The sequence below is a fragment of the Anticarsia gemmatalis genome, chromosome 5 (genome assembly GCF_050436995.1).
Source record: "Anticarsia gemmatalis isolate Benzon Research Colony breed Stoneville strain chromosome 5, ilAntGemm2 primary, whole genome shotgun sequence".
NCBI classification, from domain to species: domain Eukaryota; kingdom Metazoa; phylum Arthropoda; class Insecta; order Lepidoptera; family Erebidae; genus Anticarsia; species Anticarsia gemmatalis.
Window position 1 is genome coordinate 9,484,192 of NC_134749.1, and position 144,179 is coordinate 9,628,370.

At 35.4% G+C, this 144,179-nt stretch overlaps 1 protein-coding gene across 4 annotated transcripts; it reads left to right on the top strand.

The window, feature by feature from the left end:
* Positions 1-4,920: 4,920 nt before the first annotated feature.
* Positions 4,921-102,449, top strand: grn (GATA binding protein grain). 4 transcript variants are annotated; one of them, XM_076114702.1, is made up of 8 exons: positions 4,921-5,253; positions 15,290-15,732; positions 36,735-37,277; positions 50,798-50,949; positions 76,320-76,454; positions 97,538-97,751; positions 99,133-99,272; positions 100,668-102,449. In XM_076114702.1, the coding sequence occupies exons 2-8, from the start codon at positions 15,480-15,482 to the stop codon at positions 100,692-100,694; spliced, it is 1,464 nt and encodes a 487-aa protein (XP_075970817.1). In that variant the 5' UTR covers positions 4,921-5,253; positions 15,290-15,479; the 3' UTR covers positions 100,695-102,449. The 4 variants fall into 4 exon arrangements, with proteins under 4 accessions (XP_075970817.1, XP_075970820.1, XP_075970821.1 ...); XM_076114705.1 differs by having other exon boundaries at positions 50,798-50,943; XM_076114706.1 differs by having other exon boundaries at positions 36,735-37,112.
* Positions 102,450-144,179: the final 41,730 nt, after the last annotated feature.

Here is a 144,179-nt window from a genome sequence, read left to right on the forward strand (position 1 = left end):
GACAGCTATTGTGAGGTTATGATGTGTAATTTAGTAGCCGTGCTTATGATATTAGCTAAGTTATGTAATATATGATGTTATGTGTCTATTGGAATGTTAGTTGTTATGTTATACCTAGTTATATGGTGATGTGTGTGTGTGTATTGTAAATGAATGTATGTATGTACTTGTTATAGAGGCGAAGGAAAGTATCGTAAGAAGGCCTGCATTCTTTTTAACGGTTCTTGAAAGAATGCTTAGACGAAATCTTGGAAAGTTTGTTGTACGTTCTCTTCTACTGAAAGAAGTACAGTGTAAGAAAGTATTTTTAAAACTGGGGCTGTCCCAGTGCTGGGCAAAGGTCTTCTGCCGAAAGAGGATATAAAGTAATGCCTAACTTAGTTTAAACGAAATGTTTGTACTTGAGGATAGAATTTTATCACAAGATTGTGTTGTTGATATTCGATAAAAATATGACGACATTACACCGATTTCGAAATTAACAGCAAAGCTACAAATATAGGTGAAGTTTTTAATAAGACAAATCCGTATTACGTCGCGATACCGGCGGCTCACCGCATCCTAAAGCTATAGTTGTCATGAAAAACGAAGTGTGATAATCTAATTCAGTAGTTAACCACCTCAATGATAAAAGCAGTGACGGACCTCAGTCGCTATCGCTTAGTTACCTATTTTTTATATCTAAATCGAACTGATCAGTATCTTTTATTTTGTCTTCTTTCCCATAATAAAAAAATAGTAATACCTCTTTCCATTTCGTGGGGTGATTTGTGATTTTTTTCAAGTGGTGTAGTCTATAAACTCAATACCTCAGCTTTGACGGCGTCTGTGGCGCAGTGGTTAAGGTGGTCGCTACGCTACTATACGTTGAGAGCTCGTGAGTTCGATTCCCAATCGGATCAAATAACTGTTTTGAGTCTGGTTGTACTACGTGTCTGTTATTTGTATGTTTGATAATGTCCCTGAGACACAAGAGCGGAGTAACAGTCGTAAAGCCACGTCAAAGGCCTTCTGGGCTTGAACAACTTAGACACTAGGTTCACCACTAACCATCCATATAATAATAATAATAAGAACGAGAGTTTTTCATATTGCTTAGATTGTACTGCTGGTTTAGATTGTATTAAATGTTTAATACATGACATTACTTGTAACAAGAAGTAGTAGGTAATCCAACAAATCAGCCGTGACATGAAAATATGTACAATGACTATCTAATGCCATTGTATTGTTTAGAACGAACCAATCGCAAATCAAATCACACGGGACAATGCTGTACTTAGGTGTGGTAGTGTTATGTATGTACAATGTACGTATTATGTACCTATTTAGTATTTAGATGGTTTTGGAAAAATAGTGATGTAAATGATAGTAGTGATGATGTATTTGAGCAAAGATTTTTTGATAACAGTGATGGCGTATTTGCGAAAAGATTTTTTGAAGTATGAAGTATTAAATACATTTTTTAATGGACTGGCGTTTAAGGATGACGTAGTTGCTATATCGTTTTTGTTATAAGGTAATAATTACAAATATAATTCACAAAGATATTTTGAAGGAAAACCTCAGTGTTTTTAAAGTGTCTTTCTAGGGCAATTTTCCAAAGATAGCTATAGAATGAAACACGTTTCAGTAAAGTGTATGTTGGTCTAAGGACACATCTATTTTTAAATACATACATATATATAAATTCACATACTTTTCCCATAAGGATAGACAGAGAAAATATGCTTGTTACATTTTAGGAGAAATTACCCACGACGATAAGTACAACAACTAGACTGTATATACGAAGGTATGTATATTGTTAAGTATATACTCTATAAAAGAAAACTCTTAACCAAATTTCACACAAAGATGAACGTTTATCGAGCACATATTGCCAGCATAAGTCGATTAAGAAGACATTTTTAACGTGAACCCTGGCAGCTTGCAGCGGGTGTTATGTCATTAGCCATTAACGCGCAACACTAGTATAGCGAGATAGTGTTGTGCCCGACAGATTTATAGCGCGCGGGTATATAGAATAAATCACCCGCGGGAGTGTGCGGGGTGGTGTGGGAGGAGGGGAGGGGGGGCAGTCTTAGACACTCGAGTTTGGTATCTATTGTTTTTTCTTTTTTTTTCTAGGTGATATACTTGTTAGTGATTTGGTTCGCAATTTGAAAGTTTGTAGAATGAAGTTGTTTTTGGTGGTGTTCCTGAAACTCACTTTTAAGGTTTGTTTTGTAACCTTTACAGTTTTAGTTTGGAAATATCGGTTAACTTAAGAAGTGGAATATAGATGAATATATATTCAAACTGCATGTTTGGTGCAGTGATCAACGTGGTCGCCTCGCCACAATGACCGTAGCGCCGCTTGTGGCGGGTTTGAATCCCACCTGATCCTGGTTATAAATTTATCTATATATAAGATATTTATATGTCGTGTGTGTATTTAGAAGTATATAAGTATGTTTATCGGTTATTTGGTCATCATAGTTCAGGCTCTTCTTAGTTTGGAATCGGATGACCGTGTGTGAGAGTATTATTAATTAGTTAATTGTGTAAACTGAAATAATACCTATTATTATAATCAGCTAATAAATAATCTGTAATGAAAGTCTCTTACGTTTTGTGTGAACTTAAATAAAATAATATGCATTTTATCTTATTTTCGATTCTATCATCAGGAAAAATAGCATTAAATAAGTAAAGCAGTATTTGGTATAAGTTATTATTATAAGTGTTAAAACTAGAATAATTTCTGAGATTCTAGAATATTTTTAAGTTAAAAGCATAAATTATTTAACAATGAAATCCGGATGTAAAGCAATTAAAATTGATTTTCCTTAAAAGATCAACGGAAGAATAAATTTAGAACGTTTTGTAACTTAAATAAATGTTTCAAGATATTCTAAAACAAAAATGATAAAAATTATTCCTTTTTCAGCACTTAAGCTGCATGATATTAGGAATAGTTTAGTTGCTGAAATGACAGGTGCTGAAAGTGGAATTCATGTTCCACAAATATTTGTTTCGGGTCTGGTTGTACTTTGTGTCCGTTGTTTGTATGGTTGTAAAAATCCCCGCGACACAAGAGCAACGCTTAGTGCGTAAGTTATCTTAAGAAAAAAAAAACATTTATAAATTCATAATAAAACGTTTCAACATATTAATTTAAAAAAAATATTTAGTATCCTGTCATCATAAACTAGTACTAACATAATGATTTAGATTACAACAAAATACTTAAAGTTATTTACTAATTTAGAGTCACTTATTAACAAACAACAGTACAATTAACTTATATATGAGTATCTTTAATTGCAGTGTTTTAGTAGACAGTTAGACATTTTATCTCTTCATACTATTATAACATGACTGCTTATCCATTTATAATTACTTCGGATAAAACATAACAAAGACTTTTGTTTTACATATATTTATTGCATCATAAATGTGCAAAGTGAAATATAGAAACCTACTCATTTTTAATAATTTTCTTTGCTTTTAACACTAACTGCTTGTTGAGGAATAAAAAACATTTTATTTCAGTAACCTTTATTTTTTGGTTCAGTAAAATAAAAGGAAAACTTAAAATTTTAAGATTTTATTATTTCAATTCCCGGTTTAAGTAAGTTGTTTTCAAAATTCTTTTAATGCATTTTTTTCTAATCAATATTTTTTATTGAAAATTTTACATTTTGCAACTACATAATGTATTACTGTTCTAGGTCCTCTCCGTGATCCAAATTTAACTTGACCCTTCATCTATGTAGATTATATTGTGGACATATACCTCTTTGAAATAATGTATCAAAAAAATTACATTTCAATATCTCTTTACGAGATTTTGAAGCCGAATGACATGATAGACGCAAGAATTAATAAAATAAAAGAATTTATCTACTTTTATTCAAACTTCTATTTAGAATATACACAAGAAGAGGTATAATGACAAAAACGTTTTTAGCGCTATTACTATTTATTTTATCAATATATAAAAGTATGTCTTCTCATTCCAAAGTGTCTGGTGAAATAAGTGTGACTAACAGTGTAACATGTTATAAAAAGAATGTCAAATACTGGTAGAATCATTTCTAAGAAAGCTCTATATACGATTAAATTACATATTTAAGTATTATTGCACAATGTTGAAATTCATTCATAAATATATACGTATCTAAGTACGTGTATCAGTGGGTATGTATTAATCAAAGTTTGTATCAAACTAATTAAATAATTACTGAGATTTATTTATCAGATTGGTTGATACCTATAGATTATGAAATATCATAACATGTATTTTGTTATCACGGGAAATTTACTCCTATCAAGTAGTTAAGGAAAATTGTAGTTAAAATATGTTTAGAAAAATATATTATAAATATAGGTGTGTATGAAGTACTCTATCACTAGATTCCTGAACAAATATTTGAATAGTTTCCTACTGTTTGTTTTATTGCCTAGTAAGTATATAAACTCGGTACAATGTTTGTCATTATCAAACTAAGCATAGCCATAGGTTGTCAGTATCAACAATGCTAAATAACTCTCAGTACATCAGCCAATAAGAATAGACGATGGCAATATAAAGTGTTACTGTTGTTTAATGGTGAAAGTACCACTAATTTCGGACAATTAATGTTATTAGGCGGCCATCATCCGGCACAAGCGAGCGTCGAGCGTCGCACATCCATCACGGACGAGGCGCGCGCCTCGACTGACGCACACCACCGCACTGCCCGCCCAAAAAGAGAAAAAGAAAATTTGAAAAGGGAACACACCCATCGGGTACAGCGACTCTACGACTCCGCCTTCGCCAACCGCCCGAACGAACCGTCCACCAATCAGAGGCGAGAGTGTGTCGGCCGCCGCCGAGTGCAGCCGAGGGCGGCCGATTGCGCGCGATCACAACAAAAAGTCACACGACTGGTTTAGTGTCGGGTTGCGTCCCATCGACGCCGCATCACGTGCCGCGCGACTCGACGCACCACTTGCGCTTGCGCTCAACACATACACTGTTTTTGTAATTCTAATAATACAAACGCGGTTTAATACTATACTGTACATTTATATCACCATATTCGTATATATTAGGACCTGTGACCTGTGATATTGTAAAGAATTTTCCCAATTTTCATTGAAAATGAACACGAAAACGGAATGGAGCTCATGATTTCAGTGTGTTTTTGCATCTGCACAGTATTTACAGTGATACATAGTGATAGTGAACTACATTGTGATAAGCATCAGATAAGGACAATCGAGGTATTTGATTATTTTCATTATATTTTTTATGTTGCAAGATGTGGCGGTCATTTTTATCAGAATGATAATAAGAATTTATATAAATCAAGGATTAATTTATTTTCTAAATTTGTACTATCAATTAATGGACGCACTGTTACTGCATTGAATGTGTTATAGAGTCATATTTTTATTTTAATGATTGGACTGACTCTATATTTTTCTGCAGCAAAATAAATACAATTGCATTCAAAAACATGGTTCTTAAACTTCATACATTTATTGCACTTATTTAAATTTACAATAAAATACAACTAATATAATAATAAACAGACATCATAATCAAAATAGAACAATATCTCTACATTGATGTTATTATGTTTTGCATTACAAATGTAGAGTCGACTCTACTCCCGTCGGGCACGAGCCGCGACCATAATAATTTATTACTTGTATACAAACACTCACATAAAAAATATTTATGCAAAACTTTATACAAATAACATAAATTTGGTAACGATGAAAGCCTTCGTCCAATTATAAAATAAAATTTTAAATCTATTAGTTTTATTTCATATGTAAATTGGAGGCTTTATCAATCAACAGACGATTATAGATTAAGAAACTAATAAAATTATTTTTATATCGACTCTACATGTATGAATGGATTTTCGTAGAGTTAAATATACAGGGACCATAATGTGTTGTATAAAATATGTGTTACTGTATAAAAGACATAAACGAGTTCGGCGATTAAAATTAATTGAATTATGTCATTATAATAAAACAAGGGAAATTGTATTTGCATATGTATAAAATGAATATGTATGTTTGTTTACTTTGTATTACTACTAGTTTTAATCGGATGTTAGTTATTGTTGCTATATATATTTTATTAGATACAAATGCATAATTATTTGCACCGGCCATCCTTCTTTTACAAAATGATTCACTAATTGAATTTAAAATTAAATGATAAGATCTACTAATGAAAAAGGTTGTATGAACCGAATTAGAATTTTAGATGTTAAGCTTTTTTGGTACTGAACATAATGCACTCGGTTTAATCTAGATACAGATTTATAAATAATCTGTACTGACTGACTACAGAGGTAAAATAATTCTTATTTAAAGTGACTTGTGCGTCAGTCGTTCATGTATTATTAATGTCTGTTAGTAGGTACATGCGTTTTCTATTATTAGTCAAAATATCTCATTTGCGTACCTATATTGTTATACAACACGCACACAGACAGTACACGTACAGAACACACATACGTTTTATTTAAATGTGTATATAGTTATGTGAAGTTTTACATGTGTGTACCCGGATAGAGGTAACGTTACCCTTTGTTCCAAGTTTCTCAACGACCAATCAATGTCAATGCCACTTCGTTTTCATATCAAACGTTCGGCTGTTTTCGGCCAATGCCGACCGCCATGACAGTTCGCGATCGAAATTTGAATGCGCCCCGAGATGCGCAAACGCAAATCGATTAGCCGCCGATAAGCCTTCGCTTTACTTGTGTGTGTACGAGTTTCCGTCGGACGCCTGTGTGTGTCATATCCTGTCTTACACACATAATTTATAAAATAATTATAATCAAATAAAATATTAGCATAATGTTATCATAACTCTTAATTTTCTCACAGTATGTATTTGACATTTTGTAACTACCTAATGAGATAATGTGTGGAGTGATCGGATGGCACCTTGCGCCGAGCACATCAATAATGTGTATTATTAAACAAAACGACTAATAAATAAAATTTTAGATTAACAAATTTGATAGAATTTCATGTCATTGTGAGATAAGGATCTTGTATAAAAGTGTGCAATGGTGCATCTTTATTTGACGCTCACTGATTATATTACATGTATAACAAGGTTTTTTGCCTTCGTTACAAATGATTCGACAATAAATTAGCGAATTTAAATAATCAGCCAAACGTATACATAATATACTAATGTATTAAGCAATCAATTTGCATGTTAATATGTCTGTACCTACTTGTTTATAGTCATTTTATAGTGTGTTTTAAGATAACCCCGCGTTTAAGATAATCCACGTTGTAACATGAACAGGCATAAAACTCTAATAAAATTTTAATCTACTTATTTCAGAGATTTTAAGTTTAAAAAATCCTCGTATGAAATACAAGAAAATATAAATAGGAAATAAATATATTAAAACTGTTACTAAAGCAGGTAATAAAATTCTGAAAATATCGGGAACGACGCTTCTATTATTGGGTTAATTTTATTTGAAATAATTATTATCTTTCCTATCGTTTGTCTTTTTACAAGCTTACTCTGTTAAGACTAAATTATTAATAATTTTGTTTGTGATTTCATGTTTTTATCATAATTATTCTCTTTTCTAAGACGCTTACAGGTAAATGCATATTTTCTCTTAGGACTTGGCATAGCTCTGTTTAAAGTGAATTAACACATTTTAACAATTCTAGATAGTTTATATAATCTACTAATAAAATCTGTTTTTTCCACATTAATGTTTGTAACTATTACTTAAAATATTTTGATGAAATTTGGTACAACGATAGCTAAAAAAAGTAAAATATATTTTTTTAATGTTTACTCCGACAAATCTATGCGGGCAAAGCCGCAGGCTTCAACTAGTACCTAATATATCTTATACCTTGCTGAAACGTCAATAAAATAATAAAAACATATGTTGTAACATTTTTTACAATGTATTACTTAAAGTTCACAGTATTACATTAAAGCTTGATTTAATGATGTTATTCGATAAGTTTGAGATCCTTCAAGATCAGATGTGTTTCGATAAGAAAGTTGTTTATTGGTCTTCCAAAATTATTTTGCATATGTGCATAGATACATCCTAGATAAAATTTGATACCTATTTTTGTTTACCCGCGGGCCAAAATCATGTATAATTATGTACCAGCTAAAAATATATTGATTCTATTTCCTCTTGGTATTGAAGTTATAAATATTGAACAAGGCAAATCCAAAAATACACCTTGTAGTGGGAGAAAACGTAGTTGGAGTAAAGACTACTCTTCTAATAGTGCATGACGATGGAGACTACAGGTAGGGGTAGCTTTGAGCAGTTGTAGTAACTTACTACTAGATAAAATGTTTGAGATGCGCTGAATGTTCTCAGTATTTGGCAGAAACGCGTCGGGAATAGTATAGCTCCCTTTAGTTCTCTTGAAATAAGAAATAAAAATCTCAATTTCTATAGTCGGCTAAATTATTTTTATTGACAACATAAATTGAATTGAAAGTTGAATACGGATTAACAATAAATATTTACACAATTGGATGCTTATATTTAAAAAAGTGTGAAAATAAATCAGTAATAAATCTTTTAATAGTTCAATCATATATCAAATTGCGTAATTATAAATTCAAACGGTCAGATTATCACCAATCAACAGGATTTAAAAGGGTTTCAATAAACCAAAACGGTCAGAATCGATAAATTATTCGATACTCTTTAAAAGGCATCGATCACTCTGATCGATATTAGACCGGTGCACGAGACTGTACCTGTTGTCTGAGAATATAGAATCATCTTTATAAGGTTAGGGATTTTCACTTTGACTGTACTTTGTTAAGGCATTTGTGGAAATAGAAAATATAGTCTTATGAAAAGGTTTTGTAATATTCAAATAAAAAAATACAGTCGATCGAACATTCTCCTTTTTTGAAGTCGGTTAAAATTTTAAAAAGTGTATGTAGATATCTAATTGAAGACGGTGAATGACAAAGTACCAAAAATTACGATGATTTTGAAAATATCCGAAGATATAATCTTAACTATACATTTAACAAATTGTTCAGAAATATTTTTTGCTTCTACCAAATTAGAATCTAGTTTTAACTAAATATTTAACTAAAATCTTACATTATCCGTGGTCTGGTTTAAGAATTTTTAATAGTTAGCTTATCAGGCATAATTTTGATGGGGATTCATGCATTTGCTATCACCTTTTCCTCCGGTTAGGTTATCTCAAACTTATCCATAAGCCGCCAAACTCACATTCATAGTAAAAGCTTTTATATAAAGCTATTAAGTTGGTAGTACATGACACGGCATCGGGCCGTGTCGTTCCAATACTTTTTCGTGTTGTGGCCATACTGATCCTAATGTTATAGATAGAATAGTGTTACGTTTTTTTTGTTTGTTGAGGCGTCCAATAAAACTATTAATCCGATAGAGAGGACCTTCTTTTATAGAGCACTTGTTAACAAAACGATACTCTTTATAAGTGCTTGAGGTTGATATGTAAATACTTGTAGCGAGAGTTAGTTTGGATCATTTTCTCAGAATTCTTTATATTAACTGTGCATAAAATACTTGTTATTTAAAATATATACTTTTCCGCGTTGCCCTAATAAAAATATTTTCTTATCGCATCTCAATCTCTATGAGAATCTATATTCAAATCTTTTATCAAAACGACAGCCGTACGCAAATTGTCCCTACATAGCAAAGAGCTGCATACATATTGATATTACAGACAAACTACACCCAGTCACGAAACAGGAATTGAAAAAGTACAATATACACCTACTTTCACATTAATAAAATAGCTAAGTATAAATTAATATTAGTTATCTAAAACCTACAACATATTTACCGCGCGTGGGAAGCTTCATCTCCTAATCTTAGATCATAATAACAATAATAAAATATTAATAAAAGGTTAACACCACAAATATTTTCCTAGTAAAATCCCCGTCGATCAATTTTATCGCATCGAATCGATAAAGGTTTAAAATCGAGTTGAGTTTTTTTAAAGATTTAGGCCTCGCACTCGCCGGAGGTCCGGAGAATCAATTATCTTAATTGGGACTTGGCCTAATCTTAATAAGAGAGCAGATAGGTGAGTGTAAGCTCGTGTGTACACGGACTATGATGACTGGTACATTAATTTGTTTATCTTTGAGATTTTGATCTTGTTTTAGTTTGTACGCGATTTTATTTATAGCTTTTTTTGTTTAACGCTTTTTGGCCGCTAGCTTGTTTGGAATCAATAAACATTTGGGAACTAAACAAAGATTTTAAATAAATTATTTAGGTTTTATAAATGTAAAAGTGTATTGTGAAAAGAAAATAAGCTTTCTTTTTTTCTATAAGTAGAATGATTTGGAATTGTTTACGATAGACTAAAAAAATAATTTAAAAAAGAAACTAAGATCATTGATTATACATTCCGTGTATATGTTTTCTTGTTTTATAGTGATTATAAACTTGTATAGTAACACAGCCGTGTTTATAACGAGTCTTAAACAGAAGGTGTCAACGGGATTGTTTGTTAGCAGTCAAAATGTACCGCCGCTAGCTCGCTACACTGTTAGATGCAAATTAGAACTCGCTTCAAGCGGCCAAGCAATAATCATAGCCTTTATCTTTCGGGTTCTTCCTAATATCATTTTTTATGTTTTTATAACAAAAGTAATTTCATTTTGCAATACATTTGAGAATAGTTAATGATGAAAATATGCTATTAACAAACGATTTTCCCAAAAAAAATCTTTGTTTAAAAATATTTAGGGCCTATCACAACAAGCATAACCGTGTTTCACGCAGAATAAAAACATATTAAACAAAACAGCATCACCGTCATTATCATATTAAAATCCCATAAAAACATCCCAATCATTTCCACTAACAAAAATCACAAAGCGGCTACCTTAACATCAGTAATAGCGGATAAATATCCGCGGAGACCCTAATAATATTCATGAAGTTATAATTTAAGTCGCTGGACGGGTGTAAAATCACAATGTTTATCATTGGTACCGAGTTATAGGCAATCAGTGATGATTTATAACTTGAATGTGCTACCGCTCGCGATCGCCTCGATCCCAGGCACGATAGGCCTACGTAGTACCCACTGTATAGATAAGTAACGTGCCCGGGCGCATCGATCACTGGCGTCTGCCAAGGATCAATTGTGGGACCTGTTCTGTGCACCGCATCAACAAATAAAAACAAGTGCGCAACATACCAAGTGTGCTGTTTAATTAATAACAACAATTATTATTTTACTTCGAGTTTGTTTAAAAATAAAATGGTTTTTAAACTAACATGAGTCATCTCTAAAATTAAACATACGACATGATACAATGTTATGTCTATACATAAAAGATCACGATATAAATAAAACCAAAATATTATTATTTCAATAATCATAAATAAACATTTTATAAAAAAAGCTACAATTATAGACTCCATATTATTTATTATCAAGATTATTATATAAACGTCATGTTAAATGTTTTAGTGGCAATTGCACAGCTGGGGATCCTAAAACGATATCATCAATGCATAATTCACCTATTAGTTTCAACATAGTAAAAATATGATCTTAGCAAATTATGATAATCGATAAATATGAATAATGATTTATCAATATTAGGTGTGAATTTTACATTTTGATGAAAACTTCCAACTATCGGCCTGTCAATATTTTATTTAGGATTTCATTATATCGATTCATATAATGCGATAAAGGTTTTAAAATCATCGAATTAGTGAAAAACAGTGATTACAAGGCAATGGTGCCGCTCGTTATCATCTGTTATCGTGAGATATTACGAGGAAATCACACAAAATCGACGTAATTTGCGATAAAAACGTGAGATTTCTTTTTTTTATCGGCAAATCCATTTTTCAGTCGATGGTTAGATAGCGGTGTCGTCGGTTGTGATAGATCATAAGCTGTACTATATCTGCTATCCGTATACGAGCTGGGAGTTATCATCCGCGCACAGGATCACATCTTATCAGTGGTGAGAAATTTCACATCTTTTCAAGCTTTGATTTAAATTTTCTAGATTTCCGTGTTAATGTTTGATAATAACGATGTTTTGAGAGAAGTTTTATTGTAAAGAATGGGGTTTATTGCACAATATCAGACATTTTTTAATGATATCATATTTCATTGCAGTCGACGGCTTGGTTTTATGTTCATTCTGCATATAATATGGTCGTTTATAAAATAGACTGATGGCATAGAGTTACCTCATTTAAATATCTGAAATATGAATTAGGCATTAAAAGTGTTCTCGTATACATTTGCCATAATTTGTATCCTTATACACAAATTATGTTAAAAATATAGTATAGTATAATAAATAAGTGTGATAAAGAATCGGCTAAATTTACAAGCTCTGAATACATACATAGTTATGTTTATAAAAATTATCATTTAGATGTAATCTTTTAAAAAATCTTTTAAAATCTCTGATAGGAGAAACTAGAAAGTTCTGTTAGGTATATATTAGAAATACTTGGGAAATATATAAAAGCAGGCAAATCCTTATTATAATTTGATACATGTACTAGAAAATTAACATAGTTAATGTGTGTGGAGGCCGGAGCTATGGTTAATATCTGTCCTGGACTATTCGCAGTAATTAAATGCGGTTCTAGAAAAAAACGCTTTAACTGCATAATGCAAACATGTTCTGAAGTTTTATTGAAGAACGCATAGAATTTCTATTAAAATTATATAGTTTAAAATATTTTGCTAAAGTTTTTACTGGGAGGAGTAACACCTACATACAAGCTACCTAATTTCTTTTTAGAATGTTACTCAATGTGTTTTATTTTTCATTGAAGTCTGTCCAAAATTTGAGTAATTTTCTCATACCTACTTTACAACGGATATACTAACTTAAACTCTATAAAATTATGTTATACCTAACATTCGTTAAATATATACCTGAAATGTGGTAGGTATTTGTTTTATAAGTATATTAATATAATAGTTTAAATGTTAAGTCATTCTTTCAACAACTATATTTTCCTCAATGTTTTTGCTTGTCTGCTTAGATACAGGAAAAAAACATTTTTGTGTGTATCGAGAGTCTGCGATAAGTCTCTGTTATCATTGTCTGGCTAGCACTTGATCGAATTGATGTTTTCTGATATTTGCCTGCATTATCTGTCCAAAATGTTCCAAATAATATTTTTGATAGTATTTTTACGAAAACAGTTGCAAGGTATTGAAAAATGCTGGCTGTATAGTGAGTCTAGAAAAGAAAAAAGTAAAAATATTTAACATTGATAAGAATATATTGATTAGATTTTCTGAAAAGCGTGTCACTTATAAAGATCTCTTCTAATACTAACGATACCTTTTCTAATTGTATTATTGCTAACTGGGTTTTCTTGGATTTAATAAGCTTCAATCTCCAAGGGACAGGAAACGATTATTTTAAAAATACTTTATCTACCTTTATAAGGGTGATAACAAAGCCAAGTGATGGAATTTAATATTAATTGAGCAGTTCAATACTGTCGATAATGTAATTAATCGATATTATCATCATTCGATTATCTGACGTATCTTATCTAAACGATAATTAATTGCCTAAAAGTAAATTTTGTTGTGTGCAATATATTTGAATTCTAAAAACTTTGTAATTAGACGAGGTGTTGATATCATGCTATATATAAATTGTAATCAGATCACTAACATCTTGGATTATTATGTTACAAGAATGAATATTGCATATTTTGTGAACAAAAACGGTCATTTTAAATGTCAAATGAATCGTCCAATCATAGAGCAGCTCACGCCTTTTATTGCACATTAAAGTAATATTTAGCAGCGAATTATTGCATTTACGAGCGGCAATTATAAGATGGTGAGAGCCAGACTTCATGAATACATTCATGTATAGAATTGAGAAACATTCTTATGAAATGTAAGATATTTTTCAACATAATATATTTGTTTTGTTCAAGAAGAGTGTATATAATGTGAAGTATGTCCTTTTATGTCAAATGAGCAATATTTCAAAGTCGCAATTAATTTCAGAACCAAAAACGGATGTTATTCGCAATAACTTTGTGTACGAGACGAATAATTTGATATTTAATGCAATAATACTTCAGAGTACATAATAATGCTATTATTTTGCAATGAGTATGCGTTTATATACTTTTGTAAATGGTCTTTTCTCTCTTTTTGTAATTTAAATCGGATTCTAATTAAAATTGCTGTACATCCGTAGATTTTGATAAAATATCATACGGTTTAAAATATATCATGCATTGTTAAATTGAGCGTAAAAGCCTAATTATGTTTACCTGCATTAGGTTTCAGATATGAAATGGAAACACAATTCATTTCAGAATATAATATATAAATAATTGAAGATAAACTATACGCCAGATACATATTAATCGTTGGCTCTAATAAAATTTTATAGCCCTTTGTTTCCTCTAATTTAGACCACGAGATAGACAAAACTATTTAATTATTCATGGAACAGAATGCACCAAAATTGTATGTAATTTATACAAACTATACTGTGAACACAATGAGATTATAGTGCGTCTATTATGTGATAACACATTTGATATTTTGTCACACTCATATACATAAGTTGATATTGACATTAATATATTTGTAATCATTTTGTTTCATATTCAGATTACTAATACGATACTCTGTGGGTGTGGCAATAGATTTATTAAGTATCAAATGAACCTAGAACACAATGTCATTACGACAATCTATGAGAGCGGGTGAAATGTCATATTCGATTGACAGCTCCGTCCTTAAGATTGTGATGTTATGAAGTAGAGTTTTCAGGAGTGGCGTGCAAATGTGCCTATAGCAAATAGATGTAACGTAAAGATATCTTGCAGGTTTAGTGGTAATAAAAATCACAGCTCGGTTGGCTAACAACGCTTAATGCGTGGTTATCGTTTATCGCGGCGGTATCGAGTGTTGTTCGCACCTTATCAGTTAATCAAATTGGGAGCGTATCGATATCGCGGACGTATACGATAGCGCACCACTATTATCTTAATTGATTGTCTATTTTTTTGACAAAACACCGGCACGGATTTATCGTACGTATTCCTTTGATGTTAGCCAAATCGACCTCCATGATATCTTTGGACATTGACACATTGATATTTTCATTGTTTCGAGCCATGATATTTGTTTTACCTTCAGGGCTTTTGTAATTCTTTTCATGATTTGTCCTTATCATTTGAAAACTATGGACACATAATAAATTGTTTTTTTTCTTTTCCAGATACGTGCAATATGAACTGTTCGTCAAAAGCTAACGCGACGTGTTAAGGCCGCCCTTTAGTTTGTACTAACAATGCTAAGACTGAGTCCGAATACACTCTTCTAGTGTTCGGGCGACTACACAACTGACTGACTCTTGGAAATGCGGATAGGGGAGTGGACTTATTAGTGCGTGTGTATAAAAGCGATGCATGGTGTGTGAGGTCGGTTCGGCGGTCATGGACATGAGCGGAGAGGGTGGCGGCGCGGGCGCGGGGGCCAGCGCGCTGCAGCAGCGGTGGTACGAGGGCCGCGTCAACGGCAGCCCGGCCGCCGGTGACGTCAACACGGAGGCCAATGGCGACGGCTTCTTCCATTCTCCGCTGGAAGGCGGCCACCACAGCCGGGCCCGCTACTACCATCAACAAATGCACGCCCCCTACTCCGCCGCGGTCTCCTCTCACGGTGAGTTTACATCTCTAATTGATAACATCCACCTAATCTCCACATTTGATTTAATTTACGAACTCGAGGTCTCAGAAGCGAACGCCGTAACAATTAAACACGTAAGCGGGTCTCTAATTCCGCGACCGAAACTGTCAGAATTAAGCAAATTGCTCCCACGGACGGTAGGCAGCTCGTCCACCGGACGTTATCGCACATCAGACGATATCTCTCCAAAACTTCACAATTAATTCAACAGACCCGACCAGTCAAAATCGCCATTCTGTAAGGTGACAGCTTAGGTAAACACGATCTAAAATGGGCCTCGCTCGTAAAAGAAAAAAAGTGATTCCCTTACTTTTTGTTTTTTCTTTTGAGGTTTAAATTTTATGGCGGCTATAAAGATTTTCGTGGGGACAGGTGGCTCTTCTTTATATTGTAACGAGTCGTCCTGGCGGGTACAAAAGTTCATCTATATCGAGGCGTTAGGGGCTAGATTGGCATGCGGACGGTATGGGGACGATTAGAATTTATTTAGCGGTCCGTCGGTAGTGATGCGACACTTAAGAAACTGTGTCACTTCTCGGAATCGGAACTGGGAATTGATTTCGTCGCGTTCACAGCAGTTATGTATGTTAGTTTATGTGCGTCCCGAGCGCGGCGGAGCGGCCCGTGACCGGCCGGTGCGCGGGTTCGGTCCTGTTTGTAAACCCACTCTGTTATCGTGTTAGTGTCGAGTACGATGCGGCTTCTTGTCGCTCTGATTATATCTGAATCTGGTAAATTCGTCCGTCGACACACGGCGGCGTTTCGATTAGGTTACTTACATATAAAATTATGTGAAACATTGATTGTCCGGGACAGATAAGTAAATTAAAAAATATTTCCCGAATGTCGCAACTGAGTTTTGTTATCTACAATATTTAAACAATACAGGATACTTGACCGTTTATAATAATTTTGATGCTTTTTGTTATGTTCTTTGTCGAACCTGAGCTTGGCCGGCGTGAATCGTCGAGTGAGATATAAAAAGTGTATTTAACCGCAGTGAGATGCACATAAACTTACTACGATGACAACTTGGATCGTTTTCACTTTGGTCACTAACTTTATTACCGAGTTATGTTGCTTCACTCAATGGTACATCTCGCATTATAATGGCTGTTTTATTTACGAATTAACTCGCAAACGTGTCTCGCATAAAGATGCTTATGATCGTTAAAAATATCTAAGAACAAGAGTTATCTAAGGTAAACGAAAACAATTTATGTTAATTCCAGTGGAATTCGTCGGGTCGTGGTAGTGAGCTAATGAAACGTTTTTTTAATGACAGCTCGGTTGGTATGGTGACGGCTTGTGTCCCTGTAACACGATATGGCCGCGCGCATTTGACGCGCACTCCCAATTTATGGTTTAGTGAAGCGATTGATGACATAGTGGAAATTATTTATTCCATCGGAGAGTTTCACTTTTATTGTTGTTTTTATTCGGTTTAACTTCTGAAATGTTATACGTATCGCAAGATACCTACTTAATGGAGTTAAGGTTCATATTACATTTGATTTGTGGACTAATGATAAAAGGAAATAAAAAATCTCCAGTTCTCAGGGTTTTTACTTTTAATTTGAATGGTACATACGTCAGGGCTTTTGACGCCTTTAAATATACATGTTGTATGCCAGACATATAATAGCAACTAATTGTAGCTCTTAAAATATAGACGTTTGTATACTTCGCGTTGAAAATCATGAAACATGCAACGAAATGGAATCGAAACGAAAATACGCAATATGCATTTCGTAGAACAGTTAATCTGTAACTGTGGTCGGTTATTTTTTATCTCTATTATTAATCGTATGGGCGAGCTTCATGAAAAGCAAGAAAACAAAGCGGCAAGCAAACCGAACGATCGCATAATTCAATCCACCGCCGAGTATCGGGAGCTGATCGCCAATTTCACACCTATTGAGCAATGACAAACATCGGCCACTCGTAATCAATACGCAGATAAATAAAATACAACCTTAACTTCATCATGTAGAGTTCCATTTCCCGTGACATTTGTAACTGCAAAAATAGTAATTGTTATGATACGCAGCTCTTAAAATTATTACCTTCAGTGCTCTTACGCAGTTCCACTGTGGATAAGTGGGTTGAAATTAATACTGAACATACGAGTATAAGTAGCTACAATTATTGATTCTAATGTTGATGATAAAAATACCTAACTAGAATTCATTCCATCTTCAGTTACTTCTGTGATGATTTCTTTTTATTTAAAAATTAAGATTTTATAAATTATGTTTCGTTGATGTTCTCACGCAGTTAATTATAATAGTTGCCTATGTTTAAAAGCATTCGTTTGATCTTTTTTCTTTGAAACAATTTCGCCATTTTCTCTCAACAGTGTATTGTGTTTAAATAAAACTGTAGGTATAGTAAAACATGAGCAAACAAGTAGCTCGGCTCGGCAGGACCGAGAGCCAGACGTTCATTTGTTTTTTATTATTCCTTTAACACAAGTTTACATCACTAGACGGGAGAAAATGAGATTTTTTCAATTACCGCGTTCTGTTGGTAAAATAAATGAATGTTGTAACGACTGTGTCTGGCCCGGCTGGCTGACTGGCTGGCTGTCTGACTGCCTCGACACTACCCACGTCCCATAACTCCAATTGATTAAACATTCTTTTTGCTAATTCAAGTTCTGCATCCTACTCATGTATCATATTTCAGTAAATGTCAAGCGTACCGTTAAGCACTTGCCATTATAAAAGATTGTGCGAAATGGGTATAATTAAAAATAATTGAATGTCTCTGAGGCATAAAAAGAGGAAAATAAAACATGAACAATTCCCACAAAAATGATGGGTTAGTCTGAGTGTAGGCTCGTAGAGCGTTCCCTTATAATGACTACTGTCGTTTCCTCCAGCACCACAGTACATTTTCATTTACATACACTAGTAGTGTACATACATTTGGCGAATGCAGTGTTTGTCACCGCGTCACGCGTGTGTGCGTGCGTGGTGGTGTGTGCGTGTATGCGTGTGTGCGTGCGCCTCGCCCCGCAGATTGGCGCAATTAGCGGAGAGGGGGGCGGGGCCTGCGCCCGCGCAAGCGGCGACATCTCCTCCCAGACGCACACTGATGCGGTGCTCCGTAATCATGCTACGAAATAATGTTGCCATCAACCGTTAATTATTTCCCCCCCGTAGTTTGCAACCATAGCCATGGTCTGGCGACATGCATAGTTAAACTGCATGAATTAAATATTTGCTGGAAAAAACAAAGGCATGAACTTACTAGGCGCAGTGGCGTCTAAATTAACACTTCTTTGAAGTTCTTTGCATTCCGTTTTACCATAAATAGTTAGTAGCTCCGTATTAGGAAAATTCACAGAGCATTTGCGAGTAGTCTGATTTTATTTCTAGATCTAATTAATATTGCTTTTCGAGTAGTAGGCATGTGACAAGAATGGGTGTTTACGCGTTTTTTAGATGTGTACTTGAACTGGATTTGCATTTCATGAATTAATGTATGTATTTTCTGTAGATACAAATATATTTTCAATTCACAAATAAGACGCACGGTTCGGGGCTGTTCTATCAAATAAGTTGCTCATCAATGGCATAAAGTAATTTAATATACCTAGATAATGGTCTTTTTATGTTCTTTTTGTATGTGCTGTACTCGAAATAAGTATTTGTTATAATTACAAGCAAAACTTAGTTAGGGTAATGAAATCATTTTTATATATGCATACTGTTGTATCTAAATAATAATAAAATAACAAACTTACATCAATAACTAACATTCACCTCTACATTTAATATTTTTTCTACTTCAGCCATAAAATTAAATTTATAGTTATTTTTTACACAAAGAGTTAAAACTTTAATACTCTACTTTAAACGGTGGTCATTTTCCCTTGAGTTTTCGTGTCTATAAAGTAGCTGATGACCGCGGTTTCACTCACATTAGAAGGTCCACAAAATGTTGGCTGAGAAAATAGTAAGTTATAGCCTATAAGTATGTTTGATACCTCCCTGGTCTTAAACAATCCTCGTAGTACATTTAATTAAAATTAGTTCAGTAGTTTAGCCGTTAAAGAACATAACAAACAGACAGACTATCGTATTCGTTTGCAATAATAATGTGGAAGCAGGGATAATGAATTATATTTAACCTAACGGATATTATAGGAAAATATAACGTATAGACAATTCTACTGCTGTCGCCAGTATGAGGTTGTAGTTACACATATTGCAAACTGTGATAGATGCATTCAATTCTCCGCGCGATGGATGAACTAGGACAAACACGCATGTAACATAGCTCTATAGCTCTATATGAAGAACATTATAGGGTCTTTATTGGACAGACTACGGTGTAGTTCTTTCTTTGATAATAAGCACCTTTATTCTCATGATAGACTAAGAATTAGCTGAACAATTATCGCGGACTAGTCTTCCTCGGCCATTACCATAGATAAACTTTACTATTATATAGGCAATCACCTTTTTAAGGTAACGAATAATAAAAAATAGCCTACCGAACTGTAATCAAGCCTAGAAATTTTAATCGAATTTATTGCAGATTTAAATATTTAAATTTTATATTTTCGAGTATATATATATTTATAAAAGAACCAAGAGTCCACTAGACTATAATCTGAAATAAATAGATAACATTATGGAATCAACTCCTCTTAGAGCCATATTAATAGTAATACAGTGCAATACATAACTATAAATAATCAAAATAACTTTACACTTAAATAGTATAACGCACTCCTTCAACGGTTGATTGTAGAGTATGCTCAAACAAAACCAACAAACTATTCAAAGAGATAAAATAATTTCATCGAAAATCTAGAAAGTAAACTAAACCGAGAGTAACGTACCAGCATTTCACGATTAATTAAGTCAAAGTCCCCGTTACAGTAGACCACTTATTAGCCGTCACAATACATTTAACAGCGGCCATCTTAAACGCTATATCGGAATGTAAAAACGTGGTGCAATCAGTAATATCCCTTTTTATAAACACGTATATGGAAGAAAGCTATTTGCTTATGTAACGCGACTTTTTGCTATGAGTCTTGTAAGGGTTAAATTCCTTGTTAGTTTGCAAGGAATGCGTTCGCTAATGATTGTAAGATAGATCCTGTATGTCGGACTATCGTATTTTCTAATTTAATATAATGGAAATAGGCTCGCACTACTCCATATATATTATGGGAACATTGTCAATGGAAAATTATTGGTGTATTTTGTACACAAACACTTCTAGACAGCCCCCAACATTACTCTAGTAATATCAAAGCGCAAACCAAGAATAAATGCTTATTGCTTACTTATGCATTTTTCTATGACCGTAAGTATGTTATGTATATACCTTACATACTTACATAATTTTTCACAACGTACACATAACATACACATAGCAATATTTATACACAAAGATCTGTAATCTCTATATAAATTATTTCTCCATTCACATTCATCTTACAATTAAGCCGAGACCACACTGCGTGACATACAAATATTAAACCACCAAACCTGCGAATACAAGTTAACAATTTTAAAAACAAGGGTGCTTACAATATCGATTCGTTGTAACAACTAGAAACAGTGTTTTGTTATATTGACGTTGGTAGTTAAAACTTTGGCGTGCTATCGATCGTGTGTACCGGGGACTAGTTGACCTAATTACATAAGTTTTTCAAGCGCTACAGTTTTGTTCTTTTAGTCCATTGAAATGTTACAATTTGAGGGCCGAATATTGCATTTCTTAGAGGACGCAATTTTATTTTTGGAACATGTAGGGGGGGTCAATAGAAGCTTAACTTGAAGTTTGTGGGGTCGCCACTCTTGTCCCCCGGCCGCCATCTTGGAAAAGGGGGTGGAAACACTTTTTTCGCTATATCTCGGAAACTATGCGTCTTACAATAAAATTGTAAAAGCATAATTTGTAGCATATTATTTTGTCTACAAATAAGTTTTGTAACATTTTGTCCTAAATTAACAATAAAAGAAGTTATAAGCAAAATAGTGAAAAATTTTTTACAAAAATTTTCTCTCCGAATCCGGTCTATGTCGGAGCGCTGTTGCTGAGTTTCTAATTAATGAAATTAAAAAAAATAAAAGGAAAATTTTCCTCGAAAAATACTCTACAAGATTGGTCTGAGTTATTTTTTTTTTATATATTCATATCAGCTTAGCCTTTTTTCCCAACTATGTTGGAGTCACCTTCCAGTCTCACCAGATGCAGCTGAATACCAGTGTTTTACATGGAGCGACTGCCTATCTGACCTCCACAACCCAGTTACCTGGGCTATAACACGATACCCTTCGGTAAGACTGGTTGTCAGACTTTCAAGCTCCTGACTACTGTTAACGACTGTCAAAGATCTTCGAAAATGACAACCGGGCCCCACAATTTAACGTGCCTTCCGAAACAGGGAGGAACTCAATATGTGTAAGATGGTCACCCATCCACCAAACAACCTCGGCAAGCGTGGCTTAACCTCAGAGACCCATCCACGCGGCTGTTGCTAAAAAAAGTTATAGAGCAATAAAGAAAATAATTGTAAAAAAATTGCACTTTTTTCCTTATAACTTGTTTAATTGTTAATTTAGGGCAAAAAGTTATTAAACATATTTGTAGACAAAATAATTTGCTACAAATTATGCTTTTACAATTTTATTGTAAGACGCATAGATTCCGAGATATAGCGAAAAAAGTGTTTCCACCCCTTTTCCAAGATGGCGGCCGGGGGACAAGAGTGGCAACCCCACAAACTTTAAGTTAAGCTTCTATTGACCCCCCTTACATGTTCCAAAAAAAATATTGCGTCCTCTAAGAAATGTAAATCTCATGTAACATTTCAATGGACTATTTGTCTAGATCCTCTTAGATTTGTGGTTTAGAATGTCTTTAAGTTGTGGTTTGAAATTTGATATGTCTGGCTTTGTTTTAGAACCTAGGTCTCTTTGGTTGTTGCTTAATATTTTGATTAACAATTTTAAAACTGCTAAATTAACTGGACATTTGTTTAAAATTATACTCTGAACTTAACTTTAAATCTTATAAAAACTTATATTGAAATGAAAATAACGACACTGCTTATCCGACTTGTAAAATACTCTTAAATAACTCACTAATTAATTAATTAAGATTCTCTTTTCTTACTCCAACTATTTCAACAAACAAGATTTGCTTCTGTCTGTCAATTTGAAAAACTATTCAGCATGCTATTTTATTCACAGTCATAGTAAATTAAATCCGTGACACGACGCGCAAAGCTCTCACAACACACGAAGCGAATTAACCACATTAGACTTTAATTATTCCAATCCATAGTAAGTAAGACAAGACATTTACACCGACAGATGAATGTACTCGATGTACGCTCGAAGAACACCGCATCCGTTTGATTACCTCCAGTTTACCATTCTAATCCAAGCTAATTAATATTTAAATGTGCTTACGTCATGACAATGTATTTAATACAATGGGCACACGAGTTCCCAGAGTATTTTTTTCCTAATCGGTCATTATTAGGCCCCATACAAAAAATAATGCCGGTACAGTCCGCTCCAATGCACCCGACGCCGTCCACCAAAGAACTTAATGTATTCATTTTGCTTTTATATCTTTCGCGTGATTAACTTTGATTGATTGCATCCAAATATTGATATTTGATATTAAATTCTGGCGACCGGCCGCCGACAGAGACGGATAGATACCGTCACACTAGAGGAAAAGGGACAGTCGTAATATTTCCATGTCGTTCGCATGACAATGAATAATAATCGCGTATGGGACATGTTAGGAAGTGTTTTTCTGAAGCGGCAAAAAGTTAGCCAGTGAAAATAATATCCACCGTTTGAAATTAAAAGTAATTACTTTTTTGCTAATTGTATCTTGCTGTGGCACATGGTTGTTGTACGTTTTTATTAGTTTTATTATGGCTGTGAACATTCAGTTATGTTAACACGAACCTAAACGGCATCTTAATGCAGAATCATCAATATCGCTCGAAACCCTGCTTCACTTAAAAAAGAACGAACACGCAAGTTTGTTGTTGAAGTGTGCAGCAAAAGTCAATTCTCGAATTGTTTTTGTGTTGCGATATTTGTTTCGTGAATTGCATTAGTAAGGGACAAAAAGTCGTCTAATTATGTTCTCTGTTCGAGTTAGAGTGTTGCCAGGAGTATGTTTCCGGTCGATTGCCACGTTGAAGGTGATGCGCACCGAGCTTGATGGATGAAGGCAGCGAAGGCGCAGGCATGCGGCTCAGCCACATGAATTCGTGTATACAATCGCCAACTTTATTCTTCTCCCTGCAACAAGTAAATCATACCCTAATGACGTCTTATCACAAAGTAACAAGGTTCAAAATCGTGTGTGCTACATTTTAGAAAACGGTAGAACTTGAACTAGTGTAGATGAGTCGGTGGTTTTGTCACGATTTGTCATACATCGATATGCGGTTACGAACCTCCCTAGGAATGGTTACAGCTTAAAACTTAAGCAGAAGTTATGACAAAAATGTCGTGGGAACGGCCAATGAACTGTGCCTTGTACTCTTTTTAATTGATTGGGCTCGAATGTCGGACTAATGGCGATCGTGCCCCAACAAAATAACTTGTTAACAGAGCGACTACAATAAACTGAGACTTAATTATTAATTCACGATTTATATACATTGTGTTTATAGACACTATCTAACAATGAGAGATAAGAGTATCTCCAGTTAAACTACCAAATAACAAATTGAATGTTTAAAAGAAGCCAACTCTTTGTTTTTCAATCTAAAACTAGCCGCGCACAGTTAGTTGCTGTTTTGCTCAAGTTTTTTCTTTGTAAGCTAAATATAACGAGAACTGGAACAGATTCAAAGATTAATATTTCCATTGCCATCATAATCTCGCTAATAACTTTATTATTTGCAGTTAGTTATTATACCTACCACTAAGTACTGGGAATTGAGCGTTGTTAGCGATCCATCTTAATCGAGATTTCCTGTTTTTAATGGTAACTATACGCAGTTAATAATTGGGGCATTCGTGGCGTGGTGTGTACATGTTAAAAAACCGTTGTTGTGTAAATTGCCAACAATTTTAGATTTATATTTTCATTAACGTGGTACGTTTTTACTTTATAAAACATTTAGGGCGCGGGGCGTTAGCGTCGCGGCGCCGGCCCGAGTGGAAGCCTATTTTCGCAGCACATTACCGAGGATGAATGATTTCCTGGCCCGCCATGATTTATGCCCCACTGTTCTGTAGTGGCTACCACCGACCAGCGACATAGACTCATTACCGCACACGACCTGAAGAATGGACACTCCTTTGTGCGAGGAAACTCTGGCATTTGTCTTTCTTTGTTACTTTTGAATGCAGATAGCGATCGCTTTGGATACACGAGCTTTATTAACTGATTTTTATCTACTACTGAAAGTTTCGGCATTGATTACGAGTACAACAGTGGAACTATCGTCTGCGTGAAGATGGTGTTCGTTGTTTATGATAAAAGAAAATATTTTTTATCAAAAATTTTAATTGCTAGTAAATTAAAACAAACATAGTTTTAATCTTGTAGTTTTATAATAAAGTCATAATGACGAGTCTGAATTACCCGGTCGTTAATCTTTGTCGACGAGGTTCGTTCCATGGTCGCTGCTCTTACCGCACTTGTTTCACAAAGGAGGGTTTTATTCACATGGTATTAAAATATGGCGCAAATGTGTTTCAGCTTCGGAATTAATTAACTTTTTTATTGATAAATAAGAATTCATTTAAGAAACTGACTACCTGATTGCTTGTTCGTTAGTTTTTATTTTAAATAAATAATGTTTTTAACGCGTTTAATTCAAACATTTTTTTCTTTTGTTAAAAGTAACGAATATAAGTTTACGTTAAAATAAATAAAACTAGGGAGGATTTATGGTTTATGAAACCATAGAAAAAATATAAATACAACGTAAATGAAATATCCTAACAATTATTTATTTCGTTATCATCAATCATTTTTTTATTCTACATTAAGTGCAATAAAGACAATATAGTATGCAAAAAAATTTGAAAATATATTATTTTTAAAACAATTTTCTATCTGAATGCGTTCAACCATAGATCTACTTTATTTATGGCAGTCAAAAGAAGGTCTTATAATAAAAAGGTTTTATTCAAGAGTATAATATTATTGCTAACTAGCACTGGTCAATGATCATATATTAGTTAGAAGACATAACAAGTGTATGGTATTTTCCTGATGTAATTAGTGTCAATAACCATTTGACTTTACTTAAGTAACAGAGCTCATTATATATTTTATACTCTGTATGAGTTATGTGCAAGTAATTATCATTTGTATTATATTGTTTAAGGGGTAATTTAAAATATTTTTTAACGCATGAAGTCTTGCTATCCATTGCTTTTTATTTTAACTAGACTAAACAAATATTAATTAATTATCTTGTTAAGTATGGGACAGTTTAATAACTGGTATATCATTTTTAGCCATTGCTCTTCCAATTACTTCTTAAATGCTTTACAAATAACCGTTTTACTAAAACTTTTCGGCTCGGTTTCACCACTTAAGGTTATCTCATAACACAGCCCAATTCAAAATTAGACCGAAAAGTGTAAATTAACTGACACATAAATTTAAAAGAAACTTGTCAGGCACTGTTGAAACATATGAATTTTAAATAGTATCTTTACAAGAGATTTTCAATACCCGTCAAATCTCTACTATCCTTAAAACAGTTAAGCAGGTTGCTAAAACATATGAATTTAAAATAGGACCTGTGCAAGAGATTTTCAATACCCGTCAAATCTCTATCCTAACAGTTAAGGAGGTCGTTGTAAGGAGGTAATACCGCAGCTGCGCCTGCGCATCGTCCGCGCATCGCTCTGATGATGGTTATTGTGCACAAACTGTGCTCTTATTACAAGCACACGGACACAAACTGGACGCATTGTTGCCGGACGTCAGGTGCATTATGAACAGGGGTCAATGGTTTGTCTAGTAGTTCAGGTACACTAGATTACTAGACCTGTAATAATAGTTTGTGTTTAACTAGTCACCCGTTCAAAGGCATTTCCTGCAGCAACAAAAGTTGAGTTGCTATAGACTTTTTTATATGAACATTAAAAAGAGTACAGATAGTGATAGTTGGGTGAAAATTAGGGAAATATTTTTTCATTACATTTTAGTTTAAACGAATTGCAGCACATCTCTTTCTTTGGCTGGTAGATGATATGGTGACAAAAGGAAGGCTTGATTACTTAAAGTTATTCTACCGTTATAGTAAGGTAACTGACAATAGACTTTATGATTTTTATTAACAAACGTAGAGTCACCGTTTCTCTCTCAATTGCACTTTCTCCTTATCAAAGATAGATTGATGTCTTATAGTTCACAAAGTGGCTTACATTACTATATCATTCATAGATACATTAGTTGACACAATTGTCATACGACAGAAGACGAAGTATTAACACGTACATGCATTGTTATATAAAGTAGCACGTCAAATAAAACCTGTAACGTGACGTCATTACACCTATAACGGACTACGAATCATACAACATATTGTTTATGTTACTATGCACTATTCGTGACTCGCCGAGGTTATAGCTATATTGCTATATTGATCACGGGCCGATCGTAGCGATCTGTCATCGCAATAACATTGATTAAAATGTCCACTAAGTAAGTAATAATGTTACCGTTGATTTATTATATTTGATTGCAATGTAACGCCGAACTTGTCTATCCATTTTGATATAATATATTAAATGTATCACTGGATTTAAAGGTAGACATCCTCTTAGGAATAATTTGCTGGTAAATTTGTAGTTTGCTGCAAGGCTTCTTGTGTTTTGAAAGACATTATATTTATTGTAAGTTCGCCAAATGTTTTAAAACTACAACGAAATTAAGCTCCATGTTTTTAACATAGAGTACTAGTAATTTAAATATTATATTGTTCCACTTTAAAATTTAAATGGATGTATACAAATATATAGTTTCGAAGAATTCCATAGTGCCAGTGAATATTATGGAAAAGTTTCATTTCAAATTAGAATTGTTAACATGAAAGGTCAGTATCATCTTCCTAGAACTATTAAAATATTAATAGATTTAATATCTTAATAGATTCGTGCTACGAACAGAAAATAAATAGGTTGGGGGGATTAAAACTTATATAATTATAGGCTTTGATGACATTTAAAATGTTATTGCACAGCGATGTAATGAGTTATTATTTTATTAAATATTAAGTGTAACACCGTTGCGTCGTCATGAATCATTCGAAAGGTCGCTCGAACTTATCTAGTAGGATTAAGTTTAGCTAGTTGACGAGCGAACGAGCTGCGTGGACAGGGACGCATTCCATCACTTATACAATATTAATTTTAAAGATATTAGTCAACTACTGAAAATGTTGCCTTACGATGATCACAGAATTCGTTCTGATTGCGTGTTACGTTAATATTGTTTTGCATACAGCTGCTTCTAATGACAAAATTCTATTGCAATTTATAGAGCTATTTAAATTGATCAGAAACTAATAATGCTGTATAAAGCATTACTAAAATATATGATCATCTTTAAGTAGTTTTATGCTTAATTTCGTTGAAGTTTAGAAAGAATCGAATTAATTTTGAGCTATGAAACACCTAGTTAATCAGCGGTGTTAATATAATGTTTGTTTATTAGATAGTGTGATGATGAGATGCGTGCCTGTGTAGTGTGGACTCGTATTTTTCTCCCGATACCGTAATGCGCAAGTCACGAGCGGTTATGTAAGCATGCTGCCGGCCGGCGCCGTCATTATAGGCATTATTACTGGAACACTCCGGCTTCGCCATTGTCAAGATTGTGGGCCTTGTGGGGTCAGAGAGACCGGGCCCGACGTAAACTTGTAATTTCGCAACAATTCCTATAACCCAATAAATCGCGGCTTGTAAAACAATTTGGTGTTGTTCTGAAGAGTTGTTGCTTCTTAGATCACGCTTGTTGATCGTCGTGACTTGTGCACGGTTATTAATTATGGAAATGATGACGACTCATATTGTGTTCATGTCGTGCCTAACGTGCTTCTATGTAGAACACCATGTTGTCATTATTTTGTTATACCATATTCACCATATAAGGAAAATCTGTTTAGTTGAAATTACTTTGTAAAGTATTCGGGTGCATTTTATTTAGATTATCGCCCTTGAATTCAAGTACACTACAAAATTGATAGAGTACTTGTTTTTTATTGTACTACATCTACTCGAGATTAAAAAATGCAGTTAAAATACATTACTATATATTGTGAAATCACATTTACGCACGAGTTAATCTAATCGTATGTGTTTACGCAGATTTCAAACGGTATCAAGTACATCCCTGACACGTGGAGACAGTATTGTCTTGTGGCGATCGTTATCAATAAATATTATCGCAAATGGCGTCAAAAGGCGAAACGTTATTTGAACTGGACCTGATTTAGTAAGAATCGAACACCGCGATATCAAAAAACGTATATCATTGACGCATTTCACCATTATTGAGATATCTCTCTCTACGATCAATCATTTTCAAGTCATTTCCGAGATTTGGCTTACTGAAGTAGCACTTAGATACGAGTGTCTTCTTGCTGTGTTGTAAACAATGATCTTATTTTTGAAGATAATGTATCGTTTCCTAATGGACATAAGCTTTAAAGGGATATAGATTGATCATTTTGCTCAAGGAAAAATAGAGTACATATTTACAATTTGTTATGCAAAGGAAATTGATGCTAATTAGTATTATTAATGACTGACAAAACGATACTGAAATTCACAATCAGTATGAAAAATAGATATCTAACAACTCCCCTTTTTACACTTTTAACAGCTCTCGTTAGTCGACTCAGATTATTAGTTTAAAATTGCAAATTGAACACACACGGCATTTTAAATTGAGCAATAAATTACGTTAAGCTTACTACACATTCTTTGAAAAAAGAAATCATATATTACTGTGCACTAAACACTGAGCTGTCAAGTCAAATGTAGTGGAAAGTAGTCGGTGGTATTGCGCATACGCACCGGGACGGCGTCTTTGATCCCTCTCAAGTGTACCGTGACATACTACGGTGGCCCTGCGGTCAGTTCACGGAGCTATGAGCTCTTTTAAGTACCGATATCTCACTACTGAGATATCAATGAGTGAAGTATCGGTTTACGACTCAAGTTCCAAGTGATTGTGTTGTTCTGTAATGAATTTGACTGGAATTTCCTGTCCGATGCTGAATTTGAAACAACCGCAGTATTGAATGACTGTCTAGATTCGGCGTCGTTTGATTTTTGTTTAGTCTTAAGTATTTTGAATGTAGGAACTCAGCTCTATTAGATGCCGTATGCCACATCTATATGACAAGTATAAACGAAATTTCCTTTTTACTACTCGCTAAGTGACATGTCTTTCACTCAATTCAATGAGCCGTCAGCTCAGTTTCTCACAATCCGCCCTTAGTTTACCTACAGACATAAGTATCTGCTATAAAAATCTACCAGTACATTGTATTCAAGTAGCAGTCATTTATCTCACCAATAAACAACAACAAAAGGTGAATTTCCTTCCTAAATACTAGGAAATGTATCGAGAGAGCCATTGACAACTCTTGGAACAATGAAATTTATTAAAATGCAATAACAATAAAATTCGTGTCCGGACATTATTGATGTTAAGTTATTCTCCAAACGCCACTTAATGAGAAGTGATGGGTTCTTAAGAAAATAAAATAAAAATACAATGTACCCACCCCGGGTTCCAACGAGGCGGGCGCATTGCGTATGCAGGGCGCATGCGCTTGAAATTACATGTCCTGTATGCAAGAAATTCCTTCCAAACAGTGTCAGTGCGATCGAGACGAAATTGTCCTATTATCTCGTAAACCCACGGTTAGTAGGAAGCATTTATTGCATTACGTTGGCACAGAAACCTTACTGCCAATCATTTCTGCATACTTTACGAACAGACTGGCTTTGCGAACTTCTCAAGGATGAAGGCAAATTACTAAGTCATTGTCTGCGTTTCTGTAAAAATCACAGAAATTGATTGAACTAAAATAGTCAGAAAGTTGGACATCTGTCATGAAGTAGCAGCTATGTTTTATAAGTACTTTAGGCCTAATATCAGTATCATCTTCGTTGCACGTACGATTTGAAATTAAACCTTAAGCTAATGCATTACAGCGTATAATAACTTATATAACTATCACTAAAAACAATCGATAAATAATCGATTGGATCGATACTAAGCGACAGTAAAGTACAAGTAGCATTAACCGATTTATTATTTGTAGAGTTAGATTAAATCTAATAAAGATAACGTCCAAATGTTCAGATAGAATCAGGATTGTATTAGAAATAAAACTTAAGGACATTTGTTCAGTCATTCATAAGATCGATTAAACATCTAGATCACTTCGAACTTACCTTTCATAAATTATATCATTGGCTAAATTTTCTCGAAAGTAATATATCATTTATAGCGTTAAATACAGTACAGTTATTTAAAAAGCAGTTGCTCACAGTTAATTAGTTATGTTAACCATTAGACATGCGTTTACTTGCTTTAAAGAAAGGCCATAATCGTTATGATGTGAGGTTATAAATCAGTGAGACACCCACGACGCGGTGACGACGAATAGTCGAACCTTAATCCAAAGGCTTAGCCGATCGTGTCGCCTCGAATATCAAATTCGACTAGTCGAAAACTGACGTCGAATTTCGACTGTCAATATGAAATTGAAAAGTTGTGTTAGTTTTGGCATTTTAAAATATTAGAATGGAAGCTTTCTTACCAATAGAATAATAAAATAATGGCTCTACATATTTTTATAAATAAGATCTATACCAATACCTATTAATGTTACAAACTAGGTACAATATGGTAACTCAAGTTTCCATAACATACTAATTAGCCGTGAACCTAATTGAAATTTGAACATAGATTTTAATTAGTACACAAATCCGGATATTAAACGCGATCGATTGTGTTTCGAATCAGTCGAAGTTTAGCGTCGCGTTGTCGACTTCGACAAGACAGGCTTTCCGTTTATTCGACACTAGTTGTTATTCCTTACGTCACTTGTCACACGCCACTCGGTAGCACCCATCCGTAATAATAAGAATTGTAATATAAAAGCATTATAATCCAATCAGAAGGTAACGTGAGGTGTGACCGCCCGTGAGCGCGCTTACCATTCTCTACGCGCCTATGTCGATCATAAAAAAAAATTGGACGTTGTACACAGAGGAATTAGAAGTAAATAGTTTGTAGAAGACACACACAACGCTATGGGAGCGTATTTGATCACTTTCGACTTCGCCTTCGGATCGTATTCCCCGAATTCACATAACCAAGTTCATTGACGTTTCGGAACGCAAGTCGATCACTATTGCAAAAGCGCTTCGACATTCATAGTTTGATCGATAAAGTTCTGTTTGGTATGTAAGCTACTTAGTGAACTCATAGTTCGAGTATTGTCGAGAGAGCGGTGACTTCTGTATAAAATGCAGACACAAAAAGCATAAACCAAAACCGCACTTACAGACCAGCTTGGGTTTGATTCGTTGCGGTATTTGGATATAAAGTTTCACAGTGTCGTAAAACATCTACCGAATTTCACAGGTATTTCATTGCTCCAATTTTAATTTACATACTTTCATAATAAGGGAAATCCGGTTAATTAGCGTGCGAATATTCTCCACCCGACCGTCATCTTGCTCGCAAATGTTCCTTACTGACAATTATAAAGTTAACCACCGCTTCGAACTTTGTAACACAGCTCGTAAAAGGCACTCATGAAAATATGTTTTGATAATTCTTTGAAAAACGTACTCATTTAAATAATGATGCATTAATATGTAAATTATATGGTATGCATTATATTTAAATGATAAATGAGTGAAGAGTACGTGAACATCTAACGAGAATCGTCATTTAAATACATATGTTACAATTTGGACGGTAACGAGGTGAGAAAACAACAAAAGAATCATGAGAAGTAGCCCAACTGTCCCTGCAATATATTAACCAGTAAAGCGACAGTGTTGTAAATAAATACTTTAAAAGCAAAGCAGCGTTGCGATGTTAGTAGGCACCTAAAATACTCGTCGTCGATACGACGATCAATAAATTAAAATTAATTCGGCGTGCGAACGGTGAGATCCGATACGCGATACCGACGCCTACATTTATCATTCGCTAACACGTCGGACATTTCACAGGGCGCGTTGCACGAGGGAATATGTCCTTTATGACAAGGTACATAGGGATTATCGATGTAGCGATGATCGGGCACGTAATGATCCGCCGCGGGAACAAAGGATAACACGTCTAAATACAATAAGTGGAAGGGATAAGATGGCGTGTGTATTGGGTGTTGTAAAGGCGTCAACACACACGCGGGCACGCAGCTCGCATGCGGATGCGGCTGATGTCACGGCGTGCAAATAAACCGCGGCAGACTGGACGACGCTGGCCGCTTGACCTTGACGCGGCCCGGGAAAGTTCTCACGATGCCTCATATCACTTCTTGCTTATGAAACAATCCTCAACCGCCTATACTTTTCATTCTGGCAGTCTTTCCGTGGATATTACTAAAACAAACCAACGCCTGCTTGTCATACTTAGTCCTATAGATCTTATCGAAACAGCCACCTTTTTCATCATTAGCTTCCATTCAATCGGCAGAAAGTGAATATCATGCCGGCAATAAAATAACCCAACTCTAGGGCACATAATTATTACAAGTTGTAACTGTCACCGGAAGACGTCACGCTGCTACAACACGTATTATAGTTTATTACGTACATATGCACCAGTTATGAGGCAGTTTAAGCGGTAAGGGGCAATTTTCGCCGCAAGCACAGGCATAAAGGAGGGAGTTCGGTTTCTGTGACCACGCCTTTACGCTCCGTGGATGCAGCACCAAGGGGCGGGCTAATGGAGTCAATGAATTTTTAAGGATTTTCAATATACGCACGCTTGAATCTTGAAAAGATATTGGAAAAATAAAATAAAAATCTGCCTCCAAGTCATACTTAACAATCATAATGAGCTTGCAAGGCAAAACCAAAATCTGAGGTCATTTTTAGTCGACAAGAGAACAGTTAATTACAGTAGAAAGATAGAGATAAGATCATATTCAAACAATATTTGGGCTTGCAGTGGGAACTTGTTAAGTCTGTATACTTACAGTATATTCACCTAGAATATGTCCCCTGCCAAGCACAAAGTAAATTTGCATGAGTGAATGTGAAAATTTGCGCGCTAAAAAATCAGGAGGGTAGAAAACCGTTACAGTAAATGAGCAAGGCGGGTGCAGTGCATCGTCAATTTGAACAACACCAGTGCCCTGTGGCGCGGTGATAAGATCTTATGCTGCATCTGCTGGGGTAGGACACATGGGGGCAAGGGCCGGGGTTCAATTCCGGTGTTTTGTTTCGGCGCCGGCTGTGGGAACTAACGGCTTAGCTATGATTGGTTTATGATTTGATTTCGTATTTACTTGGCTTTAATTACCACTGTGAAACTTAGGGGTGTTTTAGCTAATATTGATTGATCGACCCCTATATTTCTTGCCTACTCATAACGCTGTAGTAATATATTACATTTGACTTATTATTTTCATAGAGTCGTGGCTTCGTCGAAAATATTTAAAGTCGGTCCCATAAAGAACAGAGCCAATGGACAGAATAGATGATTATGTTAAGATAAGATATGGTCACGTATAGTTTAGGAAGTGGTCAGTACTCCGGATGAAACCAATACAAAGAACAGCTCTATGTTTTTAGGTGAGGTACTGTCAACAGGCGAGTGGCGGTTACAACAATTGGTTACTGAACCATATTGGTATAACGTACTCGTATTTACTCGAACAGAGATCTAAAGATAACAAAAAGAGGATCCTAACTCAATTTCCGCCGTACTTACTATTAAATGCATAGTTTTTTGTTTTCTATTAGCCCCGCGTGCTTGTAAAACACGAAATCCCATAACAATCAAGGCTTAGTGGTATACAAACTGCGTATCTAGTACAATGGCCGAAACTTGCAGCCCTCTAATGAATAAAAAGCGCCGGTGGCCGGCCGGTACCACGATATCGCTGGATATGTAACGATGTCGCCTCATTACAGGGGAAAGGATTAAACCGTCGGTTTACAAACGGGTGTTTGGGAGTAGCGTGGTAGCAGGGCAGGTAGGGCATGTGGCGAGATGGTGCGATAACAGGAATTATTCATACGCGCGTTATCGGTCCGCCATCGCAGGGGCTATTGTGAACGCGGCCTAACGCGCGAGGGGTGGCTCCCGGTTGTCGCGGACGCTGTCAAAACGTTGTTGTGTGTATTCCGCCTAATGTGACGCGCGTACGGATTGATTATTGTTTTATTTCGTGTTGTTTGCCGTAATCACTCCGCCACTCGATAGACAATTACATTCGAGTTTCGATGTTATCGACCATTTAACTCATCGGCCGACCACATTTTGTACCACACAAACTGGCCCTCTAAAATAATTACGAGTGCGACTTTGTTACAGTAGTTTCTGATTGAAATCTGTCTGTTACAAAGTCTTATGAATATGTCATGAGTCACTTTGGGAATTCATTTTGTATTATCAGATTTACAGTCATATAATCTGTCATACGAATTCGGGGACACAAATCGAATGGCAGGTTTCAGGTATCTATACATACAAATCAGATTTCACTAATTAAATACTTTCGACGTTCACTGTCTGCGGAGTTCATTCCCCCAGCTGGTCTAGCCGTGACTAGGCCGCAATGTACGGGTGCCCTTGTGATAAGAATCGCTGATAATCTGAAACTGCGATCGACACCTGGATCGACGCGATGCGGGCTCTCGTAGATATATCTACTACATTGTTTGTGACGAATTCATTGACGCAACCATATCATTTATTCGGCTTTGTTTTGGAAGGTCAAGGGTGTATTAATTTGTATTGTTATATCTTAGTTAGTCATCTACATATTGCAAAAGCGACAACGCTCAATCGTATCGCTAAAATCACATAGTATGAAACATATGTTGGCGAGTTAGTTGACTGTAACTAGCAGTTAACTACCCGCAGCGCGCTGCAGGGATGCCTCAAATGTGTGCTCCCTGCCGCATTACCTTAGGGAATAGCGTGAAGGGATGCGCCCCTAACAAAAATCAACCAATCGACGCACAGTTCACCAACACAGATATCATTACGGCGGCCACCCTCCGACAACAAATGCACCCGTACATATGTTTGCTTTCACTTCTATAAATAATAATTGACGAATGCTGCCTCGGAAATTAAAATTGGGGAGCGAATACACGAACAATTTTAATCCCCACATATTTAACAATTTGCCAAACGTTCCATCGCCTCTAAATTTAAATGATGAACTAAATATAATGATCAAAACATTTACGAAGCGAGTATGCAAACTAATCAACATAGTGTATAATCAAAACTAACTCTACTATGTACATAATTAATGAAATTTCCAGTTGGCCTACTATTTTAATTGTTCAGTGTTGTGTACACCGCTTTTGAAACATTTCGGAAAAGTAAGGCCTTTTGTTCACGGACGCAACCATCGAGACCTGCTCTGTAATACCTCCATTATTTGTTTATCAAATAGACATTAGAACCCGGAATATTCACCATTACAATTACAATATTTGGGAATGAAGATGTCGTGTGAAACACCAGTTGTTAGATACAAATGATATTAATTTAGGTGAACGCGTCGGGGTAACAAAACGCCTCCAAATTGTCCGCTCTAATGACAACAAGTTTTGTTGTCTCGTCTTACAATGACTCTCCTATCGTCGGATCTGTCGTCCATGGTAATGGTTACTTAAACGCTCTTAAACACGAGCGGTTTAAGAATCAAATTGCGGAGTCGTCATCACTATTATGGTTGAGTCGTGATAGTTTTAAGGTATCGTTTTTGTGTGCAGGTCGGACGTTAAGCGGCAGTAGTGGGCAGGTGTGTCGGCCGCACTTCCACACGCCGCTGCACCCCTGGCTCGAGTCCAAGGCGCTGAGCGGCGGCGCGTGGGGTAGCGGCTTCCAGCAGGACGGCGCGCCGGCGGACAAGCCGCTTTCGCCCGCGCAGCACCATCATCCCCATCCCCTGTTCTCGTTCCCCCCGACGCCGCCCAAGGACTCGACGCCGGACTCCGTGGCGGCGGCGGCGCTGGGCCAGCAGGACTACCAGGCGGCTGTCGCGCACGCCACCGCCATGAGCGTCGCCTTCATGCAGCAGCAGCAGGAGCTGCCGCTCTGCGGAGACGTCAAGCCCATGATGGGCGCACCGCCGTCGAAGCAGCGCGAAGGTGCGCAGCCGGACTCGTGCCCTCAGGAGTCGAGCCAGCCCTCCGGGGAATACAACGCGCAGTACAATGCCGCCGGCGGCGACTACTACAACTACCAGGGGAAAGGGTATAGTGGGGCGCAGCAGCAGAGCAAGCCGCGACCGAACAAGACGCGAACTAGCGCCGGTGAGTCCGCGGGGACTTCGCACCGCACTGCACCGCTCGCTGCGTACACTTGAGACACACTCACCATCTCCTGCGCTTATCCGATCACAGCCACGACTGTCGCCAGACCGACATTCAAAACGATATTGGAGTAGTCATTTAGATAGCCTAAACCAACGATGACTGCTCACTAGAAAAGCTTTCATTTAAATGTACAATGTCTAATCAGTTGATAAATCAAATACGAGCAGCCGTTCAAGGCTCGCTAATCGAAGTATATACAAAATGGCGTCGGAGATATTCTCGCGTAATTAGAATCTCTGTACAGATTGTCTCATCGACAATCGCGATATATTAATTCGATAAACGTGGTAAGATTTGTATTCCATTTGGTATTTCCAAATGGTATTGTGGAATGATATTGGTATCGCGATGTGTTCGGATAAGCGCGGAGTCTTGCAGTCTTGCACCGGGGGTTGTGGCGCCACACGTTTTCCATTTAACACGGTACCGAGGAAGGCTTGGGTTCATGTCCTTACTAACGCTTCTTTACTAACTGTTTAACGGTGGTGGATGTACTAATGTAATTTATGATATTGGCTTTTTGCAGCTCCGGTAATAAATTCTCTAACGGTGCATTTATCGGAATCCGAAGTCAGGTCTCTATCTATTATGCCAGATGCTGTTGTATTCAACAGAGGAGATACTTAACCCGCAGTCAATTCAAGTTATGAATTGTTTGTAAATTATTCAGCTCGTACATATTATTTATCGTGTTAGAAGCTCGTTGGCGTCGGTCGGCGCAGGCGCACTCATTGTTATTCCAGAACATGTGAACTGACGCGGCCTCGTCTGATGTTGACCAAACAAATTAGACGTTTCTCATTATTTAATTGCGACCTGCCATTGTTTTCGAGTAGACAATTAAATAAATTCACTTAAGTAGATTTCTATTAAGTGTCGTGACAATCGTCTAAATTAGAAGCGAACGGTGACTGCTTTTGTTTACTTACTTTCACACAATTACTAAACTTGAAGGCATTACTTTTAAACTGTTGCTCAAGATTTAAGAAACAATACCAATTACGAAGACTATGCCAAAAACCTACGTTTTTTTGATGGTTCTCAGTTACAATGAAAGATGTTAATTCAAGCAATCCCTAGTGGGCCTAGTGGCAGTATAAACGGCCAATAGATACGCTACAAACATGCACGCGTTGAACAGGTCTGGCAAAAAGTTGGTGTGAAACATTAAAAATGCTTGTGTGAATTAATGTTGAACAAACTAATTTGACATGGGTGTAATATTGTGGCACACGCATGACCTTTAACTACCACAATTGCAAGATGCAATAGTTTTCGCAACGCGAGCACACACTCACACACACACATAGTCACACATCAAATTCATAAATATATAACAAAGAATTACACAATTCTAATTGTATTAACACCGCATAATGCAGCTTTATTTTATATTTGAAAATGTAATTATGTCTTTCGTACTTGTTAAACTTTGACAATGGACGGGAACTGAAATGGCGGCGTATTGTCTCATATTATAATAATGAATGTGCAGAATTATATAGAATGACTGTTGATATAGACATACAATTATATACCTCCCGTTACTATTATGTTTGTTCAATATTTTGTGAAATTTTCAACGAATTAGCATTTTGAAACTCACGGCGTTTCTTAGATTATAATGGATTTCTCATGATATAATTAGATTTGTATTGAAAAAACGTAGGCGCGCAGTTAATTGCGTTGGATAAAGCCATTAATGAATGGCCGTTTACTTTTTCATTTAAACTTCCGTGTATTATGAACGGGAATCCCTCTTTTAAATTTGTTCGCGAATTTTTTAAATGTTATCTAATCTGTTATAGTGCATGTCAGCTGTAGTTTCGTCCATTGTCTAACGAAAGATACAACCTATTTCACTATCATTAATATTCATAAGTACTTCATTAAGTTTTGAATTTATGATGTCTCGGATTATAGAACGCAGACTTTAAGGTAAAGACACATTGTTACTTTATTCATTTTAAAGACTTTATTTTCACTTTTGGATAAAGCAAATCTTGCATACAAAGCACTAAAAATTTAAACGACATGAACATTTTGAACGCAGAGACAAACACTGAAACACAAAAACTCAATTCCACCTACAAAACAATAGCATCTTGTAATGAAGTTATAATCATAGTTCCTTTAAAAATGTGCAGATGTTCAAAAAAGTAAAGATTCCACAGTCACCTATCAGAGTATGAACCAATTTACACAATGTTACGCGTCGTTAAGTTTTTGTTAGTCCCAACGTGTTCTCGATAATTGTCGTAAAAAACTCTATACACGCTCCTACGTAACTTGTAATTGAAAATTGTTTATAAGCTCACTTATTTAATTGATAGTAGTACGATGCAACAGGACTGTTTGTTTTTAATATTTTTTTTTCTACAATTAATCGCCACGAAACAAGTTCAAATTAATACGATAGTAATTGTTTAGTCATTAGAGTCAGTGTTGCTTTACGTAAAGAACAGAAGTGCGATGTGCGCGTTAATAAAATAAATCATAATAACACATGTCTAGTTTTTGCAAGATTATAATAAAATTCACTGTAAGAAATATAAAGGTCTATATTCAGCAGTGGGTAAAATTGCGCTGCGCATGACGTGAAATATAGACTTGGCGTATTTTCAATGATTGTCTGACAATATAATTATATTGTTTCTTAAAACAATCAAAGTAGTTTTTCAAAAATGTATACATAAAAGATAATTTATACTAAACACACCCTTTACATAAAATAGACCAACATCATACCGAAATAGGCACCGAATCAAACAGCCTATTAGATTTACAGGGTGTTGTATAAGTAGTTATGTACAGCATGTTGTTATATCGGCCAGTAGGTGGCAGTTCCTTGGTGGAAGCGGTATTATGATAATGTGGTGCGGCCGGATGTGGACCATTCCATTGTTGCCTGCGATCGCCTGACCTCGGGCCTCCTGTCTATTACAATATACGCGGATTTTAGAACAAATTAATGTACTTGATAGCGATACTTGAGGGGTTACTTGTTTGAAGATGATTGTAGATTGATTAAACTAGGTTTAAATATCGTTTATGTTCTCTGTTGTGTTATAGTTAGCAACCACTTACGAGCTAAAAAACAGGTCTTTAAATCTAATTTACACTTGAGTTATTTTAATAGTTTTCTACAATAATCTTTACATTGCATATTTCAATTCAATTCTGCAGTGTTCTTGTGACACTCGTTATGATCTTGTTTATATTGACAAATGTAAATTAACTTCCAATTCTTAAATCGCGTCAAAACTTCTAGGGTTCACTCGATCTGTAGTTAGTAACACAACAAACTAGAATTACAGAGTTTCGCGTTTTTGGAGATCCGTGGTTAATATTATACTATCAATTCCTTATACAAACCAACTAATGATACAAGATTAAGTACAACGTAGCATTTAGATCGAACAATCGAAAAATCGTGACCAAAAACGCATTCTGTATTAGAAGAATGTCATGGAAAGGGCAATACGAATAATAAACGGTCAGTTCCAATACCAACCTGTTATTATACAGACTATTTCTTAAACACCATTCAACACTTTCTAAAACAATGTTACGTTCACTTACCGTATTCAAATTATCCAATGATTTTATGTACCAATTCCATTGTACCGCTTTGTTCTAATATCAGCGGGTTCTCTTCTTATTTCAACTGCTTAAAGCTTAGAATCGCGTGTAATTAAGTGAGATGATTTATAGACAGTAAGATACAAGGACATACATAGCTGTTGATAACAACAAAGGGAAGCCTTGATGAAATTAAAAAGAAATCAGTTTTGATATTTAATTAAAAATTTTGATAGTCTTGTTTAAAGACGATGAACATAATGTTCTTTAACTGATTTGTATGCAAAACACGCGTCGCGTTGCTGCAACGAGTGCAGTGTGGTTGCGCAACCAATTATATTAGCGACGAGCGGCCGCGCCACGGACCGACGGACAACAGGAATGACGACCGAACCACTCTTAATATGTTATTAGTTTTACAATCTGCGATCACCTCTTTCAGACAAATGTTCTACCAACTCACATATCTAGTAACACAAATTTATTTAATCCGACGTATTTATAAAACCACTAATGAATGCTTTCAAGTTTATTGTACAAAGTTAGTGTCGGTAGGTATAGTAAATTCGTCACGGTCTGCCGACCTGTATTGTTGGCTACAATTGCATCAACCAAATTTGCATTTTACGTTGGACATCCGCGGAGCCGCAGTGATTAATTCAATTATAAAATTAGAGGACGAAGATGTTACGTTATCTAACGAGCTTGTAATACAAGAACGGTTCATGCAAATCGAACAGTAGTAGAATGAAATCTATTTATTGCAAAAAATATCAGCAGGGACCGGTCGTTAGAAGCGTGCTGGCTAGTGGCGGGATCACATGACCGGTATAATAATTACATCGGGCTCAGTGCAAGTCGCTACTGAGCGGCATCGCATCGCTCGTCACACGTAATTATCTCTCAGTATGCTAATAACGAATGCAAATACGAGCGTCCGCCGATCGCTGACCGACGCAGCATTGGTCCGCAGCGGTGCAGCCGCCGTGAAAAATGGCTTCATTCCTGATCATCCACTGTTATATCATCCGCCGGATTATGAACCGCTGCCAAATCACTAAAAGTGAAATAGATTTAACGAGTCGATGACTCGTAACATTTTTGCTTTTAAAATATTTCCTGGCAACACAATGCTCAATAAAAATAAACCTCGAGCGAGACCATCAGCTTCCATTAAATTTTTCTATTTGCATACAGGCATATAATTAAAGCGTAATAACAGCCTCTGTGGCGCAACAAAGAATAAGTTTTGAGCAATAATTTAATGGTTTGTATGCAAAATAGCCTCACCGTTACGTGTTGATGGGCCGATGCGGCGAGAGAGCGCGTCACGGTACACGGGATCGAATTAGTCCTTCATTTAAATTACATTACCCTGATGCACATTAACGTTATACGTGACTATGTTGGCGTTTTTACTTGGCGCTTTGATCGGCCAGTAACGGGCCGGCTTCGTCTGTTAGGGACGCATCGATAGTTCCGAGAGGTCAACAGCGCTCGAGTGAGTTGCAGCCTCAGCGGAATCGTGTGCAGTGTTTTCCGTACGCGCGGGAGCGTGTGAAAACTTTGCGAGTCCTCGACGGCACGGAGTGTGCTCGCCTGGAGACTCTCGAAAAATAAAAACCGCCCACTCGCCTACGTAAATATGGCAGATGAAAATCTTTTATCGCGGTCACGTAGCGCCGCCGCGTCACGACCGCACGTCACTCTGCCCAATAGAGAGCGAGCCGCATTCTAATTTTGAATAAACGCTGGAATTTTTCGCTCAGCCTCGTAGTTCGCGGAGGCTCAGGAGAGCTATTCTCTCTGGACTAGTACCGTTACGAATAACATAAAATGATATCTTTATTTGGCGTCTAAATCACGTGCGGGCGGAGCGGCGGCTAGTTCGTCGCTCCGTCAGGGGAAATTAAGAAATAACTCTTTCGGTGTGAATGTATTAAAACGTTACCGTTGAACCGGATCGAACAATTAAATCGAATAGTAATTAATCAGAGCAGTGTTCTCTTTAATAATACGTGTAATGTCGATGTATGAGGGGCTGGCGGCTGTAAATCTTGTGAAACGTCGCCGCCCGCGGCCCCGCTTGCTTTCACAAACGTTTTTACCAATAGAGACGTTACTAATGAACTAAATCCGTCTCTAGCGAGAGACACTATCATAAAACATTGTGGCTCGTGTAATATCCTGTTATTTTTTCCTAATAATCGTTATTGGTGTTTATTTATTACAAACTTCGATACAAATTACAGGTTTTATCGATGTTACAAAAAATATAAAGGGTTAGTCCAAAAAGTGAGTCGTCGGTTCGATCGCAATAAGTTTTCGATAAGGTCCGGGCGATTTAATTGCCGGGTTTGATCTGGTTTTACATAAAAAAGATGAATGGCTGCACTGCCTAAAGCTCGTAAAACATTTTGGGTTCGTTTGAGGTATTTTTTCTATCGGCCAGCGGAGTACTTTCACCTTCCTCGCGACGTCCCGCCGTATCGTTATTTATTCAGCGCGCCGCCCCAGCGCGTCTGGGGACTTGGATAATCAGATCTAGATACATAATTATTACGATGCCTATTGATACACTTCCGATCGATATGATCTGCGAGTACAAACCAGTTGTATACAAACAAACAGATAGATAAGAGGCACGCACCGAGCGGGTGTTTGTCACGCGCCGCCAGATATTCCCACACTGATTGTAGTTAGCTCTGTTATCGAGCGCCTCGCGAGAGGATGCGAAGGTGTAACGAGCTTTTAAATTCGATCTCGGTAAATCATCGATCGTGTAATCGAGTTTAGAGTAAGATTGTGGGCGGTGCACGCGCATCCCATATGTGAACACATCCTCTCACTAACCATGTAAGCACTTTGTTCAAATTGCTTATTGTGGTATTTATAAAAGCGTATTTACACTTTCCCGGAGGACGGCTCATCCTGGGGCTCGATATTGCATGTTACTTAACGCATGAATTAACTATTAATTCTGCATTTGTTTAATACCTTTTATCGCTTCAATAGTTTTGATGAATTAGGTGTCAAATATTTATAGTGTTGGTTTAAAGTTTTTTCTCATTTTAATTACTTTGAAAAGGTTTGTAATTCAACGGTTCATGGATGAGGTGCGATGGCTTGCGTAGGAAATTGTTTTAGACGTACGTACGTACAATTACATACAACGAAAATTAGCATGTGGGTAATACTTTATAGCTCTGGTTCCGCTCTGTTTGTCGCTAGACGCTCACCAATGTTTTTGCAACAACTATTTATTTTGTAGCAACTCGCTTTTGTTGTTACAGACGAAAATAATAATATGCATTATTGATTTACATGTACGGTAATTGCATTTTTTATTGTTTTGTTTCCTGCCAGCATTTTTAAAATTATTGCAAAGGCATGTTCAAGGTGCAAATATTAAGTAAGAACCATGTATTGTTGGCTGACTGTAACTACATTTTAAGGGCGTTTCGTACATGTCCGTCAAGCGATCAGATGGCAGCGTTACTTTCTCTTAGTTTTCCTTTGCGTGTAAAAAATCTTGATATTTTTTCTTCAAAGTGAAACTCGTCGCGCTTTCCCTAGTTAATTGAATATTTTACAATTTTTTTTCGTAGTAATTGCAATTATGTTGATGTCGAGATAAACAGTGTTGTGAAGGATGACGTAGTTTACGTAAGTGCTTGATGTTAGCATGCTTTGTTAGTGAAATTCTATTTGTAATGTTTCTGAATGTGATTTTCTGTCATCAAAATCAAAATCAAAATCAAATCATTTATTCATTTAGGTCAAATATTGACACTTATGATAGTCGTTACAATTACTGAATCTACCACTAGCTCGGAAAGGGGGTAGAGCCTTATGAGAAGAGCTAGCGAGAAACTCACGGCCACTCTTTTCAATCGCCAAAAGTTTTACAATGTGGTTGATACAATAATTGATCATGCGAGGAGCTGCCAACAATCAGCGATATAGACTAAACGTCAATTAAGTTAAATTAATATAGCTAGGTTATTTATTAGTCTCTGATCATACCGTATGTTGGGAGCACCTACTAGCATGTGATAATAAGAATATGGGCAGCAAGTGAGCACACTGGTTGTGAACATTATAAAAGAAAAAAAAATGACAGTTTTATGAATAACATCAAATTGTACGTAACATCACCTATTTGCATCATTAATTGCCCATATTTTACAATATTAGACCTACTGCTACTGAGTTTATACAATTTATAGCAAAGTTCCCTAATTTCAAAGAATCCTAATCAAGCGAGCGACTAATCCCAAGAGCTATTGTCGTTTAGATACTCATCAATTCTGTAATAAGCTTTCCTAACGAGATGTTCCTTAACAGCAACTTTGAATTTCGGCAGGGGTAAATCCATGATGTGCTTGGGAAGCTTGTTGAAGAAACGAATGCCGAGACCTACAAACGAATTGTGCACCTTGTGTAAACGATGATGGGGACCTACTAATTTGTGTCTGTTTCTAGTGTTATAATTGTGTCTATCGCTATTTGTTGCGAAAGTCCCTAAATTTTGTTTTATATACAACAAGTTTGCAAGCACATACTGTGATGACACCGTCAGTATCCCTATCTGCCCAAAAAGCTCTCTCAAGGAGTCTCGCGCTCCTAAACTATAAATTGCACGGATAGCTCTTTTTTGAAGGACAAAAATAACATCTATATCAGCAGCCTTACCCCACAGTAATATACCGTAAGACATGACGCTGTGAAAATAACTAAAGTAAACCAGTCTTGCCGCATCCACACCAGCAAACTGTCTTACTTTTCTGATTGCGTACGCGGCGGAGCTGAGTCTCCCCGAGAGATGCGCTATCTGAGTGCCCCATTGGAGCTTGCTATCCAGACTGATACCTAAAAAAGTTGCCGAATCTACCAAATCGATAGTTTGCCCATTTACGACTATGTTAGTACCTAAATTCCTCGCGTTGGGCATAGTGAACCTAATGCACTTAGTTTTGTTAGAATTTAATAACAGATTATTACAAGTGAACCAGTTGTGGACCTGTTCAAGAATACTATTGATATCAATAAAACAAGACTTCGAACGATCTACTTTAAAAATGAGTGAAGTGTCATCTGCAAATAATATAATATCACATAAGTCCTGCACCTGAAAGGGGAGATCGTTTATATATACGAGAAAAAGAAACGGACCGAGTATCGAACCCTGAGGCACGCCGAGAGAAACAGCAGAACCTGAAGACCTTACACCATTGATATCTACTCGTTGAATCCTATTACTCAAATATGACGCAAGTAAATCTAGCGCTGTATCCCTAATTCCATAGTGGTTTAGTTTCCTAAGGAGCGTATTATGTTGGACACAGTCAAATGCTTTGGAGAGATCGCAGAACACCCCAATGGCGTCCTGGGATGTCTCCCAAGCATCATAGATATGCTTGACGAGCGAAATACCTGCATCGATTGTTGACCTACCCTTTGTGAAACCATACTGTTTACCATGAAATAGCTGATTCGAGTTAAAGTGACTTTCGAGCTGCTCTAAGATGACCTTTTCGAAGATTTTGCTAACCGCAGGCAAGATGGAAATGGGCCTGAAATTGCTGGGCTCACTCTTAGATCCCTTCTTAAAGAGTGGTACTACTTTACTGTGTTTCATTAAGTCCGGAAACACACCAGTATCTACGCACCTGTTAAATATTAAAGCCAAATGGGGGGCTATTTCCAGGATGATGCTTTCTACTAATTTAACAGAGATACCCCAGAGGTCAGGTGTTTTTTTGGAGTTGAGCGACCTAAAAGCCTTAACTACATCATTAGAGTTGATATGTTTGAAGAAAAAAACACTACCACACTCTTCTACACTATTTCGAAGTAAACATTCTGCCTTGGCAGGACAGGAATTCAAGGAGCTAGTTGTAGCTGTGGGAATATCAGCGAAGAAAGTATTGAACGTCTGAGCAACCTCTAAGTTGTTGGTGATAATCGTGTCATTTACTTTCAGTTCAAAATTATTTTCGCGCTGGATAGCACGACCTGTTTCGTTGTTAATGATATTCCATGTGGTTTTGATCGTATTGTCTGAGCTTTTAATTTTGTTGCTTAAGTGTAAGGATTTGGCAGCAACACAAGTTCTCTTAAAAATTTTTGAATAGTTCCTAACGTATTCAAGAAATTTAGGATTAAAATTGAACTGTTTCATGGAATAAAGCTCATACAACCTAGCTCTACTTTTATAAATACCTGCTGTCGCCCAATCGCAAAATTTGAGTTTCCTATTGTTATCTAGTATGGTTTTCTCTTTGAAGATAGTTTTGAACTTGGATTCAATAATGTTGAATAACGATGTGTAAAGGTTATCCGGGTGTTCTTCGGTGTCGTCTAACTTTGTCATAGCACTAGCCATCTCACTATTAAATAAAACTAAACGATCCCTAGTAATAGGCCTACAAATAATTTTCTTTAACCTATTATCTATCCTAACAGGAAATATAGCCTTCTGTCCACAATGGTCCGATGTTAGTTCACTTAAGATTTCCCTACCTAAGCATTCGCAGTTGCAGAATATATTGTCCAAGCATGTAGCAGAATGTGCAGTGATTCTAGTGGGCTCATTAAATAAAAAAACTAAATTAAAAGATTTAAATAATGACTTAAGTCTCGTACTAGTCGAAGATTGCTCAAGTAAATTTATATTAAAATCACCACACACTACCACATACTTGTTACTTATACTTAAACGTTTTAATATATCCTCCATTATCGACTCAAATAAAGTAAACTCACTATTTGGTGGTCTATATATACAAACTACTATGTGTCGCTCTAGCTCGACACAGGAAACCTCAGCAGTGCGTTCTATTGACAAATTAACTATGTCCCTACGTTCTTTACATTTAATACTGTTGGCTACCATAATCAGTGAACCACCATGTCTAGCTGTGTTCCTAATATACGCACTAATAATTGTATAAAACTCATTGTTTATTGCGATTTGTTCCGTGTGTAGCCAATGCTCAGTCACACAGAAAATACCTACGTTATGTTTTTGTAAGAACAATTCTACTTCTAATTCCTTGCTGGATAAACCTTGTATGTTTTGATGTACTAAATTTAATAAGCCTAGCTGTTTATCCATTGTCCTACCTGTCAGTTTAAAGAATCGGATACATTATTCGTAACCTTGTCGCTAACTACACTACCTATACATTTAATCACAGTATTGTTAGAATAATTACACAATACTGGGTCGTCCCTTAACCTAAACTGCGTTATAGCACCTATAACTGTGTTAATATTATAAGCTAACAATGTAGCAATTTGTCGTTTGTCCGAACTATTAAGAAACATAGTTTCTTGAGTGTAAATAAAACTACTAATAAACTTATTAGTGTCAAAAAACAATAACTTATCACTATGATAAGATGTCATTAAATGTAGTTGATTATTCAACCTATGTATACGCTTATTTTCCCTTTCTGTAAGAGATTGTGAGTATGGGAATGCACAGATAATTAATTTACCTAAATCTAATTGCAATAAACTGCTAATACTATCAATAATATCAGTTTTATCTAAACCTAAACTATCACCTATCAGTAAAACTACTGTTGTATTTATATCTAAGTGAGTGTTCCTAATTCTATCTACTATTTGATTTAATTTGAGGTTAGGGTAACAGTTATTTTTAAAACTACAATGTAAGTTGTTGTTTATTATAGGTCCTAAGTTAATGCCTAACTTATCTGAGAACATAGCTACTCTGTTCTTTGTGTTAAGATCTATGAAGGAAGAGGGAATACTGTCAGATGAGTCGGTCAGTGAAGTCTCAGTACCTAAACTAATTTGAGAGGGTTCTAACCGTTCTAAGTCACAAGGGGGTCCCTGAGACTGAGAACACCTAGTGCATGGAGTGCTATTAGCTAAGGCCCTAACACGCTCTAAATTTTCCCTGCCAACTTTAGCAATCTCATCGTATTTTAGTATGTAATCGTGAGTTTCACGTTCATAATCTAAGGTAATTTTTGTTAATTTAGATTGTAGGTGTGAGATTTGTGACTTAAGGTCAAGAGTATGCCTGTCATACAATAGCCTACTGGAGATGAGTTCTTCACTACAACTATTGACTTCTAAAACTAGTTCCCTACGTTCCTCAATCAAATCTTTATTTGATTTAACTAATAATCTAAGTTTGTTAAATTTCTTGAGTTTTAATTCTAATTTTTTAATTATCTTACTAATTCTAGTGTATTTCCTAAACTTTTTATTGCTTTTAACTCTAGTTAATAAAGATTTACAGCCTATAAGCTCAGAATACAAATGATGAGTTGCACTACTGTCAAATGATTGTATTGACCGTTCCAATGAGATGATCTTAGTGTGGGCTTCATGCAGGCTTGTCTCTAGCTCATTTATGCGGCTCAGAGACCACTCATAGGTCTCATTACAGCTGCCAAATGAGCTAACTTCTTGTTGTAGCCTGTCCCGCTGATCCAGTAAATCCATATTTTCAATATGGAGCTCAGCAAGTTCCCCCTTCAGTGATACAACCTTGTGGTTAACCTCCTTGATCTCTTCTTCACAGTCAACACGCTCCCTCAACAGCAGGCTGTTCTCATCTTTGCACTTCTTGAGCTCGAGCAGAGCAAGTTTAAGCTTGTTCTCAGTATCCTTTGCTGTTGCCTTCCTGGTCATCATGGTTGATATTAACAACAAAGGATCTGAAACGTTATAAAGGAAGTTGAGATATACAGCAGGATATAGAAAGAATTAGTTGGGGAAAGTTAGTATTTATTGAGATGGTCTATGTTAGTATTGTTAATAGTTTTAGAAGAAATATACACAAAGTAACTAACAAAAGAAAGAGGAAAACACAGATAAAGATATAGGGGATAAATAATAAGGGGTTAGTTGGACCTTGCAGTTAAATAATTTATAATTACAATGATGTTACAAGATGTTTTTAAAGTGGGTAGGTTTAGACCAAAAAATTAATAAAATAAAAAAACTAGCATTGCAGTTAATAGGAAACCTAACAATTAGACTCTTACAATACTAATTAAACTGAATGGTATATGGGAATTAAGCTACCTACAATGGAAGACTATAACACTGAATCAGTGCTGCGTTGATTCAATGTTGAAGAGCATGGGGGTAGTGAGCCTGAATATGCTACACTTTATCTAACGGATTTTAGATAAAATCTAATAAGTCTATAATAACAAGCGATACGAAATACTCCCTGTATTTATCAAACACTTATTCCTTGTTTGAATTTGAAATACGTTGACGCCTTGACACTTGGTTGGCGTAATTATATTGTTGTCTTAATCACACTTTTCCATCTTGATTGACTAATAAATTAGTAGAAGACAACCTAATTACACTTATTTACAACTTTTAGACACAATTATTGACAAATACGTAATAAATAAATAAAAATTGAATTTTAAAACTGAGAGCAAAAATTTCAAGTCACTACACCAGTGTTGCCAGCCTAAAAAAAAAAGACATAATCTTCTCCATCTTCCCCAGCCTGCCAGGAAACAGGTAATCCCGCCCCTCCATACGAACATACCGCTACTATCACTATGGTTTTGGTAGAACTGTACTATTATTTGGCAGTTCTTTTTGGTTTTTGTGGTTTTCGCTTAGTACTTAGTTTTGCTCTGGTGTAACTACACTTGTTTTAACTATAATTTAGTTTATTTAACGCTACTTTTATTTGAAAACAATTAAAACTGATTTAAGCTGTTATAATTCCAAGCAACACATTTCAATTATTAGCTAAAGTACTTTAAATTCAGAAGAAAAACTTATGACACTTTGTCTATAGCCCACTAAGTCTATGGTCTCTACTGCTTTATCTAATGAATATTTTTTTTAAATAACAGAGGGTCGGGAGTGCGTGAACTGTGGAGCGACCAGCACTCCTCTGTGGAGACGCGACGGCACCGGCCACTACCTCTGCAACGCTTGCGGACTCTACTATAAGATGAATGGACAAAACAGACCCCTGATCAAGCCCAAGCGAAGATTGGTGAGTGTAAGAATCCGACCAATTTTGTTTTATACTTGTCTGGATAAAACGATTTGAGGATTTTTTTCTATTGGCTACTTTACATTTGGTATTTGGTAGAGTCGACACAATGTTAGTACCTACAATGTTTGAAATTTCAGATTCTCAGAGCATTCGGCAGACAAACATCTCTCTATAGTTGGTAGAGAGTTAGCAACAAAATGTAGAGTCTATGTTGAGTTTACAAATACCAAATGTAAATTGGCTTGTATTGTCTAAGATTTATGTCACAGAAATGATGTTATATGAAACATTCAGCTTAAGAAGACATTATTTTAAACGATAGATAAACGACTGGAAAAGAACGTATCATGTTGAAGAAGTTAGAAATTAAAAGTTAGCATGTTTAATTTGTTTAAATCAATTTATCTAGACAAGTACTTAGCTTCCCTGGATGTAATATTCACAATTTTACGATGTTTTAACTACATAGAAACTTCCGTTAGTTTGGTGTGTACGTATATCACGTGTTAATTAGTTTCCAGACATTTGTTGCGTTGTTCGATTCGATTCGTTAATCTTAATCAATCCCGTTTAACGTTAACGTATGCGCATTCATTATAATCAAACGATTATTATAATTAGATTATCGTGCCAGTATTATGCATTTGCTCATTATATCACTTTTTACTTACGATTCATCCGCCGTTTTCCTACGGAACAATCCTACAGTCTCGTAACGAAAGCGATTCTTATTTATGATGCTAGATCACATCATACTCCCGTTGCTTATTAACATTCGGGCGCATTGTTAAACCTCAGTGCACCTTTTTACAACTCTTATGTTTTCGAGATAAAATTCCTTCATCTACAAATAGCATTCCGAGACAATCTCGGCGAGAATGGGTGTTGTTTACAGTTAAGGGGCAGCAATAAAAAGGCGGGGCATGCACGCCCGACCACGACACCGCATTAAGCGCTCCCACAAATTGGGCTCTTATGAAAGTTGAACGTTTCGACGAAAGACCTCAACGTCCACTAAACTAGCCTCCGCATGACCGCCATAAATCTCGGAGTTAACATTTAATCTAAGGTCGGTACGCATAAAACTGAAACAATGCGACGTGGAGCGCGATGGCGGCGCGGTGTCACGTCAGGCCGGTCCTCTAACGAGTGGCCCGTGCGCGCAATTGTACCTACAATTTACCTTAATACCCGTCTCGCAGACATAAACTAGCGGAATGGCTCGGAATATTTGCCTTTTGTTGGCCAAATTACGTAATACACAGTGTTATGATTTCATTGCAAGCGAGCGTTATGGCCGCGAGCCACATGCGTAATGGCGTTTCTGTTTAACGATTAGTCAAATTGATAAAATGAGTTAGAGTAACGTTTTTTGTTTTCTACTATAACATAATAGGAGCTATTTTGTAAAGTAACGTTTATGTACTCGTGCGAAGTCATGGTTTTTAAGCCCGGATGTCGGTAACGCGGTTTTAATATTTAGATTCACTGTAGTGTAGAGAGATACCGTTAATGCGGTACGGGAAAGATTGAATTCTCACTTTTATTTTCGTTGTGGGAAATGATAGACAATGCTCGCGTCTCGGTGATGTCCGCCTTGTTGGCCAATCTGCAGGAACGTAGCTAACAGTCTAATTGTAGGTGGCACAATGACTCTAACTACGTTATTTACGAGTCAAGATTGTGTCAGTTTTTAACATTGCTATACTGCTAATAACGGCTAAATACAACACTAACTATAATAACAGATAATAAGCGGATGCTACATTAGTTTGGTTGTCTAGAAACCTTTGTTCAATAATCAATCATATTAATTAGCGTAGAGTATACACTTAAATGCCACTACAATGGTGCCTCTATATCAGGTCTAGGTGTTGATTTAAATACTAGGTATTAGGTGTAGGATAATATTATTCAAATATCAATCCGCGAACATGGCTTCATAGAATTAATTAAACAAAATAGTTACACGGCAACTGTCTGCAATTAAGTGCGTTAAGAAACAACGACCTTGTTCTAACTAATTGGACAATACACTGAATGCACAACAATGAATTAAAACAATAATTTCTATTCATAATAATTAGACTAGCCCAATTACGTTTGCACTTGACATAAATTAGAAAATGAAGTGGGAAACATGATACAATAAGCAGTCAAGTGTGGACAAAATACAATTAAAATTATTCTTCTTAGTATAATGTAAGTGACCTTGCAATAAAACAATTGTGTTACACAAATATTAAAGCCTTTGCATAATCTGTGAGGCTATATTTCACAAATTAATTAATGAAATAAGTTGAAACAATAATGGTGGCAACACGCGTGGAATTGTATGGAGCTGTTTGTGCGCATAAATGAATCATTTATTTTTATGGCTTTATTGTAAAATTCTACTGATTCTAGTGTCGGAATATGATAACTACATACCGACAAAGTAATTTCATTTGACTTTATATACTTATAACTAGCGAAATACAGTTTTTTATACTCGTATAAGAAAATGTATTACTTTTTTTCTGTGTATTAAACCTCAGTAAGAGAAGGTTTTCAGTGTTAAGAGATTAATCTTTAAAAAATAAACTTTTGTAACTGAACCGAAATAATTATACGGGTTAATATAATTTATTATTTTCTTAACTAAATCCCGTGCAGTTTATAAGATAAGATTACTTTTATAAACTTTTTCTATGAACAGTTTGCTAATTTTAAAATGTAAATGGAGTAGCTAGTAGGTGTAACTAACGCATTGTTTATCACATTGTTACATATAAAGATCGTCACGCGATTACGATTATGATTATTACTAAATTAATTCCGAATCATATATTATATTACGAAAATTAATTCTTTAGTTGTTTTACCGAGAGATATACATATTACTTAATGGTAAAAGCTACCTATTTAAAGTGAACACATATTCTCTACAATCGGTACTATGAAATGTACTGAAAGAGTTGTTCCTACGGCGCCCACTAGAGGCGCTAGTCAGGTTTTCATACAAAATTTCTCGTAGTTGTAGAGACTCGGGATACAGTAGAGAATCGCGCTATGGTAGGAAGACATTTGAACAGCGCTTCTTAGATCTCCTATTTCAAAATAACCTTCGTTATAATATCATTTACACGCGCATTTGCTATAATATTCTTATTATGAATAATATAAAACAATTAAAATTCATAAGCAATAAAAAATGCAATATAAATTGCAGTTTTAGTGATGCTTCAGTATTAGTCACCTTTTCTAAGTTTGTTCAAATACGAATTTTCTGTCTATTGACGTCAAATATTACTTAAATATAATTATTCTAGAATTTAATCCTTTTGTGCTTCAAAAAGGAATACAAATTTATTAACACATACAGTTCTCTTGCGTTTTATTATTGCTTTGTTCAACAAACGACCGTTACATCTGAATAAAAAAGTAATAATTTAATTTAATTTACGAAGAGAAGTTTAATATAATTTGTTAAATATTCAAAACTGCATACAAGTAGCGTCGGCGTGCTTTGTTTGTCAGTTCAGTGGCAGCGTGAACAATAAATTGCGTAAGAATAAAATAGAATTATGGAAATAAAAGCACACGTACACCTGTATGTCAGACGAACTTAGGGACTGTACACACTTGACAGATACACGTGTACAACCTGACATTTGACTCGTACGCACAACAAATATAATAGGATTAAAAAACAATTATTTACGACATAGCATAGGTAATTAAATTTAACACATAATAAATAATAGCAAAACCATCATATTTGCAATGCCAATTCAAATTATTGTTATTCTATTCCCAATGGGAGCAGACAACAGAAGTACACTATAGAATAAAAAAATTACAAAGTGATATTTTATCGGACAATAGATTAAAGAGCTTTGTAATATAAAATCAAAGCTGAACTTGCCAAAAATAAGTAACAAAGAAAATGGTAATAAAAAGTCATTGCTAGAGTTGCCAAAAATAAATGCCAAAAAGTCACATACAAAAATCTACAAATTTGTCTGTCCTGCGTCTGTTTTCTAAGAGACAGTGTAAGTTAACCTTAAGCTATGCGCAATAAAGCTGCGCAGAAGTAGTATAAAGAGCTTGAAACGTTACGAGCGCAACGTGCCGTACATTTGCGCCGCCGGGAGCTGACAGAAATATAAGTGTACACTACTCTTAATGTTCACTTCATAGGCTTTTATTTTCATTGTGCATTACTGTTTATTGTTTAGTAATAATTTTGTTGATATTTTGAATAATTATATTATTAAACTTTCTTTCTTATATGTGATTGAGATTAGTTAATTGAGTGAATGAGATTGAGTTGTTTGAATAATCGGTCAAATTTATGTGAAAGGAGTCTGAATTTTGTCATTGGAGTGTGGCTTATGGATTGTTCAGATAGTCTCAGTTAGCTGTTAGACAAAGTTTGCCTTTGATTTTTTTTATGTGTGACATTACAATTTGGTAGATATTTCCTTTAAATCTATTATAATACAGAGATAGAAAGATTTACTGTTAGATTCTGTTCGCATATTAGTATGTAATACGCGAAACTCGGCCTAGTACTACAATATTCTAGTTGAAACCTAACGGGCTACAACTTTAATGTTAGCCGCGGCAGTAAAGGCAGCACAATAAAGTGCTACGTGTTGCGCATGGCACGATATATTGCAGGCGAAGCCGGGAGCCGACGTTTGTAAGTGGACACGAGTGTGGACATACCCTTTGTTTTGTTTTGTATTATGTTTCATAGTACTGTTTAGTTTTATTTTGTGAAATTGTATATTCTGCTGCGGTTCACACGTTCTTGAGACTAAATAAGTTATTACGGGTTTAACCTAGGTTTTATTTCCAAACTAAACTATCGTAGTTTAGTAGTCAACTAAGTTAGTAAACTTTTACAAATAAATGCTATAAAATATACACAATAGAATTTTTAAAGCAAATTAACCACCAAAAGATTCTTGTACCTATACATACAATACTAAAGTCAGACTACGTTAGAAAGCGAGAAGTACGGCTAATATTATATCAATGGGTACTTTAAATTCATGCTAAAGAGTAATCTCAGCTAATATCTAAGATTATGTAAATGTATCATTATGAAGTGGCGCGATTTCCGTTCGAGTTGCAGGCTCTATACAGTTTTATAACATAATAATGTTATACCTACTGTCCGTGACGAACACACTTTCTTTTTGATTGTTTCGTGTAGTGTGTACTAGCCACTAGGCATGTACAAGTTTATTATATGCTTTTACCCATTAAACATACTGAGTAATGTGAAAAAAGTTGTTAACTAAGAAATTTGTATTAAATCTGCACATTTCACTTATAAATATACAACAATATAGCAAAAACGACCGTGTAGTACAAGGTTGAATATATATCTTTTCTGTTAAGGTTGAAATTCGCAAATAATTGACAATGAATTAAGCGATCGGAAAACAAAAAGATTTAATTTTAAAATTACAACAAAAACGTACTATCTAGTTTTAATTCATAAACGTTTAAACTAAGCAAAAACGAAGATTACCCAATTACTCCTGTCTGTAGTTAAATAAATGAAACAAAAATTATACACTTCAATTAATTTTTATTGCTCAACATCTGTACCGTGAATACACAATGGGGTGACAATACATGTAGTACATATTTAAACGACGCCGCAGAAGTCATAGAACCTTTCCTATTTGGCATTCACGGGTGGATGTGGTGCCAAATAAACTATTACAATGAGAATTCTGAAGCCTTAAATGTGGAGGCAGGAATTGGTCCCACACTGTCTGTCCTGATCTATTAATCGCAATGATGTCATAAATTACGAATAATTTATTGTCGCGCGACACAGTTTCATTGTTTCCATTATATCGAACGGATATCTTTGAACAATAAGATCAAGAATGTATACTGCAGACAAATTTAGAATTTGTCGTTTCAAAAGCATTCCAAGTTCTGCAATTTGAAATTTGAAAATTGCATCACACCTTCGTACAAGTATCGATTTATTAGCAAGAAAGTGTTATACAACAAATAAATTATAATTATTAACTCCTAGATATATTATTATGATGCACAATTAAAGTCTTGAAGTAAATATAGTAAAAATGGTCGTCCAATTTAGACGGTGGTAGAGTATTTTAGTGTTGGGAACGGTAGTGACCGTTGTAGCGTTGTCTCGGTGGCCGGACAAGTCTCAGCGGTCATCGATCACCGCGACCCGTCGAATAAATCGTGGACGACAGTATGGCCCAAGTATTAAGAAAAACAACGCATTAAAATTGTTATAAAATGTACATTTTTGGAAACATTCTTGAGTAATTAACTCCGAATGTAGTTGAAGGAATCGTTAAACACGGATGTAGCGATAACAAAAACAAAAGTTGAACTCTTATTTATAAGAATAAAAAATGTTTTGAAAAGTAAAATTAAAACCAAAAGTTTAACACGCCAATTTTGGATATCCGTATAGAACTACAATTTGTAAAAGCCATATAAAGTCATATTAAGAAAAAGCTGCACTACCAAGCATTTAAAATAAAATTGGCGAAGGTCCTATGTACAATATGACTATCTAATTAGTGAAGTGACTCACCACGTCACTCAAATCGATTGCATACGGTTTCACGGTGGCACAACACTACGTATTACAGCACTATTTGACATGTTGATTTGTATTATTGTTTACGGTTCAAATTATAACGGGCTGTTGAATTAATATTGCGATTTAGATACATATCGTTGACTACAGATGTAGAATGTATCGTGTGTTCAAAACTTTAATTAAAATGACATAGTGACAGTTTACACGAATTCTAAAAGGTACAGTCACGATTAAAAACATGTACACAATGTCACATTTACAAATGTATTATTAGGAATGAAAACAGCAAGATAATTGTCGCTTTAACTGCGGGTGTTTTAAAATGAAGCAAGGGAAGTTTGTAAGTATCGTACTAACTAGCTTTCTTTGGTCTCTGCCTACCCCTATGAGAACAAGGCGCGAATTAATGTATGTGTTGATAAAAAAATGGAAATAAATTTATGACAATACAAATATTTTTTGCTTATACTGTTTGACAATGTAACAGTGAGTCTATACATATTTTTGTTTACGACTGTACATAATATAAAGCAAGGTATAGATAAGTCATCTTATGTAAGTAGCCTAATTTTGTGTGAGTGTATGAGTTAAATAATTAATATGTATTTCAAAGGAAGCTTATGACGTAACAAGTTAATGGATGGAGCTTCTATGTTACCTTGCGTTTGATATTAGTAGGTATTGCTAGACCATTTATTATGGTACGAGCTATAAACTTAAAGCGAGTTTGATTTTTTAGAATATGGTAGAGTTAAAATTGTACTTTCAGATATTGTGCAAATACTTACTGTATTATTTAGGTTTTTACGCTAAAGCAGAATATTTAGTAATCCATAAAAAAGTTTTTTCGAAGAGCTTTTATTAACGTTATTTTTTCAAACAAATTTATATTATTAGTGCAATATCTCTCAATATAAAACTGCAACTATTTCAAAACGAGTTCTGATTCCCTGCATACTTTGTTGGTTAATAATGACGTGTGGTTGACGCCAAAACATTTAGTAAGGCGATGCAAAAAATGTTGGCCGACGTATCGTGCCGTGAGTGACACACGGACTAGGGCGCAGCGGGGGCCCATCGCACTAACATTCTTACTTCTCGCACTCCAACCTACCTGTCCGTGTGTGTTTGTGGCGCAATTGTTCGATATTTAATGGTGGAGGTTCGATTCTGGTTGTTGTCTTTTTTATTTTTTGGGATAAGGGAATTGTAGAGTATTTGGTTGGTTGGGGGATTGGGATGTGTCACAGATTTTATTATTTCAATCGATTTTAGTAACGTGTGACATATTTTTGCAATAGCGAAAAATATTGATCTGTAAGAACCTTATAAGTACTTTGAAATATATAATTCAAACTAAACACGAATTAATTTACTTTAATAAGTATATAAATAAATGTCGATAATCATCTTCGAGATACAACATTAGTTTCGCGTGTAATTAAAAAATAAGCGTAAACAAATATAAATAAATAACAGTGATATGAAGGCGCGAGTGAAGCTACCCGGGGGTAGAGGAGGTAGAGGTGCGCCCGCGCAACGCTCGCTTCTCTTTTATTGCATTTCCATAAACACGGACCCTTTTTTCATCCCACGGCCCGTGTACGAGGAAAAAAATACACTTTTGTCAACGCCTTGATTGATATGGTAACCTTCCCTTGTTTTAGCAATAACCCAAAGTCTTTAGTTTTGTTTTTTTCTACAAAGCTTCGTACATTTTTATTTGCTACGTCGAACAGGTTTGACATATCACTAAATTTTGTAAGAAAAATTACTATTCTCAGGATTTTTATACCGGTGGCCGGGGTGTTATAAATTTTAGCTCTTTTTTGTTCACCTGACTCAGTTCATTGTGTGGGGATATGACCGTTTTTGTGTAAGTATTTTTATAGTTTTGTACCTGTGCTAGGCGCCAGTGGCTATGACATTTATGGTCAGGATATTGGGACACAATTAATGTTGATATTAATAACGAGGAAACAGACATTGTGGGAGGCCATAAATTACTATGATGGAGTGCAAAGGGAAACATGCCCTTTTCTTGTCAAAATATCCTCTTGCGTTTTTGTCGTTTGACATGTTTCGAAGTAATATTTTATTGAGTTTTATGCTAATTGATATTGTTTGTTCTTCGATCTTTTATGCTGTTGTTTATTCATACTAAAGGCTTTTATAGTACAACTTAAATTGACTCTTAAATCTAAATATCGTATCATAAGAATTCAAGTTGCGTAAAAAACCTGCAGGTGTTTACAGACGACACAAAAAACCAAGTCATTTCATTAGCGTGTCTAACATGATGTTTAGCCGGTATCGATTTATAGAATAAGGGTTTGTGTAATCGAATCAGGCGGTCGGGTAAATGGCGACCGATTGTAAATGAGAGCGCGCGCCCGATTTCACGCGGCGAAGCGGGGAGAATCGATTGCTTGCCTGGTACGTGCCTCCATTCACAGTGTAGGGAGCCACGTAACTAGAACCTCGTACACTCGTCAAATTAATACAACACACATTTATACATATCGCTTTTTAATTGTCGAAGGATTGAATTCCTCCGACCATACGTGTATTAATTACCGATCCATTGAATTCAGACAATCGCGCTCGATTAATGTTTTCATAGGTCAATGAGTCATTCTAATAAGGATATGTAGTCAATGCTATTCAATAAAAAATACAAACATTCAATAATCAATGTTTAAAGTTGAAGCTTGTTGTTTAGACCTTATCTCCCTTTAAGTGTAGTTTCGTTGTTTGCGGTTATTTTATTGGCATCGGCACGGCATAGAGCCGTCTAACCATAACCAATAATCTGAAACAGCCTAACCGAGATATTTAACCGGTATACTTTACGTTTACAGTTTGACATTCGGCATTATTAATGTTCTGTGGCATAATAGCTTAATAAAAGCTGTATTGCAGTTAAAAATGAATGATTCTCTTGTTACACTAATCGTTTCGCGCGGCTCTGCGCTGTTATTTATCGGTAGCTGTTGCGCGCGCAGACGCCAAACGTCCTCAATGATTTAGAGGCTCAAATTGCACGGCGCGGGAAAACCGGAGCAATCATCTCCGCGAACATCAAGTGCAATCAACACTTCTATATCTTATACACGGAACTCAGGCTGATATTACACTTTAATTAAAACCCCAGTAAATTAACTTTTGACTTAGAACACTTCAAACAAATCAACGTTACTACATTAAAATCAAATAATAATCTAGATTTTATCTTCAAAAACATGCCCGTGAACAAGTGCCTTAATCGTAAGCGATTAATCGCAGAAAAAAACTTAATCGTGAGTGTCAAATATTCGTCACTAAGTTTTTGTTGGTAGCACAGCAATTAAATGCATTAAGCAATCGCTTGAATGGCACCACAGACAAGCAAACTACCGTATTACGTTATAATCTGGACTAAGCCTCGGTGAGACTGACAGACGGGTAAAGTGCCTGCTACCGAACGTGAAGCAACAAAACAAAACCAAAAGTCGATCTAATAAATAATGCGATGCGGCCGCGCGCCTATTGACTTCCTCTACACTATTAACATAGCAGGAAGCGTAGGCTGTCATTAACCCGTCAGCGCTCGGTAGCGCCAACTGTTCCAAAAAGCATTACTCGAATCACAGTTTACGCTCACCGCCAATATAATTAGGATCCGAATGCTTTATAAATACAAATAAATAAAAGTAGCGGTGCGAGGTGGCAACCCGCAATTTACCGTGCGTCCAGCGAGTGCGCGGCTTGCTCAAATTGTCGGGTGCGTCCGCGGTGTCTCACTGACTAATGACGCGACTCCCGAACAATGCCAACACCGTGTTATGAGCATATTTAATCAAAATGCTTTTGCATTATTGATATCAGCTGCATATGCCGCGGGTCACGAATCCTAAGATTTGTTTTGCAGCATAATATTGAAACTGAATAAGTCCAAATTTACAGAAGTTCGCTCAAGATGTTAACGTCAGTATCGAGTCGCCTCGACTGTATAATAGCTCGGTAATTAATCGAAGTTCAGGTAATCATTAATAACGATATCGAACAGAATAAGCTTTTGCTTCGGTCTATCTGCAATCGTGTATTCAATTTAACTGTATTCGTGAAACGTTAATACCGGGTAAAGGCGAGTGTTTTGTCAACGTTGTAATGTCGTCCCACGCGGGCCGTGTACAAGCCACTGGGACCTACTTGGGTTCCCCGGTCACTTCCGTGTCTCGCTACTGCTTCGCTAAATGGAACAAACGAGACTCCCGCCGACGGTCAAATTAGAATCTGATAGTTTGCTCTCGCCCTCTTATTGGTGACAGTTATATTTGAATAGATGCAGGATAAAACCGCACTACTCTCAACGTTTATTTAAATACCAAAGATACGTAAGGTCAATGAATATCATCAGTGTAACCGCGAGGCATTGGTGGAGTTCAAATCGACATTTATAAATGCAAAGTACCGATCGCGTAAATGGTTTTATTATGTAAGAATACCTAAAGGATGTACAAGATGACTCATACTATAACTGATCATGCAATAAATCTATTATTTACAATTAAACGTTCGCTTCAAAGCTTTGTTTCTGTAGAGACCACGAAAGGGCAACTATTAGTGCGATTGTGAGCCTTTTATTTTATGATTCGTATTGTAAAGAGGTTGAACATGGGCTTCCACTCGTCTGCTAAATAAAGGTCGTTGCATACAATACATTTGTATGTATCGTGCGATCGCGGTGGATCGCGTAATTGACGCAATCCGATATTATCCGCGATGTAAGATCACGCATCGCGATGCGATAGCCTTATCGACTGTGACAGTATTTACCCACGTGAATTGTTTAATGAGCTTCGGTTTAGCAAAATTGTCTTGTTTTAGCCGTAACTGTTACGTTTTTGGATAACATCTATTCATGTCAATATTTATGTTAATTTTTCACACGTTTTGACGATAAATCCGTTTTAAATAACACTCAAGTTAAATGTAGTCTGATATTGTCAATTAACATGTCACTAATTCGGAGATAGTAAATATTAAGAAGCTGTTTTATTTCTAGCAAATATGGCAAATATCTCATTGGTATTAAAAGCGGCACGCCCCTAACACATTAAAATGAACGTGAAACAACTTGGATACAATTAAAACAGGTCGGGCAGCTAATATCTCTAATATAAGGTATGTTTTATCGAAGAAGACGAACGGCTACTATGTATAGAGTGATCATTGTCCGAGCGTGTTAAAGACCGGTCGGACGGCGTTGTAACGAGCGTTTCGTATACAATAGACCTTTTAGCGTCATGTGGCCGCACGTCAATCGCGCAAGACGCGGCGTGTCGCCTGTGAGCGCTCGCCTTTATTGTCTTAACGTGATACTGTATCTGGGCCAGCTACAGTTACCCTTATAATCAGTCTCATGAAATTGTACTAGCTGTGATCTTATTGCCTCTGAGGAGATCGATGCTGATTGCTTTTGCTCGCTCTTCTTAATGTTAACGTGGGTGAAGAAAGTTTACTTTTGATAATTCTTTACCTGTTTCATTTGCAGATTTAATGACGTTACTTCCTGACGTCTTGCCGAGCTCACCTTTTTCTTAATGAGCAAATAACACAAACTTTATTGATATTATTTTTAGTACTTCAGATGATGCTTTAACTTTAATTGTATTAGTCGTAAACAATTATAAAATATCCGTATTAGGTACGAGACTCAGTTACAATAACTATGATCACAAAAAACAAGCCGAGTCAGTTGGATTCGTATGAAAATAAAACACATCCAGAGGACTGACGTGCGTCCGGCGTCACTTAGCAGCGCTGGAATGATGTGACAGCCCTTGCCGAACCGAATACCTTTTTTATATTTAAAATTAAAAATAAAACAGAAAATAACAAACTTTCTGAATCTGTTCCATTGTGTTCACGTTTTGGAAAAATTTAAATGACCGAACGCTGGCCGCTTTTTTGAGAATCGGAATCTCGAATTCGGCGTTTAAATACATACGGATTCGCGGTTTAGCGCCATGTTTTTTCCATTTTCTGCACATTTTGGCGCGCCGAATGTGAAGCGATGCGGTAGATTTTGCGCGATTAAACGCGGGAGGTCGATAGAATAAGTTGTTAGTGTTAACGATCTAAATCGTTCGTATACACCTTCGAGTGGCGTAATTTTATGCGGATAATTGTGATTATCGGCCGGCATTAGCATTACGGACTTAGGAAATCAATGAGTTTTTTAATGCGATTGTAAGTGATGATGGGAACTAAACGAGTGAACAGGGTGTAATGAATTCAGCAACAAATAAAAGGGTATAATGTGATGTGTTTAATGGATGATCGTTTTTTTGCGTTGAGTCGGCATTTGAGAAGCGTACGGAGCATCGATCGCAGATATTTAGAGTGGCAATATGAATGTATTTATTCAGGGCTGAGGGCGGCCTCCGCCTAACAATGCTACGCTTGTCGCTGCCGCCACGCCGCTCGCTCAGGGCTGACTCTACTACTTTCACTTTAATATATTGCAGGTACAGCAGAAATAATGTTTAAATCGTAACACTAAACTTTCCTATATTAGGAGTATTTATAAAAGGAAAAACTTACTTAAAATGATACATGCAACCCAACTATTTTGTTGCTCTATCGTAGTAAAGCTGCAACAAGATAAATTAGCCCATATCGTTTAGCGTTTGTCGTTATAATGTGTCATTAGCTCGTAATAAGTTTTTATAATCTAGGAAATATTTTTAAAGGTCGAACACAGTGTTTAATATAGAATGCTATGAGTGACAACCCTAGGTTAGACGTCCGTGAATCAAGGGCTGTCGCAGCTTGGTGGTCCGCGCGTCACAGGCCGCGCGTGCGATGCACAGTTCGCATGTATTTCAACCCTGCCCATTTACATACAACTACACATGCACGCCAACAATTGTTTTAATGGCAATATCATTAGCCTTAAGTGTCTATTTTAATGCACTACCACATATTTTCGCTAGGATTCCTTTTGTAAAAAATGTAGAGTCCTTCGTTGACAAGTAAAAGTCGATCAAAGTAATGTATTGTTGGGTACTTAGTGGTAATACAACGGAGTCCACGTGTGTAAGAGCATATCTCCCGCCGCGGGCGCGTTCCACTTTTGCTCATTTTGCACCCGTTTCCCATTGTGTTTACCGCTTTTACCATTGTTCGGGGCCCATATAAATTGGACCGCGACGTTCTACACTCGTGACAGGTATATTTGAGTCGTCGATTTCGGCCGATAATTAATCCGTATTGTTAACTGAAACGGGCCACCCTTGTTTACCAATCGAACATCCCGGCCCTTTGTCCTGTTGCTATACTTTTAATTTGTGCATCCTTTTTATACTGCCTTCTGAATTCATAATACATTCCGACGAATCTAAGGAATTTAATACGCCAATGTACCGCCAATGAGCGCGCGTCAAATAAATAATACAATCGCAATTATAGTTTAATTAAAACTGATATATTCTGCCATTCGCACAACATAAAATTTTATGAATAGAGTTGCGATGCATGCGATAGTTTTAACAACGCCATCGATTGAATAACATTTTATAAAAAAAACATTGAACTTAAAGAATAATGTTGAGTTCATTAATTGGATAGTACTTGAGGAATTTACTCGAGACAGTGTTCACGTGTTGCCAGCAAAAACTGTAATATGCTCATTTTTTTAGAAAAAAGAATTAGCATTATGTTACGTGAATGTCATTTCACGGTCATTTAGGGCACACGGAGGTTGATTTAATTATTTTTTATGTTATGAACCGCTTGAAACATGAGTACCTTTTTTAATTGTTTCATGCAAGTGAATTGGCTAATGAATTTCGTAAGTTAACAATTAACTTCTTGAGTAATTGTTTTGTGAGTAGTTCAATTATTGCTCTATTTGTTTAACATTGTTTTTTTAGTAATTAATCTATAGTTTTTAATTTCACAGACAGTGCACTCTTATTATAAACCTACTTTTATTATTATACAAAAAAAATGTGGTACAAATCGTTCAAAATATTGCATAATTTTGTGTTAGTATTACATAAAAAAATGCAATAACTATCAATAAGATCTTTATTGATAAGTACTAGATAGCCTATCATACAGATTGAGTGATAAAAAAATCTGAAGGATTTTTTGATTACATTTTTATTAGCGGGTGTTAATTTTTCCAAAAGCTTTACTTTCTCTATATTAATAGGTATGCTCTTAATTTTATCCATTTGTTTAGAAAATGTGTTCTTCCATTATTTGCGTCTAAATAAAAAAAAGGCGACAAACATTCACATGCAGTCCAATAAAAAGTGCAAATGTACAATTTCACGGCGTAGATTAAGTGAAAAGCACCTGTTATATTAAACAAATAAGTAAAGTTTCGATCGTCACTGTTATACTAGTTTATAGGCCGCAAGGCGCGCTAAATGGGGGCGATAAACCAAAATGCCATCCACCTTGGACGACCTACAGGGCATCCACCTGCCCTTGTACCTTTCTACAATATACGATAACATAAATCAGCTGTTATGTACTATTGTAAAATTAAAATTAATAGTATCTCTATTTTATTTGCTTTCTGCCCTACTCGAGTGTCAAACGAACATGCATCTGAGTGTACGCCACTACTTTATTGATGCTCTCTTTTATCACGTTAAAACAGGTGGAGGAGATACTCTTAGTGCGATTATACTTAGTTTCATTTAAACTTATAAAATGAAATTATTTTAAGTGTTATAGACTCTTAAGAAGGTAACAATACGTTGGCTGCACTAAGTTGTTAGGCTCTTATTAGTTATAACTTGTTAAAATCATTGTGAACTTGACACACAGTTTGAGCTAGATAACTACAAATAAATAGTACGAAATGCAAAGTATTTTTTTTAGACTTTTGAATGTTACATAGATAACAAATTTATATCTAGAAATAGACCGGTTTATGAACTATGATAATAATCATGGCTAAAGACTCAGATGTTCGCAAATATATTACAAATCCTGTTCATTAATCACATTTATTACACAATGGCCTAGCATAAGCTTTAAAACATTTACATAAACTAAGGTTTAGCGATCAATAAATTCAATATCGATGTGTTTATTAAAGACCATATTTTACATTTATGCGGTTTGCAGATATTAAGTGAAGTCGTATTATTGCATTATTTATATTAAAAACATGACTACGTTTTGCAATTATATGATAGACGTGTGTATGTCATTTTATGAATGTGGACTCAAATATACCAAAAACGATCTATTCAAAGTAGTATATCATTAGTATAGTAGAAGAAAAAAAACAGCGAAATACTTAAATACAGAATAGTAACAACGTGCCAGTAATGTTGTTCTTACATTAAAAAACAAAACCGACGTTCCTTAATTAAACTAAATAAACAACATCCACAGAAAAACAAAATAAGTCTACGTCTATATTCGAAATTCAAACAAGAAAAAAAACTATCGCTGGTCACTCATTACGCAGCGGCTGTACAAGGGAATTATTAAAAAAGTACTCGTCAACATTATGTCAGTATGAGCCGCTGTCAAGAGTGAGTCGGCTGCCAACTACCGACCGACGGCTCAGCTCAAGTGGAAACCCCTGACCCGAAGGTTAACATGCCGAGGAATGATTAGGCTAGGTGCCGAATTATAAGAGCACGAAATTCATTATGTGAGGAAAATTCTTTTAGAAAACCTTTTTAACCAAAATAATTGATTAGTGGGTTAAACAGTTTTTTGTGATGATAAAGGTTTCAGTAAACTGCTATCCAAGTAAATTTATGGTAAAAGAACAAATATCGAATTATAGGATGTATTCAAATTAAACGGCTAAATTTTAACCTGACCGTAACAGTGTGGGACCAAGTTTAATGCTTGTCTACTTTGATCGTCTCACATGTTATACGTGACGGAGTCTAATGTTCACATTCCAACTGTGAGAACCGATTATAAAGAGTCAAAAGGCCTCCCGTACACTGGAAGCCTCACACTGTGAAATGCTGAGAAGTCTTTTGTATCAATCTTATACAGCCTCATATACAATATTGCAACAAAATTGCGGTACGAGCGGCCGACGTAATGATCTCGTCTCATCCGTGATCGAATGTTATCATTTCTCGTTAAAAAATGATCCAATTAAACGGTCCCGCACAGCTTCAATAAGTTACCGAAAGCGAGTTTAAAATCTCTCGCACACCCATTGTAATAACGCATGCGCCCTCAATATTAAATTTTAACAAGGTATTAATTAAAAAAACTAAAGCGAAATATCTTTAAATTTTCTCAGGACGCGCTCGCCCCCTCGCGTTATTTTATTTTTAATTCATTTTATTCGGCGCTGGCCGAGCGGCTCGGTACGCCCACCGGTGATTTAAAATTTTGATTTATCGACGCGAGCGCAGCGCGGGAGAGTGCCTAGCGCGCATGTGCCCGCCTGCCGTAATTATAAATATGACGCGGTGCTAAACTGTGCGAACTGACCCGCCGACCCGACAGACTATCGTTCGCACTCCTGCGCAGTGCGCCCGCCGAGTACGTGCGTCGTGCGTACACTGCCTACGTACACTACGTACATCTAGCGTGTGCTCTATCAGGACGACCCTTAACATAAAGTGTTAAATCAGATAGTCGGTATGATTCAATCCTCGGAACGCCTGGGAATAGCTGCAGATAAAGGTCTCGCCAGTTCGTGCTCACTTTTAAAATTATCCTTGGTCGTTACTTAAGTTAATTTACTTTTACCAATAGGTTGTTAATGTTGCACATTTTCAAATAGTGTGTACAATTTCTATACAAATGTCAAATCATCAAGTGAAGGCAGAACTGTATATTAAGGGGATCGGTAAGAGGCAGCTGCCATCGTATTTACGACTTCCACGGGCGCAGCTTTACAACACAACCCGGGGCACTCGCTCACTTGCACAGTTTTGTGCACCTGTTTTACTTGATTAATTGCTACAAGCAATCGGCCTGTCTTATAATTGTATCATTATCTACACGTTAAGAAAGAAGTACTTTGATGTTGAAAAAGCTTATTTTAAATTCATCGCTAACGTATTCTTTCTAGAGATAGCGGTAAGTGTCAGCCTTTTGATTTAACTCGCGGTAAAAACTATAATTTTGATTCCTAGTTCATTAGTAACCACCCTTGCGTAATTACGGGGAGGTGTACCTTCAATGACGTTTATGACCACTCTGTGTCGTAAATTGTCTAATGACTGCAATATCTACTGCCAGTTTTAACAATAGGCCATTACAGACAAAATGTTTTTCTATTTCAATGCCTCGCTGTAAGCCATAATACTTTGTTAAAATATTCATCTCATTTCGTATTCAACAAATATGAATTACGTCATTTCAAATAAGTGTTTGCGTTAAGCTAAATCAAAGCTCGAAAGTCGTGAAGCTTACATTCGGTTAATAAATTCCGATAAGGTATTTCAACAACAAATATAAGAAGCACGGTGTCCGGAGATGAGGAGTGAGGCGGCTTCGGTAGCAGACACAATATAGCTCCGTGTTCTCTGTGTCTGAGTTTTGAAAACGCCCGCTGTGTCCTTTGCCATTCAATGCAAATTCGTATGTTATAAGAAGCGTTTTCGAGGTAGAATTATCAACGTTTAGTCGCCTCCAGGACATAATTCCCAGCCTACTTTGTAATTTTGCACAACTGACGCCTTGTTGCGAGTAATTTAGAAGTGGTTTGAATTTATTTAGAAGCATTACACCTGTCTTAAGTGTGAGGTAACACCTCAGTACAACTTATGCACTTGGCTATGAATTATTAGATTATGCAAATGTTCGCGTCTACTTCTGTGCTTTAATTAATTTATTATTTATGATTAATGGAGGCTTGATGTGTAAGTTTCGTGTAACATCGTTAGCTACTTGAGAAGGCAGACATTGGACAAACAGCCAATTCTTCAAACTGATAAAGGATATTTTCTTTATTGTTTCATCAAAGAAAAATAAATTAGTATTTCATTACTATATTGGGTATTAAGTAATTGAGCTAAGTATGCCAGGGGTACATCACAATGGTTTGTTGAGAGCGGATGCGAGCTCACGAACCACCGATTAGCAGTTCACAACCTTGCCGCTGGGCTTTCAACATCGAGTTATTACAATACTTAGGCGTTCTACGCTTTTAATATACGTGAATTTATTCGTCATATTTTATAATACAGTCGTGATTTTCGTAAAGGCACATAGGCTTGCGAGAATAAGACGTAATAACCTTAGCGTTAATTTTCTTTCTGAAGAGCGAAACTTAGTGCCCAGCATTGAGTAGTAATTGTTTCTTAATCAATACGCTTAGACGTATTTTGCAAAGTAATTAGGTACTTATAATTAACTACATATAAACGGCTATAATCAGGCTTTATGCAATAAAAATAATCTCCATTCCTGAAGGCTGAAACAGCCATAAATATACATAACAATTTGTACTCAAAATAGATCGTCAAATGACATAATTACTACACAACTTACGTCAGATGTTTATCGACTGTATTGTTTTGTTAGAGCTTGTAATAAATCCTATTTGTCTTATTAATATGTACAGTTGAATTATTGTGTCTATTACGAATAGGCCTTCACATCAATGATGTACGTTGACGCCTCTGAATCGTTTGAACTATAGATCTTTAGAGCGCCTGCGCATGCCGCTCGACGCTTGTTTTATAATTTGCAAAAGAATATCTTGAGAATAATTTAGGATTTGCAAAAGACTATCATGACTTTTCTTCATATTTAGATAGTAGGATGAATTACCAAAATTTTACCATTTTTTATTAATCATTGCCCATGAAGTGAAATGTGAACTGGATTGAACGACAAAATTAAATACTCTTGCATTAACGGCTAGTCGCTATAGTTGGTAAGAGCTTGTTCAATTATACATATAGTGTAATATTAGGGACTATGTGCTTTGAGGAACACTTTAATACTTGGTCCTGAATGTAATCAATAAAGACAGCACTCGTGAGCCAAGTCTAGAAAATTTGACATAAAAGTCTTCATGTCAATTATGTTTCACTTTACACTGAAAATAAGTTTGATTTGTTATAAAATACTTATGGCTTTAAGATCAGAAACAGATAAAAATAATGAGTTTTAATAAATCTTGTCCCTTCTGAAGGTTTCATATCTAGTAGATAAACAGAACTTGCAATTAATTAGAGCGTATCATATATTGTATCCTTTGATAAAGTTGATAGCATACATCGTGGATATTTTTCTTACCGGTTATTGATATAAGTACTTTTAGATATGGTAGAGTCAATTCTTGGATCCGTAGCATTTTTATATTAATCAGTTTAGTCTTAAAAATAGTTATTGTTTTCAAGAAAAGTTTAAACCTTATGTATGGAATATGTTTAGAAAGGGAATGGTATGGAAAAGAGTAAAATTAATTGTACAAATCCCTGAATTTAATCCTGCCATCTTATAACAAGAGCAGCGAGTTAACTGTCTAGTATCTGTATGCAGGCTGCTATCTATCAACGTCTGAACACGCTAATTATTGCATTTTATACTGCCTGTCTAATTCTATACGACATAATACCATTAACGATGCCATGTACCCGTCATCATATTCATGAACCTGTCCGATATGAAGTAATACGATTTATACTAGAATATTTCTCTATCATTGGATTACCAATAAGGAGCCCGGGGTATTTGGCAGCATCAATGAGGCGGTACCGTGACGTTGGCGTGTCGATTACGAGGCGAATGTATTTCGATGGTAATCTCCAACGAACGACTGGAGGTTTGATGTGTCAATCCGAGCGAGCGTCGATCGCTATCGTCCGATAGCTCCTATTGGGCAACCGCCACGCTTTGTTATCCTAACGGACTTATAAAATTCGACGGCCCATGAACAGACCAAACGGACAATACCATCCGCCTTTCCAATAAATATTTCCGTGATGCTTCAATTTACATAGACATCTACCACGACAATTATAGGTCTCAAATGAGTTTCACGCGCGTCCTATTTCTGGCCGTAACACAGCAATCGAGTACGCGGCCGGCCGCCGCTACGATCCGCACACAAATAAATCGTTAAGCGAATTTCCCAACATGGCTTCCGCGGATACGGCCAATGGGAGGCAGGGGCGGCGCGGGGCGGGGGAGGCGCGACGCTGCATCTTCGTGTGAAAATTTAAAAAATTACGAGCATCGCTTTTATTTTTACGATCGCTTCGACGATGCTCGCCAGCACCCGCCACGGACGTGATAAACTTGCGCCGAGACACGATCGACAACCACTAAATAATTGTTCCTACATTCTCCATACTACACTTAACCCCGAACATTTTTGGTGGATTTTTTCGAGCTTATTAATATTTATTTGAATGATACATAAATCACTGAAGTCTATCAGAACGTATGTCTTATGAATAAATAAAGTAGAATACCGCTTTGAAAAGAACCAACACACAACATCAAAGTTTTGTCGACCCCCGCTCTATTCCGAGAGCCCTTCCGTCTATACGTAGCCGTACCTATGTGAACGACACACACAACGAGACCGCTATTACATTTACATTATACTACAGAGCTGAAACTATCGTGGTGTGAGTGAACACGATGAAAATCTTTATTTTCACGCTCTATCTCTCTTTATCTAATCGCCCCGGTCAGATAAGGACGGAGCGCCGGAAAAACTGGCGCGGGGCGAGGGGTAAAGGCTACATCGATTCCGCGCTTTCACTGCTAGGGGCCGTGTAAACCTTTAAAAACATGGCTTTTGCCGCGCGATTGTCATCTCTAACTTTATATGGATAAGAGGAAATTTTCAGTGCTCGGTCGAGCCTGGTAAATGGATTGCCTCCCCCTTGGGGGTTCTCATAGTGGGATCTAGATGGTGTAGATATGCTGATAGGCGGCGGAGTGTGCGTGCCGTGTGACTGCGTCGCGTCTCTGTGTGTATGTGGCGCATAGCTTTGTGTTTTCCGGCTACGAAATCGTGTAGGTATGTATTGTAAGAGGGCTGCTTCCGGACTGGATAAATTTTGCTTGTGTTGGCAAATATATGAGGGGACGTAGGTATCCCTTTTTGTAATATAATTTTACGTTGTAGCATAGATAGGTAGATAGATTAGGTAAGACGGAGGCTGTGATTTGATTTGATTAGGAGGTGTTTGCAGTGGGGACGGGGGAGATAACGCTGATTGGATCGCGCGGGGGGCACGGCTTTATGGAAATATGTTTTTAATGTGGGTGCGTTATTGAATTAGTGAGTTAGTGTGAAGTGACGCGAGATTAATCCGCTTGATGTGTCGTGTTGATAATTAACTCCGTGTTCATTGATTCGGTAACATAATGTTGATATTCAATGTGTTCTAATCACTTTATAATCGCAGGAATTTCGTTGGCTTGTTTCGGAAGCTTTGTTCTTTTTGTATAGCATTCTTGCATATGTCGCATGTCCACTTGATACGGTCAGCGTATTGAGAATGGTATACTTAATTTACTTTGTAAACGTACAAAAGCGTTGTTTTGTTCCCGTCACAGTGACAAAAGGGATTTGCTTTTGTCACAGCGCTGGCTCCTTTTAGTTTACACTACACTGAAAATTAAAGTACCACGACAATATGTAGTGGATTCTGTTTGTGATGTCTTTTTATCTTTGTCGGCGTTTGTTTGGTATTTTTTTGGCGTGTATGTAAGATATCGATCCGAGTGGAATGTCGTTGACAGTGAAATGGGTTTAACAATTAATAAACCTCTCTGAGGATGGAGGACAAGTGTTCGCATGCCTCGGATTCTTCGTGTTTTATTTAGTCGAACAACTTTTTTGTCCACAAAGCTATGTAAACAGACATGATTAATTAAGGCTTCTATGTGAATGTAATTCTTTATCTCGGTTCCATTATAATGTAATGTTTGTCAAACATAATAAACGTTTTATATTGCTGTAGGTCATCCGAATACGGTTCACTGGCAAGGTCCACGCCGCCAATAAAAAATGACCCGAATAAAAAATAATCCGACTCGTAAAATTTACGACTTTTCCAGCCATTTCAGCGTTTGAGGAGAGAAAGTAATTCGTCCATAAAATTACGAGTAAACAGCCGTTTTTCCACGGAAATAAAACCACCCCGGGTCGAAGTGAGGGGGTGAAGTGACTCCTGTAATCGGCTTAGCCAGTCAACCCCTCTGATTTAGTTTAGCCCCTCTCCTGGGACCATGCATGATGCACTAACAGTTATAACTTGATGGGAACTCTTATCTCAACATTATATAATCGGATTCGGGTAATTGAGTTGTAAACTAGTGCAGTTAATTTTGATATTAACCGAATATGCCTGCTGATATTCGCAAATCGGATAACCGTCAAATTATACATTTATATCTAGAATATCGCGCACAGATAATCCTTACAATAGCCGTATATAATAATACATCAATGATTTTGTAAAGCGACACGTTTGGTTTCGAACAGGTGTACACTACATACTGGTAATATACTTATTAAGTTTTAAATTACCTCTGTATAAAGACATACAAACAAAAAGTCAGCACTCGTATGTCACAAATGGAACGTCCATCGAATGATCTTGGTCGGAAGAAGAAAAAGTGTGTGTTATAGGCCCGGCTAATATGGCCAGCTCTAATCTTATTGAGCACAAAGGAGCTGCCATGACGCGGCGAATATTGACGCAAACCATTTAATATTTAGGTATTCCAATATGCTTGAGTACTGGTGAGCACAAACTGGCTTAGGATATAGTTACAATATTTTACAATTACGATTTTATACTCTTTTTATTTTATTAGTAAATTTTCGATGCAGTTCTGCAATTAAATAAGTGTCTAAAGTACTATTTTTATGTAAAGGCAGAAGTTACATTCACATAAATTGGTCAATTTAAACAGTGCGTTTTAGTTAATGGCTGTTATGTCTGATAATAATGTTACTTTTTATCTATTACATGACGTTAACCAAAGGTACACGATTTATAAATCAGTCTGCTACAAGATTAATTTTAAGTTCAGCGAAGGTCGCTCAAGATAATGTTATCATAAAATCAAAACTGTGTTAAGTATTATCAAGGCAATAATTGAATGTCGAATTATCTTAGTTGTAACGCATTACCGATAATGAACGTTACAGATTAATTCATATTGAGAGGTTGCACCATTCGTAATGGATTGTTTACTTTTATAATGCTATTCTATAATGCGTTGTGTGTTCGAGTGTACATACCGTTCCCCGAGACCGACACAGTCACTTACGATATTAAATCGGACAATACGGCGGTGCGGTCACGATAATCTCTGGTAGTATTCGATTCTAGTTACCGAGAATACCGCAGCCGGTGTCCCGAATAGTTCGCCTCTCGTAATGTTTACGACCTCAATACTTTTTATTCGATAAATGACATGACAAATTAATGGATTTATTATGAGTCGGATTGCGCCGGATCTTTTTATTTTGGTGTCGGGTTAGGACGAATGCATTTTTAATTGAGTGAGGCACTTTTGTGGACTGTATAAAACGGCCACCGCATGCCGTGGATATTTTTTGTTTGATTGACGGGTAGTAATGGGCAGGTGCGTAAGAGAGCCCGCCGATAGCTACCTCGCTTTTTCGATTCGATGTTCGAATATTCACTTTTTGTCAGTTGCCCCGTTTTGCGACGCGACTCTTCGTATTTTATGTTCATTGTTTTTAACGTACAGTTCATTTATGGGGTTGTAAATTTGGACTCGACAATATTACAGTAATAATGACAAGAAGGCATTTTTAGTTTAAAATCGAAATTGGCTCGTGGAATAGCGCAATTACGTCGTACTAATGCTAATTGTATAATTTGTATGTAAGACTGATAATAATTGCTAATCGTTATTCAGAGTTCATTCTGTTTTCCCATTCAAACATGTTAATATTATAGTGAATATACATTTGCACCATAGAACTGTAATAATATCTGTCAAGGTATTCCCTTTATTGTTGAGTTGCCCTTTCGTTAAAAGCATGTAAATTTTAAAACGCGTTAACGTCACTGAAATTTATAATAACTTCTTTAAAAATACGATTAATAACATTTTGAAGTTTTTGCAGAAATTATGTTTCTAATATTAAAAAGATTACTGAGTATAGACCGAGTAATTCCTTCTGTATGTTATAAAAACGTCTTTAATAACTTATAAAAAGTGTTTTGTGGTTAACATTTATTTTCCATTACATAAATTACCTATACGTACAATAATTAGTTTGGATAATACACTAGTCTGAGTTGATAGAACACTGTTAATCACACCTCAATTAACGTACTGTTTTTACGCCTTTAAGATAAAAAAGTAATGAAATTCTTTGCTCTTAACTCACTGAAAATTGGTATCACATAGTATAAACTACAATATTTAGAGCCGACTTCACCTCTTAGATAAATTATCCGATAGTGGTCGAACAGCCATTAAGAAAAACTGTGAATATTTCGCTTTTAAGGATGTATAACTTTAGCTTAGTATTGTTCAGAATGTAATTTTTAATCAGTATACATTTTTTCAGTCGATCGCGTCCTAGGTTTAAATTTAAAAAGTTTGGCAATCTGCGTAAACATTTTTCTGATTTTCCCAATATATTTCAAAAGGTATTTCTGTCTTCTCCAATATAAGTATTTCAATAAGAGTTATTTCTTTGTGCATCTCGCTGATCAGTTTTTCATAATACATAATGATAGCTAGTGGTAGGAAATGACTCCTCTGTAGGTATATATAGGTATGTATTATGATTGTTAATGTTTGTACGTGTTGTCAACAGTCTCTACAAAGTGCGGCGAGACGCGCGGGCACGTCGTGTGCCAACTGCAAGACGACGACCACGACGCTCTGGCGACGCAACCAGAACGGAGAGCCGGTGTGCAACGCGTGCGGACTCTACTACAAACTACATAATGTAAGTACATTATTATATTATATTTACTTGTATAATATACCGGATTTTTCGGGAAAAGTGGGATTTTGTTAAAAATCTGGGCATCATAGAAATATTAGCTGTTATTACATACAATTTAAATGAAATAAGGATAAGACTCTTGTTAGCTTGACAGTTCCACAGTACCTATCAAGGTAATTGCATCATTTAAGAAATCAGTTGCCAAAATTAAGCAGTAATACTTAATTAAAGTTTATCTTAGTCCTTCATGCAATAACTACTATTTGCTCTCTATCACACTTCAGGGACCAACATTAAAGTCTACGTGCACTGTAAACAAAACAACCCATCTCAAAATGTAAATTAAAAATCACATTGCCTTTGTAAAATGGTTCTAATAAAGAAGAAATAACCTCGCAGTTAATCCCGGGGTCCCTAGCGATTGGCTCCCTCAGGACGAGTTGACGGTATCTTGGTGACAGATAGCCAGAGGGTCGGGACCCTAATGCGTCATAAAACCCAATACGATTGTCTCAAATGAATTACGATGTCGATACCATCGCTAAACGGTTAAACAACACTACGTTTCATACTGATAACTGTGATTAATTAATGTGTGTGGGGGATGATTTTTTCTAAATCGCTATCTGTGGTAGTAGGCTTATCATAAAGTTGTTAGATTGGTCTGATATTTTTGCTTATCTTTTACCGGGTACTGGCCTGAGCCGAAGCGGTTTAGTTCTAAATATTTTGCCCTTTGGAATTTATATAAAATCTCGTCAACAGCAAATGAGCGTGGAACGTTAGAGGCATTTTTTAAGAAGAACGGTTACATCATCTGTTAGCGTTATTCAATTAACCCTATTATATAAAGCGACGGTAGACAGTGGCAAAATTTAATGAAAAAAACATTGCGTAGAGATAGTCCACAGATAAGGTGTTACCGAACAATTTGAACAATAGTAGCGTTTTCAATATCCGGCTGCGGCATAACGAAAATAGAACCCGTTGTAGATCTAACAAGATGTTAAGATTAAATGTCAAGCAGCACTAAGTAACAGTTCTCACGACTCTCAGGGCCCCGGCGCGAAAACAATAACAACCCTCGCGCGACTCCAGCCGAACGATCCACGAAAAAAGTACAAACGTAACGCCGGAGCCAACAATGACAAAAATTAACTGTCAAAGCGACCCTTCGCCGAGGGCTCTCCACATTTTTTGCATTGAAATGTATACTTTATTGCCGAGTGCGAGTATCAGAGCAACAATGTTGTTTGCTCTAATTATTCGGAAGGAGCGACAAAGGAGCGAATGGGAGTGCCTGCTACTTCAGACGTTGAAGGCATAATGACGGGAGCACAATACGGGAATGCCAGTAGCATTGTCGAGGGCTGTGCCCGCCTCTCCATACATATTTATACCCGGCTCACTTACACATTCGCTACAGATTCCTCGTCCTTAAGACGGCGACAATATCAACGATGCAATAAATAATTTATCTTAATACATTCGCCAAAATCATGTTTAGACCGAATATATGAATAGTGATGAGGTATATTCTAATTTCGACATTAGTTGTTGACACATAAAATTGATACCCGGATAGTAATGTTACACTGCGTCGGTGTGTAGGTATTATATTGTTTATACGGCACACTAGAATAATTTAGCAGTTATTAGAATCTGCATCCATAAACATGTCTCATCAAGTTTAACACAGTTTTATGTCACAATAAATTTGATGTTATGTCGTGAGAATGAGGATTAAAAATGCCTTCGTTTATTTAAGACATCATCTGCATTTTTTATGATATCGTTTCCAAAAATACTTTGCCAAAATGTTGCTCTACTTTTGCTTCTGAGTGATATAAACGTTTAACTTAAACTGCTACCTGTATAAACGCATAATACGTATAAAGTGGTCGGAAGCCGATTGCATATGTATAGAGATTTTAAAAGCAACTTAAAGTAACAATGTGTAAATAAATACAGTATAATATTAGCCGGCCCTCGAGGCGGGCTTCGTGATCGATTTCACTCAAAAAACGCAATTCATATAACAAAGCACGAGCGTATTGTGATTCCGAGCCATCTCGAACTAACGTCACCCTCCCACGTGCAGCTCAACCATCTTGATACTTTATGCTAATATTATAATGTTCCCATCAATCGTTTTAGGATATATGATAGGTGCCATGTTTCTCAGCTTAATAGGCGAAAAAAAATCTTATATTATTATGTTCATTTTAATTTTGCGATAGCAAACTTTTAAGAAGTTGAGTAATAAACTTATAAAACATGTCATTCTCGTAAAACGTTGATGTTTTTAAACTGCACGTTTGGCGCAGTGGTTTAAGCGGTCACCTCGCCGCGACAACCGTAGCGCCGCGTGTGGTGGGTTCGAATCCCACCCGGGACATATCTTTGTGTGATGAGCACGAGTATATGTTCTGAGCCTGGTTGTGAATTTATCTATATAAGTATGTATTTAGAAGTATATAAGTATGTTTATCAGTTATTTGGTTACCATAGTACAAGCTCTGCTTAGTTTGGAATCAAATGACCGTGTGTGAATTGTCCCACTATATTTATTTATATTTATTTATTTATTTATTTATTTTACTGCATTGGTGGTTTTATTAAATAAAGTCACTTTTACTGCGGACTAAAATATCCTGGGGTATAATATCAACATCGTTCGGGCGGCGTATTATCCAAACAATGCTCAAGTGTGTTTACTCAAAATATATCCTTTAAAGGTTCTTATTGTGTGTAACTTAGCTATAAATGCCCATAACAGTTCCAATTGCCCTCATACAGACCGTATTGAAGCCGACAAGGCTCTTGTTATTCTGGTTAAAGGAGCTTTGTTTCATGTTTTTGATAAAAATATATTATTGGACTCTGATACTGTTTTGTTTGATTGATGTGGGAATTAGTTGGAACTTGAAATGTTGTAGAGTTTTGTTTTTTATATCGTGCATATTAAAATAAGTCATTCAAATGTTTATTTTGATAGAGTCTGAGAACAATTTTTATAGTAAACATTTAGAATAAGTAGCTTTAAACATTTTAGTAGTAAGTTACGATATAATAATATGTGTTTTTTGGTAATAAAAGAGCTTATTTGGCAGAGTCACACGTACATTTGGGATGTTTTCCAACACGGATGATTGGGCAGTATTTGTAGTATTAAACGGTCCCACAGGGATACACGAACTTAACTCAGTAGGTACCAATAAGTGATTGAAAATAAATTATTTATTTGGCCATCCACAATGGTCGGTTAATAGGATTACTGTACGGAGCGTGGGTTCGAGTCCCGTACCCTCCCACCGCAATATACCTTAACAAAGCGATCCGTCCGTCTGTCCGTGTAACTTTTTATAAATTTGTTTATTTAATTTATCACGCCCGTTTATACGTTACTTCCTTCGTGTTATAGCCGATTAGCTTTTTGTGGTTTGTATTCAATTTTTTTCGGTCAACCTTTTGCTCCCAATGAATTGGTATTGAGTTTTTGCGCCACTCTTCGATTGTTTTCCATTTCTTGCTCGGTTACCGACGGCATCTAATAGCTTATGTTACCAGCTTTATTTTCATATTTGAATTTGAATGACTTCAAGAGTAAATTATACACTATATTATTATATTCTTTAAATACTAATTAATTGTAATTAAAGTAGTGTTATATTCGTATCGAAACGATACATACCAAGATTTTACATCAATCCGCCTCTTAAGCAGGAGCCAATAAAACACTAAACAAATTAATAGGCTATTACACATGGGACGTTTCGTTACTAGAGCGGCACGATAAGTGCCTGCCATACAAAAGTATTGGATTACCAGTTTGTATGGAGCTAGAGAGAGAGGGCCCATAATAACAGCTCAAATGATACATTTGGAATACAATGGGGCGATCAATTCAATTTTTGAATCGAGAACGCTCTTCTAGTTTTCTTTTTTTATATCGTCTAAAGTGCTGTTTTGTTCAGCCAACATCCGAGGGAATTTGACAGTCACTGTTTTTTCACCCGTTTTTCTCTGATAAGATTTAATGTTAGGCTATGGATACAATGTGTTTTAAAGATAAGGATTAGTTCACGAGTTCGCCTACTACTTTTTTGTTCGCGAGATGTTTATTTGCCGAGTCAAGCATAGTCAAATTAAAAAAACGAAATGATCACGACGAGTCCTCGTGTAGTCGTAGAGAAATCTTAGTAAGCAGTTAATATTCAGACGCGTAATCTATGATTTAGTTCCTTGCGCTACAAGTTGGTTCGCGAAATGAAGTTTGTATTTCTGCAAGCGACTTAAGTTAATCGCAGTAAACATGCGAAAGTTGTGCTTGTTAAAATTCTCTTCGTAACCGCCAAACATCGCGGAACATGGCCACCGGCCGACGAGGCAGGCTTTTACTCGCGTGCGAGATAAAAAAGGAGGTAGGTTTAATTTACTCATTACGTTAACATTACATATTCGTCGGTGCGGCTGGCTAGCGGCCAAACGGCCGACGCGTTTGGCCGAATGTTATAATGACATCAATTTGAATATTCAACATTGAACAGCTATCCCATTTACATAAGTTCGACCGTTGAATTTTGTGGCGATGCAAATGCTATTCGCTACACTAATTGTGCTGTTCATTGTTCCAGTTAACATTTTCAATGTAAGTTCATTATACCAACTTTTAAATGTGCTTTTCCCTTTGTTCATAACATATTTGCGGATATGACATTGATTGTGACATTGTAATTTTTTGATTCCACAATTAAGGCTTTCTTGTCATTAGACTAACATTTTGTGTCGTTAATTTGAATGTTATTCTATTAATTATTTATTTTTATAGCCCTCAATATAGTCATTTATTTTAAAAAATGCCATAAATGTCAATAATATATTATCATACTAATAAATATCGGTTCGATTATAATTTCATTTTCTTAACGTTTGTGTGGATAAATTCGTGCGAAGAATTCTTTGGTACTATTAGAACATTTTTAAAGCTTTCACTAGTCGTTAATAGATAAGTTATTTGAAAAACATTCATCTATATAAGGCTAGGCCTAGTTTTCAATAAAAGAAAATGTTTATTTTTGTAAAAAAACATGTACAATTTTGCCAAAAAGTGATCACATAAAATAAAAGAAACAAAAGCGGGCGTTCGCGCAGTAGGCCGGAAAGATTTTATCTGTTGGCAATACAGAAAAAATGGCGCCCACCGGAAGTGTCCGAGCGGCGCGCGGCGCGTTACTATTTTTTTTCTTTTTTTGTTTTAAATGGCTTTTTCCCGGCAGCGTTCGACCGGAAATGCGTTTGCGTAGAACTACCTTACATTGCCGAAAAGCGTTATGTCCGATAAAGTTTATAAGTAATTTTGATTCTTGCTACTGATATATTTAGGGTTACGTATCGCTTGTGCTGTATTCAGTCATATGTTTGTACTCTTGAGGACGTGGTGAGTGTAGCGCTAAATAGGATGTTTTTATTCATGAGCCTTAAGCTCCCATTTTGTTTAGTGAGTGGGTCCCATCTGATTTACTGTCTACTTGGATATAAATTTTGTGAAAATGTGAGAATTATTCACGAAACTGTGCAATGGCAATTAAACTCTATTTAAAGTACATATTAAAAGAACTTCCACTTTAATCGTGTTCCCAGCTTTGAATGAAACGTAAATATAGCAAATAGCAAGTTAAAAGAAATCTAAGCAATAAATAAATGTAACATACAATTATGTACTTACTCAGTAGTTATCACTCTACATACAATTTGCATGGTAATCTGGGAAAGAGCGGGTTTATCATCTTCTTATTTAAAACTACAAAAGCCCGCCGAAAGATTTCTAAAGCAAAACTTTGGTGGAACTTTTAGTATGGTACAAACAAACATTTAAATATAACGGCCGTATAATTTCCATTTCTACTATTTTATGTGTATATTTAAAAAAGGAACTGAAATGGCAGCTGCACGTCAGTTGCGATCGTTCGCCCGATAATTCTGTGTCCTTCTACAAAACAATTACTGCGCCCGCGCCGGCCCGAGATTTGCGCAATGCGCAATAGTCATTGTAACGCAGCCTTTTGTCGCTTACTATTTGTAACTATCGATATTTCAACTTCTATGTATTTTTATCTGATTTCGTGTATCGATTACTGTTGTTTTCTTTTTGAATGCTACGTTTTGTTCCGGATGTTGAGGTTCTTGATATTTGAATTGCGGTTTAAACGTTCTGTTTGCCGAGTTCCGTTACATGCAAGCGACCTATTTCGTTTATTTTATACAGTTACAACATGGTTCGTTAACATTTTCAAATTAAAACTTTATTTCTGTCAAATGACACTGATATTAATTTCAGTCATGGTTTGTGCCGGTAGCTCAGGTGTGACAGCATATGACATTAATCACAAAAGTGTCCACTCGGTGAATTCCATAAAAATAGTAAAACTATTAGAGGAAAGATCGATTCTCATGATAAGTGTATGTTAGTAACGTTAACATCTTGTAATTAGGCGATGAAACGCCGAGAATGAGATGATCGTAGATCTGGCGCTCCGCCACCGTATCAGCGCCATCTAGCGTGATCTACGAGCACAGAAATAATACACACTAACCCTTACATTACTGTTTATTTTTCAAAATTACCAGTCACGAGTACTTAACAGCTTAAAAAACTAAACGATAGATACAAAACAAAGCAGATAATTAACTAACAGTCTATCAAGCGTATTAGTGTTGCACGGTTGATTGCTTCCACGAGAGATGTTCGGGCCGTTACCCCTCCAGTACATCTGTAAACATCTTCCAGATAAGCATCTGACGTTTGACACAAAGCGCGGTTGCGGGAGATACTATCTCAAAACTATCCTCCCCTCCGCACCCCCCGCCGCGCCCCCGACTTCCTCTCTCCTCTGTCTAATTATTTATTTATGTCCGCGTATCACACCATCGTTGCGCTTGAGTGCAAAACTGTGCGGGCGCGTTTACACGAATTCATATTTAGAACTTGCGTTCCGTTATCATCTAGGTGATCTCGGTGGCAGTTTCAACTGAAATTAGCGCAATGACTAAATTCTTTTGGGTCGTTTTCTAAAGAATTCGGAATGTTAATATTTAAGTGTTTCTGTTTGTGACAAACCATTGCGTTAATCTCTGTCTATTGTCCTTTTTGAAAATACAAAAGCATCCCTTTGTCAGTATTTTGCTTATTTAACAATACGATATCTTAATCCGTATCCATAAGTACTTAGCAAAGGTACTTGAAATCGTGTCTTCCAGCTACAATGTTGGCGAAACAAAATATTTGGACAATGGACACTCAAGAACGCATTAAACGTAATTACACAGCCCATTTTCTTGACCCTAAATAAAAGTTGTAGAGGAATTAATAATAATTGATAATGTTTCGTTTTACACCGGCACGCAACCGTCGGAATATAATTGGAGTAAAAAAAAACTTTATGACATCTCACTCGTACAAAGTGGCCTGGCCAAGGTGTAATTTGATTGAAAGCACCAAAAAAGTCTCGTAATCATATAATAATAAGTGGTGGAATAATTAGTGGGGGTTTAGAGCAGGTGCTAGCTGCGCACGCGCCGCCACAAGCCGCTTCACTACTGACCGAAAGACAAATGAGTATTTTACATGATATAACATAATGCTTTGAGCGATCTTTTCACATTCAATATAAAATGTTTATTACGTATAGTTAAGTTATAAAAAAGGTGCGTCTGCTTGCTTACTTTATTTGCCTAGATTACTCCTTACGGTCTGTGTTATTTTAACGATTTTAATGAAGTAAATGAAACAAAGTTGAAACAACAACAACAGTACAGTAGTGGAGTCCACAATTCAAACACCAATTAAACTTATCGTTGTGCAGTGCAACACTAGTGTTGCGCGGCAGAAGTTGTCGATAATCGAGAAGCTGTTAAACTTTGTGTCGACGTGGACAGTTACGGGTCTCGTTGGCGGGCTCGTATGAATTAGTGTAGCGTGGTAGCATCGTGAGATTTAGTGCGGACGCCGCCGGTCTCTAATTGGACCGGGTTCAGTGCCACAGGCGCGAAACATTTAAATTTATTGGTTTCCATAATTGTTTTTGAGATGTGGAGTTAGAGTTGCTTCAGTTCCTCATACACTATCTTCATTACATTGTGCTTCTATACACCTTACAATACAATATAAATGGAACTGTTTATCGCTTTTATATAACGGTATTTGCCTCGATATTTAAGTAGCTAATTATACAGATAAACAGCTCTACATTAATCGAAAGGAACAGTGATTTATTATCAGAAGTCGTATTTTTCTCAACAACTGCGCAACTATTTCTCAATCCTTATCTACTGCGTTAATAAAATGTCAGCAGAAACACACTATCAGCTTATCAAATTGGAAATTATAATTACGATTTCTGCCTCATCGATATTTTTATCAACTTGATATTTGACTTAATAGCGTTCGATAAATCCGTGTCTTAAAATATACCAGCTCAAATAAGATAAGGATTAATAGTAATGATACTTTTGTAAACCAAACGATTTAATTTTAGTAGATAGTAACACCGACAAATATAATACTATAATTGCATTTCACTGATTGTCTTGTTGAAATGATAATTACCGAGTGACATTTTAATTAAGTCCGTTTAATAACATCAATTTGATATTGAGAAATCTCATACTTTCAGGGATTTATCTTTATTTGAATCGCGTTACACATAAAATGATTGAGAGCATGGCAAAAATGAAACGTTACAATAATAACCGATGCATAAGGCCGTGTTCACACTATAAATCGTGGATGTCGATAAATTTGGCGGGTGTATAAATCGTCGTTTCAATTATCCCCTGGAGTAGCAGCTGTCGGCGCGGACTCGACTACTGCCCGGAGTATTTATTTTAATCACTTGCACATATCAAATACGACTGTGTTTTATCGACATGTCTTGAGATACATCCTTAATTATTAAATTTATTTCTTAAATACCGTGAACCTATTTCTAGCGAGGTGTTAACGTGTAAGTGCATGTTATAAATGGTTACTTTATATGGTATTATTGCAAAAATAGCTTTGTGTTTACGCTATGTGAACAATTTTTGCTAATTAAATGGTTCGCGTGATGTGTAGTGTTAAATATACGAGGTGACATGTGATTAAAGTTAGTCGCCCTATTTCTGTCTTTACGATGGTCCTTAATTGGAGTTTATATGACATAAAATTGAAACCTGTCTACGTCCGAGCGCGCATATTTAAAAACATAACACAAAACTTCAGTAAAATTAAATTTTGTTCATATTATAGTGGTTCTGTCTTTCATTAGACTATGACGACGTAAAATGGATAAAAAATGGTCGAACACAGTTTGATAGCGCAGAAAACTTCCTATGTAGAGTTGATAATATTTGGAATGTAATCTAAAACATTATCTAAAGAATCTAGAGACCAGTTTTGTCGTCACCCGTTGTATTGACCTCTTCTCAAATCAATCTATAATCTAGTCCTAAGCAAGTTTTTACAACTAAAATATGTATCTTTTATGAGCAATATTTCTCACACACGTGATACATGATCACGTATATGTCTGTATCCCCTTAGTTTTCAGTAGCTTGCGCAGGCGCCGGCACGCTCGATTGCTTGTCTCGCTAACTATGCGGAACTAATTCCTTAGAGACATTACCACAATATTACTGCAGCCGCTTTTTATCATTACACACGTCAACAAAATATCTCTTAATGAATTATGTTATTGCTCCCGAAATAGATTTTAAGGTTTACCCTTTATGTGATAGTTCATTGATTTTAGTTGATCCGTAGTTAATGGGTCCTTTTTAAAAAGCCGGCTGCCGACTAATGTTCTAATTAGGCTTAGCAATATGGCTTAGCTGTATGCTCTACAGATTATTCTACTCGCATACAGTTGAAGTAGTCCCTTGTACAATAATTAATTAATAATTTTCATACCCGTAGTTAACTGTCCTAATAGACACAACCTTCTCAATTGCAAGGAGTATGAATCAATATAGGACTAGTTTTAAAGAACATTTACATCCGAACTCGAACCATGATGAACATTCTATCCAACAAAGAAAAGTGGATACCACAAAACTTTCTAATTACAATATTTTTAAACTTTTTTAAAACAGACAGTGTTATAGATACATGTGCAAAATGCTACATATTCCGGGTAGCGTCTGTGTGGGCCCACATTCGCAGGCGTCGGCCGCGCGCAATTGACATCACTTGTTTGTTTGTCTGCCACGCCACATCTCCACTCGAAAGCTTTTAATTACTACTTTCAACGCTCACATTTGTTAAGACATATTTCTTGAAATCGCTTATTTGTGTAGTATAACGACACCTACTAACATGATTCGCTTTTTACTAACCCGTTTCGTGACATATTCAAACTTTAAGTCAGACATGACAAAAATAGATAATATGCTAAATCAGTTCTACTCATAGTCAGCCGCGCTCACGGGTTGGCAAACGATCTGTGGTTTAAGCAACCATAGGTTAAGTAACCGCATAGTGGTATTTGAACTTAAAGTCTCCGTGCTTCAGAGAGCAGTTAAAAAGTCGGTTCCGATGGTTATCAATTAAAATAACAGTCGTTAAGCCATTACTTTGATATTAGGTTGACCACTAACCGTACGATAAAATAAAATAAAAAGCTAATCTGAATCGTAACTCTTATCTATTTCGGTCGCATGGTAACATTATCTATAAAATCTTCTAAAATAGTCGCAAATTTTGTATAATAAAGCTTTCTATTTGTGAAATAGGTGTTGGATATAACATACAGTTATCAAGATAAAAGCGAGTTATTGCTAAGTTGTTAATATCCTCCGCCAAGATAGCCTTCCTTGAAACGATCAGTTTAGCGAGAAGTAGCTGAGAACATGTTACTGATTATGCCTTGATTACTTCTTGTTATAATTAACACACAGATCTACATGATATCTTACACCATACGATTATAACACGGCTCTTGAATTAGTTGACATTTTGACAGTTGTCTAATAACTGTGACTATATTTGGAAAAGTATGCAAGAGTTGACAAGCGTGACTTACTGTTATTCAAGGCTTACTAGTCGTTTTATGTTTAAAAGTTGCTATAAAACGAAAATGTTTAGGTTTTATTGCTGTAGAATTTTGTATTTAGTACAGCTGAAACTAAACAAGTATACAAAATTAAATATACCTACATACAAAAGGCCAATACATCTCAACAAATAAAATTAAAATGTTAATTGTCAGACATTCGTAGCGGAATAAGCCAGTGGTCGCATAGCTTTAAATCTCTCTCAGACATCGAGCTCGTAAAATTACGCTTGTAAGAAATAAATGTGCAAAAATCAAACGCGCGTGCCCCACGCGACACGTAACGCACTGCCAATTAAATTATATACCACAGGTTAACCACTGGTGAATTCTTTACACTTCAGACTGTCAGAATTCTTTAACATTTTTGTTTATTTAATATATCTGTTAAGGTTTTTCTTGAGCTGCCATCTTTGTTTTAGATTGTTACGTGTTATGCTATAGTATAGGTGAATCGATGTCTTCTGCATACAGATTACCACTACAACTTTCTATAATTTTAAAGAAAAGTTACATAAAGCGAAATTGTCATATTTTGTTGTACGATTTCGTTAACAACTACCGTAATCTTAAACAGCACGAAATCTTAAATCACGATCGATGAAAGTTATAATACCACATTAAATTTGATCCAAATAAAATAAAATGTATGACTCTCACACTTTCCCAAGACTGTTATCGCGTCATTTTTTAAATACAAGCATACTTATTCATTTCGCGACTTATTTAAGCTCGCCGTCACATTGTGCCGATCGTAAATTTGTATAAAAACACTTTCTCTCCCACTTCGGAACTGTCAAACGTTGCTCTCACAATTCACACGTTGCAAAAATGCAGCCCGAACGGTTACTTCTTACACTCCATAATGAGTTGAAATATAAAACGCGAGTGAAAAACTCGCACGCGATGCTTAAGGTGTCGCCAACTCGCGGCAAATTAATAAGACAATGCATTGGAATGGCTGTGTATTATTTATTGTTTGGCTAACACTATATGACGTGACAATAGCATTTCTACCGGAGCTTTTTGCTGAACATATTTATCGCGAGCTAAATGCTTCCATATCGAATGGCAGTACTTAAATCAAAGTGCTTTTAAGTTTGAAGTTGAAAGCTCTTTTTAATGGTGCTTCTTGGTGAACGGAGTGAGGAAGAGTGAGTGGTGTGATTGAAAAGGAAAAAATTAAATTAGTTTATGCAGTCGTAGACGTTGTCGCCTTAACGATCTTAAGTGGAGTGTCACTAATAAGTCCGCTAAACGATACGGACAGTCAGTGCGCATAACTACTGAAAAGATTTTTTTATCACTGCCATTGGATTGACACCTGTCTTGTGTTTAATTGCGAACTTTCATGCGGCAAATGGCCGTTCAGCATGCTACTTTTAAATCGCGAGATTATTTAAATTGTTTGTAGATATGATTTGAATGTAGCATACTTATGGCTTCTAGTGGCTTATGCAACAGTTTTTTGAGGTTATATGAACGGCACTTTTCAAACAATACATAATTGAAAATGTAATGCGGTTTTGTATCTAATTGTTTTTATGTCTATACAAGTAGATGGATAATTGCAATATTAATAATACATTTACTACAAACATTTCTACGAAAAGTTAACACGGCACGAACTACAAGTATAGTGTAACTACACTAGCTACAACCTCTGTGTACGTTATTCGGTAAACATTGACAAAGCGTATTTCAGACAAAAACTAAACTCACACCAGGTAATAACACTATCGATTACAATACAGCAATTTAATACTTTTTGCTCCATAATACGTGTAAAGTTTTTTCTCTTTAATTGGTGATAATAGTTTCGCTAAGCTGCTGTTAAAATTTTTATTGGATCTTTATCTATCGATTTACGCATTGTCTTGTGTAAAAATGACAGGTTGTCTTGTCTTTGTAGCTATTAATAGAGTCTAGTGACACCCTCATGCTATTTACAGTTGATATTCAAGTTAATATATACTAAACGATACTTGGGTTCATAAAAACTGATCAATATCAATTTAATCGGATGTCCTAACAGCTTAAACACATCTAGATCGAAGATACATGTTTACAGCGCTTTGTTTTCGACAAAAACGTGTCGTTTTATAGAACACCACGGTTTTACTGCTTCACGATTGGTTCGCAGTTCGACGTTCCGTTTCATTACAATATTTATGTCCAATAAAAGGTACGTTCGCAGTTTTCCAACAATTAACGACATAATAAAGCTTTCTAGCGGTTGGAAAAATTACAGCGAGGGGCCGTGAGCAACATTTTCCATGGCATTGTGGTATGAGCCTGTTATTTTCCCATTTGAGCGGTTTTATGGCTGTGTTTGTGCAGATGAGCGCAGATAGCGTAATAAGCGCACTCTCCGTCCTAGAAACGTAACGCAATTATTTGCACGCACAACGAGACGCAATACGCGTTTTCTGCGCGAATATTTCGCTTTGTCACGACACTATTGCGCGGTTTTTTTCTAACGGTATCATACCCTGTGCGAAGTTAGCAGGTAATGGAATGCGTGCAGTTTTAAAAAAAGGTCTTGTTTCGCAGTTTGATTGCGTAAATTAGTGCACGTATGACTGTATGGTATAAATGCACCATTGTTGGTAGTTAGTTTTATTTTATATTATTTATATTAGTACTCATAACAGACAACAGGATGTTGGCATTTTGATATGAATACTAAAAATATAGCACCATATTCACAATTTACTTTATCAAAAGGATTTAAAAAGTTCTCATGATTGATCTCCTAATAAACGTGACTTTCGACCTACCGACCTTTTATAATTACATTTTTATCAACATAATCTGAAACAGTCATATATCAAGTAGAAATCGGAACCTACAATTCAGTTCATAGTTTATTCAGGATAGCGTGCTGTGGCGATATTACATTGACATCCAGATGCATGTAGCGGTGCATGCGAGCGATGGAATACTAACCCTGAACTGTGGCACGAAACATCAGAACAGTAATTTACAATTATATGTTTATTTTATATTGGACTCGACTCGATTTAGTGCGCATAAGTTTTGCTGTACAAAATTCAAATGTAAACTTTGAAATTTGATTTTACTGTCGAGGTTGCGTAACGATAAAGATTTTTCTATGAAAATATAGCTGAGTTATAGCCTTTTTATGATAAACGTTTTATTTTATTGAAGCTAGAACAATCACATTCTATTTCTTGAAATTACATGAGAAATGAGATATTACCGTTTTATTTTCATCATTTTGATTATCAACAGTTAATTGGATTGACAATTTTATACCAAAATCTAGTAATAAACGCAAAAAGGTTAACAACACTATAGGTTAAAGTTATGCCTAATTAACTGTACGCTCAAAGCAGCAGTCAAATACAACACCGCGGTTAAGAACATTAAATCACTTAGCTAGCTCGTATCGTGTAACCTAAAAGGAAACACAATAATATTTCCTGACTTTTCCACTATAAAGCTTCTAAATTCCCCATTTATTTGAACGTAGGCGTTTCCATCAAAGGAAGTACCATTTTATAGGGATAAAAACTATTTAGACGTTTTTTACGTTTTTGGATGGATGGCAAAAGAAATGTCGGGGTTCTTTGGAAGTCGATTTTCTTTTCTTTTTAAAAGATACTATTTTTCATCCCACCTTACTCCTCCACCCAGGTTTTAGCTTTGATAAATTTTCTTAGATTTTATTGATTTTTAAGGGCTTCAAAACGAGAACTACACTTTTGATTAACCAAAGATTTATTATAATCGTCACAGCTGTCTGTATAATCTACATACTTTGGCATAATAATATAATAATAATATAAACTCGCTATTATAGCAAAAAAGAAGTAAAAAAATATTTCTTTACGGAACATAGAGTCAACTCCCCACACACTACCCTGCCCGCATCACTAGCTCAGAGTGTTCTAAGACCATGTGTCGTAGGCCGTAAGCGGATTCATTGCCGTACTGCGGACGTAATTATGGCCACTCTGTGGAAACTATGTACGTCAGGCTGGCCCGGCCCCATGGAATTTAATAATGAGATTGTTATCAATCCAATGTACCCGGGTATACTAATATATGTAACACCTTCATTTTCAATGTAACTCTTTTTAAAAGAAATTACGTGCACTTCTTAGTGGCCGGGCCAGCCTGACGTTTTCAGCCCGGCCACCTTGTTTCCCACTAATCTACAAAAAATACTGGCAATATTGTGCTACAGATGATATGTACCCTATAATTTATGCATATGTCACACAAAATCGAATCCTAAAATGCAATAGCATACGAAATATTAGCGGTTGCAGGTGGCCGGGCTGAAATTATTTCGTTAATATAAAACAGTAAAACTGCAACACCTACCAAAAACTAATACCAGTACATAATGAGATATAGAGATATAGAATACATGTAACGCTTTCATTTTAAATTATAATACATATTTAGAAAGAATAATCACTTGAAATTATATTTCAGCCCGGCCACCTAAAAGCGGTAATATTCCCTAAAATCTTATGCCAATTTGTACAGTAAAACCTGATACAGCTATGAAATGAAAGTAACATTCGTTTCGTTTTAGTCGTATACCTTTAAGCCTTCTGTTTGACTAGATTATCAAAATCTGAGAAACTTGCCGAAGAGTGACTATCATTTATTAACTAATTTCAGGACATTTGGTTTGTTGAGTGAAACAAAATTGGTAATTGTCATATTTTTTTAATAATCATTTTTGAAATTAGTTAGACAACATTTGTACTTATATTAATTAGGTACTATAACAATTGTTAATTATAAATAATGTAAAAAAAGGTTTTTGTCATTGATAATAACACAGTTATCAAAAAATTATAGTAATATCAATATTACCTTAACATCGAACATTCATTCATTCAGAATATTAGAAGATAATTTTTGGTTAAATACTTATTATACCTTGGTAAAAAATCACAGATTTTCATAATGATTTTTACATCAACTTTGAATTTAAAGTTTTGAAAACTTTCAATTAAAATTATGCTAATATAATTATTACAACAATGGAGAATGTTAACATATTTTGATAATTAGCACTCCATATTCTCTGTTAAAAATAAAAAATACTAGTGAAAGAATTACTTCGATACGTCAATTAGTTTCTGATTTATAAGTAAAACAAGTTGTAACCGTCAATTTGCGTGTGACGTCATTGTACACCACACTCAGTCTAGCTCACACGGTCCTTAATAATAATATTTACTATTATTACACTATAAATGTAATAAGGGGACAAATACACAACAAAATACTGCATAAGCTATTACATCTACGGTTGGAGACTTGATATTAAGCGGGACGCGGCTCGCGCAGCACGGTGTAATATGACGTCACGCTGTTAGCGGGACTTGATATTTTTCGAAACTTTGAATGCTTGTAAAATAAAAACTACTTGGTATTTTTGACTAAAACAAAAACTAGTTTGCATGTACATGTACCGGCTTTACTGAGTCAAAATTTGAAGCGATTTGACATACCTAGTAACATTCTCCATTCTTAAATAAAGAGAGAACCATAGTTCTTTCAGTGGCAGCTAATGGAAATATAGCTATGTAGTATATATAATTTAACATACCTAATATTAAAATCACAGCTAAAAATCACAATGTTAACTTGTATAATTAAACGTATGCTAATATAATAATCATTGCTAGCCTATATCTGGCATTTGTACTATAAGTATTTTGACTAATTCAAATTTAAATATATTGCTTATTAGAATCGTTAAAAACGTACTAATCACTTGATTATGTTATTTAATCAAGCTAAAATGTACGTCAAGGAATGTAAAAATATTAAATCCAAATTACTTTTTTTAACACTAGACTGTAAATCGTCATAACACATCCACAGATCTTGATTAAATAAATGGCATTTATAATGTCCTAGATTTTCCCCCAATACTACATATTCAATAGCACCTACAATCACATAAATATTAGTTCTAACTTTGATAGATAAAGGTATATCGTTCAATATTATTTGATCTGTTCCATTTAAATCAAAAGATATAATATTCTTTACATTATAGCTGGACAAAACAGTGCCCGGGCAATCGTGTTCATAATCCTTCGAAATAACGTCTATACAAATTGAGTCTTCTAGGGCTGATATTCCAAATGTTTTAATTACGTTCATATTAATGGGTAAAAATGGTACTGTTCTTTGAAGTTGAAATGCACATTTTTCTTCGGTACATATTTTTGTAAATAGAGCGCTATAAAATAATTCTAAAATCATTTGTTCAAACAAATTTGCATAATTTTAATTGAAAGTTTTCAAAACTTTAAATTCAAAGTTGATGTAAAAATCATTATGAAAATCTGTGATTTTTTACCAAGGTATAATAAGTATTTAACCAAAAATTATCTTCTAATATTCTGAATGAATGAATGTTCGATGTTAAGGTAATATTGATATTACTATAATTTTTTGATAACTGTGTTATTATCAATGACAAAAACCTTTTTTTACATTATTTATAATTAACAATTGTTATAGTACCTAATTAATATAAGTACAAATGTTGTCTAACTAATTTCAAAAATGATTATTAAAAAAATATGACAATTACCAATTTTGTTTCACTCAACAAACCAAATGTCCTGAAATTAGTTAATAAATGATAGTCACTCTTCGGCAAGTTTCTCAGATTTTGATAATCTAGTCAAACAGAAGGCTTAAAGGTATACGACTAAAACGAAACGAATGTTACTTTCATTTCATAGCTGTATCAGGTTTTACTGTACAAATTGGCATAAGATTTTAGGGAATATTACCGCTTTTAGGTGGCCGGGCTGAAATATAATTTCAAGTGATTATTCTTTCTAAATATGTATTATAATTTAAAATGAAAGCGTTACATGTATTCTATATCTCTATATCTCATTATGTACTGGTATTAGTTTTTGGTAGGTGTTGCAGTTTTACTGTTTTATATTAACGAAATAATTTCAGCCCGGCCACCTGCAACCGCTAATATTTCGTATGCTATTGCATTTTAGGATTCGATTTTGTGTGACATATGCATAAATTATAGGGTACATATCATCTGTAGCACAATATTGCCAGTATTTTTTGTAGATTAGTGGGAAACAAGGTGGCCGGGCTGAAAACGTCAGGCTGGCCCGGCCACTAAGAAGTGCACGTAATTTCTTTTAAAAAGAGTTACATTGAAAATGAAGGTGTTACATATATTAGTATACCCGGGTACATTGGATTGATAACAATCTCATTATTAAATTCCATGGGGCCGGGCCAGCCTGACGTACATTGGAAACTTTGTGTACGGGGAGCGAATAATAAACAGAATTACAAGGAACTTGCTCGCGGAAAAAATGAATAAGGAAGTTTTGCATTGTGATCATTTTACTTCTAGTGTAATACAATGTATGGATATGTACATCTTTTGGTAGAAGAAAGATGAACAACTGTAAAAGTATATGACCAAAATGAATCAAAATATAGGATAATTTTCTAATATACCTACAACGATATGTTTCCTTTTAAACGGGTTTTTTGGTCTTGGTGAACATCTCCTAAGAGCCTGCTGGGGATAGATTTTTCTCTTGTACAAATGCAAGTAACATAAATTAAGATACGTAGTAGCCAATAATTGATAGTTATAATATATTATCAAAGAAACAGAGATTTGTGTTATCACGTCAGCCACGTAAGGAATCATAAAGCGATTATATTCTTCGTAATCTGTCGCATAACACGTATGAAGGTAGATTAACAAGCTTCCATACATAGTCACACACACCCTATAATATCATATGCCTAACTAAATACAGCGACGGGAGTGAGTACAGCCAAGATGTAATTAACCTGACATAATGGCCAGTTATTAAGCAATTTCTGCGCAAACATGGCGGGCGTCTTGTCAGCTCTATATACACTATGTCTTCGTTCTTCCGCAACCACCTATGGTCAAACGCTGTTATCCTTTGATGGTAGTGTTTTGCATACTAAGTGACCACTATTGTATAGCAACCTTCATTGATCTGTGTGTGTTCGATTCGATTCGAGAAATTCGAAATTTCGAAAACGATTCAAGATATATTGACCATTAAGAAAATTCGCAATGGTGTTTAAAAATGTCTGGCGCATAATCAGTCAGTTTATGTTGTTATGTTGGCTCTGAGATCAAGTTACTAATTACTTTTATATTTATTTATTCATTAATGCTTATTGCAGCAAACTAAAACACATAACACGCAGATCGTTATCAATCAGTTACATCAAGGATTATGCCAAACTAATTTACATCTCGCAGACTATTCTAATTCCACTCGTATTTTATGATATAGCTATTAAAATGAAGAACGTAACTTTCTAACAAGGAACTAATTTGCGGATAATTCATACGGAAAAACAAAAACTACCAGACCGTTTTACGGGCGCGCAGCGAGTATGAAATTATAAAAATATAAGTAGCAAAGGCTTTGCAATGACCTAATTTGGTTGCAGTCTAAATCTGCCGGCATGTGCAGTGATGTTAATGCATTTTATATTGGTTCAATTGAGAGGAGCGACGGCGCGGTATGCGCGATGTGTGGGCGATTCGCGGGAACGCATTAGGGACGCCGGGAACTGGCACGCACCGAACTACGCAGTACTTTAGCTACAGATTAATGAAGTTTTATCACTTGACGTCTGGAGAAATTGGACTTTGTTCGTCCCTTATATTTGTTTATCCTTTTATGCAGTTCTTAATAGACTAAACAATAGCCAACTTCATTCCTGACTGCAGTTTTTCACAATATTTATATGTGTATAAGGGTATAAGGCGTAGGCTGTATCTTTCTCGTCCTTATGGTGTAAGTAAAATCAGTGTAAGATCTCCAAAAACAAACAGAAACAAGGGCAGGTCATGCGCATGGGCTGCGTCGGGCGGCGCAGCGTTGGCGCAATGCAATCGTGCGTTTAGGGCCCACATGCCGCCGCCAAGTTCCCTGGAAGGCGATGAATAACTCATTGTCCGTCCGTCCGTCCGACTTCGTGACGCACGCTTCTTAGAAGCGACACGATGCAAAGCAGAAAGTGACCGAGATAGCTGACCCGAGAATTTTGGCAAACAAATTGCACATTTATGGAAAAACTTATGAGTCTTATCTGATGTTGACAGCACGTTGGATAGGCCGTTTCTAGGATTATCATAATCACAGACCAATTTATTATTGTCTTTATTGTTTACGACGATATAAACAAACACGATCCGATTCCGAGCACAAGCGCATTGTTTTGCTGCTCATAAATGTTAACGTGATCCCGATTTCGCCAGGTCAATGTTAAGGACACCCGAGTTAGTAGACAGGAAACCCGCTGACCATATATTTGGAGGACCTTAACCTCATAACTCGCGTCACCGCAGTTTCCCACCGGCCGCTAACGAAATACAGACACAAAGTGCATCGGTGCAATAATTAGGATGCACGGTGTGACTCCGCGCCGTCGGCATCGGACACCAAACAGCTGAATATTCGCACACGACTATTGTGATACCATTTTATGGTTTCGGCCTCCCTTTATACTCCGTAGTTAGCATTCTAAATTGGTGCCGCAGACGTTTTTTCATACCGCTAAATGTCGTGTCACAGTCATAAAATGGAATACGGCCGGTTAGCAAAAATTGTGTGATTCAACATGGAACAATTACGATTTATATTGTGATGTTTCAATTATGAGAAATATTATATTCAGTGTGTATAATTTGGTCGATACGTGATGCGCTTGTTAAGATATCCTAGTTGCTTTGTTTTATTTAAATGATGCTCGTTCAAGTCATAATGTAATTCTCATTCAATTATGGGTAATGAGATATGTCCGTTGTTTTGTTGTAGGTACGTCTTTATTGCTAGATTCTTTGTTAATTTATTACTGTCGGTCTCGATTTTACATGTTCTGCTGTGTGACCTTTACGCTTTAAATAGAATGGTATTAAGTATTGTATTTGTTTGTTAACAGGTAAACCGGCCGCTCACGATGAAGAAGGAAGGTATCCAGACGAGGAACCGCAAGCTGAGCAGTAAAAGTAAGAAGAAGAAGGGCGGCATGGGCATGGGGGGTGGTGGTGCATGCGCGCTTGCGCTCGGCGGCGTCATGGGAGACATGATCAAGCCGCTCGGAGACGCTACTAAAGGCTTTGGAGGCTCGGCCTTCCCCTCTGCTATGGACTTCGGTAAGTCCACACTAATATTCTATCCCACTCTTTCTTTTCACAACTTCTAACTAGCTGTCTGTTTGCTTGTTAAAAACGTTATTAACATAAATCATTTTCATTCACGATGGGTTTCATATCTAAAGAAAATCGGTTGATTTATGCACACAAAGTCTTCACTTCACAAAAAAAACTATACGTTAAATCAAAACAGTTCTAGGGTAGTAAAGTCCGGTTTTAGACATACATAAGTCTTCCCAGACCTGCATGCTGACGGGTTAATTTGGCTCCCATATGAGCTTTCTCTTCATCTTAGAATGCTTTTGGCATATACAGTGAAGCCGGATGCTGAGGCCACGGGCATACTAATGTCACTGCTCCTATCTCATCTCAGCTAGAAACAAGATACCGAGCTGCAGACAGACCATATATAGAAAACGAAACCGTGTTTTTAACATGCCTTTACGTAACACACGAACTTTGAAAACCAATATTGATTTAAACTATTTTGATCACCGTTATCTGTCCACAGATTTCTGATCTTTATCTCAATAGAAATCTAGATATATTAACTTTACTAGTTTCTAATGGGTGAATTATATAAAAATATATTTTTACCTTCCTTTCTCAAATTTAGAATTTGCTATACGTAACAACTCGACTTTAGCTTGCAATGACTAGAATAAATTGTGATTAACAAACTTGTTAGCGGGTACTGGCTTAATGAGGAGTAACAGATATGATAATTAAAGAAAAATATAGAGTGTATTAACTAGTTATCTTGAATTAACCGAGATGAATAGACGTCGAGTTTGCAGCCACGATTACGCACGCCATTCCTTGTAATCTCTAAATCCATTAAGTTAGAGTACTTATTTAAAATTATTTCGATATGGCGTAAAGATACTCTGGTTAAGAATTTAATTGGCTTTGCCATACATTGTAAGTAGATTAACGTAGAAAAGAAAAGTTTATAATTTGTTGTGAGATGTTAATCTGTGAAGTACAGTTATTTATTTTAATTGCGGTTTGAAGTAAACGGTATTCGTTGTAAGGACACGGCAACATTCTTGTGCTCACGGTATCGAGCACATCACACCGATCACTACTGTAGATAACGCCGAATACTATGAAAATTATGACGTCATTAATAGCACCTCATTTGCAATTTTGTAGTCACTCGTGTTAGCTAACTATCTATTAATCATTTCGAGGTACTAACGTTCTTCTTTTTATATGCTTGGTAGTTAACCTGATCTCAAAGTTTGTCTTTAGTGTTGCACCCTGCACCCATGTAATGATCATTGATAGACTTGTGCTGGATTTGTATACTTCTTGAGTTTAACGGATTTTTTGTTTGTGTTCTATGGTTTCTCTAATGTTATTTTCTCTTGTCCACCAGGTCAGCACCAAGTGGGTCTAGTGCACCCGGCGGCGGCACATATGTCGCACTGGTACGGCGCGCCGCACCAGGGCTTCGCCCCGCCCCCTGCGTCACACAACCCCTACCATCACCATCACCTCGCGCAGCTCAATTCTATGGTAAGCATTAATTTCAATTATAAAACTACTTAGAATATAGACAATAGTAGCTCAATTCTCTACTACTATCAGCAAAAATCTGTTGAGCACCCCTATCGGGCTCCGTAAGAACTATTTTGCCAGAACATTTTAAATGTCAAACTCTCGATACTCGAAGGTTCCAATTGTGGTGGTACAGGAACTAATTATTGTTTTAGTTCGTCTCGGAGGTGATTAAAATATATTGCACACTTCTTTTTAGCAGCTGATTGATAGACTAATTAGAATTGTGCTTTTATCACCCTGTCATAAACTTTATTACTGAGGTCGATCAAAATGCGAAATTAAGCAGAGACGATACTAGAACGCAGAATGTTTCACACCTTAATATTATGAGAAATGTGCCTCGTGCAGCCTGAGAAATATGTACCAACGAAACAACGCCAACGCAATATTGATAATCTTTTATATGGGCAGTTTATTAAAAAATAAATGCAAAATGGTCAATTTAATTTCAATTGCATCACCATTTTTGTGGAAAGTCCAATCAGTAATGATCACTAAATTATATGAAATAGTCAAAAGAAACTTAATACGGATCCTTATTAACACATAATTTATAGTCGCGTCTCGATCCATGCAGTTTTATGCGATATCTAATAAGGACGTTGATAGAGAAATAAAACGTTTGAAAAAATATTCCCACGAGTTTTATTATTTAGTTGAAGACTAATCTAGTTATTGCTTCCTATTTACATTGCTGACCGAGAGACCTCTACGATATCGTGGAATATGCAAATTTTTGCATTCACACCAAAATAACGTGTTTCCTTATCTCTGCTACATCTGTTAATAGATTCAATATCGGTACAAATCGATGGATGTATGCAAATCGTCAATGTTTTGGACAATGACATAAAAAAATGTGTTGTATTTTTGAACATGTTGACGAGATGATCATAAATCTGAGCAAACAACCTCGTGAATATTGTAATACACATTCATTATGTATAGTTTATTGTATAATGATGTATATTAGATGCATATATGTAAAATGATCCGTTATAATTATTATAATCGCTTCAGTGACACCTTTTGTTTTTGTACTGACTTGAACTACTGATACTTTGTTAAACTATAATTAATTACGAAGTTATTATGGTAATTTGATTGGTTCCATAAATTGTTGACTACATTGTAGTTAATTTGACGGATTCTAACGAACAGTCCCTTGTAACTTTAAAAGGTTAAGATCTTAGTTAATCATACGAGCGAATTTTACATTATTCATGGATTTAGTTCAGCGTTGAGTCGTCTTTCATCTAATATTATTGTCGCGTCAAATATTAATTCGTGTGCTAGTTTCTTAGGTAATACAAAAGTTACACGTGTCTAACCGTATTTTCTTCTTTACAGACTGGCTGGAGGAGTGAGTACACGTGATAAGTCAACCAAACACAAGAGAATCCATTAGATATGTCTTTCGTAAACAGTCCCGTCCACCAGACGGACAACAATGACCTTACAAAGAAATCAGAGGCAAACACGCTGTGATTTCATAGAACGAGTGTTTACTCATAGTATAAACTTGACACATCACATTAATTAATAAGACTGTGAACAGAATTGATGTTTGTAACACATATAATATATGATACAAACGAAGGCTGAGGTAGAAAGTGGGAGGGCGACGTCCAGTGAAGTGTTTTGTCAAATGTTCAGTGTAAACGATGTAAGCGATTGCCCAGAGGCCAGTTTCCGTCGCTCGCTTCCCGCTACCTATACAACCTCGCCCTTACAGTTTAAAACGAACTGAACATATCCTGATTTTGAACTTGAAAAATGTCCCAGTTTATCGTTCCCCAATGAAAGACTTTGATATACCACGATCAGTTTCCTACAAGTATTAAAATTAAGAGTGTTTTACATGAAGTAACTAGCGAAATTGTACAGTATTATAATATTAGATAAGGTCGGTTACGAAGTCTTTATCGTATAAGTATAGTTCAAAAAGATGAAGTAATTTTGTGTATTTTGTACATATCTGTATAAGTTATATTCCGTTCCTGTGTACATTGATTTTATTTTTTTTATATTTAATTGAACTATTTGTTTCGCTCTTAGAGCATCTAAACAGGAGACAGCATGTGAGCACTTTCCTCTGAGCAGTCTTGTGATCATGTGATCATGTCAAGTATTTATTAGTGTGCGTATCTTGCGCTTGTGTTCGCTTATTTGTGTTGTAGCGATACTGAACTTGTTTACTAGTGTGGGTGAAGTTGTTTACGTGTGCTGTCCGTGTTTACCTCGCTCCCCGCTCCCGCGCCCCGCTCCCACTCAAAGTGGCAGAAGTAATGTTTAAAGTTTAAGCACAGTCGCTATGTCGTCTCCAGTCTATATGCTATAAGGTTTCGCTATAGGAATTGTGATGTGTTCAGAAAGTTATCGCGAAGATGTTTTTTTGTACATTTTATTATTTGTGTAGATGATATATGAATGAAATGCAATAGTAATTTATGTAATAGTTATACACGCAACTTGTAAATAAATAGCAGTTTTGAATAGTGACATTTTGCAGAACTGATTTTGTTAACGCATAAACATGAGTATAGTTTTTGTTATATAAATTATTCCACTGGTCACTAAATCGAATTAGCTATTGAATATTTATGTATACATTTGTTTGTCACAAGGTGTAATATAAAGTTTTGTATCACATTACAGTTGTAAAATTAAGAATATTGAGTGGCCATAAAATTAAAATTACGGGGTTGTGTTTATAGTTGTAACCGATTATTTTAAATCAACAACTGTCTATTTTTGTGCAAGGTGATTCAGCCTTTTAATATTCAAATATTGATATAATTATATTCAAGTCATATTTTCTTTTATTGGGTCCGCTATTTATATTAATGACTTACCATGTAGCGCCGTTATAAACCACATAACATTAATATACGTTACAATCATAAACATAACACCTGTACCCCAAAATATGTAAATATGAAATGTAAATGAAACATGTAGAAAATAAATGAAATCATTATAAGACTATCAGAATAAAGATGTAAATTAGCGATCACTACAAAACAGCCTATAACGATATCCCGTACCTAAAGTTTTTAGTTTTTAAAACAAAACATTGTGAAGTTGTGTATTTTAAATGAAATTGTGAATAAATTATCAATATTGATATTAGATGTTTATTTGATTTTCCTCCCCAACACTCAGGACTAAACGAAATGTGAATGTAAACAAATCCAATGACTGGACATTATTCTCACCGACCCTCGTATGAAATGAGCGATGAGGTCCCTTTAAACTGGAAAGCAGATCAATTGACCATCCAATTACGTCGTCTTATACGTCGTCCGCCATAAGTCACAGGATCAATTCCGCCATTCCGTAGAAAAAGTCGTCCAAAAGTCGCGTTTATCTCGCGGCAAATTGAAAATGCAGCCGGCCGTGTGATTGTGACGCAACGGGCTCGATGCCGGCGACATATGGACCTATTCAATTTTAATCGCATTTCAGAAGAATGGACATCGGATAAAAGTACGTATAAAACGCTCCCCGACGATAGGCCTTACTTAATAACTTGGTTTTATTTGCGGTTTATACCCGACGGATTTTAAGGGTGCTATTGTTGGTACACAATTAATGTTTGCTTTTGATCTTTTTAAGTTGTATGGTTATTTTGAGGACGGAAAGCGTTTATGCATCGATGAGTATGTGATCGTAGTCCTTGACAGTTGCATTGGTTAGATTGTTGCTAACTTCCTTATGACTTTTGATATATTTTTTTGTGAACTTTGGTGCATTCAGTTGGAATCTTACCTGATATGGTTTAATAGACGGAATTAACTAGGGAAGAGCGTACCCACAGATGTCCTGGTCGCGCTTTGTAGCTGCTAATACGAGTGAGGATCAAGAAGTAAGTACAAATAAATACGTTTTTGAAGAATATCTTATAAGTAAAAACGCTACAAAACATGCAGATAAAATATGGTAGAGGCAGGGAACTTGCGTTCTTAAAAGAAATCCTTTGTGTAGTTATAGCGGGTATCCTTTCCGAAAACAAAACAAGAAATGGCTTGTTTGTAGTTTTAAAAATGAAACGGCATTTTGCTCGTGGCTCGGCGGGCATAAGTCACCGGGGCCGGCCGCGCGAGTCCACCGTAGTGATAAATGCACCGCTAGCGCGGGAAAAAATGTCGCGCGGCAAAAACCGCGGCATCACTCCCCCAGATTTATTGGTCACGCCAACACTGTGGAATATTCGAGAGTCGACACTTGGACGAATATTCTTACACCTCAAGCGGTATGCGAACGTACCCCCCGAGGTGACGGAACTTCGCACTTGGCTAAATTACGAGCGTAAACGTACCGCAGCCGTATGTCACTACCATACGATTTATCTGTTAAATTTTATTGAATGACGCGTCGATATATTGTGTAATTGCGAGAAATATTGGACCGCGCGTGGCCATGATAGAGCCGTTAAAATATTTTGGATGTACTCGCCGACCATTAATCCTTTATTCAACGGAATGTATCAACCGTTTAAATTGCACAAGCAGAAAATACTCAAAGGTTAATGGGAGATTTCAAAGTATTATTTTGGCTTATATTATATTTGCCAAATCTAACGGAAGGCAATTTCCATCGTGTCCATAAAGGAGAGAAGCTCAACTAGGAGGATGAGTGCAGCAATAAATATGGGTCGCAGACTAGTCACAATATTATCGAGTAAGAGGTAAAATTGTAAGTAGGTATCTCTTCAGCAAAACGTCATAAACTACCAAAAAATTAGCATCAGTAAAAAATATATCACTGTTAAAAATTACAAATGGTCTGTATTACCCAACACACTTTAGCAACAAAGCGTTACACAATATTCTGGTGTATACAAGCAATAAAGACTTAAAACCTAGTATAAAACATGCTAATTAATATCAACTCACATTCACACGCAGGAGCACCAAATAGGTTAGTGACGCGAACAATTCATTTAAGACAAATTGCAAGCGCTTGGGAGATAAAATTGAAATGGCCTATTGTCTAACATTTCTGGTTTCCACACCACCAGGAAGACTACGCATGTCTGAAAAAGCTTTTGACAATAGCAAGTACAAGTAATTATTGTGATGAAATTAGTCGTTACACTTAGCTCTTACATACCTGTATTATATGTAATGTTCATGTTCAGGCTGTTTAAAATGAGAGAGGTAATATAACACCTTCATAAAAGAAGCCCTATTAAAGGTTCAAGCGGCTTGATCAACACCGTATCTTTGATAGAGCCCTAATCTAGTCTTCAGGTACAGCTCTGACGATAAACACTAACTTTACCTAAATAACAATTACGTCTTAGTTATAAATGCATTAGAAATAAACTGTCATTTAATTTACGACCATAATTGTTTAAAGACACGGCGAGTAAATATTCTGTTTGAAAGCACCTGCTTAAGTGTTCTTCGAACAGTTTTTTATGAGGAATGCAGAGTGTTGTACTATAAATTAACCAGCAAATGGTTAATATCTTGGCTTTCACCCCTTCTCTTTTATTTTTAGAAAAGGAAACTTAATCAGTAGCTCGATTCTCTACTACTATCGACTACCGAAAACCAGCTAGTCATCGAGGAATTTAGCATGAAAATCTGATCAGCGCCTCTAAGCGTCGTAGGAACTATTTTGACGGTACCTTTTAAATGTCAAACTTTCAATACACGACATTACCGACTGTAGAGAATCACGCTACTGGGTAATACAACTCTACAAGAATGAACTAATACGCAAGGGAGCAGATGACGTAACAATTTGATTGCTTTTAATTTAGACATTTAAAAATAATATTATGTCCAATTTTTGTTTTTTTAAGTACAATTTTCGTGCTATATCGTGAGAATGCCTAAGATGAACAAAGATCCTAAATTTGAAGGAGTAAAATAGTAAGCTCACAAATCCGTAAGGAGTCATAGCGGTCAGTGAGTCGTGAGTAAAGGATCGTCCACACTCGACCGGCCGCGACTATCCGTCTGATCCGGGAATCAATCTCGGACTTAGCCAGCCTTATCTGTCTGACCCCGCGCCCCAACACTGTCACGACACGTTTGATTTGCTTTTCAATTTCGTACTAGCCATTCTTTAAGGCCTCTCTTTCACTTCATTGCATCTGAACTACGTTAACTTCGAATAAATAACGTTTCAAATTCGTGATTTCGTTGTACTTAATTGACATTTACTACTTTGATCGATATCATAATTTTAACAAATAATATTGTAATTTAAACCTGCAATAAACTTATTATACCTATTTATCGTAATGCAATTTGCTGTACTGAGTTAGGACTTTATCGCTCGTTCGTATTTTATTAGCTTAGTTTTGGAAATGAGAGTCAGGTATGAATACATGAATATTATTACGCATATTAGGATATTAATAGTAATATAATGTTAAAGATAAATTAGATAATGATAGCGCATTATGTATGCGATATGATAAAATATTAGTTATGACAACCGTGTTTTCGGTATTTATTTTACGATATGGCCATCGTTTTGCAAATCTTGTTATAAATACTGGAAATTATTTTCGCAAACCGCAGCGCTCGTGTGTGAACAGAGCTTTAACAGAATCGCGAATTCCGTGCATCGACTTTTTATAGGTAAACATTAATTTCCATGATTAATACTGAAACCTGTGGAATGCCGGATCATTTTACAGTTACTTCGAAAGAACAAACATAAAAACGTATAATATTGTAAACTCGATCATTAAACAGTGTAAAAGATGATGACGGAACCAGTTCTATTATACGTTGGAATCAGAACACTGTTCCTGGAACTACTCCTATTAGATAACAGATCAAAGTTCATTTAAATTAAACAGAAACGATTAACTCCCAGACGGAATTCAACAGTGAGGCTGAGGCGACATTACGAATAAAATACCTATTTAAAATGACGCGGAGAGAAGTCGTCGACAAGCGAACGAAACGTAGAATAAACATAAGTTATTACATGTTATAATACGTTATTTACGTACGCGGCTCATAATAATAAACAAAGTGTGTGGGTATTGAGTATCTGTAACTTAATAACGTTGGCCGCTGCACCTGCCCGCGCCCTCCCTCACATTAATATTTTAATATATACAAGGGAAACGACTCTTTAATGCATTCGGCAGACGAACTGCTGTAATTATTATTTGGTGTAAACGTATTGAATATTAAGTCCAGTATTGGGGGCGAGTAATAATCTTTTTTTGAGGCCAAAGTATGCTAATCGCGGCGGCCGCAGTAACGGACGAGGGTCCAAGACAGGTGACAACATACGACAAAAACTGACGGAATTTTGATGAAATGATGCAGTCATATTTTTGTATTGTTTATCGCAATATTAATGTATTTAAAACTTCCTATAGGAGGCGAGTTATAATAACTGTCGCAGGAAATGATTATAATATTTATTCCGCAGTTGTACGTCATATGAAAGAAAATTTATTTTGTGTGATGTGATTGATATTAATACATTCTTTTGTGAGCATTATTTATTATTCCAGTGTTGGCATAAAATAGGTTTGTAATATACATGTTAGCAACTCCTGTAAGAATAGCTTACTGACAAACTGTCATCAACACAAAACATTGCTAATTTAAGAATAAATGATTATTTGTGATAATAAAGAGCTTCCAAGCCCTCTACTGCAGAAACTTCATGATACTTAATTAAAATGAAACCACGAAAGTTGATCAATTTTTCAACGCAATTTGAGATATTTGCTAGTTCCTCAAAAGGCTCTATTCCCCTTACTCTCTTCAACTAAGGGAAAATTCGGTAATTACAAGATTACTTTAAGTGTCGTATGAGAGATTAGATTTTGGATTATGAACTGACACTAAAGTTTTTGAAATGCTTTCTAGGCACTAATTATTTTCGAACAGAACAGAAGTTGTCATACCAAAAGTTCATTAAATTTTTTAAAGCTTCTCACTTTAATACAAAGTACCTACCTACACCTTTACAGTTTTCTATCAAATAAAACATTCTCGTGAATAATTTTCGGGGACATGTGCATGAGTGCTTATTTGCTATTCTAATAGGATATGTTGTCAGAATCTCATTAGGTTATGCGGGCGTATTGCATGCCGTGATACTTTCTGTATAATGCCTTTGAGCCTTTGTTTTGTAGAGACATGCGTTACTTCTGCCATGACATTTCAAAATAGAGAAAATTATGGTGCCTATATTACTAAAGTAAATAATAATTTAAATTTATTTTACATAATATTATAATAGGAACTAATCAAATTAAATGTTAGATGTCCGGATAATGAGTGTTTGCTAACAATGTCAAACTAGTGATAAATATATGTACTTAGGTACTTGAGCCCATGTAATCTAAGAATTTAATAACTATGTTATTTGATACTGCTTTACTTACAAAACAGAGGATCACTTTCACAACTTACGCATAGAATCCAATTAACTTGTACGATTGGTAAACTAACAGCCAATGTATGTTTTTCTGTGACTAATGCACCCGATTCTTATACTGAAATGATACTACTGGCCAGTACAAACATAAAACAATGCTAAATAATCCAAAAAAGTTCTTATAAGTAAAATGACAAACCAAAACCTAATTTGAATTCGAGACACAAATTCGAAATAATCGTCGATGACATTTTTCTTTTTAATCCCTAAAAAGTTGGTGGCCAGTTAATCTTAGCACCTGTATGGCAAGCTGGCTGTTTAGCGGGCGGTTTATTGGAGCGATTGCGCGCCTACTTCCGGCCCCCTAGCGGAACTCCCCACGCACCTTTTAGTACCTTCTACGACGCTGACCTGGTTACAACCGATTGTTTTGAACGCAAAGCCTCCTTTTGTTTAAAAATAGAATAGTTAATTATATTATAGAGGATTTAGTTTGTGGTTGCGTTTCACCTGCTTCTTTAAAGTGTATTTTATTTTGCGTTGTAATGTACAGATATACATATAAATTGAAGAGCTTATTATGATATTAAAAACCGTGGTAGAAAAAATGTGATACATATATGAAAAATTCAAAGATGAAAATGATAACCACAACATGATACATGCTCGTAAATCAATCATATTGGCTACTTTTTGAGCGAAAATTTCAAATCTTAAATTTATCAGCGAAATGGAAAACGTCCATTGCATATAAAATATATTTTTTTAATAGTTGCCTTAAACTTGTTAACTATCCACAATTAACAAGCTATCAGCTATTATAAAAAGAAATTTAATACAGTAATTAATTATAATAAATATAACCTTTACAGTTTTACAAAATTTTTACCACATGTTCAGTATTTTTTCAAAATTACTTTTTACAATTTAGTAAATTTTCCCTTAATCCGGGAGGGAGGATCCTATATTAGTTAAAAGAGGTCCAATCTTATGAAATTTGAATATAAATAATATTAAAGTAATCACTTTATTCGTGAAGGAATTGAGATATTAAAAAAATACTATGTTATACTGAATTCTGTATTATTTATTGGGAGTGCATACAACAAGCATGTAAGATTTTACCTAGTTTACGCCGCACTGGCCACATTACACGAATGTTCGGCTACTCAAGTGCGCATAGATCCACTTTCAGCTACTATACCAGATTCCGTGACTGTGTCATGATTCCTGTTAATAAAAAGTACTAAAAAGTATTAGTCATCATCCTACATCCCTCGGATTTTTAAACTACCTTGCTTGTATTGTAAGTCAGTCCGCACTACACAAATGTTTGGGTCCTCAAGTGTACATAGACCTACTTTTAGCTACTACACCACACTCCGCCACTTCGTATATACCTAATATAATTCCTTTTAAAAAAATGATGATGATATATCTCTTGATATTATATCTCTCTGGTTTTTAAAGTTACGCTAAGAATCATAACTTAAAAATGATTTTGTACTCGGAAGATTATTCTACAAGTTGGTTAGGATAGTTATTTTCGAACAACAGCTTCCAAACTCTTCTAACTGTAAAGTTTATTTATTGAAATATATACCAATACATAAACACAGGAAGTAAATAAACTAACCGACTTACAAACAGAGCGTAATCAAACGCATTCGTAATGGCTGTTTAACAAATAATTGCATTCTAAACGGCGCTAATTAATAACTAATAAATTATCAACTATACCACCTGCCTTCTACAAGATATTTCAATTAGACCTAGCTTTGTACGTTCGTGTAATATAAGCTGACTGAGACTTGGCAGTTAACACCTTTTTGAAAAAAGTGCTTGAAACTCATTTGTCTTGGTCACATTCTTGCGTCGGGTTAATTATAATGATGAAAGCTTATGTCTAGGATATTATTACGCGTTAGTGTTTTGTGAATAGTATATACCGTATCAGAAAAAGAACCTTTATTGGTATGGCAGTTAGTCAGCAAATAGAAACTGCTGTAACAAATAATTTCAGGAATTTAGTAAAAAATTAAAGAATATATAACTTATAATAATATATTAATATGCAAAAAGTACTATTACTAGTCAGTTATTATTAGTCACGCAAATATTATTTACAAGTTTAGTCAGTCAAACGTCAGCTACCATTTAGGACAACTTTATTCTAGACAGAGGACAAAGTAAAACTTTTTAGAGCATGCATCCTTATGTCCCTTATTATTATTCCCTTCTTAAATCAACGAAAGTTTCAGTATTTTTTTACTAAGATCATATAGCTAAAATCTCAAAAATAAGACAACGAAGTTTTTGGACTGTCGGTGTCCCCTTTAATCACACTTAATGAATATTCTCGCTACATAGTTGCAACTGATATTAGAAAGATATGGTCGTATTTGAACATCAAACACTTCCGTGCAGCCACTTAAGGTGGGAGCCTTAATTATAATGACACGTGCGACCTGCCCGATAGACCTTTTAATGTTAATCCATTACAGGCACTTGATAGTGTGATATCCTCACACCTCTTGTAGTACAAATATCTTTAAATTGTATTGTCCTCTCGTTGTAATTTCCTTGTAATAGTGTTTTAAAATTAGAGAACATAATATGTCTCGTTCTTAAGAAATCAACATTAGTTAGGTGTAATGTACAGAAAGATACAAACGTACGAGTACAAAAACGTTCAATATTAAAGCTCTACACCGCATTTATGGCGTTTAGAATCTTCTGAGTATATTAATAAGAAATGCTTTGTGAAAATGTGGTTGCAAACTATCTGTGTTGCCAAGTTTAGCCATCCGTTTAGCTATTACAGTAGTTGAGGAATAAACATATTGATTTGGGTAAATATATTTAGTAACGATTATAAATCGTTTTACACGTCATGCCCTCCGGCCTTTGAACCTAATCATACTATTACATGGGGACAAAAATAAAATTCTTTGCTACTTAATAATAAAACAAATTTAGTTTGCATTATAAATTTGACATCCAAAAGTTCTCAGAATTCTACTTCTTTTTCTCAGAACAAAGCCTATAATTTATTCCCAAATATTATAAAGAAAGCTTCATACATTATTACTATGATTGAGTCATAAAAACGTGTGTCGACTTATCACATCGATATGTAGGACAATTTCTCTATTACTAGCCTCGGAGTGGACAGGTAGAGTAAATTATGAGTCCAACTTTAGTTGAGTAGCACCTTGTTAAACAAATACACCTGATCGATTTTATTTGTTGCACCTTGCTCCAAATTTCAACTGCTGTGCCACTATAAAGTTATAGGCAGAAGGTTTAAATATAATAGATTTGAAAAACATGGCTTCGGTTAATGGAAATACAAACTGCTCCAACTTTAAACAAACTACTGGAAATAGTGGCTGTTATCTTTGCTTATAAAAATATTATAAATATATAAATATTCAATTTAAGTAAATAGTTTGATATCGACTAAATTTGGACTACTTTGGTGGTAAATTTGGACTACAAGTCTGAATTACGAAATATGTTTACAATCTACACTAAAAATCCTAAGCAATAAAGAAGCTCGATATTTTGTATTGTTTAAAAATATTAATATTTACTAGAATAAAATTACTAGTCCAAAAGAAACATTTGTACAAAACAACACTTCAAATGTTCCATTTGTCTATTAAAATATAAAATAAATTTTAATACAGAGTTGTCCTTCTACTTCAAACTTTACAATGTGGTTTTAACCTCTATCACTTTCATTGGCGCGGTCGAATATATCGTTGTCTCTCTCTAACTCTCTAATAGTCTCTATAGGGGAAAATATAAAGGGAAAAATATCTTCGAAGCCTACAGCGTTTTGTTAAGCCATCTATCGCCTACGAAGAAAACCTTACACACTGTAATTGGCCTTTAATATCGGATTATTTTTAACGATAATAATAGTACTTGTATACTTAATATTATATTAAATAATACATAATTGTTTTGATACTCATCTTAGAAATTGCATCAGTAAACAAGATAATGTGGAACAGTAACATTGTATTGAAAAACAGTTCAATAATTTAAAATGCATAATATTAAAAGCCGTAAAATAGTAAAAGATTATTTTTGCCATTTTTTTCTACACTTCTAACGTTTTGTTATTGTTTATTATATGTGTAAAGAACATTAATAGTCAGTTTTAGGAATACGTTTTACGTCTAAGCTAATGCGATGAAAATTAATACTAGGCCTAATTAGACTAGCCAACTGAAAAGCTAAAATTATTTATAAAGAATTTTCCTAAAGCTTAACATAGCAACATGTTTGTAGAATGTAACTAATTTAATTTAATTTATTTTAGAATAAAAACTCCATAAGTCTTTGTCCATTCGTACTTTGAATTGTTTCACCTCATTACGTGCACGAATATCGGCAGCGTACCTTCGATCTCCTACCTCTCAACATAACCAACTATGAACCTATTCTTTAAGATAATAAGGTTTAAATTACGGTGGAGATTTGTGCCAGCTGGCTTCTGTCGAAGACGGTAACTACACAAATTTCGACTCAAAACTTTGGGCTAGAAATTTCTGAATTGCCTGATTTTATATCTGTGCTGATTATAAGCGATATCTCAATCGAAATTGTACTTTATTATTTTACAGTGTAGAGTGATATTTGTGTGAAGTAACATGTGATTTCTAAGGTGTGAAAACATTCGCTGGCCGTTTGTTCGAACTAAAGGAGAATGCGACAATTTAGTTTGTTGGAATACAAAAGTGGGACTAATGGTTTCCTATTTTTATGTCCCAGTTATATTGTTCCAATTCATTATGCATTTTTTTCTTGATATGAATATTGAGTATGTAAATTGTAGTTGACCAAATTAGGAAAGTTAAGTTTATTTCCTGAATTATATAGCTTTAAAATATACGTAATTAAACGAAGTTGTCTTACCATACCTATGTACGGACAAATATCAACAAGCAAACTGGTTTAAAATTATTATTTCATATTCATTAATTAGCTACGTTTGTCAACAGCTAATTGTAGAAAAAACAATCATAACTCAATTAAACTGAACGTGATATTAAAAATAACTGTCACACAACTTAATTAATTGAGAAGTTTCAGTAGATGCGTGTAAAATTTGCATATACACAACGTTCGCTATCGCAAAACAAAAACACGATTTTGAACTCGACGCTCACATGAAATAAATCGAATAAAAAAATCGATTTTAAACGTTCGATCTGCGCCGTACTGGGTGCAATTAAAGGGTTCCGAGAATCGATGGTCGGGACTGCACGGAGTCCGCACGAATATACTTACACCGTTGGGGTATGAGGAATAAAAATAATTGTACTATATGTTATGTAATATGTATATAAGATCCAGTCGTGATCTTTCCTCTCGGACCGATAGCCACCATAGATTTGAATTGTTAAGAATTAAACAAATGTTTATACTTAAAGTATCGTTTTATGACTTTACACGATAAACATCATACCTTTTTACAAGACGTAGTCTTATTTTTAAACTTCTACATCAGTTACATTAGTATCATATTGTAACCATCAGAGTATTCAAAAATAAGACAAAAATTCCAAAGGTTTTATTGATATGATTTAATCTCCTTACATTACATGCTACTGAATTGTAATAGAAGCCAAAAAAAACAAATTTACTTAAATATTCATTAAATACTAATAAGATTTAATCTTACAACGAGGGTCTACAGAAATTATCATAACCGCCAAAAAGAATCTAATGAAATCCAATATCGATTATAATCGATATCTCGCATTACAACCGAAACTTTATCGATAACAAAGACGACTGAACAAGGTGTTTACGATCCAGATTTTGATCTCGAGAAAAACGTGGCACAAAACTAAATCTTCAGCGAATAAATTATAAGGAGAGCCGGGTGCTTCCCTTGTCCGCCCTTAATTGGGCCATGTTGGGAACGTTCAGTAAAAACTTAACATTTGTTAGGTATTCCTGGAATTATACACTTGTTGCTTTCGGACGATGGCCGGTTTTATTTTCACTGTTCCGTAATGAATGTTCTAACGAGTAGATAGATAGATGGCATCTGATATGTTACACGTTACCACTATACGTCTGCTCAATTAGTTCATATTTATTGTTTGTATTGCACGAATTGTTTTTTCGAAATTAAATTATATAAATCAGGGTTTGCGAGACTAGATTCTTTAATATTAGAAATGAGCATCAAGCTTTGCTATGATAAGAAAATGTAGTATTAAAATCATAAAAAAATGGGACAAATGTTTTACTGTTTTACTGTTTTAGGGTTTATTAGTCGAAATATCGGGTAACTTAAGGGTTCTCTTACAAATCATGCTAAACATATATGTAGATAGATGGTATTTAGTAGACGTAAGTTGAAGAAATGATTTATATCTCCCTCTTTGCTCGGATTTACTAAAAAAAATACTTCATCGATGAAAAATAGTTGAGCAGTTCAAAATTTTGGCACGATTCGAAAGATTTTTATTTTTTAAATAAGCAACAAAAAAAGAAATATATATTACCACCTCCGCTTGCTTTACCTACACTTGTAACAAAGTAAGCAAGCTAGAAAATGGTAAAACGTAACCACTAGTTATTTCCACATACAAACGTGTGAAAAGTGCAAAGATTATAGTTGTCGGCACAACAGCGGGTGTATTACTAATGACCGGGCGTGGAGTGTCGCATAATCCTGTGGGATTACACGCGGGATTGTTCCATCCACCATCGAGCACTGACACTGGACTCGTTTGTATTACCTCTTTCTTAGTTTTAATTGAATATTTACAGTTATATGAATAAGTTATAACAATGGAACATAATTATATGTAGAGTTTGAAAGCAGTGTAGCTATTTTCTACTATTATCGACTATCGAAAATCTATTATCGTCAAATTTTGTATGAAATACTGATCAGCGCCTCTAGCGTATTTTATAAGAACTATCTTTCCATGCAATTTTTAACGTAACGTTGTTCTTTTTTCTAACATTAAAGCAACAAATATAGGAAATCGCATTTTCTGTAGCGCAATTCTCTATTATTGATTATTTACGAGAATCGAGAGTTTGGCATTTCAAATGTACTGCAAAAATTGTTGTTACGGCGCCAACTAGAGGCGCTGGTCATGATCTAATCATACAAAATTTCTAGATTGCTTAGTAGCCTGTTGTCGATATTCGAAAGCGGTATAGAATCTCGTTACTTTACTAAAGTTTAAAATTGTAGTTATGCCGTACTTACTACATATTTCCATATTCCTAATATAGTATTACTACAGCATGTTGGAAAAGTGATACATTTGATACATTGGAGCAAAAAAAAATAGCCTTCCGTGGATAAACTTGTTAGTCTATCAATTGAAAGCTTCGTTTTAATTCAAGAATAGTTTATGAGCATCTGTTTAGAGACACATATATCATTAACAGGATGTTATTATTATGATTGAACGAACATTTTCCATATAACGTGTTGCTTTTAATACCCTATTACCTATAACGAAGGTATAACTACTTCGATATTAATTACTCGGACGCTACAAGTAGCACACATTGTAATTTTCTATCTTTATATAAAGTGATGGCTCAGCTTCTAGGAAATGGTAATAAATTAACTATATTAAATGTCAAATCGATCTAATATCGGATATTCTTCGAATATTATAAATAATAAGCGATAATAATAGCATATGTGCGTCACACGATGAAGATATGACGAATTTATGTTATCTTTTCAAAATGAACACAAGTTCCGCATTTAGAATGATGTTTTCTGGAATTTACAAGCATATAATAATCCACGGATGCAGTGCACTATGAAAATCATAACAAAAATGTTTGTCATTTATTCAAATCAATAAAAAACCCTGCTTAGGGCTGAGCATTAGAATGGGGCAAGGCTAACTGGGCTACTAAATATTACGCTCCACAAAGAAAACTATTTCATAAATCAAATTACTTTTGACATTTCATCCCCAAATATAAAACATCGAAACTTTCCAAATTGCGTTTAGAACCGTCACTACATAGATACATGGGTAGCATGAATCTGAAAGACCCTAAAGGAATATTGTGGAAGTAAAAACAATAATATGATAACATAGACCTATTATCGTAACACTATTATTTTTCAATTCCAACCTACAGAAAAAAAGAGTTGCTCACCTGTATACATAATCAAATTTTATATTCCTTATCGTGTTGGAAAATTCTTATGAAAAAATCACCGTGTTCTTCAGTTAATACGAAAGGTGTAACGGTAGAGATCGCGCGTGACGCAGAACCTAAATTGTTTATTATTTTTTATGAGATTTTCATGAGAATCACCCCCCGACTCGTTAAAGTTAAGGCTTCTATTGTTATGTTGCTAACATTTTGGCCTTGTTTTAAGATTTATTTTTTTAATATTTTCGCGTTACGCCTCACGCAGGTTGTCGTAAAAGAAGTAGCGTTTATGAGTGTAATCCTTCTTATGTATAGTGCTCTTTAGCAGACATTTCAGATATGACTTGAAAAGTTAAGGTGACCAATCGGTCCAATTAAGTCACTTTCGTAGTATCTTTTTAGGCTTACGGATGCAATAGATGCTTACTTAATTGTTCAATGTTTAGCAGACATCAGCGATATGACACTGTCGGACGGTTCCTAGATATTAACAATCCGTTCTTAGTAATTCTCTTGATGTAAATTAGGTATCTACCTGTATATTCAAATACAATTTACTTTAGAACACAATAACTCAGTGTTAGCATAAGTACATTTATGTATATTATGTACAGTTCGTAAAATCAAGGCTGAAGTCTAGCCGCTATACTAGAACCGTAAAGCAAATACGCAAATAATATTAATTTGAGCTAGCATTACCTGCGTGCTCAGTTCTGAAAGGCGACTTAGCCGGCTCGTTGGAACACAAAGGCGAACCCCGACCGCTAACATTTAGTTATCGTCGGTGCTCTCATAATACGAGCGCGCATTTTCCACTTTTCTACAGATTTCCCGAGGTGAAATCGCTAAGCGTTGCCCTGATGTTTGAGGATGAGAAATGAGCGGAAGGGGGGGTAGGAACCGAGAGGGGGTGTATTGTAAACACAATTACCACCCCGCGGCGCCCAGGGCAACAAATGGCGGCTAAACGACCCATTCGCCTGTGATTTGTTAGCAATATGCTTGAGATTTGGAACAGGAATGCCTTTAAAATTCGTTCTGCGTACGCTCTGTGTTACGTATTTTTGCTGGCACTGTAATTTTGTGGGAGACTTCATTAAGATTGTTATATGTGCGCTTGAATTGTGTGCGGAATATATAAGAATGTGAAGCTAGTGCTTAAGTTGAGTGCCTATAAAGTTACCGTTGTTCGTAAAATACTTAAAGAGGCGAACAGACCATGAATAACTTGCGTATCCAATTATACACGTCGACTATTCTATGCTACGTGAAAGTATCAGTATTCTATGTATAACATCAATACAATTTTAAATCTGCTAATATTATTTATTTTAGTATCAAGAAATACAAGTTCTTGCATGATATGACCATATCGATACGTCTAATAAACATTGACCTGTTTTTATTGTTGCCAAATCGAGTTGTTGCGAAATTATGTCGTAAATATTGACATTGCAACTATAATGTATTATTTCCTGTATCGATTTATTATTGAATATTTTAGTAAATAAGTATTATATGTCAGTCTTCTAAGAGAGGGGCCTTGAGGCACAGTTGAAAATATCATAGCGTCGCGTACTCTTGTCCCTCAAAACATAAGAGTTAAGTGCTGAAGATGTATTTCCTATAATGACTTTAAATACCTATCGCATCAAAATCCATTTTTTTCTAAATGTCTACATTTTGTCATTCGCTTGTACTATGTCTGGATGACATTATTTGACACTAATAATTGTTTCGGGTCTGATTTTACTTTTTGTCCGCTGTTTGTATGTTTCTAAAAGCCCTAAGATGCAATCTTTGCTCAGTGTGGAAGCTCTCGTTAAAATAAAAAGTATCACACTATGAATAATGACATATATATATATATATAACTATATATAACTAATAACATATGATTTACCTCATCAATACACGGCAAGATAAAAGTGATAACTAATTCCTTCACGACTTCAATTATTTAAACATCTAATAATTCTCACTTCCCAATCACAAAGTGTGAACTAAGTTTCTGAATCCTTGTTATCACCGAATGATTCATATCTCAGGTGAAGCTGGTTTAATAAACAGCGATAATTAAATGTTGTACCTTGAGTTGTTTATGCGGAGTGAGGCGATGGGCCCCGCCTTGTAGCGCCCGCCCTGTTGTTCCATAAGGGATTAACAAGCTATGTGCAGTAACATCTTTCCTTTTGTTATAAGTAAGCGAATATGTGTGATTGGTTTTCAAGTGCATTGACACGGATTGTGTTTTAACGATTTTAATATGAGGTTTTTTTGTGGGTCGTGTCGGAGGGAACTTTGTCGTTCGATGGGGTAGTTAATGCGTGACTTAGATGTAATAAAGATTTGTCAAAATTTTAATCTTTTACATATTATAGCGGCATTGTAGATAACAAAAGATCGAATATCTATATATTCGATCTTTTGTTATCTACAATGCCGCTATATAAATTTTGTGCTTATTGTAGCTATGAGATATTAGTTTCAAAATTACTGAGTTTATTTTCATCAATATTTTTATTTCACTACTTCAGTTTCTATTCATGTCATACTTAGATAAACGCTAGCTCAAAACGCTCAGGACAATAAATGTATGTATGTCATTATTTTATCATTTGATTCTATGGTTAGTAGTCAACTTAGTATCAAACTTGGTTAAGCTGCTCGAAGGCTTATGACATCGCTTAAAGCAAGCAATCAAACAGCATTTACTTGAAATCGAGACAATCGTCCCTATAATGCATCCCAAAAGTATCTTCAAATGTCTTATTCTGATAGTAATATCTTCATCCAAAAATACATAACAAAAGCTTAATTTACCGTACAGCAGACAAGTAAACACTCAGCATAATAACTCTCCAGTCAATTACTGATTTATGACGTCCATTCCAATTCTGTACATGTAATTTAACATAGAGTGTTTTCTATTGTTACCATAAATTTCACGCCCATAAACTTATTCTTGCATCAATATTTCATAGCGTAGAGGTTATTTTATATTTATGTGCTAAGGCATAATAACTGTGTATCTATATCTAGGTGTTTCGAGACAAATATCCTCCATTGCTCAAACGCCTGTGATAAAAAGCAAATCAGGTATCTGCTCATAGTTAAGGTGTGTTTCCATTGAGTGAAAATACAGTCTCGTTGTTGTGATATCTGTTCCTACATTTTAACATAGATAGACTAGACTTTTTTAACTTGGAAATTAAATAAATATTGAAGTTCTAGTCACTATTCAATCTACAAAAGGACATTTAATGAACTGATTTTGAATTTAAAGTCATTGACTCTGTTTTATGTAGGTATTCAATACCATGGTAAAGACTGTCAAAAACTTTTGAAATAATCCTCAGGTAACTAGAATGTAATGATTTTTCTTATTAAATAATGCTGGTTAGCATTATTAGCACGTTGAGTGCTGAACATGGCCTAGAACACCTCATTTATGTTGCACTTGCAGTGCGGCAAGGAAGGAAAGGATTGTTTGGACATGGCTTAAAACGCCTCTTACCGCATTTAATGGAAACTATAGCAAAAACAGTGTCGTGAACGTGTTAATAAAAGTACATAAGTTATAAAAATAACATCCCAAATAATGTATTTAAATAATAAAATGAAAGGAAACTCAAGGAAACATTCGCTTAGTGAGACGAGGCCCAACAAAAGTGCGCAAAGCAGAGCAAGCGCCGGCGGGTGAGGCTCGGACGGGCCATTTATCGGCGCGCGCGCACCCGCCCCGCGCTCGCGGCGCGCGCGCCCGCACGACCACCACGCCCAGCCAGGAGCGGACCTGGGAAACTATGCGTGTGGAAAATGTTACATGATTTGCGTGCACATTGTGCCTTTCTAACAATTAATATGCTCTAGTTCATGATTATTGTGTGAGTCTGTTGTAAGTTGTGGGTTTTGAAATTGAATTTTGAATGTTGGATACTCGATCTACCCATAATATTTACGACAGATTATAACACTTTTTTGAAATTAGGAAGTAGAAGTGGAAATAACATTTTGTGAAACAATACATTCAATGAATCACAAAGGACACAAATCAAAAATTTTTCAAAGTACACGAGATGCAAGAAAACTGTACCAACGACGTGACAAGTGAACTTAAGAAAACAGATGTATTTAATAAATTTAGGCTAAGGATTTAGCTATATACTAGTACAACAATAGAAAAGGATGATAACTATGTTTAGCAATTCCATATATTATTTTTCATCTGCAACGTATTAGGAGTACGTCCCTGCATTTGCGCCCCAATACATGCAGGGCGCGTGAAATACCGAACGATCTCGCGAACCGCCATTGTAATGAGGCGTTATTTATTGAACAGCACCGCACTAATCATCTCTCGCAATTATACTATATAACGATTTGAATAACAACTAATACTTATAATTATGGTAATATAATTTACTGCGCGAATATCGAAACGTCTGGATCTGTAAAGTCTTACAGTACGATCGACATTAATAACATTAAGAGATTTAAAAACTTTTTTTGTTGTTTAGGTAAATTAAGCTAACGGTGCATGCGATAGTAATACGATTTACGACTCAACAATAGGTATTGTTTAGATAAGACATAGTTATATGAAGTTTATGCAGCCATGGAACTGGCGAAGATGGCAAGGTAAGGAAGGCATAGAACGGAAATTGATGAGACGAGACAAAGGACCCCTAAAATAGCATATTGAGGGACAGGCTCATACTCAACAGTCGGTAGAAGTGTGCTAAATAAATAAAAAATATATGAGGTTTTCTACGAAAATGTATGGTATTATTCTTTAAAAAACTCTACAGATTTTTTACCAGATAATACAAAAGCCTTGAAAAAGGTGTAAAATAATTTTCAACCCTGAGAAATTAAAAAACGTCTGTCTTGTTGGTGTCGAGACATATCGATGATCATAATTAGAGTCATATAATATATTAAATTCTAGGTACAGCTGCGTTATGAAAATTAATCTTGCAAGGCTCAGGTAAAAATATTAAATTATGCTTCGTACACGGACCCTCATTATTTTGATATCGCTAGGTAATACTTAAAAATTGAAGTGCAGATGAAGTATATTTTTTTAATTATTTTGAAAAGTTATTGATGGTTTTGAACGCCCCTAGTTAATTCTCATTGGAGTGGAGGCGGGGACTATGGCTACGTCATATTTGTATACCTTTATTTTTACTTGTAAAATATTTTTTTCATCTATACTTATAATAAATCTGTAGAGAGGTCAATTCTGTACATTGAATATATTTAAAAAAAAACCAATGGGGGATGTTTAGTAACGGATACTGATACCGAATCTGCAATTTATAATTTTCTTTTCTGTCTGTCTGTCTGTCTGTCTGTCTGTCTGTCCTCCGTCTGTATGTGTCGCTATCACGTAAAAACTACCGGACAGAATGCACTGAAATTTGGTATATGCATAGAATAAGTAGTGGAGCAATTTCTAGGATACTTTTTATAGCATAAAATTTCAAAGATTTTTAGAAAATTGAAAAAAATACGTAGAAATCGTTTGAACCTGCGTTTCCCTATAGAGACCATAGATGGCGTTACAATCCATTTCACAACATTCGCATAGTTAACGCGGCGCCTGCCGTATCGATACCTGTTGTTCGCACCAACCAATAGATGGCGTTTTAAACCGCAACAAAGCATGTTTTTTCTAATTAATTTATTTTAATGGCTTTATTGTAAAAAAATACCTTTGAAACATGCTATACATTTATAAGATTTTTAAACATAAATGTTGTATGATATATTACACAAAAATGTTGGTTTACGTGGGTCCGGTGCGATCGGGATATCCTAGATGGCAAACCGAGTAATTTCGTTTGTTGCCGTTGTTCACCGCAACTGACAGATGGCGTTGTTGATCGAATCACATAAACCAAATTAATTGGTTGCATTAAGGAAATAAATTGGATAGCTATGAAACAGACTATGTGGTAAGTTTTAAAAAATAAACAACGGATGATATAAGTATAAAAAATAATTACGGTTACGCGGTTTCGGACGTATCATCGCAAATATACATTATTACGCGTCTGAAGAGCTCCGGCGCAGATAGGACCTATAATAATATTCTGAATCCAGACGGGTAAGCAATGGTCAGTCTATTATAAGGTATTATATTTTACACTGTAAACTGCTACGGATACAGACGAGAGCGGAAAAGAAGGTAACCACAGGAAATCAGGCCTGCCTGAGCCTGTGTCACATTGTGTGCCTTTCGGGTCCCTTTCGTAAATAACCATTAGATGACAAAAGAGTTGTTAACATTTTTATGTGTAGGTGTATCGAGTGCTTCGCAATTCGCGTGCTCAAACGAATAAGCAACAGTACGAAATTCACGCGAGCGGAGCCGCACGGGTCAGCTAGTATTTAAATATATATTTTCATAATATACTTGCCTGCGGCTCTGTCGAGTGTACTATAGTTATATGGCTACCTATGTATTTTATCGGGTTCCAAATTACCCTTGTAAGTACAACATTTTTGGCTTTTATGTAAAACTAGCTGACCCGCGCAGCTTCGCTTGCGTCACATAAGAGAGAATGGGTCATAATTTTCCATGTTTTTGTAACACTTTTTACTGTTACCTACTCTGCTCCTATTGGTCGTAGCGTGATGATATAAAATATGCTTTTTTTTTCATCAAAAATATTCTCAAAATATTTATATCTCTTAGTATAACGAAGTCGCGCTAAGACATATCCGCCATTAAAACAGTTGCCATGGCAACGGAATTTTGTTAATTCAATGTCATTATAATATTGATTTTTCGCGACTTCGTTGAATTTTCTGAATTTTCCCGGGAAATGCGTCATTTTCCCGGGATAAAAAGTAGCCTATGTCCTTTCTCGGGTATCAAAATATCTCCATACCAAATTTCATGCAAATTGGTTCAGTAGTTTAGACGTGATTGAGTAGCAGACAGACAGACAGACAGACAGACAGACAGACAGACAGAGTTACTTTCGCATTTATAATATTATAAGTATATAAGTATATAAGTATATAAGTATATAAGTATATAAGTATATAAGTATAAGTATATAAGTATGGATTTAAGTTTCAACAAAAGACAAAATCTACACTAATCTCTTTATTAGACTTTAGTACAGAGCTACAAAAAGTAACAAGAATCATAATAGAGAAATTAAACTTAAGGCAATTATAAATGAGTCTTGAAAACGTTTGGCAAGCTGCATTGTTCGGTAATCTCTACAGGATGTATCAAAACTGCAACCAATATTATGGCTCAAGATATCCGAATATAAAAACAAAATTACTACTATAAGTTTGTTGGATTTCAATGGAATTAGAATTTTAGTAGTACTCTTAGATCCAAGCAAACAGTTTTTCGCGTTCTTCTACGATTGGGTCTCCTTTAAGTCGGTTTGGTTACTACAGCTACGCTATAGTACTGTAGTCCAAGTAGTCAGGCGTAAGGACTAGAAATAAAAAAAAAAGTAAATCATGCTGAACATTAATTTTAATAAAATTGGTTACTAAATAGAAAAAGGAAACAAAATGCACGTAATTTAATATAAGTTAAACAACTTTTTAAAAAAACATGACGTCATATAGAGGAGCTCAAAATATGTGTGTAGGTGGTAATATATTCATGTAATAAAACGTAATGCTATGATGTCACACACTTCTCAAAATTATATGTATTTTATATTCGAGTCAGAAGTGCTCTAGTGACCGTAAAATATCTGCCGAGCATCAGGTCTTGGGAACAGGTGGTAGGAACAAAAATTTTCCTCTCCTCTTGATGAGTCATGACATTTTTGAAGCTTTTCAAGAAATTTACTAACCCAGTTTAAATTTAAGGTTACCTGGTTAAATTCAATGATATAAGCTCTATGAAAATTTAAGTTCATTAAATTTTACTAGAGCTTATATCATTAAATTTATCCCTGTAAATAGGATCTTATTCCAAAAACAGTAACTTTCAAAATGTAGGACTTGACCAGTGTGCTGGACGCAAGGCTTAACCCCTCCCTCATTACGGAAGAAGACCTTTACCAAGGAGTGGGACATTAATGGATTAGATTTATCTATTTATTTTAAGACTCGAAACAAAAAGTACTGAAGAAGTTACACCTTTAGCGTATGCTTTTACTAATATACTTCCCAACAGACTACAATAGCAATAACATTTTGATGCTATTCAATTTTACAAATACTTCAGTATCATGAAACATTTTTTGTGTGTTCGACAGTTTGTAGCACCGTCCTGTACGAGATAGTCCGCGATGAGTCAGCGCAGGTTCTCATGTTCGCCGCTAGATAGCCCCATACATACTAATTCGATGTTCACGGGGCATTCAACTCATGGTTTTTTTGCCGATGACACACTACAATCAGAAACGTGTAAGTAGGATGTATGGAGCCGAAATTACGGATGTAGACCACATTGGAAGCTTTCATTTTTTGCAGTAGAAATTGTTCGGCCATTGTTTCTGATACTTGCCGTGAAAATAAAGGCTCATTATTTGTGTCTTGTAAATTGTAGGCGGGTACACATACTGTAATGTTTCAAATAATCTGTTGGAGTTACTGAATAATAGAAAATCTGATTACCAATTCTTGTAAATTTTATGACAGTGAGTAGGTATAGTCTTGGGCATGTCAATTCAACTGTTATAAGAATGACATGTTTTAAAACAAATATTGATTGAAGAGAAATATAACTTTTTAACAGCTTAATAAATATGAAATGCTGTTACAACTTCGATACTGTTTTAGGAAGAACATCGATCTGTTAAAATAAGCAAAACATTGGTCCATAGTCAAACGTCTCTAAGTATAATACGGCCCTCTCATCCTTCAAATTACATGTCATTACTCCAAAAAAGAAAAAAAAACCGTTGATTACAACTAAATAAAACACATAAATATTAAACGATCCACAACCCTTTAAGCGTTCCCATAGCACAACAACAAATAAACGCAATATCCATTCACAAAACCTATTATGTTAATTTAAAACACATCAGAGAGAGATAAGATCGGGTTTCTTTCACACCACACCTCCCGAAACAATAGTTAATAAGATGATTTATATCGAACCGAGATATGCATTCGACACGTCTCTCTACATCGCCTTAGCATAATCTGTGCTTCGATCGTGCTATATCGATCGCTACAGATGTTACTAGCACCCTTTCAAGTGTGAAGTTGCCTTGTTTTATCATCTTGTGGGATGTGATTGTGCTGGGAGTGTTTTGAATGATAGGGCCATTATTAAAACTAGCTGATGTTTATGTGCAGACTTCTTATATGCGAATGTTTGAGAGTCAATTATTAAGTATATTCAGCAGTATCCAGATTGCTCTATATTTATTAGCCATTCGTGGATGTGTATATTAGATACTGTAGTAGTAGGGGACTATATCCCCTAGAAGCGATGCGATAGGAAAGAGACTACTGATTTTTACGGTTAATCTAATTAGTACTATATATTACCAGTTCTTAATTTTTTTTTATCTATCGGCAAGAGGCTTGTTTGTAGTTGATAAGGAAAAAAAATGCAATTGAATGAAATCGAATCGTAATTCAAACGGATTCAAAAAGTGCGTCATAATGTTATGGAAATCCCCGTACTATTTTCTGTATGAGCCATAACGCCTTCTGTGAAAAGCATTGTTCATTGTGACCACGATTGTAGTATAACATGTTGTTTGTAACCAAAAATGATTTGCATATTTTGATGAAAACATTGAGAACAGCGGGTACAAAAAATAACTAATCGTAGCCTAGCGCTTTTTAACCAGCACTTTATTTGAAGTTCACGATTAGTTTTGAGAGTATCAGCCGGTCGTGCATGCGGAATTCAGTGCCTGTTTCGGCGAAATGACAATACAACGATAGACTTGGTCAGATTGACGTTACCGCCCAGAATGGGGCAATTAATTCGGTAAGAGTTGGTTATTTGCCGTGGGCCAGCATGACACGGAGGTTTCGCTCGCCCTCTATACGAGTTATTATAAAATAATGAAAGGCGAACCGCCCGCTGGGTTCTACAATTGCCCTGCTTAGCCGCCTCACCACCGGCCGTTTAGCTATTTTAATTTTTAGTTTGTCTACTAACGGTGTACACTGTATAGTCTGTAGTGTTTCGTAAGACGGTATCGGAAAGCAATCATCGGTTTCTGCGCTTCACTCCGCCTACATGCGGTTGCTGACCGTTTGTTACGATATTAATTTAATTTGAAACCCCGTATGTAGACACACCTCGATATTTGATTGCCCTCTTGTTCTGAGATTCATTATGTGATGTTACACCGCTCCTCCCATCATTGTTACAAGGAAGTGATACGTTTTCGTTTCTTGAAATTATTTTGACTAGAAAATTCGGCGATGAATCACGCGGAGCTACTAATTTGTTATTTGTATCACGTAGAAGGTTCTCTTTGAGACACGGCAACTATGTAGACTAAATTTTATGCAAATACTACCCTGTTGCGTAAGTATGAGCGTGTTTTGTTTATAAAAATGATACCATTTTAGGTAACTTCGCAGTTTTATACATGTAAATCATGAAACAACTTTGTCGTGCGTAGATCTATGACAAACTGGACCCATGGAGATGAACATACCTATGTACAATGTTGCGTATGTTATACCACGATAGTAATTTATTATTTAGTTCCTATTATCAGATTCTGGCCTTTATAGGAGAACAGAGTAACAAGACTCCGACATCGCTACAAATCCTGAATCAATAAATTAGCTTACTGAGTTATGGATGGCTTAGAGCTAAGTTTCAGAAGTGTTCGACTACTAAATTTATAACGCTAGAACTGATTATCATTTCACTTGTGTCCGTACTACATCTTTTTAGGAATCTGAAAATATTATTTAGGTACATCTATTTACATATGAGTTTAAGGCTCCGTCATATCGTACTAGCACACTATATGTGTATATCGTATGGGTCGCAATAAGTGTCTTTAGATTCCGTGATCCGCTATTCAGTTAACTATGACAAAAAAGTTTAAAAATAGCAGGCATATCAATAATATGTCAGACGCTTAAAACCTTATCGTTTCACACACCAACTAAACTACTCTGGTTAAAATCAATACCGAACAAACTGACTTATGTCCGGTTTCTGAACATTAAGCGGTAGTATATCTATTTAATACCATTTTCTTTTATTTGAGTTTAAACGCTATCGAATAGATAATCTATCGCTAAATGTACCTCAGAAACCGGGGGTAAAACGACAAACCGAAATTAATTTCCCGAAACTGTGACAACATATTTCTATAACGTATAATTGGTTATTAAATAGAAGGTAAGTAATCAAGTTAGGTGCGAGGGGTCTGCGGTCGCACACGCACCGTGGTCACCACGCGTGAAGATGGCACGATAGCCAACCGCCGCCGCCGTCCGCCGCCGTCCGCCACATGACGCTGCGCCCGCGCCGCGCACCGCTCGGCGTCGCACCTCGCCGCGCTTGCGTGTCGCACTCGCGAATTAACTTTCTGTTATGTATTTCGTTTTGTATTGTACTTTGGTTTTTATTGAATATGTTTTTATCTAGCCTTTGTTGTACCCCGCTTAAAAAAAAAACAAAAAAAGGTTATTTATTATTTATAAGGCCTACAATACGTCGTTTCAAAATCGATACGGTCTGTTTTCAGACGTATGAAATAAAACAATTCTTCAATATTTTTTTTACAACTAATAACTGCTACGAGTAATTTGTAATAGAGTTGAGCTTTGGAATGTATTTATTTTTTAAACAAATTACGGAGAAATGAAAGCTCTTTGGATACGGAAGATTTCAAAGTTCGATTTCAGTTGAAATCCTTTTCACTCCAAGTCAATATCGTCATGTCTATTCATCCTACACTACAAACTCAATACAACAAATATCAAGAAACAATGTGTTCCATCGTACAGAAGAACAAATCCACAAATCAAGTTGAACGTGCGGTTAACATGAACTTTAATCAATGAAGTTATGTCGGCGTCTTTACAGTTTAACTAACCGAACATTGCCGAGATTACACGAACAGTGGATGTGGCATGGACCGTTGTACACTGATCTATGTGCATTCTTAGAAGAATGATATTCGAAAATTATGATTGATACTATTTAGAAGTTCGGGTAACTTCAAATATGTCTAAAGTCTAGACACACGGCTGCTTTTATTTTGATTATGTCGTGTTGCCAAAGGAATCTAGTTCTTTTTTATTTAGAATCGTTGGTATCTATTGTCCTGTTTAAAGATGCAAATTATTTACATATACAAAATTCATAGCACTCCTTGATAAATAGATAGCTTTTTACAGTCGGTATTATCAACTGGTGAGTGCATTTTTATTTCTGACCCATTACTGTCCCAGGAAAGAGTTTTCTTCTGGTATCAAGGATTGGTTGGTTGGTGAGTCTACCACGCTGGTTTTGGGCCGGTTAGAAACTCTGCATACCCTCAAAAAATGTGTGAAGATATGAATGTGTTAAGAAATGTGACTTCTAGGCATGCACAATTTCGTCATTAATCATGATTTCCTTCACCGTTCTAAACAAGTGATTTCATGCAAACATTTTCTGTAGCTTGCTGTCTTGCTGCTTTTCTGTTGTCGATAGTGAGTAGAAAAAAGAAAGCGCCACAGGCCAGAAAAATAATTCTTTAACGTAAAAGTTTTTCTGTTGTTATCTCAATTATGTCACACAAGTAAGAATTTTACACGATAGTAATCTGAGCTACATGTTGGCGCTTTAATTTTATAGTTTTTTCACCTAATATCACAAGTTATCAAACATTTTAACCCTTTGTTCATAAAACTTCTTTAATTAGTTTTTGTCGATAAGACGCAGCTGCTATGACTTCCCAGTGTAATTATGTACTACCATTTAATTTCATAATATAAAAATAGTTAATTCCACGTAGAATAATGTGGGGAGAATTTGAGAAAATTTTAATGCTTTATTCAATATTTTTTTCTCTCTACCGCTTTAGCCTTCCTCAATCTAGAGATTCTATCCTCTATTCCTCAGAGCTATTCTAGCTCCTGAAATTATAGCGTGTTTAAATACATTTTGAAGCTGAATATTTTTATTGCCATTCTAATAAACGATGAGTACGCTCTGATAAGTTAAACAGTGTTTTGACACTTTCAATAAAATTTGAAACTGTGCATGAGTGAAAAAGACAACATAAAGCTGATCTGGGTATCTGTTTGGTACAGCCGTGAGACACACCCTCAACCATTTTATATCGTGTTGTCCCTACTTTGTATCTTTCTTGTGTCTCTGTGCTGGTTTTACTAAATAAACCTTCTTTCTATTTAACATATTATGAGAGCTTACACTACGTTTATTACTAAGACAGTTAGTATAAAGATATTTAATATAGTAAGAACTAAGGTTTAAGGTAAGGTATTCAAACGAAATACGAGTACAAGTTAGCCACTTAAGTGTTTCAGTCCTTCCTATGTAGGTTCCCCAAAATGTGTATTCTCTTATCTCTGTTATAAAAGAGTCTACGAACTTAGCTAATTTACCAACTTTTTTCAAGTTTGTCCCACAGTAGCTAATTTAAAACTTTTTAGTCTGGGTGGAATCCAAAAAATATATTTCGCTAAGTTTTGTTAAAATGTCCGGATAGCGTAAAAAAGTATCAAAAGATTTAATGTAATAGTTTCGTACAAAACCTATGTCAAGTGACTTTTCCATAATATGATTGAGTATCTAAATAGTGTTGCTTAAATGTTAATATTTTTAGAGATTTATAAATTTAAGTGTGAAAAAAAGGAATCATTTGGAAATAGGAAAATTATAGATGTATTTTTATTTAATAATTTGTTGTTCATCGCATCACATACGTTCCGATGTTTATGATACTCTTCATCATATAATTGCTTTTACCGTTTCGGATGATCAATGTCCAACAAGCGATAGACCTACACATCTTGAACAAAAAACATATCATTGTTTATTAGCACAAACTAAAGCCCACTTCTAAGAACCGTACAAATCATAGCTCTATTTAAAAGGTAATTCTTCACCGGATCGTCGCACGCGCACCTAGTTACGGCACGATACTTGCTGACTCAGCGTCTCCTCTTTAACTTTTCCCACTGATTGTTCCATTCGGCATTGTCTGTCAATATCGGCCCTCCCGCCCCCCTCACCCCGCCCCACAATACCTCAGTTAATTACTTTTCATTAGACAATAATTATGTGATGTTTACTTGTAGCTTGTGCAATATTTTGACTTATTGCGTATATGTTGCTTAGTACTTCAGTGGTATGGAAACGTAGGTAAAGAACAAAAGGAAAATAAGCCATTATACATATAAAACTTTAGTGCAGAAAATGTTTAAATAGTTTAAAGTCTGGTCGCTGGTCAAATTAAACATCCACCTTCATTTTGATCATTTTAAGTTTTGTTATCTATGAAACTGTGTGTCTGAAGTTCAGGAAATTGAAAGTACTATCTATTTTCTTCAATTCACGTCGATATATTGGTATGTATATTTTTTCGATTCTATACAAAGGGTCTTATAAAAAAATAAATTATAGCACATGGAATAAACAACTGAATATATTTGATTGTATGAGATAACAAATGTTGCAACAAATCACCAAAGAAACATACCTCTTAATTCTTTCTTAATCAGCAACTCCCAGCTAATAAGTAATGAACGGTGTCAGGTCAATCGTACGACATCCCCTGCTGTTATGACACTATTCATCGGTTCATCACCTCGAGTCAAAGGTTGAAGGTAAAACTGGTGAAAGGGAAACAGCATTGTTGTGTTACGAAGTCGCCACTGACTGTCATGTCAATATACAGACGATGTGCAGATGATTTACTGTAGGAGAAATGCGAATACATACATAAATACTACCTGCAAGGAAGGAACTACAGTCACATTTAAGGGACAATACGCCACTATAAATTACATATTTATGTGTCTTTACTCAATATTGTACAAGTTATTGTAAGTGTGTTAACTTGTTTAGTTTTCAAAATAAAGAAAAAACCTGAAGAAAATTAAATGTAGGCTCAAACTTATTAGAACACAATACTCCAAGCATAGTTTAACAAAGTTTATTTCACTTAACATTTATAAGCCACTACATGAAAGGGCAACATATGAATGAAACGAAATCTAAATCAATAACTGTTTGTTTGAGTTTTTTTCTATTTATTCAATTAACATACAAATTACAAGCAAACAACAACATTTCTACTACCATTTTAAGTATCAAACATCCGTAGTAAAGATAAATAGAGTGTATCGACATGTTTGTATCATTTACAGATCGGCAGCGATATCATTATGCCGCCGCACGTCACATTACAAGAGTCAAACAAAATTAAATTACTGTTCAATACCTGTATTATGGGATAATTATGTTAACGCTCCATTTGCGCGAATCGCTATAGGCGAATGTTTAATTGCTTTATCCATTTTTGATCTGTTGACCAACTCATAGTGAACATTTGTTACATGCCTTCAAATTGAGTGATATCATTAATTACAACCTTTTATAGAAAAGGTTCTAAAGATGGGCGTGGCTATAATCGCTTTAATGAATTTGCTACGATCATGTCTTAAAATTTTATTTATAGTTACTTGAGTAGTCAACTCAAATAAAAATATAATTAACTATAAATGAAGTGGACGCATGAAATTGTCAATATTGTAAATGTCTAAGTCGTGTTTACCACTCATGTTCAATACAAAAAATGGCTGCTAACTTCAAAATTAAATTACGAAAAACATAAACAGTTATTAAGTAAATAGTGTCGTGTACATCGCTTGAAAGGGCCATTAGTTTTAACTGTCCAAAGTAACCGACAGAAAAAGTAATGACAATGTTGACACTTGTACATTTCCTACATATTTCACTCCCGAATCCGTTCACCGAACAGATTAGAAGGCAAACTGTGTCCATCACGTTATCTTTACATCATGTAGACACATATAAGTAACAAGTCTAAGGGTACGACGGCGGTCGTGTTCTGACAACATTACCTATCGTATTTGCATAGTAATCGGCCGGCCCGGCCATACACCGGCCCGCTTTTAATTATACGACTAGAAGACTTTACCGTTCTCTTCAATAAGGCTTCGGTTTTCGTCGTATAAGTGGTTTTATTGTAGAAGACATAAAATAAAGTTTTAATGTTATAGCGTAATTGGTGGATAATTATTTGAGGGTTGCGTGTTTTTTATTAGGACGATTTGTGGGTATAGCACCGAGGTACCGTTTTGTAGCTGACATCGAATAAATCCGATGTCGAAGTTTTGTTTTCTTTTTTCTAATGGTCTTGTTTTTGTCTATAAATAAAGTAGAACAGAGAAAACAGCAGCAATGCCGTAAATTAGAGGATCATTTAAATTCCTTTGGGCTTAAAGTTGCTTGATTTATCATCGCAAATTAACGTGGATTTTAATTGTCATTTTGTTTAAATTAGAAAGTCTCAATAAAATTAATTTAAAAAGGGTTTTATAAGGAAATAAAAATTAATTAACATATTTATTTAACAATGACTATTAATATTTATAATACATAATTATATGCAGTAATGCAAAATATGTGCTGCAAAATGATATAGCATAGCATCACTATTAAGGCGTGCACTACAAGTATACACTTTCATAAAGAAATACACGACTTTTACAATAATTGGTGCATATTACGAGGACATTTAAATAACGGAAACCTGGAACAAAGACTTGTTATTATTGACTAATCGTCGATCGATATTATTAACTACACTCATATGTACATACCTACATACATAATATCACGCCTTTTTCCCACAGGGGTATGCAGAGATCAAAGAACGCTTTTACTATTTCACATCTATACATCATGTCATACTCCTGTATGACATGATGTATAGATATATATTTGGTATTATCGTTTGTAAGGTCCTCCTTACAAACGATAATACCAAATAATAAGAAATACAATATGGAACTTGAGATGATGCAGATGATTGGCTTTAACGAGCCACAACTGCATGTGATATATAAACAGCTCCACTCCGAACGTTTGCCAAACATTCGTAAACAAGTGTATACACAGCTTAACATTTCACCTGAAAACCTTTTCCAATTACGTCACAGGTGGCAGTGTACACCAGTATTTTACCACCTTTATGACATTGGGCGTTTGGTCGAAGCGGCCAGTACAAGGCACCCATACGTTGCTTTAATTAATTGTTATGGCCTAGGACGCGGCTTCAACGGCCAGCTAGCATGAAACCACAAGTAGCTGTTCCAGTAGGCATTGTCACGAATATACTCAAGATAAATTTCCTATTTAATCGCTTCCAGGCTGACGGAAAGCAGGTTTTATTTCTTTTTGGTTTACTATGCTTTTGGAACATGTGATAAAGTTTAGTTGGCCCTAAAAAATAAAATATCGCCATGAATTATGTCGTTTTGGTGCAAGCTTTTATATATGTTTTAGATGTTTTCGTGTTTTATTTACCTGAAAATAAAAAAATATTTTCAATTTGATATAACTTTAAAATATTATGAACCTAAGTTGCCTTGGATTATGACAGTCTTTTTTATGAAAAAGCCACTTTAGGCAATCGTTTACTTCGACAGATAACTTAATTCTAAAACTCATTTCACGTTAATCACTCTTTATTCATGTTAATACAATACATAGACTCATAAACAACAAACTAGGCTTTAAAGGGACTAGTTATACCTACTTCATCATTACAAACCGAAAAACTAAGCGAGGCAAAAAGGCAAACTTGGGGCTTAAAATTGTTTGTACCTAGTCCCAACTCGACAAGCATATAACAGACAGTGCAATAATATAATTTAGCAATAATTCCATCAATCACATAGCGGTGTCCCTTCAGACGATCCGATTAACAATTGTCGGCGAGCATTCCACTGTGAACGGGTGATAAGTGGACGACTACAAAAATAACAATATAACACTGATATAGAACTGATTTTTTTACTACCTAAAGAACTGTAGCGCGATTCTCAACAGTCGGTAACTATCGAGTATCGAAAGTTTGACACTTAAGATGTACTGCCAAAATAGTAACTACGATGCCCGTTAGAGGCGCTTATAAGATTTCGGGTTGAGCTACTGATATATAAATAAAATCATGTGCGGTTCTGATAAGGGTATGCTTCAAGAAGAGACTAAAAGATACCATTCTTTCCGATACGTGCACACTTCTTTTGCATTGTTCAAGTTCATAGTCATATTTTCACATATAACGTTCAATGCTCTTCTACATATTAAGAAAAAGAAGCGAAAGATCAATGCTTTTCGCTGAAAACATTATACGCTTATAAACATTATGTAATAGTTAGAAAATGTATGGTTCGGTCCATGAAAAATACTTTAATTTTGCTTACTACCAATATTTCGTAGAGCCAAAATATCAGATAGGATTTCTAGTGTCAAAACATTCACGTACAAAATAAATCTCTCAAATACAAGTATAAGTAAATAAATATCTTCATTTCTGTGACAGAATGATCCTTGCGTCGAAGGCATGTTAGTTGGAACTGTGCCAAGTGGATCCAAATAGACTTGCAACGTTTCTACTAGACTTACAAACGAAGGCAGATGACTTTCCTGTGAAGAAACTTATGTTATTATATGTATAAGTCCTTAGAAGAGTAAGTAGTTGGCTCACTCAGCCAGGCATTCTGTAGAAACTAAATGCAGGGACCATTTACATTATATTAGGTTCAACGTTAGGTTATTCCTATTGTTCACAAAATCAAAGCTGTTTATAATTGGACTAAGTATATTGAAAGAAAACTAGTCTCTTAAAAATTGTTGCACCGTACAGATTCTGATTCAGAAAAGTTTTATGAAATAATTTGTATATGTCGATAAATAAGTAACTTCATTATAGTGTCGAAAGTTCTTCAATAACAACACACCAATTTTAACATTATTTTCTTACAAAATCCATAAGTAAAACGCACATTTCCCTGGTAAGTAAAATTTGTTTACAGTGTACAAATTAATACCGTTACACTGATTTCATCATACAAATGTCTGGCTCACGATTCCTGTTACCCGTAGTCGTAACCAATCCATACGGGCCAGTCCGCTTCTCTTCCGTGAAAAATGCGAATTACTTTTGAAGATCGCCAGCCAGTCAGAAACTCATTGTTGTTCTGATAACGATATTCACCGCGGTGGCACTCGTGAGCACCGATGTCGACGGCCCATAGCTTGTGAAATTATTATGGCCGCGGAAAGTGGGCGACTAAATAATTTTTCGCTTTTGCTTTGTTGGTATAGTTTTTCAGTTTTTGTTATGCATGGCTTTGATACGGGCTTTTGTGTATTTATGGATTTCATATGCCACTAGGAATGAACTTGCTTTTGCTGAGTACACAAACCGTATGAACTTTATATTCTTTTGAACTTTCACTATGATTAGAATCTGTCATAGCTTAAGGATTAAATGATATAAAACAGAATAAAATTTATGACTTCTGTTTCTATGGTTATAAGTGTGGAGTTAAAGAAAAATAATAGGTTATTTTTGAAGGATCTAGTTTAAATATAGTTACCAATAATACATACATTAACACTTATTTCTTTACAATGTGCCTGTCATGTACTGATCGTTAGTCAAGTCTTAAGGGCCACAAAACAAAATATATTTTGGTTAAAAGAAAAACTTATAGACATCTTATTTATGTTCAACTAAGGATATCAGAACAACAACCAAGTGAGCTAATAACTTTTACCACATTATTTGTTGGTCAAAATCCATACCGCATTTTAATTTTGCAAAAGCTGAACAACAAAAGCTTATGGATATGCAATTAAGAAGTATGTTTGAAATCCTTTAAATATCTTTATCTGGAAATTAAATAAAATAAAAAAAAACGTTCGTATTTTCCTATATTTATTTTTGTATATAAAACAATCACAGTTGGATTATTTTATCTAGTATTGCATCGGAGGTCGTAGTGACGTGCGTGCGCTCTAAAACTGAATTGCAGAAATTCGGATGAACGATATCGGGTCGGACACGAGTCCACCAACTGGGACCCCGCACACACTACTAAATTCTATACAGTATATGCTAGACTTGCAGATGCAAAATAGAAAAAATTATAAACGGTTTTTACCATTTAGTTTTAATGCGTATTTCAGTATTCAAGTTCGAGTTATTTGAAACGGTTTTTGTTATAGTTTAGCTAGTTGCAATAGCAGTAAAATTACCGCACGCGTTTTGTGTAATTATAATGCCATTGCAGTCTAGGAAGCCACTGATATTTGCTTCGTGCAAAGATTAAAAAAAGTACTTTCTGAAATCACTGGCATAATACACTGTAAGAGTAATTCTAGTCATAAACCTGAACAAGCATAAAACTGAAACATACACACATTTTTAAGCGTAATCTAAAATACATGACGAATGTCTTCACGACACAATTCCTCACAGCAACATAACCACATAAAACTATAACAAGATTGTTCTGTAAGTTTGTGTTGGTCTTCGTTATCAGTTGGTTCGGTTCCACGTGCCCGGGCTCCGATCGTTAATTGACTTTCGGCTCCAAGTGTTTCGGCCAGTCATCGTTCTAGTTTTGTATTTTTGGCGCCTATTCCATTCCTAACAGCCCTCTGTATTTTTTTACATGGCAGATCAATTATGATTTCGAATTGGTTTGATGAATCTGAATAAAATCCCATAGCTGTTGTTTAATTGCCTTGTTGGTTGTTTGAAAAATGGTTTAATCAATATAAACGTTTTGTATCAAATGAAAATAGAGGTTCGACTAACAATAGTGAACCTCTATTAGTTTTGTGTTGCGGAAATAGTTTGGTGCAGATGCAAAGAATTGGATATCATTAAAAAAGCTCTCGAGCGTCAAGAAAAGATTTAATAAAATTAGAAGTCTGAGACCTAATTGATTTTTTTCAATCTTACTAGTACTGAATACAATGTGAGTTAAATACTTCTTTTTAACACAGTCCAAGATGTTTATCGCGAACCAATTCTTTTAATGTCATTTGCCGTCTGTAAAGTTCATTGCCAGACGTTTCTTAGCGGCCGGTGCCGAAAGAAAATGTGTTATTTATTCTCACGCGAAAACTTCAGTGCCTATCACGCGTTGAATAAAAATATTTTAACATAATGAAGTAGTATTGCGCATTTTAATTGGACATGCGCATTGCGCATGCGTGTACGCACTTGCAGAGCGGACGCAGCGCCGACGTAAAAAAAATCAATTTCGATGCAAATAACTTCGAAAATTACGTTAAACGAACATTTTCGCTTTCGAATTCTCGATAGTATCGGATAATTGTGTTATATGTATGTACTGGTTATAATAAAAACTTAGCGGTACATCCCGAGCGTCGGGCTGATTTGATATGAATTTTGATAAATGTTATCTAACATCCTCCTTAAGCTAACAAGCTTGAAAGTTAAACTAAAGAGGGAAACTCGCGTGCTAACACTGCCAACTGATCGGAGAACGTGAGAATTAAGTGCGACTTGTTAAAGTAATACTTTATCATTAAAGATATAGAATGCTACTGCACTTACTGTTTAAGTTTAAACTATAAAACAATGGGGTATAGTAGAGACTTGAGCCCAAGGTCGACAAAAAACTTAGTTGTGAGTTTTTTACTGTATTTTCTCATAAGCAACCAGCATGTTCGAAACCTCTTAGGACACTTTATTTTTTATGAGCCAAACTAAATTATGTTTATTAGGGAACAAATGGCAACTATTCCTCATCCGATAAAAAAATGTTAACGTAAATCTGATCAGAAATCTCGTAAAAGTATACCGGCCCAATTGTGATTCCTAAAACTAGCTGACACTAGCTGTACAATTGCACTAAAATCTCTAGTCTAAGCATATCTTATACTTTAGTATATGCTGACGTCACAGGTGAATCTATACAATTCTAAGCTAAGTCGATTTAAATCAAGATTGAAGAGCTTAACTCCTTGACTAATTAGTTAAAGGTGAAGTCTCGATACCCTTTCTCTGATGGTGTGATAGATACCATAGAACTACTGATGGCACCCTAGAGGAATAAATGAAGCTAAATCTATGGTCGCAAGTCGCAAATGGGTGATTAAATTAGGAGTAATACTAAAAAACTATAGTTCATGCTAATATTGTTCATTTGTGACAAAATAAGCGTATGTTAGTCGTAATTTTACAAAAAATTATAATGTCTCTTTTGATATTTGTCATGGAGATCGATAATACTTCGGAAAAGGACATTCACTTCTTATGAGACCAATAAATTGTCACTTGCTTTTTGTTCGATATGTAGTTAAACCATTATTGTAATTTAATGTGCATATTGTGAATACCTAATGCCTATATTCAGCATATGGATTGATCAGTTCTTAGTAATTCTTATAAAGCATTACTACCAAGTGTGTTAAGTATCGACTTTTTTCACTTTGATAAAAGAGGCTTGGTTAATACAAGGAAAAAGCACAAAACGCAGAATGGCTCTATTCCAATTGTGTAGCCTTCTATTGAAAAACTATCATACAAAGTATTACAATTAAAACTATCCTCGCACACATACACGCTGACACACACAAGTGTGTGTGTGTTGCGTGTGAATTCATTATTGTGCGAGTGTAATGCAACATTTGAGTTGGAACGTCGCCTCGACGTCGCGCTGGGGCGCATGGCAGACGATGCAATCGCTCACCCAGTACCGTCCACAACTAAACACAAGCCACAGTTAACTGCAGCGTTAAGTCTTTTGAAGTCGACTTTACATTTTTTTAAGACAGGTATTAAATAGCCCACTTGATGTGTTAGCTATTAGCTTTTCAAGCTACGAGAAAAGCTATCCTCTCTCTATATCTACATACATATTTGTTATTACTGACCGTCGCAAACTAAGAGTGTGTTTATGTTTCTAGTTAATTTCATTTTTTTTATTTGGTAATAATAAACTCAAAATTTGACAGAGTAGCTGTGGTTACAATTTCCTGCTATTTAAATTGAGATTCCTGTGATTTGGACAAACACGGTTAATCTGGTTTGCTGTACACAATACCATAAATTATATATTTAACAACTAAGTTTTTCTTATCGATATAAAAAAAGAATAGAACTGTTATAAAATCATTACTTTTGTATTCAGCAGCTCATACTAATACAAATTAAACATCGAAGCTATTTGTTTCCATCAGCGATGCAGACGGTACTCACGCAAAAAGCCTGCAAGTTCCGATGTTATCAACACTTAACTATGTATGATTAATTAAAAACAATAATAATTTTAATAACCAACGACGACCACTGCAGTTTGGACTATATCTCTTAATAGTGGCCATTCAGGTGTGAAAAATATCCGTCACCAATAGTAATTTGCTACCCAATTTTAAAACTACTCTCTATTACTATAGAAATAGAGTTGAAAATCGCGGTTTATAGTTTTTAAGATAAGTTTGTGAATAGATAATGATTGGCTGCATCATATGGCAGGTGACGACACCTTCAAAGCTTAGTATCACGATAATTGTAAACTATAATTGTATCAAAGTGTCATATATATAAGATTAATTGTTTGTTCAAACGATAGCTAGTTATTTGATACAAAATGAGGATAATTTGAACTTAATTTTGTTTTAATTAAACGAGAACTTATGAGGTTTTTTTGTGATATCTTTTTATATCTACAATGTGATTTAAGACATTACACTTCAGTTTTGAAATTGGTCACAAACTTTTTTTTAATGCATTGTGGTTAATAGCATTTATTCATACAGTTTTGAAGTTTCATCAAAATCTTTTCAGAAGTTATTGCGTGAAAGTATAACGCGTATTTTCCCCTACCCATTTGAATAATTTGGAAGAGTGCAATTAAGAACATAAATCCTATAAAATAAATTTTACTTCGTTTTTTTATACGAGAATAGACGTGATCAAATACTAAACACTTTTTTTGGTTTTGCTTGCTGGCGATCCTGCTTCACACAGAATTCCGCCAATAGTATAAACAAATAAATAAATTTGAAAGGATCTTGCCAAGTGGCGTCCTTTGGTCACTGCCTAGCCCTATGGGAAAAATGCGTGATTTAAAGTAAATAACATCTAAAGATGCATTTTTTCGACTGTTGGACAACTATGTCAAATCCTGCCAAACACTTCCAATTCATTGAAAGTTCGTGATCGCGCTCCTGCTACTGTTTGCAATTGCAAGCCACCGTGAGAAAAATAACACTTATAGTTAATTTAAATACACGGAAGTTTAATTAAATATGTAACATCAAAAGGGCATAACTCCTCTATCGTTGCAATGCGCGATGTGCCTTTTTCGAATTGAACATTTGACTAATGAGTGGTCTAGAAACTCATTAATAATTATTTATTAATAAATACTTACAAGTTAAAAGCATCTGGTATATTTGATATCAATTTATATTATCTATCGAAGAAATTAATTAGTGTAACAGTGTTGCAACAACACGCATGCGCAGTAACTGCCTTATAGATTCTCAACATGCGAAGTTAAAAACAAGACAATTTATTAAAAATATTAGTTTTCCATAAATTGATTGTATCTTGTAATTAATTATATTATTATTTCAAAATATTCATAGTAAGTATAAGGAACAAAATGTTTTTTTTAAATAAAGGACCCTGTAAAGTACCGTCTTAATTTAATGTTTTTTTTTGCTTTCCTGAAAGAGAGGTAGGTTAGGTCTACTATACGAGTCAGGTAGAGATCAAACTTTGTTTATAATAATTCTTTTAAGCCCTATTCAGTGACCTCACAATTATTTTTTCAGTTATAGCAAGGCAGTTTAGCATTTACACACATCATTTTAAAATGTATTATCCTGGGATTTGAAAGTTAGAAGTACGCACGGGAAATTAATGGTTTTACGATTTGACTGTCACTGGCTCAGAACCATGCTTTTAGGAATAAAAAACACCCATTTTATTCAAATAATTAAATTCGGGAGCCAATAAATAGAAAACCACAAGCATTCCCCAAAAACGTGTCATTGAATTAGTATAGGAAATGACCGATCAGTATTTGATTGTGCGTCAGTTGTCTTTGAAGCGTCGCGTGATCAAAATGATCAAGTTGATCATTCCGCGGTTTTTGACCACAGAAGCGTTGATGTAAAGCGATCAACTTGTTCAAACAATTATAGGATGCTCAAAGGTGAACGTTTAGGTAAATTATTTTGTTGTTATTCGTGGTTAGAATTCGTAATATGTTGATGTATGGTGATTGCTGATAGTTTGATGTTAGATTAGCTTGATTTATGATTATTATAATTACTTAAAATTCATTACTTGTTATTATTATGTATGTGAGCAATTTAAAGACGGAGATTCTTTTATCTGTCCCCATTTCAAACATCTTCAAGGAATCTGAGAAACAGTTTCGCGGCTGATGGATAATTGTAGGAAAACCTTTTCGATAGATCAAGCGAAAGAAAAGTCTATCAATATTCTACTTGATAATTTAATTCGTTACATTCCAAGGAACTATAAGTAGGTACCTACTTACCACGAAATTCAACATTTTATTCCTCTATTCGTCCCATAATGCATCCACCAAATATTTTCTCTTTCAAAATGATGCAACTATGAATTTTCCCAAACAGTATTGTATCTAAAGCTCTTAGTACAATAAGCACGTAAACACTAAGTACTTACGTAAATCAAGAATGCAATTAGACACATAACATGCGTGTATTTCAACTAAACATTTCAAGCGATCGTATAATTCATTCCTTACATTTCTCGGTGCTCATAAATTTTGCAACTATTTCGATAACACGGCAAATTTAAATTTATGCTTGAGGTATGCATTTTATATGTGTAAAGGCAAGCTTGGAGTAAAAACATGGTACGTTTCGTACGTCGACGAGGTTTAATCTCACGTGATCTTACCTCGGTCTTCTTTCAGACATCTGGTGCTTTTTTTCTGATTAGAAAATGCCTGCTCTGTGTTTAGTAAGCGGATGGGAAAATTTGTTTAATGTGTTTAGAGAAATTCGTATTTTCATTACCTACTTCATATAGATTTTAAGGGTATAAGGTGTATTCATTGTTGTTAATGTATAATATTGAGTGCTGATTCAAAGAAAAACCTTTAACATTCTTTTAATTAGCATAAAAATGCATCAGTTAACTTCACTTATTCGCGTTTCTTTCCACACAATTTTAATATAAACTTAACCGACAAAAACAAGCAACACGCGTTTTGTTTTGATAGAAATTGATGCATTGCTTTCTATAGAGAAATTAATTGACGCAATATCTACGTAGGTGCAATAATTTATTCCTACAATGACGAATATAGGGCCGGTCGAGTTTGCAGCTAATATTTTTAATGTGCTCGCTTCATTATCGGCTTGATGGCGATCTGTGTGACGAAACACGCGGCAAATATGATGCATTGGCACGATCACAGATAACACACACTGAATCGTTTAAAGTATATCGGGCACTACCTTCAAAAACGTTCCAACAAGGGACTTTCATTCTTATGTCGTACACAATAAGGTGGGCTCACTCCCAAAGTTTGTTCTCGTGAGTGCACAAGAATAATGGTAGTTGTTTCGCTATCGCAATTAGTAATGTAGGAAAATCAATGAGGGCTCATTTTGTAGATTACTCGGCTGCGTGAAATGAATGATCGAACCTTTGTGTTGATGTATCTTTTTCAAAAGTTTTTACTTGAATGTGAAAAATTATCGAGTCTTTGCGGCTTAAGCTCCATGTAGACAGCGTGTATTTTATTCCAATGACTTTTGCTCCTACTATATCGATATTAAGATGCTTACGTACCTACTTTACTGGTCAACACTGATAGGACTCAGATATAATAGGCCATCATAACTCACAAACTTGAACTAATAAATACAAATTGAATAATATAATAACATTAAGATCGTTATCAGATTTTCATCACCGCTCGGTTCAGACACAAAGGCGCACATAAACATAGAGGAGCATAGATTTGTCACAACGACCTCCCAACGAGAATTTAAATGTGTAATTAAAAACGCAGGGACTAGACAAACTGATGAAATATTCTAATCAGTCACTGGTGATTGTAAAAAGTGCGGTGGCGGGCGCGGTGGCGATGTGCGATAAGGCCGTGTCACACGGGCGCGGGGCACAAACGAGCGATTGTGCGCCCGCACACGGCGCCTGCGCGCTTTGCATAACAAAGGGCGCAATTTGGAGGAAAAATGGCCACAATCTCGGAACATCTCGGATGAATTCGGGCGCGCTCGGCTAATGCGCCCGCGCAACCTTACATAATAGTAATGTGCGCTGTTATCATTTTTATGGGTGTCATTTTTCAAAATAATTATTATTGATAGTAAAGTTCAAACCTCTATGGAGGAAAAGGAAACAAACAAGAGGTGAGCAAGAATTTAAATTTACCGCTGTACAAAGGTAAGTTATTTGAAAACATGGGTTTGTAGGAAGGTACGTTGTGTGTTCTTGATGTTTCCATCGTGCTAAAAGATGCATCGATTTTATCGACCTAAAACTTTGCTTTAAGCTTAAGAAAGTTATGCCATAGTATTGAAACATTGTATTCATACTGAAGTAATGTTTTTTCAGTGCATGAAACATGTCTGCACTATATATTTTATCCTGACGTTTGCACTTGGATACACTTTTAGCTTAAGGATAAGTCTAACTGTGATCTATAGATGGTTTGCATTAGCTATGTATATTCTTTCTATGTTCATAATAAGTGTTTGAGCAAAGTCATACCTACACTCGACCCAATATTTGATTAACCCAAGTTTGAGATAATGGATATAGCTCAAAAACTTAGCAGAGAACTCGGCAAGGTTTTGCGGCTCGCAGAGATTTAAAAAATTCAAAGTTTAGAAACAGTAACATCAGCGTTACTTAGGCTTCTGCAACTGGCTACGGCCTGTGTAATACAGCTACTTTATTTTGGAAATCCATAGAATTTTTACAAGAGAATATTCAGAGTTTACAACGTCAGTGGCTAATGCAGCTGGCGTATCCAGCTGCATTAGCCACTGACGTTGATGCCTGTTTGATGCTTCTTTATCTCGGAAATACACAGAATTTTTACTTGAAACCTAGAGCCTACCTTGCAATCCAAGGCTCTTTACTAAGTTGTTGGTAAATGTAGATCGTCGTGTCCGAAAGAATGGAAACTTTTCATCAGTTCACCTGCTTTAACCTTCTACATATTTGGGGTTAGCCTCCTCGTGACTCAAAATTTAGGTCTCTTATCCCATTTCGGTATATTCTGTCCACGTTTAACAGATACAGATTAATATAA

Excerpts from the sequence above, each read along its gene's own strand:
- grn (XM_076114702.1), top strand. The coding sequence starts at position 15,480 with ATGGTGTGTGAGGTCGGTTCGGCGGTCATGGACATGAGCGGAGAGGGT. Across the intron at positions 15,733-36,734 it reads CGCCGCGGTCTCCTCTCACG|GTCGGACGTTAAGCGGCAGT; the intron begins GTGAGTTTACAT and ends TTTTGTGTGCAG. Across the intron at positions 50,950-76,319 it reads CCAAGCGAAGATTGGTGAGT|TCTCTACAAAGTGCGGCGAG; the intron begins GTAAGAATCCGA and ends TGTTGTCAACAG.